Source organism: Haliotis rufescens, unplaced genomic scaffold (genome assembly GCF_023055435.1).
Source record: "Haliotis rufescens isolate VD_foot unplaced genomic scaffold, xgHalRufe1.0.p SCAF_9, whole genome shotgun sequence".
NCBI classification, from domain to species: Eukaryota; Metazoa; Mollusca; class Gastropoda; order Lepetellida; family Haliotidae; genus Haliotis; species Haliotis rufescens.
In genome coordinates, this window is record NW_025964383.1 from 40,580,621 (window position 1) to 40,724,799 (window position 144,179).

Here is a 144,179-nt window from a genome sequence, read left to right on the forward strand (position 1 = left end):
GTGTCATATTGTTTGGTCATGCAGATAAAAGTATTAAAATAATTCACATATTCAACTTCCAAGAGTGCAGTTCCGTTGCAGCTGGAATGAACCATTTCATACCCACAATGACTGAAACTTATCATGTATTGCACATGCAAGGTTGTTGGTTTGTTGTTTAACGCCACACTTAGCAATATTCCAGCTATATGATAGCGGTCTGTAAATAATCAAGTCTGGACCAGACAATCCACTGATTGATATCATGAGCATCGATCCACGCATTTGGGATTAGATGACATGCTTCAACCAAGTCAGTGAGCCTGAACCCCTGATCCTGTTAGTCACCTCTTACAATAGTTGCCTATTACGACAAGCATAGTCGCTTCTTACAACAAACTTGGGTTGTTGAAGACCTATTCTCACCCGGATCACACAATTCTAAAAGCATTGTTCACAGCAGTGTTGTCATCTTGTTGACACACAGTACCTGGTTATTTACAGAATTTGCTGACCACCATCACATAGCTGGACTACTGCTGAGTGAGGTGTTAGACAAACCTGGATAGATCTGTCAATATCAACATGGATAGGGAAAGAGTGAGTGAGTGAGGTTTTATGTAACTTTTAGCAATATTCCAGCAATATCACGACGGGGTACGCCAGAAATGGGCTTTAAACATTGTACCCATGTTGGGAATCGAACCCAGGTCTTCAGAGTGACGAGGGGACGCTTTAACCACTAGGCCACCCCCACCGTCCCTTGATATGGAAACAGGCAAGAAGCATAGTGGCAATCAGTACAGGATTTCCAGATGCCTCATTTGAAGTATTTTATTAATAAATTGATGATTGCTGGATTATGTACAATGAAGTATCTGAGACAAGCAGTCACACAAACAACAGAAAATTTAAATCTCATTAAAATCAGATCTTAGTTCTTGCAACCGCTAAACAAAGATCTGAGGACATCCCATTAGGGGTCATGTCAGAACGACCTTTCATCCGACCAATCAGAGCGTCACTTACCAGATCATGAAAGTGATTTCTAATCATGCATCCTCGAAAACTTTAACATGGTGTATTCCGAACGATAGTTACGGGCTTAACGAGTGAATCCACACAATCTATACCATCTATTAGCCATCCCAGAATGTTCTTTTGTTCAGGTTTCAAATTTTTTATCGAGAATTTGTCAAAATATGTTTTGAAGCGTAGTCGCGAATTTGAAATTAGTGCTGTAAAGCACAAGAAAGCTGCCTTCTGATTGGCTAATGTCGACTTCTTGACAATCATTCCATTGGTCGCTCAAAGTTCACGCAAGGTCAGTCTGACGTGACCCCTAATGGTATGTCCTAAGATCTTTGTTTAGCGATAGCGAGAACTAGGATCTGATTTTAACGAGATTGGAAAATGTCTGAATACTTGATATTTGATCATGATGTAGTTTTGAGGAACCAAATTTCACAGACAAGAGATATTTCTGGTGCTGTTGGCTGAAATTATAATTCTGTTATCACCTGGATGCACACATGACACAACTTACATTGAGCACAGTTTGACATGAACACAGACCTCGCTGACACACACAGCAGGACATCTCAAGTCTCTCTGCTTCTTTCAGATTTTATCCTCGTCTACATGCTCATGTAGCTCTCGACATAGTCCACATGAATAGCATGTACCAGCTACTGCAACCAGCCAAGAGAGTGTGAGCGAGGGATAGAAATGTCTGTTTTTCCCTTGTGGTAAATCCAGATTATCACCTCCGTCGATCATCATATCCAGCTCTGTCGTCATGACTCCTGTCATCACGTCGGTATCTGTCACGGTCTCTAAATTCACCTCGGAATCGATCCTCAGAGTTATCTCCCCTTCTTTGCCTGAAATCCTCCCTCTCTCTGTCTCTCCATACATTATCTCTCCTGTCTTCCCTCCCTCTGTCAAATCTCTCATTTCTCCTATCTTGTGATCTGACCATTCCATTTCTGTACCCAGAATCCCTATTAAAGTCCCCATCTCTCTCAAAGGCCCCGCCCATATCTCGTCTGTCTCTCTCATAGCCCCCAGCCCCATCTCGTCTGTCTCTCTCATAGCCCCCAACCCCTTCTCGCCGGTCTCTCTCAAAGGCTCCGCCGCCTTCTCGCCTGTCTCTCTCAAAGGCTCCGCCTCCTTCTCGCCTGTCTCTCTCAAAGGCTCCGCCTCCTTCTCGCCTGTCTCTCTCAAAGGCTCCACCTCCTTCTCGTCTGTCTCTCTCAAAGCCCCCACCCCCATCTCTCCCAAAGCCCCCACCCCCATCTCTCCCAAAGCCCCCACCACCCTCTCTCCTGTCTCTCTCAAAGCCCTCACCCCCATCTCTCCTGTCTCTCTCAAAGCCCTCACCCCCATCTCTCCTGTCTCTCTCAAAGCCCCCACCCCCATCCCTTCTGTCCCTCTCAAATCTGTCCCCAGGTGAAACCCCTTGTCTTTCCTGTTGGTCAAACCAAGGATCAATCTTTTCTTTCTTTGTCCTGATTGGCTGACTCTTGTCATGTGACCTCTCATCCTCACTACTTGAAGCTGATGCTGATTCTACTTTTTTCTTTTTCTTTTCTTTCTTTTTCTTCTTCTTTGATTTCTTATCTGGATCTTTTACTGGAAAAAAAATAGCAGATTATAGCAGATATTGTGGTTGATCGAAAATTAATTTTATTCAAATACATCTTTTTTGTGATATGCTGCAATACAATACAAGATGGATGACACCAGGTGTGTCATGACTTACCAATGTATCGACAGATTTGCAACTGAGGATGCGATATATAGGTTTTAATTAAATATTGGTTTGTTTTTTACTCATCCAGCCTGATACCTACTCAATGCTAGCACTACCTATCAAAGAAAGGGAAAGAATCTATCAGATGTGATTCCTCCTTTAACCAACTGCACAATATATTGGTGTCAAGACTTTCTTGACATGTGATGTTTTATAAGTACTTTGCAAAAAGATTTATCATCCAAAACTAGCTTCAACAGGGGATATATCACTACAATGAAATAGCATCCTGTTAAGCCAGCCATGTGGTCCTGCAGTGTCTTTTGTAAAATCACGGCACCTAATGTGAAATAAATTAAAAAAACAAACAAAAAAACTATCCCTATGCTTCGCAGACCACTATGATGTCACAACGCAATGACATCATTGTTCTCTCTGCCACTGAAACTGTAGCTGTACTTACACTCAAACAACTGGCTACTGCTGTTTACAAACTGAGAAAGTTGACACAGTAGGATGGAACATCACCTCAACTTTTATCGACTCGTGTCAGAGCTCCAGATAACTTTTTGAGCAATTGAGTTTTTACTCGAAGGTTTCTATTTTAATTGGGTTATTACATTTTTCATTGGATAACCAATATTTTTTCACTCATCTATTCATCACTCTATTGGGTTTTTAAACAATTGAGTTTTTCGTTTGATGCATGCTTTTCTGTATGCAAGTTAACTGAAAGTAACTGGGTTTGGAATAGTTTTGGGGGTATTTTACGCAAATATGCAGCTTATCTGTAGCTCTGTATGTTGATATATTTGATATCGAATTCACTCCAGGGATTTATCTAGACCTGCTCGGAGTACAACATAACAGGACCAGTAAATAGGTCAAGGTTGTTGGTTGGTTGGTTTGTTATTTAACGCCTCACTCAGCAATATTCCAGCTATATGACGGCGGTCTGTAAATAATCGAGTCTAGACCAGACAATCCAGTGATTGACATCGTGAGCATCGATCCACGCAATTGGGATCGATGACATTCATCAACCAAGTCAGCCAGCCTGACCACCCGATCCCGTTAGTCACCTTTTATGACAAGCATGGGTTGCTGAAGACCTATTATACCCCGGAATCTTCACGGGTCAAATAGGACAAGGGGTTGCTGCTTAGTTTTAGTCTTGAATAGGTTTTACTTTGATTTTCAAAAGTGGGGGTTCAGTGGACCCTCAATAATCAATTAGAAGGATCCTTGAAGGCAATATAAGGGTGTCTTGTACTGTACATTTTGATCATTACTTTAGAGCCTGGAATGAATCAATGATTATGTGGACAATGGACATGATTGATGGACCAAATAACAGACACTCATAACTGCTGTTGATGGGCTGTAGGTACAATTAATATAATTGTGCATCCCTTGCACACAAAACAACCGGTTCAAACTCAAAATACAATGTTAAACATGTTAAAATACCTCTGAATTTAAGAAAATAAGAACATTAAACTAAAACATGAATAAATCATTTTTTGGCCCATTTGCCTCGGGCACAACGTATTGAATCTTGGACAAATCTCTGAACCCAGGTGAGCTTCTCTGTAAATGCCATACAAAAAAAAAATATTATCACAATAATTTATAAAAGTCATCAATCAACAATAATTTCATATCATCACAGATAATTTCTTGTCAAGAATAACTACAGGCTACCTTTCTTGGCTTTCTTTACGGTAACGACAAACGATTCCTCATCTTCGGATGACGACTTGATCTTGGGGGCACATCCCTCTTCCCTCAGCTTCTTTGTGACATCATCCTCATCTCCATGCTCCTTGGGAATCTTGTAGCTCTCCACGTGGTCCACACGGATAATACGGCCCAGCAACTGAACCAGAACGAGAGTAAGTAAGCAGGATTACAGATATGTGTTTTTTAATATCATTTATACTTATCCTGACTCATACTATTGCTTATCTCTACTCATTTCCGAAAGGTAGTGGAAACTTCCTGAACTGTGTTCCCAGAGAACAGAAAAACAGCTCACCTGACGCACCCGTGAGCCGTGCAGGCACACCGGAACCACGTGACAAAACCCATAGACTCCTCACTCTCACATTTCTCTTACCTAACAGTCAAAACACAGGGGAAGAGGGGATGCCTGGATGGGCACAATAGCTCATAGATCAATGCTCATGACATCAATCACTGGATTGTCTGGGTGCCATTGTTCAGAGCGACCTTAGCGCTAAGGTGATCATAACTCCCATACCTTAACATAGACTTATGACAGTCGTAGCGCTAAGGTTGTTTTTTACAATGGCACCATGGTCCAGAGTTGATTATACACAGACGGATATCACACAGCTGGAATAATGCTGAGTGCGCATTAAACAACAACCTAAACGTTCTTTATTTTGTTCTGAGCAGTGACATTTGACCTTTACCTTAATACTGTTGAGGTTGTCCACAGCTAGCACTGTGCTGCGCTGATCCTCGTAGCAGAGGAAGCCGTAGCCCTTGGACTTCCCGGTTCCTTTGTCTCGCACCAGGTTTATGTTGACAATTTCCCCATACCTGGAATATAAACATATACTGACTACACATAGCTCAGTACTTAATGCTGATGTCAGTGTGGTCTTGTCTTATCATTTTCACTGCCTGCTCAAACATTGCTCACCATTTGATCAGAGCTCCAAGGGAGGTAACCTGCATAATATTCAAACTATATAACCACAACCGAGTTCATTTGGGTTTGCTGGCATGAGTGAGTGAGTGAGTGAGTAGGGTTAAACGCCGCTTTTAACAGTATTACAGTTATATCGCGGCATGTCAGCTTAATGTGGGAGGAAAGCCAAGAGTGATGCAGGTCTCAGATATTTACCACTTCGGTGAAACCCACGAGCATGAGTATGGTGCTGACAAACCTAGAAACATAATCGGAGCAAACCTGGATTCGAACCCACAATCATAGGTTTCTGGCATGCCCAAGTAACGCGACTCTGCACAGCGAATAGCGGCGCATTAGACGACTGAGCCATTCATGCCCCCGTACGAAGTTGACAGCGATTGTGATCAACCATCTAAACTGCCTGGTTAAACATTGCTTACAATTTGATGCTGAAGATCAGTGTGATTTGTTTAGTTTCAATGTTGAAGCCGTCAGTTCCAAATGACATGTCCTGGCAAAATATACACATTACCATCTTTCATTCTGAAAACACATAATGTTCTTGCAATGACCTATTGACTCACTGGGAGAAGACACAGAGTATGTCTCCCTCTGTCAGGTCATAGGGGAGTCCGCCTATAAAGAGCCATGCGCTGTCCTTATACTGGTCGTGCCATGACTTCTTGCCAATACTACCGAGTTGTAGCTCAGTCTGGTTCAACTTCTGGATGTTGCGAACATTTCTGCAAACAATCAAATACTGTAAATCGTGAAATTAATGCGTCTCCAAAAGAATGCGACCACTGGACCCTAGCTAAAAATGTGACTCAATATGAATGCGACACCCCCTCCCCTCAAGCATCAGTGGATTGATATCTTAAGATGTCCTCAGTCAGGTTTAGAATCCTCACCTTAATCCAACCTTACATTAATCCTATCACACACCAACTGAGTAAAGTACTTCCGCAAAAACAATACATGCGCGCTGGCTTGTGTCGGCCTTTGACGCAGTCGCAAAGAACAAAGGGTGGCGTCTGTCTGGACTTGCAGGTGTGATCAGTGATGACATATGTGAGTAGAACTCTTGTCTTGACCCAAGCAGTGACAATTCATAGGACGCAATTAGTGTTTGAATGACATTGTTTATATACTTTATATATAAGTGCTGCTCAATAAACAGTGGTGTGGAATACATCAGCGTATGTCTAAGTTGGTATTTTTGCTATCCAAAATGTCTTATTGTTGATATAAGTGTGATGTTTAAAAATGCGAGCAAAGACTGCTCGCATTTTTCGCATTTAATTACAGTAGATGTCACAAGTCATAATACAATTATTACATTCTCATCACGGCCAGCCTCCCTACCAATCACCCTGCCTCACACTATGTTATTGTCCCCATGTGCCTACAGATGAAGAAAGTCACTAAATGCCTTCTTACACAGATACTGAGTAGTTTGTTTAAATGTAACAAAAATAAAATGCCTCCCACCTCAGTTTTGAAAGAAATGTAAATAAAAATCAGATTATTTATTCAAGATTACTGCACTTATGTTGCGCCATGCATGTAACATCTTCCCGAGGCAAGAGAGTTAACTGACTATAAAAGTCCAGTTTCCACCCTTGCCGAACTAGACTGGAATTATGGATGTATATTTTGGCTGGACTAATGCGTCTATGCATAGTTCAATCAAAATCGTATAACGAAATCGACATATGGTTTGTAAACTGACATGCAGGTATCGTTGATAGCAGGATTTGCAAAGCATGTGCACCACCAACTCAGCATCGACAGATATTTTCCTAACCTTCTCATATGTTTAATCAAGATGCTCACCTGATTTGATGCACTTCGCAAAGCAAGACCCGCTTTAAGACACTTATAGATTTTGATTATCGATCAGATCTTGACTGGGAGCTGCCGTTTTGTTTGAAGCAAATGCATGTGAGATGAGAGGTGGAATCTGATTAGGCATTTTTTTTAGGAGGGACGTGACTCTTTATAGCTAACAGTGGCACTAAGACCGAGCCCATAAATTCCTGCCTAGTTTGGCAAGGGTGGAAACTGGACTTTTACAGTCAATTAACCCCCCTTGCCTCAGGAAGATGACTATTAATTACTCGAGGGATGATATTTATCTTTGATCTGTATGAAACTTTTATTTGACTAATATCAATAACCTTCTCACAAATCAACTTGTGATTTTCTTTTTGCGTGGAGTGATTGATGACGGACACAGATGTTTACAACTTTGTTGAAACCACAGGACCATGTAACAATAAAAATATAGAAAAGTTGCAAAAAAAATCATAGATGAGGCCAAAGGCCGAGACCATGTAACAATAAAAATATAAAAAAGTCGCAAAAAAATCATAAAAGAGGCCAAAGGCCAAGACCATGTAATAATAAAAATATAAGAAAGTCGCAATTTGCGACTTTTTTATATTTTTAGACTCGTCTATAATTGTTTTGGAAACTTTTTTATATATTTTTATTGTTACATGGTCCTGTGCTGAAACCCACAAGCGCGGCTATGATGCTTATGTAGCAACTATAAAATTTCCGAGTCCCGTGATGGGATTCGAACCACGGACCTTCTGATCCGAGGTTGGACGCCTTGTCCACATGACCAAAGAGGTTATCCCCGTCAGCAAGCTGACAAGGTAAGGATGTCATCTGTGGGATGACTCCACACCCTGCTACATACTCCCCTGTCAACAGAAGGAACGTCCCGGGCCGCATAGTAGGGTACTGAGGCTTATTTTGCTCAAATTTAATATGAACATGCTCAGCCCCACATTGGGCGCCAATGTAGCGGCCATAAAATTTTCGAGTCCCGTGATGGGATTCGAACCACGGACCTTCTGATCAGAGGTCGGACGCCTTGTCCACATGATAAAAGAGGTTAACCCCGTCAGCAAGCTGACAAGGCAAGGATGTCATCTGTGGGATGACTCCACGCCCTGCTACACTTACAAACCTAGATACAAGCTCGTGACGAACCGAGATTCGATCCCACGATCAAAGGTTTCAGACGACCTGAAGTTTTGCAAGCATCAGATGTTCACCACTTCGGTGAAACACATAAACACTGGTATGCTGCTTACAACCCAAGAAGCGTGATCCTGTGCTCCATCAAACGAAAGACAAAGTGGTGATCGAAAACCGCACCGCAATCCCTCCTTGAATGGTGTACGTATCACAAAACAAAGAGAACCGGGTGTTATTATGTCATAGGACGTATCTAAGCCAAACTCACGTTAATGGATTCATTACTTAACCAAGAAAGTAACTAAAACACTCTGCAACGTTGACCAGACAAAACGTCAAATTCGGGATGAAGTCTTTTGCCGCAAAAGGAATATTTCCGGAATTAATGCAGCAAAAAATAGAATATGATCACCATTTATGTATACAATATAAATTCATATTGTCAATACTGAGAATTGCCCCAGTTTCCAAATTCAATGTTTTTCTTCGACTACATATTTCAACGTGCTGGGGAAACTGAAAGTCGTAATATTATTTCGCGGTCAATTCCCCAACAGTTTGTAGCAAGTTACCTCCCCTGGAATATTGAGCCCAAGGGAAACTTGGTTCCCAAATAAAAGGTAAGGATTTCACTGAAACGGTGCGGATTATCATTGTTATGACATGACACTAAGCCAATGGCATATAGAGGTTCATACAGATAACGAACAGTGATTGACATCTTTTGTATGTTGTTCCGTGTGCTGGATAGTTTCAAATCTGACATTTGGGCGCCGTCACATGATCATGATGCCGATAACATAATATGATGATGATAAACACTTTACCTACAGTGAGGATGGTTGGAAATATAACTATAATATTTTGTCCCCTAAGGAAAAACCCAATAACTGAATAAAGTGGTTTGTAAGATACGACTATCTGGATTGTTTGGGTAATGTGAGAAATAATTTGTTTTGATTTCACTCCCAAATCTAGCCTAAGTAATCGAGTCTTTATGCAGAAGCATTCATTATAAACGATTTTGATAAAAACTTGTCGCTACTGTATACAACAGAGGTATGGTTACCATAGCAACTATAGAGGTGAATTCGTAACCAGTATCATCAAATTTTAGATTTTAAATATTTAATACATAGTGATCTGATGTGATGGTCAAACGATATGTTTCTAATGTTTTACTTGCATTTCACGGTATTACAGCAAAATGGTAATCCCCGACTCCACAGACCTTTTACCGAATGATCCTCTTGTCCTTCTCAGGTTGGATATATTTACTGGATTATTAAGTTATAATTGTGTTTACAAAGGATCCGGCAAAAGAAATACTAATACTTACTTGAAGTGGGATGCATAGGTGAATCGCAGGGCTCCAGATAAGCTGCGTATCTGCGTAAAATACGCATCAGAAATACAGAAATACGCAGTAAAATAAAATCCAAGCGTCTCAAATACGCAACAAACTTTACAGATACGCTACAAAAATAAAACTTGTGCATATTATCAAAATATTGTGAAGTAACACTGCGTATTCGATTCGCAAATCAGCAACTTATTTTGAAATTATAAACGGGCATTCCGTCAACCTTGCCAAACTCCACGATGACAGTTACATCATGATCATTTGCCATCACACTTTCCTGTGGAAGTATCGTGGTATTTTTGAGTCCTACAAAGCTCTCGAACCCACACTGCACCAGTTTGCAGGGACTAGATGAATAGTGTTTTTACATATTTAACTTAAATACCCACATGTGTAAAAACTAGTGGGTAACAGATATTTGAATACTCAGATAGAATTACTGATACCCAATGATTTTAAAATGCATGGGTAAAATACCCACAATACCAAAAGCTTATCTGGAGCTCTGGAATCGTGATTTTTTGCTTCTCATACGAGTATCAATCACAATTGGACACTGAGTAATAAGTTTCAATTATTACCTTAAACATGTTAAAATGTATTCTTTGATATATGTTACACCAAACACTTATTACAAGTGAAAAGGAGTTGTGAAAACATACATATTTTCATCCTTTGCGCAATGCTTGACACTGCCAACTGTACATCGTCAGTTTGCCAGGTATTTGGCCATACTGTCTGTGAAAAAGATGGCTTATGCGCCACAGATAAGAGCACATGCAGGTATGGTAATACGATATCGTGAGCAAGATATCGTGTTACGTATCAGATGGCACAGTAAGTGTATCATCCCAGCCCTAATACATGGTACTTACCAAATATTTATTTAACATAAACAGGAATGAAGTTTGCAACTAATGAAAATGTGTCTTTCATTTAAGAAGTGACGAAACTAATCTTGTACAAAAAAACTGTTGTTGAGATAAATCAAAAACACATCAGTTCTCTGCTGAGTATGTATATCATTATTCAATTAATAAGGATGATTTGAAGAAGATGTAATAGCAATGTTAATTTGAATAAAATTGTGAAAGATGAAAGAAATGGGTTTTACAGCAGACTGTATCAGTCTGTGCCCAAAATATTTTTGTCTACTAACCTGAATTTGTATTTCAGCAATTACTTAATGCCTGTGTGTCTGTGTGACACAGATGGTGACTTCTCCATCGTGTTGGTTTAAGTTGGGGGCTCATCTCTAAAACTGTAGGGGACCTGTGGATGCATGTAACACAAACATAACAATTTACACAAAAATAAACATTTTCCTTCACATCTTAAACTTACGTTATTCACAGTACAACTGGATGCGCGACATCATTCTGAAAATCGTTCAATGGTTTCTGATTGGCAAGAAATTGTCTCTTCTCCATCTAAAGGGCATGGTCTAGGATTTGATACTGTAAAACGAGAAATTAATGCGTCTCCAAATGAATGAGACCGCTTGCCCTAGCCAAAAATGCGACTCAATATGAATGCCACACCCCCTCCTCTCAAGCATCAGTGGATTTATATCTACACAAAATGTCCTCTGTCAGGTTTACAGGAGAATCCTCACCTTAATCCAACCTTACATTAATCCAATTACATACCAAATAGCACCGCTTATTAGCTCTGAGTAGAGTATGACAGCTAAAACAATACGTGCCCGCTGGCTCGTGTTGGCCTCTGATGCAGTCACAAAGAGCAAAGACACCGTGTTGGGTGGCATCTGTCTGGACTTGCAGGTGTGATCAGTGATGACATGAGTGAGTAGAACGCTTGTCTTGACCCCAGCAGTGACAATTCACAGGATGTAATTAGTGTTTGAATGACATTGTTTATATACTTGTAACAAGTGCTGCTCAATAAACAGTGATGTGGAATACATAGTTGTTTGTTTTCAGCGTATGTCTAAGTTGGTATTTCTCCTATCCCAAATGTCTTATTGTTGATATAAATGCGATGTTTAATAATGCAAGCAAAGACCACTCGCATTTTTCGCATTTAATTCACGCTCGCGTTAATATCAAGATTTACAGTACTTTTTCTTGGATGGCATCAAACCACCTGATTGTGATCACAGGATTGTCTTGCTCAGCCTTTGTACTGACTTGGATGGCTACATCCAAGATGGCAGGACCACTTTCTGGAAAGCTGCACTTGCCACTGTCGTCACGACAGCACATGTCTTTTACAATAAGAAAAAAGATTTAATAAAACTGTTTTTCGCCAAAGTTGTGTATAGAATATGACAATATATATAGCCATGGCATTGGTATGTGATGACATTCTTTCTTTTGTTGTGAGTCTTGTAACATCTCTCACGGCTCTGTGTGATCCGTTATCCTCAAGTGATCCGTTATCCTCAAGTAACATGTTTTCAAGCCTCACCTCTTCGAGCCCCTAAACATTAAGTATCCATGACCTTAATGACGTAATCAAGGTAGACACTTCAAATCCCACTGAAGACATCAAAATGTTCGCCACTTGTCGCTGAAGTTATGTTACAAATTAAGCTACACGAGATAAGATATTCAATAAGTTATGAAAACATACCTCAATACTTACTTTTTGACTTATGTCAATTTTAATCAGACTTGATCTTTTGCATCACAACAATCATATGCACGAATGATGTATCAGCTGCTGATTGTAAACTTCTGTAATGTCATGAGACCTATCATGTTATGCATCTATTCTTAACTTGACTGGGGTGGTCGGGTAGCCTAGTGGTTAAAGCGTTCGCTCGTCACGCCAAAGACCCGGGTTCGATTCCCGACATGGGTACAATGTTTGAAGCCCATTTCTGGTGTCCCCCGTCGTGATATTTCTGGAATATTGCTAAAAGCGGCGTAAAACCATACTCACTCACTCACTCACACTTAACTTGACTGTCATGGAGGGGCTGGAAATCAGGTGACGGCGCCTGATTGACTTGTCTCACTTTAATTGACGAGATGTCATTCGACTTCCCAATTGTAAACAGAAATAATTTATCTCAAATGTAAGACTTGGTTTTAGTGTATTGCGATTGTTATGAGCCATGTAATGAAAAATATTTCTTCCGGACTCTAAAAAACAGTACACGGGTATAGTTTATTTATGGCATTAAGATGCTTGTTGAAGGTGTGCGTGCATGCATGCATGCATGTAATTTGTATGTATGATAGAATGTATAATATTACTTTTTCCACAACACTGTATTCAAATACAGCCAACGGAATCTGACCCGTGAAGATCCGGGGTAGAATAGGTCTTCAGCAACCCATGCTTGCAGCAAAAGGCGATTATGCTTGTCGTAAAAGGCGATTAACGAAAGCGGGTGGTCAGCCTTGCTGACTTGGTTGATGCATGTCATCGATCCCAATTACGTGGATCGATGCTCATGATATCAATCACTGGATTGTCTGGTCCAGACTCGATTATATGCAGACCGCCGTCATATAGCTTGAATATTGCTGAGTGCGGCGTTAAACAACCAACCAACCATCAGAATCTTTCTCCGGGTTTTTATGATCTGTTTCAAAGAGTTAACGCACACCACTATTTAGGTAACCGCAAACATTGGTTGTCCTCACGTGGACCCTTTCATGCGAGTCTGCTCATGCCTATTTGTCCATCTTAAATTACCATGTGTTGCCTTTTCATTTAATATTCTTTTTTTTTGTTACAGGATTTAGAGACGGGAGCAGGGGTGAAGATCAAAGCTTTTCAGCCATGGGGACCTTTGACAGACAGATGTCGGAATCATCCAATCAGAAGTCACTGGATGTTTATATGCATGGAATCGACAGACTTACCGAACCTCAAGAAGTTCAGGAATATAGCATCCAAGGTATAGCAAGCATTATAGCACAGTTCTTTTTTTTAAAAAGAAAGTATAAATTTGAACATTATTTAGTCACTGGTCGTTTATTATAGGGAGGGGGTGTCTGCAACATATATAACCAATCTCTCTGCGAGAACTAAGGTCTGATTTTGATTAGATTGAGCAAGTAGAAAATGTGAACTTAGAATATTTCCTTTGTTTGTGGAGTCATTATCTATGAGAAGAATCTTTTCAGGGCAACATAATGACATTGATTGAGAATGTGATTGAATGAACACCAGGAAAACATGTAGTTAGAGACATATTTCAATTTCACATAAGAGGCGGTGGGGTAGCCTTGTGGTTAAAGCGGTTGCTAATGATGACGAAGACCTGGGTTCGATTCCCCACATGGGTAAAATGTGTGAAGACCATTTTTTGGTTACCCCGCCGTGATATTGCTGGAATATTGCTAAAAGAGGCGTAAAACTATACTCACTCACTATTTTACATAAAAGTTCATGCGTAGCTCTTTTGAACACTCTGATGAGTTGGACTCCTCTGTAAGATGTAGATGCTTTGGTTAGCGCCATCCTGACAGTGTGCTTCTCCTGCAGACATCACCCGGCGCCACTGGAAGCAGTGGGATGGCAAGACGGTGTGCAGCAACAGAAGCTGCCGCAAGCCCTTCTCCATCCTGCTGGATAGAGTCCATCACTGCAGAAGGTGCAGCTGACTTTGGAGGAGTCTTTGATAAGCATTTAGAAGTTGGGAGAACATGAATACATGACACTTTTTATGGATAGCAGCTCCTTTAATTCTTTATACTACGTTTCAGATGAAGTCTTTGATAAGCATTTAGAAGTTGGGAGAACATGAATACATGACACTTTTTATGGATAGCAGCTCCTTTTATTCTTTATACTACGTTTCAGATGAAGTCTTTGATAAGCATTTAGAAGTTGGGAGAACATGAATACATGACACTTTTTATGGATAGCAGCTCCTTTTATTCTTTATACTACGTTTCAGATGAAGTCTTTGATAAGCATTTAGAAGTTGGGAGAACATGAATACATGACACTTTTTATGGATAGCAGCTCCTTTTATTCTTTATACTACGTTTCAGATGAAGTCTTTGATAAGCATTTAGAAGTTGGGAGAACATGAATACATGACACTTTTTATGGATAGCAGCTCCTTTTATTCTTTATACTACGTTTCAGATGAAGTCTTTGATAAGCATTTAGAAGTTGGGAGAACATGAATACATGACACTTTTTATGGATAGCAGCTCCTTTTATTCTTTATACTACGTTTCAGATGAAGTCTTTGATAAGCATTTAGAAGTTGGGAGAACATGAATACATGACACTTTTTATGGATAGCAGCTCCTTTTATTCTTTATACTACGTTTCAGATGAAGTCTTTGATAAGCATTTAGAAGTTGGGAGAACATGAATACATGACACTTTTTATGGATAGCAGCTCCTTTTATTCTTTATACTACGTTTCAGATGAAGTCTTTGATAAGCATTTAGAAGTTGGGAGAACATGAATACATGACACTTTTTATGGATAGCAGCTCCTTTTATTCTTTATACTACGTTTCAGATGAAGTCTTTGATAAGCATTTAGAAGTTGGGAGAACATGAATACATGACACTTTTTATGGATAGCAGCTCCTTTTATTCTTTATACTACGTTTCAGATGAAGTCTTTGATAAGCATTTAGAAGTTGGGAGAACATGAATACATGACACTTTTTATGGATAGCAGCTCCTTTTATTCTTTATACTACGTTTCAGATGAAGTCTTTGATAAGCATTTAGAAGTTGGGAGAACATGAATACATGACACTTTTTATGGATAGCAGCTCCTTTTATTCTTTATACTACGTTTCAGATGAAGTCTTTGATAAGCATTTAGAAGTTGGGAGAACATGAATACATGACACTTTTTATGGATAGCAGCTCCTTTTATTCTTTATACTACGTTTCAGATGAAGTCTTTGATAAGCATTTAGAAGTTGGGAGAACATGAATACATGACACTTTTTATGGATAGCAGCTCCTTTTATTCTTTATACTACGTTTCAGATGAAGTCTTTGATAAGCATTTAGAAGTTGGGAGAACATGAATACATGACACTTTTTATGGATAGCAGCTCCTTTTATTCTTTATACTACGTTTCAGATGAAGTCTTTGATAAGCATTTAGAAGTTGGGAGAACATGAATACATGACACTTTTTATGGAAAGCAGCTCCTTTTATTCTTTATACTACGTTTCAGATGAAGTCTTTGATAAGCATTTAGAAGTTGGGAGAACATGAATACATGACACTTTTTATGGATAGCAGCTCCTTTTATTCTTTATACTACGTTTCAGATGAAGTCTTTGATAAGCATTTAGAAGTTGGGAGAACATGAATACATGACACTTTTTATGGATAGCAGCTCCTTTTATTCTTTATACTACGTTTCAGATGAAGTCTTTGATAAGCATTTAGAAGTTGGGAGAACATGAATACATGACACTTTTTATGGATAGCAGCTCCTTTTATTCTTTATACTACGTTTCAGATGAAGTCTTTGATAAGCATTTAGAAGTTGGGAGAACATGAATACATGACACTTTTTATGGATAGCAGCTCCTTTTATTCTTTATACTACGTTTCAGATGAAGTCTTTGATAAGCATTTAGAAGTTGGGAGAACATGAATACATGACACTTTTTATGGATAGCAGCTCCTTTTATTCTTTGTACGACGTTTCAGATGAAGTCTTTGATAAGCATTAAGAAGTTGGGGGAACATGAATACATGACACTTTTTATGGATAGCAGCTCCTTTTATTCTTTGTACGACGTTTCAGATGAAGTCTTTGATAAGCATTTAGAAGTTGGGAGAACATGAATACATGACACTTTTTATGGATAGCAGCTCCTTTTATTCTTTGTACGACGTTTCAGATGAAGTCTTTGATAAGCATTTAGAAGTTGGGAGAACATGAATACATGACACTTTTTATGGATGTCAACTTCTTTTATTCTTTTCAACGACATTTCAGAGCTTCTCCTTGCCTGGTCATTAGGTGAATGAAGGGAAAAAAGTAGCTTTTAAATGTCGTTGAAAAAGAATAAAAGAAGTTGTTATCCGTAAAAAAGTGTCATGTTTTGTTTTTTGGAAGGTAAAAAAAACCAATTAAAATGTTTTTAGGAAATCACGTCCTTTAGGGAGCCCTTCCCTACTCCATCGGTAACATTTTCTATCGCTGCAGAAATCTGTCTTTAAACATCTTTCATTTTCCTATTATTACCGGATTATAACTGGTTCCCGAAACCTATGCTTTATGGAAGAGGCAACTCAGTTGATCGAGTGATCTGTGATTTGGTCGATTGTGTGAAAACATACCTTGATGGCATGAATCATTGCTCACAATAGTAATACTGGATTGTTGGGTTAAGACTCAATCATTTAATGATAACTGTCATATGGCTGGAATATTGCTGTAAGTCATTAGAAGAATGCATGTCTCAATTCTGTGGCTGAATCTAGAAAGTTGAAGCAGGTAATTTATGCAAGAATTTTGGTATCCATCAACCTTTACATGCCCAAATAAATTATTACCAAGTGAGTCGCTTCATGTTAGCTTGACTTGTGTCCACAGTTTGAAATATGATGTCTTCATTTTGCAGATGTGGAAATATTTTTTGTGCCAACTGTCTGAAGTTCCGTCGTAAGTTGAATAAACTGGCCAACCCTGACCCAGATGGCCGATCATATAAGGTAAATATGGAACTGAACGTCTTTGAGTATAGATTATGACACAGTTTCTTATGTGGTGAGTTGGGTTATTAATGCCGCTTTTAACAGTATTCCAGTTATATCGTGGCGTGTCTGGTTAATGTGGGAGGAAAGCCCGAAGTGATGCGGGTCTTAGACGTTTACCACTTCTGTGAAACCCACAAGCACGGGTATGGTGCTGGCAAACCTAGAAACATAATCGGGGCGAATCGGGATTCGAACCCACAATCATAGGTTTCTGGCATGCCCTAGGGATGAAACTCTGCACAGTGAATCCCTGCGCCTTAGACGACTGAGACACCCGTGCCCCCTCTTATGTGGTAGACCTTCCTGTGTTTTAACATGTTTAAGTCAAGTAAAATTACCTAAAAACTGGAGAAAAACTAGTGAGGGCTGTTACAAAATATACTTTCGATTTTCCTCCCGCATAATGTTGGCATGCCGTGTTATAACTCGAATTCTGTTCAAAGCGGCATAAAACCAACTTCAGCTAAGTGTTTCTTCCCTTGCTGTTTCATGAAATAAACAGTCAGATTGAATTCGTGTGTACATGTACAATAATACCGGAATTATCCCTGGAGTCTGAGACCCCATATAAACAGTATGCGCACACCAGGTTCAGCTGATATTTGTATCAGACATGATGGGGATGCTTGGAATCCAAACTACACTGGAAGATCCACTTGATCTTATCATTGAAGAGGGGGCACGGGTGGCCCAGTCGTCTAAGGCGCATCGATTTGCTGTGCAGAGTTGCATCCCTTGGGCACGCCAGAAATCTATGTTTGTGGGTTTGAATCCCGGTTCGCCCCGATCATGTTTCTAGGTTTGTCAGCACCATACCCGTGCTCGTTGGTTTCACTGAAGTGGTAAACGTCTGAGACCTGCATCACTTGTGGCTTTCCTCCCACATTAAGCTGACACGCCGTGATATAACTGTAATACTGTTAAAAGCGGCGTTTAACCCAACTCACTCACTCACTCACTATCATTGAAGACAAGAAACTGCTAATCCAAGCAATGACATTGTCTGGTACAGTAACAGCAGATGTGGCTATGCTCAGTAGCAGACACTTTATATTTACTTTTAAAAGATCATTTCAACTTGTGAAACAACACATGAAAGTGCAGAAGTCTGGATTGGTTTCTGTTGATGAAGAATGAATGTAGTGAAATCCGGGCCTCTAAATTTGATCTGATTTTGACATGTATCCAGATTAGTCAGAGGCTACAGATTTGCCATATTCGTTTTTCATCCAGATTGTTGAAAAATGAGTGAGTGAGTATGGTTTTAAGCCGCTTTTAGCAATATTCCAGCAATACCATGGCTCGGGACACCAGAAATATGCTCCACACATGTGGGGGATCGAACCCGGGGTTTTGGCGTGACGAGTGAACGCTTTAACCTCTAGGCTACCCTACCGCTCATTAAAACATGAGGCATTTATTTCAAATTTGTTTTAAAAAACCTGTTCAAGGTGTCTGTGTACATTAACTGTGGATTTATGTGACTCCAAACACAAACTGTGACAAGAAAGAGGCAACCAATTGGATGGGGTTGTCAGGCTTGGTGACATGGTTGATTGTGTGTCATTGTACCTGGACAGCATTGAATTATGTGATAATGTCAATCACTGCATTGTCCGGTTCAGACCTGATTATTTACTACCGTCATATAGCTGGAACATGTCACATGCAGCAATATTCCAGTTATATGACAACATGATATGACCAGACAATCCAGTGATTGACATCATGAGCATCAACCTACGCAATTGGGATACAATGACGTTCATTAACCAAGTTAGTGAGCCTAACCACCTGATCCTCATAGTCGCCTCTTACCAATTCTAACCTGGAGGGGCGGTAGGGTAGCCTAGTGGTTAAAGCGTTCGCTCGTCACGCCGAAGACCCGGGTTTCGATTCCTGACATAGGTACAATGTTTTAAGCCCATTTGTGGTGTCCCCCGCCGTGATATTGCTGGAATATTGCTAAAAGCTGCGTAAAACCAAACTCACTCACTCACTCTAACCTGGATGTTCACAGGTGTGATTGTAATGAGATTGTTATGGCAGTATGGTGTATATTTGCCAGGTGTGTCAGCCCTGCTATGCTGAGGGCCAGGAGACGGAGGGAAGGATGGTGAGTCTGACGGTGGAGTTCCGATCACTCAGAATGTGTAAGTATAAGAATTCATCGTCAGTGAGAGGTCATATGTCGTCATCACGGAGAGACAAGTTGGACATTGAAAAGGAGTGCAAACGGCTCATCGAAGGGTTCAAGGGGTCAATGGGGTCATCAGAGGTCAAGCGGACATTGCATGAGCTGAGGAACATGGTGTTGATTCCAGAATGGCAGAAGGCAAGCATGTGGATGGTAGGTTCAGTGTGATGCTTAATGGAGGAATTCTCAACATATATTTGTGCCAGACCTTTTTGTTGTACATACACCAATTTAAATTGATCGCCTGGATCAGGGGTCCGGAAAATTTAAAATCCCAATCAGACATTTGCATTTAGGCCACGCCCCCTTCAAATAGCGTATTTTAGGACGACTTTTCACACACATTACAAGTTGTTACGTATTCATAATATGATGAATTATGAATTGTTTCAATTTAAATTGTTAATTCGCCGGACAATTAATAACAAATAATATCATTTTAGATATACATGGAAAACATACGTTTGTTTCTGTTATAATAACGATCTGTTAACATAGTGAATGGTCTAATTAATATTCATGAGTTATATTCATGAGTCTGCTCAAGTGTACGCGTTGTAACATTTGGATCGAGACTATTATCCCATATTTGGTTATCATTCGACCTCATGGGAAAAGGGTTTTTTTAAACTAAAGATTATTTAAAAACAAGACAGATAATATAATCACAAATACTTAAACTTCGTTGATAGCAATAGTTATTTGAATACTTTTTTCATCTGTACTTAATTATTGACCATAAAAAAATGATATCGATCTTCACAGAAAGCAAAATGGCGGTCAAACAAGATTCAATATACGACTAGCTACTGAAAACAATAAAATCTGCAAATCCTCATTGTATGTCAACCAAGTGAAAGTCGTTAGCCACGACTTACAAATGATCGTCCAGACTTTGAGGGTTTGTCAGATCCGCTCGACTGATCTGCATCCAGGCCCTGGATATTTTATATGTGTTTGACCTGTAAAGTGCCCCATGCCTTATAAACACTCCCAATTAATAACATTTAAGCTGAAACTGTTTAAGAAATGTTCAGGGTTTCAAAGTCCATGTGTTAGGGCGCCAGTGATAAGATTAGAATAATGAGACAGTTAAAGTAGGCACCTGGTTCCTGGTCACTTAGAAATCATTCTCTTGGTAACAAAAATACCTTTTGATGATGTTTTTTTTATAATACATCTGTGACACATAGTTTCACACAATTAAGCTGGACGAATACATGGTAGATGAACACGTGAACTCTCAGAATGAACAGTAGGCTTGACATTATAAACCTAGGGAACAGTCCAAAGTAACTGCTTGCCCACCTGCCCGTGGCTGGTAATGTTTTTGTTGGGCTGCCTGAATTCTCTTTCAGATTAAATCCTCCTTGGGGCACTTATTGCATTTTCCTGGCTCAAGAAAATCTACATGACATAGTTGTAACAATTTTTCTTAATAAAAATGTTACCACACAAAAAACTTCGTTTTTGTATGATATACGACCACCCTTACGGTGCCTCACCCTCCACGGCGCGTCACGCCAAGGGAAGCAACTGTCACCCAAATCCCTTTCCTTTATGTCATTCACCTGACAAGATGTGTGACTATTCAGAGAAAAGTTTCAAAGTACGAAAATCGTGACCTGAGACAGCATGACTGACCAAACTGTATGTATGGAACATTTATTACCTTGCAAAGGCGTAATACCTCGCATTGTAAAGTTATAACGTTGTAATTCTCATAGAAGAAACGCCACATGTACGGTGCATGTGAATTCAAATGTCCGTAATGGCGTCCATTGTGCGGTTCAACTGTCTGACACATGTAACACCAAGGCCAACAAAATGGCTTGGGGTTTGGTTATATCATACAGATTTCAACTGCCCGCTTTTCCTTTACAAAACCCAAGGTGATGTACTAGATTATAACTACACTTACCTTTTTTAAGTTTTTTTTACACCTTAGCGCGTAACACGCCCACTTGGTGTTTTTAAAAAATTTATACTATGGACAATGGTTATTAGTATCGCACTACAAGTCGCATTATACATTAAGCCTTTGCTTCTGTTTTCACAATTGTTAAAAGCACGTATCTATCCGATCTTTAATCGCACTGATACACTTTTCCCACCCAACCCAACTCAATATTTATGGTCTTTTTTACAGACCTTCAAACTTTGTACGGGATGCTGGCTTAACATTCCGCCCAAAGACCAACATGCTTTTTGCCTAAAGTGCTTGGTGGAGAACGGACATGATGATCAATCATGCCCCACATGCAGGGCTTTTACGCCCAAGACGATGAAGCGGCGGCATGCCGATCTCTTACACTATAAAAGCCTACTCGAGGCGGGGGTGGATATTCACTCCAAAAGGCCATTTCCCCCCGTCTAAAAAGAGTAAAAGTAAAGCTAAGGCAACTAAGCCTTCCGCTACGGTCTCCTCCGCTCCCTCTCCGAGGGCCGGGGGTGAAGGCTCTAGGGTCCCCAAGGTTCCCTTAACTGCACCCTCTTCTGCACCTTCTTTAGCAGATATATCTGCTCTGTTCAAGTCGCAGATGGCGTTGATGATGGAGGAGGTCAAGTCCCAGCTCCGAGAGGAGATGTGGGCAGGGCCTTTCCCGTCATTGGCGCCGGGCACGGTTTCGAGGTCTTGTGGAATGCCCGGCGTCGGCCGAGGCAGGCCACTCGACTTCGGGGACGATCCGAGACCGGGCTTCAGCTCCAGCTCGAGGTAGCTCCCCAGCGGAGCGGTGGCAAGTGCTGGCTCGTTCACTACCTCCGCACCTTTATCCCTTCTCCGAGGCCGAGGCTCCCGCTAGTGGATTTATGGCGCAGAGCCAGGTGGGTTCTCTTGAACACCTGGCACCTCGGGGCCGGGGGCAGCCCGGGGATGTGAAGGCCCAGGCCTTCGGGCATCCTTTTCCTACCTCATCCGCTCACTCTCTTAAGGACGAGTCGATTACGGTCGGCTCTGAATCGAGAGATTAGGAGAGGAGGGAGGGGATGACTCGGAGGCTTCAGGAATTTTTTCAATTGCATCCTCTTTGAGGCACGTACGGGACAAGATTGTCCAGGTACTGCCTCAGGTGGCTGCACCTATGCCCGAGTCGGATCCGAACTCACTGAGTTCTGCCTTCCGGGGGACGCTTTTGCTCCTAGCTTGTATCTTGTCCTCCCTGACACACGAGGTCATTGACCCTCTGCTCTCGGGTGTCGCAGGAAGTTCGACCTGCCCGAACTTATTAAGCGGTACCCGTTGGCAGAGGATGGTGACTTTGAGGTGCCAGTGGTCGACGAGTGCGTCTGGACTTCTGTCACCCTGGGAGGGTCTTCGACCCCAGCCTTGGCTAGGGCCAAGCAGGGCCGGCGGTTGCCCCCCTTTCCCATGTGCGGCGCGGAGTTGAAGGCTGCTTATGTTTGCTTTGAGGAGCAATACCGTAATGCAGGCCAACAGCTTCGCATATCCGTACACTCCGCTTATCTGTCTGCTGTACGACCGCCTCCGTGGTCTAGTGGTAGAGCGACTGCCCGGTGAGCGGAAGGTCCGGGGTTCGATGCCCGACCGCGTCATACCAAAAGACGTTAAAAGATGGTACTTGTTGTTACCCTGTCTGGCGCTCGGCATTAAGGGGCTAAAACAAGGACTGGTCGGCTCGGAGTCAGTATTCTGTGTCTGAGTGGGATATTCATGTTAAACTGCGACATGGTATCTCAGTGAGCTAGCACTATAAATCGGCATCAGTCCGGACTAGTACAAGCAGCCACACAAACACACACACACGTACATGCACGTCGCTTTATAAGTGCAATAATCTTGGACGCGACGTTAAACCCCATTTCACCTCACCTGTCTGCTGTACAGAGGGAGCTAGTGGGAGAGGGGCCGGCCGACTCTTCGGAGTTGGCGGTGCAACTGACAGAGGTTCATAGTCATCTCGCGCGGGACGCTATTCGTAGCTGTGCCTCGCAGATGATTTGCGCAGTTATGGGCATGCGCAGGCTGTGGATGTCAGTATCTAAGTACTCGACGTCCACACGCCAGGATCTCCTAGCTTTGCCATATAAGATGGGTTCTACCCTCTTCCCTGGGGCTCAGCAGGTGGTCAGAGAGGCCGCTCAAATGTATGCCTCCATCAAGGACTCTAAGGCCTTGTTGGAGATACCTAGCGTCTAACCACGTAAGCGGGCCTCTCCGCTTGACTCCTCCTCCGCTGACGCGCCGGCTCAGAAGTCTGCACCTGCTTGGAAGCAGCCGCTTCCTTCAGGTAAGGGCGCTGGGAAGAGCAAGCGAGGCAGGGGCCAGGGCAAGGCAGCTGGTCGAGGCCAGCAGCCTTTTCGCGGGGCCGGGAACCCATCGAAGCCTGAAGTCCGAAGCGCTCCGGGCGGACCCACAGTCGCAAGTTATCGAACTGCAGACAGCAGGGGTCCACTGCCTCAAGCTGGAGGGGCGGTTGGGTAGCCTAGTGGTTAAAGCGTTCGCTCGTCACGCCGAAGACCCGGGTTCAAATCCCGACATGGGTACAATGTGTGAAGCCCATTTCTGGTGTCCCCCGCCGTGATATTGCTGGAATATTGCTAAAAGCGGCGTAAAACCATACTCACTCACTCACTCAAGCCGGATGTCCCCGTAGGGGGCTGACTGGCTCTATTCCTGAGGGAATGGGAGACAGTCACCTCAAATCCCTGGACCCTGTCCACTCTAAGGGATGGCCACTTACCTCGTTGGAAACATTATCCGCCCTTCTCCGGGATAAAGCACACTCCGGTGCCTGCTACCCGAGAGAAGGCGGAATTCCTCAGTGCCGAGGTTGACGCACTTCTTATGAAGGCGGCGATCGAACCGGTTCCCGTGGGACAGGAAAGCGAGGGCTTCTACTCGATATATTTCCTAGTCACCAAAAAAGAGGGAGGGTTCAGACCTATTCTCAATCTGAGACGCCTATCTCCACGTACCCATAAACCCCGAGTTCAAGAAATACCTGAGGTTTTCTTTGATGGGAGGTGTTATCAGTTCAGGGTTCTACCATTCGGGATTGCCACGGCCCCGAGGGTATTCACCAAGCTGATGTTGATTCCTGCCCAAGTGGCCAGGTCGAAAGGTCGGTTCTGCCACCCATACCTCGACGACTGGTTACTAAGAGCTCTATCGCAATCCCTCAGTCAGATAGCTACACAAGCTGTGATAGACATTCTGATCACTCTAGGGTGGATAGTCAATCTCAAGAAGTCAGAGCTGAGCCCTACTCAGAATCTTGTCTCCTTAGGGGCGAACTTCAACACAGTGAGGGGACTTGTATCTCTATCACAAGACCGCATAGTCAAGGTCAGAAGTGTTACTTCCCAGTTTCTTCTGTCCAGGAGACACACTGCTCGTACATGGCTCCAGTTACTGGGCAACATGGCGGCAACAGTGGATGTTGTTTGGCGGGCGCGCTTCAGAATGAGACCCATTCAACAAGCACTACATCAACTTTGGGTGAACTCGGAAGATCTCGAGACTGTTCTTGAGACTCCGCAGTGGCTCATTACAGACGTTCAGTGGTGGACCGAGGGACTCTCCCGGGGACTCTCCCTCGACACTCCTGTTCCGTCTCTCACAGTTCAAACAGACACGTCACTCTCCGGCTGGACCGCCTCCGTGGTCTACTGGTAGAGCGCCTGCCCGGAGAGCGGAAGGTCCGGGGTTCGATCCCCGGCCGCGTCATACCAAAAGACGTTAAAAGATGGTACTTGTTGTTACCCTGTCTGGCGCTCAGCGTAAAGATAACCAACTATTTTGCTGTTATGGCGGTAGGAAGGCTGGCTCACCTGCGAGCAAACAAACTATCTCCAAGTGGATAGTGTCTACTATCTGTACTTCGTACACCCTTCAAGGCAGGGACCCCCCTACCAGGTTGAAGGCTCATTCGGTTAGAGCAGTGGCTACGTCACAAGCGTACGCCGCGGCTCTGCCTATTGAGGAGATCTGCTCCGCGGCTATTTGGAGCCAGCCAAGCACGTTCATCAAACATTACTAACTCGACAAACACTCAAGCGAGCATGCTCGGTTTGGTCAGTCAGTTCTCCGAACTGGGCAAAGTTCTAATCTCTAGCCGATTGAGCCTTCGAGATTTTAGATCGCCCAGACCGGTTATACAACTGCTCAGTAACGGTCCGGATTCTATCTTCAACGGTCGATAAATTATCCGTCCATACTACTCGATAATACTCGTATTACACAGCACTCCTCAGATCCTCTGAATTCTCTGATGAAATCCTCCTTGGGGCACGGCCACCCACCTCCCCACATTCCGTCAGCATTAGACATATGGAAAGTGATTTGGGTGAGAGTTGCTTCCCTTGGCGTGACGCGCTGTGGAGGATGAGGCACCGTAAGGGTGGTCGTATATCATACAAAAACGAAGTTTTTTGTGTGGTAACATTTTTATTAAGGAAAATGGTTACTACTATGTCATGTAGATTTTCTTGAGCCAGGAAAATGCAATAAGTGCCCCAAGGAGGATTTCATCAGAGAATTCATAACCTCTACAGGTTTGTAAAAATTTTCCTCCACCTGCCCACCTGTCTCACATATTCAGTGTTGTCATAACATCTCATAGATTTTCAAGTAATTGTTTACATTATTTCAACTGAATCAAATCACGATTTGTCTCTCGGTTTTTGTGATTGTTCCATATTTGAATGCAGGGAGGTAACATTGAAGATGGGCAGATATTTATGGGTTACCTGCCCGAGTGTCTTGTTAGGGTTTATAAAAGTTTCAAACACTTCCAGAGATTCAGAAGTTGAAGTATTTCCAATTTAAATGAAATGGAAAGGGGCATACTGACAATTGCAACTGCTAGTTGTCATGGTGACTTGAGAATCACCTGTTGCAAACATGGTGAAAAATATTTTCATTGGCACTCTTAAATTTGTGAGGGTGCTCGTTATGATGTCTTTGATGTGTCTGTAGGCATTATGAACTTTGAACATGATCATTATTTATCCTCCAAATCTGACTTACACAGGAGATACCACTTGGGTGAGATGAAGTGATGTTTCCTTGACGTGTCGCTACAATCAGATTGCCCCACAATGCTTTGAAGACCATTGTGATGTCACAATCAAATGACACATCTTTGATCGCTCTGCTACTGAAGCTGAGCTGTACCATTTTAAATATCTTGCAATCTCAAACTAATTTGAAGAAACAAAATGAAAATTCATCTTGGATATGATAAGTCAGTCATAAACCTTTTCACAATTCAATTTTGGGGCATTCCCAAAGACTTTCACCAAAATATAAATGTCACTACATTTGGGGTTAGGGGGCAGATTGCAAGATTCATGTAGTGTCACACTTGGGAAGGAAACCCTTTCTTGGGGGAACAAGTCAGAGTGGCAAATGTATGCCCTGAAGCTTGATAAAGGGTATTATCATAATTCCATGTCAGAATGATTACATCTGATTGGTTCACGTGATCTTGATAAAATACCATGTATCCTGCCTTGGAGGGAAATAAATTTCTCAGCGGGAAATAAATCTCTTATATACCCTGACACAAGCAAGTCAGGCTGCATGTGGATTTCTTAGAGACAGAATAAATCTCTAAACCCCCCTTTTCTGCAAAAAGACGCATGCTTTTTCCGAGTCAATGGAAGTCAACGAACATAGGGCAAGCTAACCTCAGCTCAATCAAACAGCTGTTTTCTATCAATTTTGAATTTGCTTTAATTCTTTTACAATGTCATATTAAAACATGTCGGTAAGATAAATTTGTTGTAGGATCATTGGGGTAACATGAGTTTTTATGTGTCCCTCGTTTGGTTTTATATAACACCATGCATAAAACCCCTTGTACACCTCGTGATCCTGCTACAACTGAAAATTGTAATGCTTTGATATGTCTTGAAAGAACAAGTGTCAAATATATGCCTTGACGCTTGATGTTGTGTATTTTGTCCCCAGCAAGAGAACATGAGCGACTGCTGTCACATGTGTCGCAGCACGTTTGGGTTCCTACGTAAGAAGCTGTTCTGTCGTGTGTGCGGGCTGGCGCTGTGTAAGGGCTGCTCGGCCAAGGACCTGTTGGTGTACTACCCTGATGTGGAGCCGGGTGAAGCAAGGGCCACCGACCCCAGACTCGCCATCATCAAGATCATCGGGGTAAGACCAGCAGTAGAACCAGGGGGGGATGTGGAGCCGGGTGAAGCGAGGGCCACCGACCCCAGACTTGCCATCATCAAGATCATCGGGGTAAGACCAGCAGTAGAACCAGGGGGGGATGTGGAGCCGGGTGAAGCGAGGGCCACGGACCCCAGACTTGCCATCATCAAGATCATTGGGGTAAGACCAGCAGTAGAACCAGGGGGGGATGTGGAGCCGGGTGAAGCGAGGGCCACCGACCCCAGACTTGCCATCATCAAGATCATTGGGGTAAGACCAGCAGTAGAACCAGGGGGGGATGTGGAGCCGGGTGAAGCAAGGGCCACGGACCCCAGACTCGCCATCATCAAGATCATCGGGGTAAGACCAGCAGTAGAACCAGGGGGGGATGTGGAGCCGGGTGAAGCGAGGGCCACCGACCCCAGACTTGCCATCATCAAGATCATCGGGGTAAGACCAGCAGTAGAACCAGGGGGGATGGGTTGAGGGTTCTCACAGGCCGATATTGAGAAATAGCTTCCATTAAGTATTATATCTAATACTATTTGTACAGATATTCTTGATACCCTTTATATGGCAGAATTGACCAATCTTTAACTCCCAAACTGGAAAGATGTCCAATTTTTGGTTGATTTTTTGTCGTGGCTTTATATGTGCACCTGCTAACAGACCCATCAGGATGAGATATATACTCACCAATAGACCCATCAGGATATGATGTTTACTCACCAATAGACCCAACAGGATGTGATGTTTACTCACCAATAGATGCAGCAGGATGTGATGTAATCTCACCAGTAGACCCAGCAGGATGTGATGTTTACTCACCAATAGATGCAGCAGGATGTGATGTAATCTCACCAGTAGACCCAGCAGGATGAGATGTAATCTCACCAATAGACCCAGCAGGATGAAATGTAATCTCACCAGTAGACCCAGCAGGATGAGATGTATACTCACCAATAGACCCAGCAGGATGTGAGGTATACTCACCAATAGACCAAGCAGGATGTGATGTATACTCACTAATAGACCCAGCAGGATGTGATGTATACTCACCAATAGACCCAGCAGGATGTGATGTATACTCACCAATAGACCCAGCAGGATGAGATGTATACTCACCATTAGACCAAGCAGGATGTGAGGTATACTCACCATTAGACCAAGCAGGATGTGATGTATACTCACTAATAGACCCAGCAGGATGTGATGTATACTCACCAATAGACCCAGCAGGATGTGATGTATACTCACCAATAGACCCAGCAGGATGAGATGTATACTCACCAATAGACCCAGCAGGATGTGATGTATACTCACCAGTAGACCCAGCAGGATGTGATGTATACTCACCAATAGACCCAGCAGGATGAGATGTATACTCACCAATAGACCCAGCAGGATGTGATGTATACTCAACAGTAGACCCAGCAGGATGTGATGTATACTCACCATTAGACCCAGCAGGATGTGATGTATACTCACCAATAGACCCAGCAGGATGAGATGTATACTCACCAAGAGACCCAGCAGGATGTGATGTATACTCACCAATAGACCCAGCAGGATGTGATGTATACTCACCAATAGACCCAGCAGGATGTGATGTATGTGATGTTAAACAACAAATTAACAAACAAACAAAATTCACCTTCAGACCCAGCAGCTCAAATTCTGTTTTGTTGACTTGGATGATAACATGTAAAGTTTTTTTACATGACCCCGTGACAAACCAGGTGAAATTTAAGTTGGCAGTTATTTTGACCATGATTATTATAATGTTCTCCTGTGAACTAATGCCCACTACCATCCCCCAGTGTCCAGAGGTGGAGCCTGAAGTGAGCCTGTACCTGCGAGCCTGTCCGTCGTGTCGGGAGCAGATCATTGAGCGGCAGATCTCCCAGATGGAGCTTGCTACAGTAGATGACCCGAGTTCAGAACTAATGCCCCAGCTGAACAACATCAATGTCAGCTTCCAGAAGACTGAGATCAAGGTCAAAAAGCATCTCCCAGAGGTCAGTGTTTGTCAGGCTAAGATAATATTTACTATACTGTATCTTTAAGAACCTCCAAATATGTGTTGTAGTACCAGGAGATAGTGGACTCCCTGGAAGATAACAGTTAGGGGTGTAGTTATATGTATGTTATCATTGTGTTTTATTACCAGGAGATAGTGGACTCCCTGGAAGATAACAGTTAGGGGTGTAGTTATATGTATGTAATCATTGTGTTATAGTACCAGGAGATAGTGGACTCCTTGGAAGATAACAGTTAGGGGTGTAGTTATATGTATGTTATCATTGTGTTTTATTACCAGGAGATAGTGGACTCCCTGGAAGATAACAGTTAGGGGTGTAGTTATATGTATGTTATCATTGTGTTTTATTACCAGGAGATAGTGGACTCCCTGGAAGATAACAGTTAGGGGTGTAGTTATATGTATGTTATCATTGTGTTGTAGTACCAGGAGATAGTGGACTCCCTGGAAGATAACAGTTAGGGGTGTAGTTTTATGTATGTTATCATTGTGTTGTAGTACCAGGAGATAGTGGACTCCCTGGAAGATAACAGTTAGGGGTGTAGTTATATGTATGTTATCATTGTGTTGTAGTACCAGGAGATAGTGGACTCCCTGGAAGATAACAGTTAGGGGTGTAGTTTTATGTATGTTATCATTGTGTTGTAGTACCAGGAGATAGTGGACTCCCTGGAAGATAACAGTCGTGGGTCGTCAGGGTCCGGATCTGGGCTTCCGAAGAGCAACATGAAGACACTGGCCAAGGCACAGGTTGGAGTGAACGCGTTTCGAAACTATGATAATAATTATAATGATACTATAAATAATATTCATACATTTGGAAACGTGCATCCCACTTTTTCCAGTGTCATTCTTGGATTATTGAGAGGTATACAATCAAAGCTGATTTTTTGTGCTTGAAATAATTATGCCAAAATTGTTAGAAAGATGACAAACCAAAGAATTACCTCCCCTTCCATTTCTAAAGCATATATTTACACTTAAATCTTATTTACATAATTTTGTCTTCTCTCAGTTAAATGTTGTGTTGTTTCATCTGTAAATCAATGCATACCAAACTATGTTAAGAATGTGAAGGTAAAAGTATGAATGTAAAATGTCGTCAATGTTGACTTGAGGTTTAGTTTCCTGTACATTACCTCTTTGGTGTGGTAAAGTGAAATGGGGTTTAACATTGCTTTCAAGATAATTGCACTTATTTTGCGAAATGGATGCATGTGTGTGGCTAATGGTAGTCAAGACCTTGCTGACTTTCTGGCCAAGCATGTCCTCATTGTCCCACAATCTAAACTTCCTGTTCCTGTTCCTGTTCCAGGGGGACCTTGCTGACTTCCTGGCAAGCATGTCCTCATTGTCCAACAGACTAAACTTCCTCTTCCTCTTCCTGTTCCAGGGGGACCTTGCTTACCTCCTGGCCAAGCATGTCCTCATTGTCCAACAGTCTAAACTTCCTGTTCCTGTTCCTGTTCCTGTTCCAGGGGGACCTTGCTGACTTCCTGTCCAAGCATGTCCTCATTGTCCAACAGTCTCTAAACTTCCTGTTCCTGTTCCTGTTCCAGGGGGACCTTGCTGACTTCCTGGCCAAGCATGTCCTCCTTGTCCCACAATCTAAACTTCCTGTTCCTGTTCATGTTCCAGGGGGACCTTGCTGACTTCCTGGCCAAGCATGTCCTCATTGTCCAACAGTCTCTAAACTTCCTGTTCCTGTTCCTGTTCCAGGGGGACCTTGCTGACTTCCTGTCCAAGCATGTCCTCCTTGTCCAACAGTCTAAACTTCCTGTTCCTGTTCATGTTCCAGGGGGACCTTGCTGACTTCCTGGCCAAGCATGTCCTCCTTGTCCCACAATCTAAACTTCCTGTTCCTGTTCCTGTTCATGTTCCAGGGGGACCTTGCTGACTTCCTGGCCAAGCATGTCCTCATTGTCCAACAGTCTAAACTTCCTGTTCCTGTTCCTGTTCCTGTTCCAGGGGGACCTTGCTGACTTCCTGTCCAAGCATGTCCTCATTGTCCAACAGTCTCTAAACTTCCTGTTCCTGTTCCTGTTCCAGGGGGACCTTGCTGACTTCCTGGCCAAGCATGTCCTCCTTGTCCAACAGTCTAAACTTCCTGTTCCTGTTCATGTTCCAGGGGGACCTTGCTGACTTCCTGGCCAAGCATGTCCTCATTGTCCAACAGTCTAAACTTCCTGTTCCTGTTCATGTTCCAGGGGGACCTTGCTGACTTCCTGGCCAAGCATGTCCTCATTGTCCAACAACTCAAGAGGCTCAAGCCACAGACAGAAACGCAAAACAAACTCCTTAAAAACTACATCAAGGTGAGACATAAGTTGTCTTCATGGAAAGACTGAGTTTTACTGCAAGACTCAGATCTTGGTAGAACTCAGATTCCTGGTAGAACTAAGGTCCTGGTAGAACTCGGATCCCTGGTAGAATTCCTATACATATCCATGTTAGACCTCAGTCACATGGAAGAACTCAGATCACTCGAAGAACTTGGTAACATGGTAGAATTCAGATACATTGAAGAACTCAGATCCTGGTTGATTTCACATCCCTCGATGAGCTCAGTTACATTGCAAAACTCAGATCCCGTGTAGAATTCTTATTCATATCCATGTTCCTCAGATCCCGGTAGAACTCAGATCCTGGTTGAACTTGGATCCTGGTAGAACTCAGATCCTGATGGAACTCAGGTCCTGATAGAACTCAGATCCTGGTCAAACTTGGATCCTGGTAGAACTCAGATCCTGGTCAAACTTGGATCCTGGAAGAACTCAGATCCCGGTAGAACTCAGATCCTGGTTGAACTTGGATCCTGGTAGAACTCAGATCCTGATGGAACTCAGGTCCTGATAGAACTCAGATCCTGGTCAAACTTGGATCCTGGAAGAACTCAGATCCCGGTAGAACTCAGATCCTGGTTGAACTTGGATCCTGGTAGAACTCAGATCCTGATGGAACTCAGGTCCTGATAGAACTCAGATCCTGGTCAAACTTGGATCCTGGAAGAACTCAGATCCCGGTAGAACTCAGATCCTGGTTGAACTTGGATCCTGGTAGAACTCAGGTCCTGATAGAACTCAGATCCTGGTCAAACTTGGATCCTGGTAGAACTCAGATCCTGGTCAAACTTGGATCCTGGTAGAACTCAGATCCTGGTCAAACTTGGATCCTGGTCAAACTTGGATCCTGGAAGAACTCGGATCCTGGAAGAACTCAGATCCTGATAGAATTCATATCCTCGTAGAACTCAGATCCTGAGGACTCAGGTCCTGGAAGAACTCAGGTCCTGGTAGAACTCAGATCCTGGTCAAACTTGGATCCTGGTAGAACTCAGATCCTGGTCAAACTTGGATCCTGGTCAAACTTGGATCCTGGAAGAACTCGGATCCTGAGGACTCAGGTCCTGGAAGAACTCAGGTCCTGGTAGAACTCAGATCCTTGTCAAACTTGGATCCTGGAAGAACTCAGATCCTGATAGAATTCATATCCTGGTAGAACTCAGATCCTGGTGGAAACTCAGATACATGATAAAACTCTGATCCATGGTGGATGTTAACAAGATAGAAACACAACAACAAGATGATACAAGAGGTGACATTTCTTGATAATATTGCATCAGTGTGCCATGACTAGATAATCGGCAGTTGCAGTATTTGATACTGATAATATCCTATTCAAATTTGAATTCCCATTTTTTTTCTATAAATATACTGTGCGTAAAGTGGGATTGTATGTTATGTTTTACAATTTTGTGGGGATTACTTTTGTGAAAGAACAGTCATCAGTGTCTTCATTTGACACATATCATCACGAGGTACAAATTACTTCTGAGTGTGCCCAACGTATCATTACAAGTATGCTCTGTACCACTTCCTATGTGGGTATACTACAGCTGCATCTTTGGCATCTCCTTGTTCATCACTTTCTCCCCACTGGGACCCGGGTTACAACTGGTCCTCAGCATCCCATGCCGTTTGTAAGAAGTGACTTCATAAATGTCGGGCTCGACGACTTTGCTGATGCATCAGATGTCGTGGATCATTGCTCATAATATCAGTCACTGGATTGTCTGGTCCAGACTCATTTTTTTACAGGCTGGAATATTGCATAATGTTACCGCTCCAAACACACATATATATACAAAAATCATTAATATCAGATATTTTTCAGAGCAAATGTGAGTTCTACCTGGAGAACATGTCCACGTTCCGATCAGCTCGGAACCGACTCAGCGACTCGACGCCACCTGAAGTACTGGAGTTTATACAGAAAGTCATGGACAAAAACGCAAGTCATGCTTGTTGTGATTTTATCATGATAAAATGGTTATGGGCAAGATGAGAATGTAGATTCTTCATTATTACATCATAAAACATTATTACATCATAAAACATGAATCATTGCTCATAATATCAATCACTGGATTCTCTGGTCCAGACTCGAACATTTATGGTCATATATGCCATCATATAGCTGGAATACCGCAGAGTGGCGTTAAGCAACAAACACACATCAGAATAGAAATACTTAAAAGCTGAATCCTTCAATGATGCTGAAATGAACACTTCCTCAATTACACAACAAATCGGAGATGGGCCAAACCTATTTCCTCAGAGGGGGCACGGGTGGCCCAGTCGTGTAAGGCGCCGCAATTCGCTGTGTAGAGTTGCGTCCCTGGACACGCCAGAAACCTATGATTGTGGGTTCGAAATCCTGGTTTGCCCCGATTATGTTTCTAGGTTTGTCAGCACCTACCCGTGCTCGTGGGTTTCACTAAAGTGGTAAACGTCTAAGACCTGCATCACTTTGGGCTTTCCTCCCACATTAAGCTGAAATGCCTTAATATAACTGGAATACTGTTAAAAGCATCGTTAAACTCAACTCACTCACAATTTCTTCAGAAAATCACGTTTTGGTTGCCAATGTTTGAATATTGAATTGGTTCATGAAAATATTATGAAACAACTTATTGTGGTGATTGATGAAATAAGTCATCAGTGAAATTGTACCTTCGTAGAGTTCAAAAGTGTTTTGGAATTTTCATCAGCCATTACTCATTGCTCACCTTCTTCATGACTGGTTAATTAATTATGTAATGAGGTCATCATGACACAGTATCGAGTCAGTGTGAATATGTGCATGTGACTTGTGTTTTCAACAGGCAGTTGTCAGTGCACACCTCTACCTCCGGCAGCTGGTATTTGAAACAATTGCATTGTGTGCCAAATTTCACCTGGATGAAGAAATACCTCGGCATCTGACCCCATTAGAGGAGGTGAGTCCAATCTTGTGGAGATGCAAATAATTTTCTTGTGCTAACTGTATTTGAGTCATGAAACCAAACTAAATCAAAAGTTTAAAAATTCAATGTGTAGCCATGTCCTTGACCAAGAAGACACAATTTTTGGATAGCCCCATTTTTATTTTACTGTAATGGTGACTTTTCGGTACAGATCCTTATACCACTGTCAAGCAGCATATAAGAGCCTTTACCGGTATATCCTTATATCATTGTCAAGTAACATATAAGGACTGTGCCGAAATGTCACCACTGCATAAAAATAAAGAAGTTGTTATCCATAAGTTGTGTGTACTTCGTCATCCGTCAGCTTCTAAGAAATGCCTGTCAATCAATGAATGTCCTTGACCTACATACTGCTGACCTTGACCTTTATGTAAACATGCCTGTTACCTTGACTTGCGTGTGCTGGCTACTTTATTTGTTATGTTATGTACCTCGACTAAGAATTTTTGAATTTCATTGGTTAATCCATATCACATGATGAAACTATTAATTTCACTGCTGACCTAACAATAGAAAATTGACGAAAATAGGTATTGGTCAAATCACGTGACTGACACTGACCTCGAATATTGAGGTGACACATGATCACTACTGACCTGGGCCCACTTGCACAAAGCGATCTTAGTGCTACGACTATTGTAAGCCTATGTTAAAGTATGGGAGTTACGATCATCTTAGCGCTAAGATCGCTTTGTGCAAGCGGGCCCTGTTCTAGTGGCTAGAGCATCTGGCTGAAGAGCGTAAGATTGGTGGTTACATCTCTGGCTGTGTCATTCTGAAAGGTGTTAAATGATGGTTCTTGTTGTTACCCTGCCTGGTGCATGGTATTCCGAGAATAAAACAAGTACTTGTTGGCATGGATTCAGTATGATGTATCTGAGATGAGTATCCATTTTAGAGGCACACACATCACTGTACAAGTGCAATAATCGTGATCATGACGCCAAACCCCTTTTTACCACACCTCAGTATTGACCTGCTATGTGATCTGTACCTTGTGATGAAACAATACCATTCAATGTAGACCCCAAATCATGTGACTGACACTGACCTCGAATATTGACTCATCACATGATCAGTATTGCCCTGTCACGGGGTGAATTTTGACTCGTCTGCAAGAAAACAAGATCGCGTCTGGTACGAACATTTCATTGTTCGCAGTTAATATGCTGTAATCAAAGACATACATTGATATATTAACGTCTTTGCTGTAATGAAACAGAAAACGGTTTTAAGGCTTCATAAAGTTTAAAGTGAATTTCTGCATTACAAAACGAATGATAATTCTGACAAGGTCAATATGCGAAAACAATCACCTGAAGACCCCTGGCATGGTCGGGTAGCCTAGTGGGTAAGCATGCGCTCTTCACGCCAAAGACCCTGGTTCGATTCCTGAAATAGGTACAATGTGTGAAGCCCATTTCTGGTGTCACCCGCCGTGATATTGCTGGAATATTGCTAAAAGCGGCGTAAAACCGTACTCACTCACTCATCTGAAGACCCGACCCCTTCGGTGGTCTGACCGGACCTGAGGTCGGCAGCCTTGGTCTTGACAGGCCACATCAGGGGTCGGGTCTTCGGTGATTATTTGTTTATTATTATTTTCCATAATGTTGTCTCATTAACCATGACCTCTGTGTGTTTCATCACCTTCTTGATCTTATGCTCCACCTATGACCACTGTGTGTGAGTTGACCTTGATGGTGACACTCTAGCCTTGACCTTTGTGCAGGCCCTGGAGCTGGATGTCCGGGTGAGTGTCGAGAAAGACGGAGAGGACTGGGAACAGCATCACGAGGTCACGCAACAGCTCATCAAGGAACAAATGCGGGTGAGCTTATTGTTTACAGTGTCTGAAGCGTGAGGGTCAAGGGGCTGTATCTGATAGTAATGGTGTCTCTAGATTCAAATATGACAGAAGCAGTGTTCAATTACCACAGGACACTGCTAAATTACTAACACTTACTACGTTTTATTAGGCCATAAAGGAACTATGTTATGGTTCAAATTACATTTATTTCAAAATAGGGACTTTTTAGTTGGTCTTTTTTGCTTAAAACCCTAAAACTGTGTTTGGAAACTACTGTTTAGCTTGTGTTATTTTTGGTAAAAATTGTTTTTATTTTTTTCTTCACATTTGTATTGCATTTTTGGTAAAAAATTAATGTCTGCTTTGTTTTGAGCAGTGAGTACCATTAGAGGTGAGTGTGTATCATTTTCCCCGGTGAAGATCCAGGTTAGAATGGATCTTCAGCAACCCATGCTTGTTGTAAGGCGACTAATAAGATCGGGTGGTGATGCTCGCTGACTTGGTTGATGCATGTCATCGTATCCTAATTGTATAGATCGATGCTCATGATGTCAATCACTGGTTTATGTGGTCCAGACTTGATTGTTTACAGACTGCCATCATATAGCAGGAACATGCCAACTGCAACATTGGATAAAAATATAATAACTATTGTTGTTTTCCTATCCAGGATCACAAGCTAATTCGACCGTCCCGGCGCCAGTTGAAGAAAAACGGAGCCTTGCACGCGGAACACATCATGCGACAGAGAAGCCGTGACGTTCTGGCCAGCATCACCGTTCAGCTCCAGCTCAAGTCTGCCAACCGGCGCTTCCCACAGACCAAGAAGTGTCTAGAGGAAGCCATCAACACCTTCCCGGGAGCGGCTACAGACTCCTAGTACGCAACCATCTACATGGTTCACGACAAGCAAGTTGACAACAATCCATATGCAACACATGTAATAATGACAACGCGCATTACAGCATTGGTGACTGCTAGAAGGTATTGCTGGAAAAATGGTTAATGAGGACACAATAGGCATTGATTTGTTTTAAGATGGTTAACAGAATTTTGTTTTGTTTATTATTAATGTAAACGTTTCTGTTGCAGTCAGTTGTTTATTTTGGTGGGAAAGGCATGTATTTGTGTAGGTACAATATCAACATTAAAAAACTTGTCGATACCCATGATATCGCAATATATGATGAGACCCTGTTTGGATCATGTGGAGAATATTATGTTTGCGTGTACTATTTGTCCAAAGTGTACCAATACAGTGTACGATTTTATGAATTCCGAATTCAGGTTTATGATTATTATACCTTGAAATGGGGCGGTTGGGTAGCCTAGTGGTTAAAGCGTTCGCTCGTCACGCCGAAGACCCAGGTTTGATTCCCGACATGGGTACAATGTGTGAAGCCCATTTCTGGTGTCCCCCGCCATGATATTGCTGGAATAATGCTAAAAACGGCGTAAGACCATACTCACTCACTATACCTTGAAATTGTATGTTAAACTAAGGTCAACTTTCGTATATATATTTTGTAATTTGTAGAAATTCTTTGCAGATTTAATTTTTTAGGAATAATGTTTTGCAGATCAACACAGAAGAATAGAGAAATATATTGGGGCTGAGTCAATTTTAGGTGATGGGTGGGACAAAAGTAGAGTATCTGAGAATGAGAATATGCTTCTTCGTGCCAAAAGTGTGATTGTGTGCTATTTGAAAACAAATGTTATTGAAGATTAAGTCATATTTAAGTTTCTAATAGACATATCAATATGATATGGTATTTATGTTTTCATTGTTGTATCACATTAATGACAAATCAGTGTTTTTTAATCCTATGTCATATTTTCACCTTTTTAAATCACCTTCACAAATGTTAGATTTTTTGGCTGATGAATTACGGGAGAGGAGAGGTGGGAGTAACAGTGGTAACCTGGGCATGTCACCGGAGTCAGGTAAACTGGAGATCAGTTGGTCAGTGGAATAAAGGTGGAAAAAGTAATTTGTTGATAAACAACATTGTTGATGAATTGTTTGATGGGCTTTGTGTAGAAGTTGATGATGACAAAGTGAACAACAAAGTTATGGATAACATCTATCACAGTAGAAAAAAGAAGTTGCTATCCATAATTTTGTTGTCCACTTTGAACATCATTGATGGTCACGTTATAGAGTGACGTCACTTCTATAGGGAATGTTTTTGAAGTTTTATCTTTTATTTGAATCCACATTTGTAAAACTTAAGGTCTACTGGTTCTAAAAGCCAGCATGCCCATCACATATCTATTGTGTGTCGTTGTTTCTTGTTTTTCACTGCACTCAGCAATATTCCAGCTACATGACAGCAGCACATATCTATTGAATATCGTGTAGACTTTATCAGTATCTAGATGTTGACATTTTAGAGTAATTATCTACTCTTTTTACAGATATGAATATTGTCCTGTTACAAATCACTTGTAAGAGATTCATAAACTTTAATCCAATTTTTTCATTTTATCAAAGAATATACATGTTTATCATTATGCATGTATATTCACATTTGTTTATATACAATAAACCGTTATTAACTCAATCTTCCAGAGCATGATATTGCTTAAGACAATTTTGTGGCAGGCAGTGATACTGGTATGCTTTTGTGATTCCGGTCGTAAATCTGGATAGGTAGGATGGTCTGCTTTGAATTCATGGCAGCTCACCATGCAGAGTTGTGTCCCTTGCTCAGTTCGTGAAATAATTTTTCAGCAGTATAGTGTGGAAGGTAATTTAAGGTACCGACGTTTACTACAATATCTGAAAAACTATCGGACCTACTCCAGTCAAAGTTGGTATGAGATTATTAAACAGTCATGCATAACTGGATATTACATTTAAAGACAATCGGTGCATGAATAAAAATCTGTCTATTTAGCTATCACTATATTTCATCAACAACCAGACCTGTTCGTCACGGGTGGAACGAGCATTCATTGAAACAGCCATCTACATAATGCTACCCCTGTGTCACAAGGCCATATGACGCAGTTGAACCAATCAACTCAACTCGAAAGGTTGCACGGGAACGCACGTTGAGGAGCCCAACGCTAACACCGTATTCGTGCGTGCGTGATTCCCGTGCACCCTTTCGAGTTGAGTTGATTGGTTCAATGTGTCAATGAATGCTCGTTCAACCCTTGACGAACAGGTCTGGTTGTTGATGATAGTTTTTCAGATATTGTAGTAAACGTCGGTACCTTAAATTACCTTCCACACTATACAAGCCGGGTGGGTTTCCTAGATCCATTTTACATGAATTTTTGGTTTGAGAAGCCAGTCACATTTTACCCTACCAAATATTTTCAGTTTCAACAAGGTCAGAACTTCAATGGTCAATATCAAACAGGTTTCTGTCTCTGGCAGAACCAGTGGCCAGGAATAATGGCATGCTTGATAAATCTTACAGTACGTCCATCACATGTCACAAGCCAGAGTAAGAAGATAGTAGACATAAAATATAATAAGCACCCTGTGTCAGTTTTGTGTCTGAGGGGCTGATTATGAATTTTTGTTATTATTACTTGAAATAGTTATTTGTATGAAAATTGTTGGTTGTTTTGTGTTTTTACTGTACAAAAAGGTGGGTTTACAATTCAGATTGTTGCAATCTCTGTTAATGTTAACTGAATGCCAAGTGACCGTAGCCCACCAGGTCTTGAAAGACAGCCATCTTGTTATACATATGCTTTGAGATGAGAAGTTGTACAATATCGAGTATCAGTGTGGAGCCAGTCTTTTTACATCAGTGAATCATACAGGCAACTGGGTATTACGAGTTTGTGATTTTAATTAACTGTGTTAATGAGTATCCATGTAATGGTTTACCTCGTTATAACACCTCCCTCATAATACTGTCATACAGTGTGAAGACAGTGGTGTTCTTATGGTAGCCTGGTTTACCTCGTTATAACACCTCTCCCATAATACTGTCATACAGTGTGAAGACAGTGGTGTTCATACGGTAGCCTGGTTTACCTCGTTAAAACACCTCCCTCATAATACTGTCATACAGTGTGAAGACAGTGGTGTTCATATGGTAGCCTGGTTTACCTCGTTAAAACACCTCTCCCATAATACTGTCATACAGTGTGAAGACATTGGTGTTCATATGGTAGCCTGGTTTACCTCGTTATAACACCTCTCCCATAATACTGTCAAACAGAGTGAAGACATTGGTGTTCATAGGGTAGCCTGGTTTACCTCGTTATAACACCTCTCCCATAATACTGTCATACAGTGTGAAGACATTGGTGTTCATATGGTAGCCTGGTTTACCTCATTATAACACCTCCCTCATAATACTGTCATACAGTGTGAAGACATTGGTGTTCATATGGTAGCCTGGTTTACCTCGTTATAACACCTCTCCCATAATACTGTCAAACAGAGTGAAGACATTGGTGTTCATAGGGTAGCCTGGTTTACCTCGTTGTAACACCTCTCCCATAATACTGTCATACAGTGTGAAGACAGTGGTGTTCATATTGTAGCCTGGTTTATCTCGTTATAATACCTCTCCCATAATACTGTCATACAGTGTGAAGACTGGTGTTCATATGGTAGCCTGGTTTACACTGTCATATTGTGTGGAGACAGTGGTGTTCTTATGGTAGCCTGGTTTACCTCGTTATAACACCTCTCCCATAATACAGTCATACAGAGTGAAGACATTGGTGTTCATATGGTAGCCTGGTTTACCTCGTTATAACACCTCCCTCATAATACTGTCATACAGTGTGAAGACAGTGGTGCTTATATGGTAGCCTGGTTAACCTCATTATAACACCTCTCCCATAATACTGTCATACATTGTGAAGACAGTGGTGTTCTTATGGTAGCCTGGTTTACCTCGTTATAACACCTCCCTCATAATACAGGCATACATTGTGAAGACAGTGGTGTTCATATGGTAGCCTGGTTTACCTCGTTATAACACCTCCCATAATACTGTCATACAGTGTGAAGACAGTGGTGCTCATATGGTAGCCTGGTTTACCTCGTTATAACACCTCTCCCATAATACTGTCATACAGAGTGAAGACATTGGTGTTCATATGGTAGCCTGGTTTACCTCGTTATAACACCTCTCCCATAATACTGTCATACAGTGTGAAGACAGTGGTGTTCATATGGTAGCCTGGTTTACCTCATTATAACACCTCCCTCATAATACAGTCATACAGTGTGAAGACATTGGTGTTCATATGGTAGCCTGGTTTACCTCGTTATAACACCTCTCCCATAATACTGTCATATTGTGTGAAGACAGTGGTGTTCATATGGTAGCCTGGTTTACCTTGTTGTAACACCTCCCTCATAATACTGTCATACAGAGTGAAGACATTGGTGTTCATATGGTAGCCTGGTTTACCTCATTATAACACCTCTCCCATAATACTGTCATACAGTGTGAAGACATTGGTGTTCATATGGTAGCCTGGTTTACCTCGTTATAACACCTCTCCCATAATACTGTCAAACAGAGTGAAGACATTGGTGTTCATAGGGTAGCCTGGTTTACCTCGTTATAACACCTCTCCCATAATACTGTCATACAGTGTGAAGACATTGGTGTTCATATGGTAGCCTGGTTTACCTCATTATAACACCTCCCTCATAATACTGTCATACAGTGTGAAGACATTGGTGTTCATATGGTAGCCTGGTTTACCTCGTTATAACACCTCTCCCATAATACTGTCAAACAGAGTGAAGACATTGGTGTTCATAGGGTAGCCTGGTTTACCTCGTTGTAACACCTCTCCCATAATACTGTCATACAGTGTGAAGACAGTGGTGTTCATATTGTAGCCTGGTTTATCTCGTTATAATACCTCTCCCATAATACTGTCATACAGTGTGAAGACTGGTGTTCATATGGTAGCCTGGTTTACACTGTCATATTGTGTGGAGACAGTGGTGTTCTTATGGTAGCCTGGTTTACCTCGTTATAACACCTCTCCCATAATACAGTCATACAGAGTGAAGACATTGGTGTTCATATGGTAGCCTGGTTTACCTCGTTATAACACCTCCCTCATAATACTGTCATACAGTGTGAAGACAGTGGTGCTTATATGGTAGCCTGGTTAACCTCATTATAACACCTCTCCCATAATACTGTCATACATTGTGAAGACAGTGGTGTTCTTATGGTAGCCTGGTTTACCTCGTTATAACACCTCCCTCATAATACAGGCATACATTGTGAAGACAGTGGTGTTCATATGGTAGCCTGGTTTACCTCGTTATAACACCTCCCATAATACTGTCATACAGTGTGAAGACAGTGGTGCTCATATGGTAGCCTGGTTTACCTCGTTATAACACCTCTCCCATAATACTGTCATACAGAGTGAAGACATTGGTGTTCATATGGTAGCCTGGTTTACCTCGTTATAACACCTCTCCCATAATACTGTCATACAGTGTGAAGACAGTGGTGTTCATATGGTAGCCTGGTTTACCTCATTATAACACCTCCCTCATAATACAGTCATACAGTGTGAAGACATTGGTGTTCATATGGTAGCCTGGTTTACCTCGTTATAACACCTCTCCCATAATACTGTCATATTGTGTGAAGACAGTGGTGTTCATATGGTAGCCTGGTTTACCTTGTTGTAACACCTCCCTCATAATACTGTCATACAGAGTGAAGACATTGGTGTTCATATGGTAGCCTGGTTTACCTCGTTATAACACCTCTCCCATAATACTGTCATACAGTGTGAAGACATTGGTGTTCATATGGTAGCCTGGTTTACCTCGTTATAACACCTCTCCCATAATACTGTCATACAGTGTGAAGACAGTGGTGTTCACATTGTAGCCTGGTTTATCTCCTTATAACACCTCTCCCATAATACTGTCATACAGTGTGAAGACTGGTGTTCATATGGTAGCCTGGTTTACCTCGTTATAACACCTCCCTCATAATACTGTCATACAGTGTGAAGACAGTGGTGCTTATATGGTAGCCTGGTTTACCTCATTATAACACCTCTCCCATAATACTGTCATACATTGTGAAGACAGTGGTGTTCTTATGGTAGCCTGGTTTACCTCGTTATAACATCTCCCTCATAATACTGTCACACAGTGTGAAGACAGTGGTGTTCATATGGTAGCCTGGTTTACCTCGTTATAACACCTCCCATAATACTGTCATACAGTGTGAAGACAGTGGTGCTCATATGGTAGCCTGGTTTACCTCGTTATAACACCTCTCCCATAATACTGTCATACAGTGTGAAGACAGTGGTGTTCATATGGTAGCCTGGTTTACCTCGCTATAACACCTCTCCCATAATACTGTCATACAGAGTGAAGACATTGGTGTTCATATGGTAGCCTGGTTTACCTCGTTATAACACCTCTCCCATAATACTGTCATACAGAGTGAAGACATTGGTGTTCATAGGGTAGCCTGGTTTACCTCGTTATAACACCTCTCCCATAATACTGTCATACAGTGTGAAGACAGTGGTGTTCATATTGTAGCCTGGTTTATCTCCTTATAACACCTCTCCCATAATACTATCATACAGTGTGAAGACAGTGGTGTTCATATTGTACCCTGGTTTACCTTGTTATAACACCTCTCCTATTATACTGTTATACAGTGTGAATACAGTGGTGTTCATATTGTAGCCTGGTTTATCTCCTTATAACACCTCTCCCATAATACTGTCATACAGTGTGAAGACTGGTGTTCATATGGTAGCCTGGTTTACACTGTCATATTGTGTGGAGACAGTGGTGTTCTTATGGTAGCCTGGTTTACCTCGTTATAACACCTCTCCCATAATACTGTCATACAGTGTGAAGACTGGTGTTCATATGGTAGCCTGGTTTACCACCTTATAACACCTCTCCCATAATACTGTCATACAGTGTGAAGACAGTGGTGTTCATATTGTAGCCTGGTTTATGTCGTTATAACACCTCTCCCATAATACTGTCATACAGTGTGAAGACTGGTGTTCATACGGTAGCCTGGTTTACACTGTCATATTGTGTGGAGACAGTGGTGTTCTAATGGTAGCCTGGTTTACCTCGTTATAACACCTCTCCCATAATACTGTCATACAGTGTGAAGACAGTGGTGTTCATATGGTAGCCTGGTTTACCTCGTTATAACACCTCTCCCATAATACAGTCATATTGTGTGAAGACAATGGTGTTCATATGGTAGCCTGGTTTACCTCGTTATAACACCTCTCCCATAATACTGTCATACAGTGTGAAGACTGGTGTTCATATGGTAGCCTGGGTTACCTCGTTATAACACCTCTCCCATAATACTGTCATATTGTGTGGAGACAATGGTGTTCATATGGTACCTAGCTTTTCCGTGACAGTACATTCAGGGACACTTAGAATGAATGGTCAGTGTTGAACACAGAACATACACCCTCCGTACATGAGTCAAGTTTCATTTATTTCAATATTAAACAGTCACAGACGCTCATGCAAACCTCACTGGTTCATGTCTTCAGTGACACAGAGTTGGTGCTGTGGCTGTGAATGTCAAGGTATGTGTCAGAATTAAGCTGGTATTGATGCCCAAAGTCAAACCTGCATGTGCTTTTCTATGGTACGTTTAGGGAACATTTAAACAAAATTGATGTCGGTTAAAAATCTAAACCATTTGATTATTTTCAGGGGCAGGTTGGAACATTTTTTGCAAAGCTGTTTTTTGACACAAGAACTCTATTACCACTCTAAACCCCGTCGCAAAACCTATACGAATCCTCGATTATCCATCCTTTCTCTTCCATGCAATAATTATATATTGAATATACCATGAGACAAAAGAGATAGGATAGGCTGGATAATCGAGGGTATTTCTGGTATACGCTCACAGACGCATTCATGTGCTCGAGGGTTTCACTAAAGTGCTCAACGTCTAAGATCTGCGTCACTTCGGTCTTTTCTCCAACATCAAGCGGACACGCCATGATATAACTGGAATAATGTTCAAAGCGGCTTTAAACCCAACTCAATCACTCCGATCAAGACCGTTTTGAGGAACTGAGCCCAGGGAATAAAGTGTGTTCGGTATAACTGTCTGTTCATTATACCCAACTTCGTGATAACCGAAGTTGAGCGTATAATTGTCATGATTGTTAGAAAGCACCTGAACATGTGCTATATTATTTACAAATAAACCAGAAACAGTCACCTTTATGATTTTGCGTTGCATGTGAAATTTATGTCAAGCATGTAAGAATTATTTACAATTTGTATTTTTGTAAATTAAACTGCTTTATCCAAAATGAGATCTTTCTTGTGCTGAAAATGAGAGAAATCTATGTGTTTTCCTTGATTTCCGTGGTAAGTTAAGAAAGGCATTTACATCTTTTGTGAGTATTGCTTAATGCTGCTTTTAGCAATATTCCAGCAATATCAGGGCGGCGGAAACTAGAAATTAGTGGTTCGTTGTGAGCGCAATCGATCACTTGATTGGCTGTATTATTTACAGGACGACGTCATATAGTGAGGCGTTAAAACCAGAAACAAAAACATCGCAATACTAGTTCCGTCCTCTGAGTACTCTATAAGAATTATCATATCCAAACTACAGAAAGGCAGGAAAGGTGAGCTAAATTGTTGCTGTTAATCGAGATATCATCTTGGAATACCAGAACATGCCATCTGAAAGTGTGTTTGTCAATCCGGGTGACCATGCCGAATGCGAAAAGTTCCATTCTACCCCATGTATGACTTAAGTGCAGCGTCGATCGTTGCTCATGCACGAAATGACTGCCTCGGTGCTTGTTGTATAAGGCAACTATGCTTGTTGTAAGAGGCGACTAACGGGAACAGGTGGTCAGGCTCGCTGACTTGGTTAGAAGCATGTCATCGATCCCAATTGCGTGGATCGATGCTCATGATGTCAATCACTGGATTGTCTGGTCCTGACGACTATTTCCAGACCGCCGTCATACAGCTGGACTATTGCTGAGTGTTGCGTAAAATAAACAAACCAACCAACCCGAGGCAGGTGAGTTAACTGGACTTTTATTGTCAGTTAAGTCACTTGCCTCGGGAAGATGTATCCCAGTTGCGTAGATCGATGCTCATGATGTCAATCACTGGATTGTCTGGTCCAGACTCGGTTATTTACAGACCGGCGTCATACAGCTTGAATATTGTTGACTCGTGTAACAACGTTCACACACTTAATTCCCTGAATTATGTATCAACTTACAGTGTTGACACTGAAAGCTTCCTCCACTCCAACATGCAGCTCCTTCTGAGTGACAGCGGGGGCAGTCGTCTTAGGCGCAGCGATTCGCTGTAAAGAGCTGCGTCCCTTGGGCACGCCAGAAACCTATGTTTGTGGGTTCGAATACCGGTTCGCCCCGATGATGTTTCTAGGTTTGTCAGCACCATACCCGTGCTCAAAGGTTTCACCAAAGTGGTAAACGTCTAAGACCTGCATCACTTCTGGCTTTCCTCCCACTTTCACTGACAAGCCGTGATATAACTGGAATACTGTTAAAAGCGGCGTTAAACCAAACTTACTCACTCACTCTTAGTGACAGCAGAACACACCAGGAATATTGTTGCATGATGGTACTTTCGGAATGCATCGACGTTGGCACATTGAACGCACCGTCTCAAAAACTCAAATATAGATTTGCTAGATAGAGGCCAACGGTTACCCGGAGATTGACCGTCTTTTATGTGCCAGCCTGACGACCGAGCTCTATCAGGTCACCAGATGACGCAGTTCTTTACTGATGAAGAGGCTCGCGGCTCTCTATGCTCAGCAGATGGTCGATTTCTGGATATATGCTCATCAGATGACGGAGTTCTGTATGCTCACCCTCATGACCTAGTTTTTTATGCCCGCCTGATGGTCGAGTCAGATGGGTCTGTCTCTCCCCCTCTCCCCCCTCTCACACACTCTCCCTCTCATGTTTTCTCTCTCTAATCTGATACCCTCTGCAGTGCCTTTCTTCTTTGTTGTGTTGTGTGGCATATATAGTGTTGTGGTGACCCTAATCATATCTTGAGTTTCCATACCGACCCACTGGTGGTCGTTCAACAGATCTGATCTTGTCACACCTACATATTTCCCCGAATACAATACTTCTGTACTTGTGAACACGCAATGGGGGGATATCAGGGGAAATGGGGGTTAACGTCGCGTCCAAGATCATTGCAATTTTATAGGTGAGGTGAGGTGAAATGGGGTTTAACGTCGCGTCCAAGATTATTGCACTTATATAGCGACGTGCATGCACGTGTGTGTGGCTGCCTGTACTAGTCCGGACTAATGCCAATTTTAAAGTGCTAGCCCACTAAGATACCATGCCGCAGTTTAACATGAATACCCCACTCAGACACGGTATACAAATACGTAATTGCATCAGTCATTGTTTTAGACCCTCAATGCCGAGTGTCAGGCAGGGTAACAACAAGTGCCATATTTTAACGTCTTTTGGTATGACGCGCCGGGGATCGAACCCCGGACCTTCCACTCTCTGGTCGGACGCTCTGCCACAAGGTCACGGAGGCGGGCGAACACGTAATGATACCCTCGTTACATGTGTTGCCAGCTTGGTGTACGGACACGGAACGTTCGTGCACACCAAGTAACATCACGTGCACCCACTTTGTGACACGTGTATATCAGATGGCGATGTTCCGTGATTGATTATTTGCAGACCTCGCCGCGAAGAACTGGATGATTACTGGTGCGGCGTTTAGCAATATTCACTCAGTCTCTCACTTACGGACCGCCATGGTATAACTGGGACTGCATTATTAAAACACAACCACACAATCAGACACGAACAACGTTGGCTCATAACACAATCATCTGATTCAAAATGAAAACAAAATACCGCCAAGGCATTTATTTATTTACAATAAACATCAATGATACGTCCCGGCATGTATGATGTAACTGCAGAGATGCCAGCCATTACTATTTTTACGAAAGAGGTAAGACTTGGAAGCTAAAATTACGCTAGTTCTTCGGTAAATAATGATTTTTGGTCATTTTTATTCACGAACTATTTGCAAGCATAAATTGCATCACGGATTGCAAATTGTCAATGAACTGTTGACACGAAGCACGCGAGACTATGCTGAAAGTCATGCTTTCAAATAGTGTTAAAATATCCATCACTCGGTGATACGAGGTTTCGGATTGGTTGCTATGTTAAAACACACTCAAGTCATTTTATCGATCGATCTTTAAGGGTACAGAGAGGGAACTGGTTGCATATACGCTGACATTACTTCGGAACACGAAACACCACGTTTTCTTGCTGAAACTACAGTTAATTTGTGTCACATGATACATTTTATAAACGTGTGGAGCTTAGACAACGGGTTTCACTTACGTCTAGGCTTACCGAAAATGTCGAAGCGAAAACCTGCATGTTGGTAAAATTGGAATTACTTTTTTTCAAATCAGATTACGCCTTTTTAACCAACTATGTACTCCAAAGCTTCGACCCATGGAGATCCGGGGTAGAATAGGTATACAGCAACCCATTCTTGTAATAGGCGACTATGCTTGTCGTAAGAGGCGACCAATGGGATTGGGTGGTCAGGCTGGTTGATGCATGTCATCGTATCCCAATTGCGTAGATCGATGCTCATGATGTCAAGCACTGGATTGAATGATCCAGACTCGATTATTTACAGACCGCCGACATATAGATGTTATATTGCTGAGTGCGGCGTTAAACAACAAACTAACAAACAAACAAACAAACAAACAAGCAAACAAGCAAACTCAAAAGCTTCATTTTAGGTTGGCATCTCTGCAACTATATATCACTGAGAGTCGTAACGTGAGAGTATATATTCTTGGTCATTGGCTGTCCCTGATCCCGTGTGTTATATCATAGGTTGTCCGCACTACAAATAGTACGATCTTATCAATTGTCTCACAGTGGTGGAAATATCGCCAAAGAAGCGTTTCTCTGTCATTTCAGCTGCCACAGTGCGCAAGACAGGAAGTGTAAGGAGCATCTTTCCAAATCTCGCGGGATTATGCTGATGAGCTTGTGTGACGTAGTGTGCAAGTGCAAGCTGTGCTTGATCCTGGAGAGTCTCCACTTTGGTTGGTTCAAACAGACGCTCTGACTGGTCTATAGACAGAAACAAACATTGAAAGAAAACGTGATTATAAATATTTATACGTTACACGCTACGTGAAAAAATATTTAAATGCGTTAACGCGTTCCGTTCCAAATGACATTAGGAGTGTTTGATCAACGATGAACCACCTCGAACTGGAACACAATCGATCACTGGATTGTCTGGTTATCTCCATTCTGCCATGACTAAAATGCGTTTTTGAACGGACTTGCCCACGTATTCAGGGCAGTGGTGTGGTCAAAAGTGGTTACCGCTCATTATCCACTTGCAATTTAGTAAAATTAACCAATCAAATTAGATCATCCTTCAATGCCATGTAAGGATAACTTATATGCCATGGTAGAGATTGAGGATAATACATTACGTCAGACGCTATCCGGAAACGATTTCAAATGCTTTGAAATAACAAGAATGACTATATAATGTCTCGCGTTCAATGGATATTACATTTTAAACTTTTCAGTTTAAATCTTGAATTGAAGGTTAAATGTCATCATGTGTTAAAATTTTGAAATGCACTTACCTTGCCGGAGAAGAACAATTGTTTCCAGGAACGGTAACTCTGTAGAGTCTGCATGAAGCGTCTGGCACGTGGTGATGACCTTCTGAACGCTGGCTAGGTCATCATCCCTGTCACTCTGGAATATAACAATGTCAAGTGCTAATCCCAGGGCAGATACATGGGGAGGGTCATGAATAAATAGAAATGGAAAGTTATTGGAAATCGTTGATAAAAAATAAAACAACTCGGGGAAGCAGTTGGGGAGAGCTGCAGTAACGGATGCAAGGTGACACACCTTTTGCGACTAGCGTGGATAAGCATATCGTCGTGAAACGGTTACAGAATAGCTTGCCAGCTACGGGGAATTGCAGATGTTCTGTCCCGAGTGAAGTAGGAGATATACATACAGTGGAATCTGTTAAAACCAGACTCTGGCTAATCCGGAGTTATGTCAATATCAACCATTATTATGGTTCTGAATTTATTACGATTAATGGTAATATTGTTATCAACCTTATCATTTTTTCCTTGTTTCGTAACCTGTAGCTATAATCTCACTATTCCGAAACACTGTCTAAACCGGACTATAGATTCAGTTCCACTAAAATCCGGTTTAGAAAGCTTCCACTGTTGTGTGTTTTCAAAGTAGAGTTAGAATACATGAAGATTTTATCGTGTTGAGTTTATTTTGGAAACAAAGAAGCAACCTGATGTTTCAAATGAAAAAAAATGACTTCGTGAACTGGCTTGTGTGAAGTAAAGCAGATTACATTCAGTGCGATTTACTCAACATTACTTCCCCTTTGACCATCCCTGATTTATGTTATTTGTTATTAAATGGACTGGTACTTACATCTTTGCCTGCGTTCTTCCTGGCCAGTCTGGAGATATCTATAGGCCAATACGCCGCCGCAAACAGGAACACCTCGCTCCACTTGCTCTCCAACAGAACTAGTTGGTCGTGCGGATGTAGCGATTTGAAAATGTGGTTGTAATGCGTCCGGCGGAGTGCCGTGGCTAGAATTTGTTGCGCCGTGGAATACAGCAGGCTGTTGGGATCGCTCATGATGTTGGAGCCTGGGGAAGAGGTGTTTACAATTTGTTAGACTGGTGGTATTTAATGCAATGGTTTGTTTACTTGTTGTTAAACGCCGCACACAATATTCCAGCTTTTCGACGGCGGTCAGTAAATAATCGAGTCCAGAAAATCCAGCGATTGCTATCATGAGCATCGATCTACGCAGTGGGGATACGATGACCTGCATCAACCAAGTCAGCGAGCCTGCCCACTCGATCCCGTTAAGTGCCTTTTACAGCAAGGATGGGTTGCTGAAGACATATTTTATCTCAAATCTGCACAGGTTCAATCGTAACAAAGCATTTTCAAGTGTTATACAGACTTTATGACCCGTGTCAAGGTGTCAACGTCATTGGATAAAATATTGGGGATGGTAGGGATGGAACGGTGTTGTCTCGTCCAAACATCTCCCCGAGGCAAAGGCGTTAACTGACTGTAAAAGTCCAGTTTCCAATCTTGCAGAACTAGGCTGGAATTTCCAGGCTAAATCGTAGCCCATCAGTGGCTATTGCGAGTTATGTCCCTTGTATGTCCTATTTATTGACCAATCAGATTCAATCTGTCATATCACTTGCATTTGCTTCAAACAAAAGGGCGGCGCCCAGTCAAGACGATCTGATCATAACAGAAATGCATATTGTTAAAAAACGGGTTTGCAAAAATATCTGTCGAAGCGCAGTTGACGGTACACATGCTTTGCAAATCCTACAGTCGACCGAAATCTGCACGTTGAAATGCATGTCGTTTACGAATCGGATGTCCGGTTCGATACGCGATTTTGATTTAAATATGCATGGACTCGTTATTCCAGCCAAAATGTAACTCCGGAATTCCCGTCTAGTTCGGCAAGGGTGGAAACTGGACTTTTATAGTCAGTTAACACCCTTGCATCGGGAAGATGGCCTGAAAACAGGGTTCGTGTTGTCAAATGGGTACAAAATGAGAAGCCCATTCCTGATGTTCATGTCGTGATTTGACTTGAATTGTGTGAGAAGCGGCGTAAAATCATACTCATTCACTCTCATGTCATTATTTACTCCACGTGACATGTGATTCGAAGTGAACCCACTCATTTTTACACGATTTTGTGTGTCAGGATCGGGATTTTCATCCTTGGTCTGTCTGCAGCAAATATTCTGTGTCATGTTTCACCGAACTGGTGAACATATCCGATGTGGGCTTCACCCCTACGTTACGCATTTGTCAAAACAGTCTCATTAAAATAAAATATCTCCGATATAACATCCCCCTGTGTTTGTTTGTTTGTTGTTTAACGCCACACTCAGAACAAATTCAGCTGTATGACGGCGGTCTGTAAATAATCGAGTCTGGATCAGACAATCCAGTGATTAACATCATGAGCATCTATCCACGCCTTTGGGATTCGATGACATGCATCAAGCAAGTCAGCGAGCCTGACCACCCGATCCCGTTAGTCGCATCTTACGACAAGCATAGTTGCCTTTTACGGCAAGCATGGGCTGCTGAAGACCTATTCTACCCCGGATCTTCACGGGTCGTAAGCTCTGAGAGCCAACACAATAAGTTGATACATAATTCTAAAAAAGTAAGTGTGAAAATGTTGTTTCACGAGTCAACAATATTCAAGCTGTATGATAGTGGTCTGTAATAAACGAGTCTGGACCAGACAAACCAGTGATTGACATCATGAGCATCGATCTACGCAACTGGGATACGATGACATGCATCAATCAAGTCAGCGAGCCTGACCACCGTTAGTCGCCTCTCAGGACAAGCATGGGTTGCTGAAGAAACTTTGTTATCGACCAGTCAGCGTCTCGGATTCCAAATCCTCAGGACGATTGAGCGAAGCATTCAGATAAGCATATTCAATTTCTCATTCGTGACCAACTCGTGTTATAACGGGACAAGCCGAATAGCGGCTCGTGCCCCTCTCATGGCCATTTTTGCGACCGGGTTCCGTCTTAGCGCAAACGGGCATACCTAAAACAGTTGTCAACTCGTTGCGTAATGGTTCATATATCTCTCCCCATATATTATAAATATATATTTCAGATGCAATTTAAAGCACATCGGGACGTGCGAATTTAAACAGTATGATTGAACACATTTAACTGTGTCTTGGGTATATTTTTAGATGCAAGACATATGTAAAATCAAAAATTATTTCTGAGGGATTCTTTGACGGAGAACTTGAAATCATACGCGCATTCTGATTGGTTTGTCGTATTTTCGTACATAACATTCATCAATAGGGGTCTTCTTGCAGGTTACGGAAAGGGGCGAGTGGTGACGAATGTCAATTTCTGTGTCGAATCTGTAATCGGGGAGTTCCGGATGCATAAAGGAACAAGGCCGCGCGATTATATTGTTGTGGATATTTTATACATTAGGTCGTTTCTGAGCGCCATGGAATACCTAAAATGATTACTGTGCAAGGTATATTTGAGTTCTGTTGCGGTTTGCTTAAGCTTAGATCGAAATTTCCGAATCGAAGTGGTAAAGAAATGAAACCGAAGCGTTTGAGAGAGCTGACATTTGATTGGCCTAAGAACCCACGCATTCTTTATGTAGATTGGGAGGTCAAAGGTCGCTCAGGGTTTACAGATGATAGCTTTTGTGGAGGTGTCCTCGTTTCTTCACACAGACAGGCATCGTATCGGAGTAAAAGATTTGAGTTTTATAAGACTGTGACCAAAGCAGCATTAAAGACTAGGGTCGTCCTGTTGATAGTCCCAGCAAGTGATGTCTACCATCCTGCCTCAATTCTTGTCTTGGTTCTAATTCTAGACTCCCTCTGGCTTGTTTATCCTTGATCGTGGGTTTTACCAAATTGAAAACGTCTGAACCCTGCATTGCTGCCGGCTCTCCAAACACTAATCAGAGGCGCCATGATATAACTCAAATATTGTATACAGCGGCGTTAAACTCAACTCCACTCACTCACACAATCATAACGTATGTACCTTCACTGAATATAGGTATACAGGGCGTATGTACACGTGCTATACCGTTCATTTGGGTTCCGGGAATTACGTATATCGTACACATCAGGCTACATTACCGCTCTCACCTTCAATTCGCTTCATGACCTCTGACCCCTCAGCCGCCCCCGACATCCAATAGGGAATCGCATAGGGTGTCGGCCATGTTGGAATCGAACCACGTGGTACAACGGGTTTAAAAGCACTGAAGTAGGAGCTCCACGCGAGACGTTGAACGTTGCCGCCTAGCAACGATTTGGCGTCGAGTGGTTCCCCTTGGTGCATATATGATGACGTAGATGTTACTATAGCAACCGTGCGGCGAGATGGGGTAGAAGTTGGATTCTTTCGACAGCCTTTGTTCTTTCTTGGCCCTCGTTCCTCCTGGACCGCTGTAACAGAATTTTGATTTGAATCGTGGGTTGTGTGAGTTGACAAGCACGGATTTGACCAGTAATTGACAGTATTGGCATGAAGCGAATTGTTGTAGATACTGGTTTGAAAATTTGTTAAAAAAATGTGTTCATATGCTATCAACTGTGCTATTGTTAAAATGAGAGAGTGAGGTTTAACGCCGCTTTTTAACAGTATTCCAGTTATATCGCGGCGTGTCAGCTTAATGTGGGAGGAGAGCCCGAAGTGATGCAGGTCTTAGACGTTTACCACTTCGGTGAAACCCACGAGCACGGGTATGGTGCTGACAAACCTAGAAACATAATCGGGGCGAACCGGGATTCGAACCCACATTCATAGATTTCTGGCGTGCCCAAGGGACGCAACTCTTTACAGCGAATCGCGGCGCCTTAAACGACTGGGCCACCCGTGTCTTGTAAGCCAAAATGGTTGGGTGCTTAAATAGTGACACATAAATAAACTATTCTTCTTCATTTTGTTCATTTTCAACATGCTGTGTATGACTTCCTAAACTGCCAACATATGTAATTTGTGAATTCTGGTGGGACGATAAATTAATATCTTAGTTAGTAAACATTAAATATATTATCTTCACTCACGCAGACAAACAAGCATGGAATTCTCCGTTCGTTTTCGATAATTGGGTTTGCATAAAAGAGGCGATTAATAAAATACGAAACGAGCCTATGTGTAATACCATGTTTTATGAACCTAGCGAAACCAAACCAAACCAAACTGTTCACTCGTTTCCTAGAAATGGTACGGCACGGGGGATCGTTTAGTATTCTATGTACGAAATGAGCGATACTGTTGTTCTCTCATCTATTTTAATCATTCACAATATATCTCATTCAATATCTTGAAGTTGCCAATGAAAGCATGAACTCAATTACTGTGCAAATGTAAGAGTTCATTTGGTATGAGTATAAGTATGAAGTTTGTTTTTTTATCTTCAAATACTACGATGTGCTCACTGATACCGTCATTATGTTGACGGCCTGATTGTTAACAACCATGAGTTGCGATATGTTATATGATTGCTTTGTATAACATCGGGTCATGCATGCTGTTCACTTTCATTGGTACTGGATTCTTCTTTGCGCAATAACCAGAGTATCTCACTGACTGAGTATTTGTTTTAAATTTACGCAAGTTTTGTGCCTTGTGGAATTGTAGATGAAGAAACACAAAACAACAATTTGCATTTACATAAGTAAAGAAAATATCAATTAAATCTGAATACGTCAATGTGTCAATTTCTTGTCCTAAAATAACAGGTATTAGTAATACTATTCATATTCCACTTATTAATAATTTGTATTTGTAACATTTTTATTAATTTTCTTGCGTCTGTTGTACAGTTCATTTACAGTCGTAGTTTGTTGACTTTGCAAACGATATTAGGCTGAGCCCCCAGAATTTCTTTAAACATTTGGTTGCATTTTAAGCAAATTCGTGCCTTTTGGACAATATTCATACCAACAAAAGTTATAAGTCAGTGGCAAAAGTCAATAAGTCCAATGAACAAAGACGGCGGATGCAGTACAATTTCGAAGTTAAATCAGTACTTTTTATAAAAATAGGGAATAGATTCAGCGCAACTTAAGGTCCGACGATAATAGTATTGTGTTATGAATAATAATAAAGGCATGTTTGATGCTGAAAGATCTGATCGAAAACAAAACAACCCGCGACGGTTGTCCGGAAACGCCATATTTTTCGGAGTACATTTTTTTAAATCTTTGATTATATTTTTACGCGGAAGATGATTTTTTCCGAGGACTACTGTTAAAAAAACCGCGATTTTCCGCGCTTCCGCGGAGCTTTCACATTATAACAATGTACACCGTACAATTAAACCGACAGCTCAGCACAAACCAAATTCAACACTTTTAAGTAATAATAGTATAGCTTTCATCCTCTGTGTAATCCACTCTGTTTGCTAATCTGCTATGCGCACGAGAGCATGTTACAAATCACATCGCGGCATCCCGTGCAAACCAATCCCAAGCTCAGCACAAATCGATTTCAACACTTGCAAGTGATTATAATACAGAAGTCAACGCCAATGCAATCACCCCGGACTGCTAGTCCGCTCTGTGCATTTGACCATAAAGTCTACCCACCTACTATGCACCGCGCCAGGAAAAGAACCAGATGCCCTAATCGCTTGCCCGCCAATATCATTGCAAGGAGAGTACGTACTCCCACTGACAGTGCGTACTCCCGCTGATAATACTGATCGGCATTTTGCACATACAAAACAATTATAGAACAATACATAGCAATTATCACCCTTTACCAACATATACAAAGAAACACAGTGCTCAACTTAAAACACTTCATTTTGTACATATATAATAATTATACACGAATACATAGCAATTATCTCCCTTAACCAATATATACAAAGAAAACAATTTTGGATACATCCTATATACAAAATTGTATATCTTTGGATATGTCATATTTACAAACTTGTATATTTTTGGAAAATCTCATCAATCCAAACTTGTTTAGGCTTTGGCTATATCATCTTTCCAAAGCATATACAAGCAGTGTCGAACTGGTGGCCCAGTGACTGAGGCTCAACAATACGCTTTATGTCGCTTCAGGCGTGTGAAATCTAGGATGCTCGAATCCCACGTCCTGAATGCTATGAGAGTGTGACTCTAGAACTGACCACCACGAGAAGGACACAGGGCGTAAAGTGTGTGACTCCGGAACTGACCACACCCTGATCACGTGCACGGGGCGTAAAGGATCTGACTCTAGGACTGACCACACCCTGATCATGTACACAGGACGTAACGGATGTGACTCTAGGACCGACCACAGCCTGATCATGTACACAGGACGTAACGGATGTGACTCTAGGACTGACCACACCCTGATCATGTACACAGGACGTAACGGATGTGACTCTAGGACTGACCACACCCTGATCATGTACACAGGACGTAACGGATGTGACTCTAGGACCGACCACACCCTGATCATGTACACAGGACGTAACGGATGTGACTCTAGGACCGACCACACCCTGATCATGTACACAGGACGTAAAGGATCTGACTCTAGGACCGACCACACCCTGATCATGTACACAGGACGTAACGGATGTGACTCTAGGACCGATTACCACCATGAGAGGGACACAGGGCGTAAAGGATATGACTCCGGAACTGATAACCACCATGAGAGGGACACAGGGCGTAAAGGATGTGACTACGGGACTGATAACCACCATGAGAGGGACACAGGGCGTAAAGGATGTGACTCCGGAACTGATAACCACCATGAGAGGGAAACAGGGCGTAAAGGATATGACTCCGGAACTGATAACCACCATGAGAGGGACACAGGGCGTAAAGGATGTGACTCCGGAACTGATAACCACCATGAGAGGGACACAGGGCGTAAAGGATATGACTCCGGAACTGATAACCACCATGAGAGGGACACAGGGCGTAAAGGATATGACTCCGGAACTGATAACCACCATGAGAGGGACACAGGGCGTAAAGGATGTGACTCCGGAACTGATAACCACCATGAGAGGGACACAGGGCGTAAAGGATGTGACTCCGGAGCTGATAACCACCATGAGAGGGACACAGGGCGTAAAGGATGTGACTCCGGAACTGATAACCACCATGAGAGGGACACAGGGCGTAAAGGATGTGACAACGGGACTGATAACCACCATGAGAGGGACACAGGGCGTAAAGGATGTGACTCCGGAACTGATAACCACCATGAGAGGGACACAGGGCGTAAAGGATGTGACAACGGGACTGATAACCACCATGAGAGGGACACAGGGCGTAAAGGATGTGACAACGGAACTGATAACCACCATGAGAGGGACACAGGGCGTAAAGGATATGACTCCGGAACTGATAACCACCATGAGAGGGACACAGGGCGTAAAGGATGTGACTACGGGACTGATAACCACCATGAGAGGGACACAGGGCGTAAAGGATGTGACTCCGGAACTGATAACCACCATGAGAGGGAAACAGGGCGTAAAGGATATGACTCCGGAACTGATAGCCACCATGAGAGGGACACAGGGCGTAAAGGATGTGACTCCGGAACTGATAACCACCATGAGAGGGACACAGGGCGTAAAGGATATGACTCCGGAACTGATAACCACCATGAGAGGGACACAGGGCGTAAAGGATATGACTCCGGAACTGATAACCACCATGAGAGGGACACAGGGCGTAAAGGATGTGACTCCGGAACTGATAACCACCATGAGAGGGACACAGGGCGTAAAGGATGTGACTCCGGAGCTGATAACCACCATGAGAGGGACACAGGGCGTAAAGGATGTGACTCCGGAACTGATAACCACCATGAGAGGGACACAGGGCGTAAAGGATGTGACAACGGGACTGATAACCACCATGAGAGGGACACAGGGCGTAAAGGATGTGACTCCGGAACTGATAACCACCATGAGAGGGACACAGGGCGTAAAGGATGTGACAACGGGACTGATAACCACCATGAGAGGGACACAGGGCGTAAAGGATGTGACAACGGAACTGATAACCACCATGAGAGGGACACAGGGCGTAAAGGATATGACTCCGGAACTGATAACCACCATGAGAGGGACACAGGGCGTAAAGGATGTGACTACGGGACTGATAACCACCATGAGAGGGACACAGGGCGTAAAGGATGTGACTCTGGAACTGATAACCACCATGAGAGGGAAACAGGGCGTAAAGGATATGACTCCGGAACTGATAGCCACCATGAGAGGGACACAGGGCGTAAAGGATGTGACTCCGGAACTGATAACCACCATGAGAGGGACACAGGGCGTAAAGGATATGACTCCGGAACTGATAACCACCATGAGAGGGACACAGGGCGTAAAGGATATGACTCCGGAACTGATAACCACCATGAGAGGGACACAGGGCGTAAAGGATGTGACTCCGGAACTGATAACCACCATGAGAGGGACACAGGGGGTAAAGGATGTGACTCCGGAGCTGATAACCACCATGAGAGGGACACAGGGCGTAAAGGATGTGACTCCGGAACTGATAACCACCATGAGAGGGACACAGGGCGTAAAGGATGTGACAACGGGACTGATAACCACCATGAGAGGGACACAGGGCGTAAAGGATGTGACTCCGGAACTGATAACCACCATGAGAGGGACACAGGGCGTAAAGGATGTGACAACGGGACTGATAACCACCATGAGAGGGACACAGGGCGTAAAGGATGTGACAACGGAACTGATAACCACCATGAGAGGGACACAGGGCGTAAAGGATGTGACTCCGGAACTGATAACCACCATGAGAGGGACACAGGGCATAAAGGATGTGACTACGGGACTGATAACCACCATGAGAGGGACACAGGACGTAAAGGATGTGACTACGGGAACGATAACCACCATGAGAGGGACACGGGGCGTAAAGGATGTGACTCCGGAACTGACCACACCCTGATCATGTACAAAAGACGTAAAGGATGTGACTCCGGAACTGATAACCACCATGAGAGGGAAACAGGGCGTAAAGGATGTGACTCCGGAACTGATAACCACCATGAGAGGGACACAGGGCGTAAAGGATGTGACTCTAGAACTGATAACCACCATGAGAGGGACACAGGGCGTAAAGGATGTGACTCCGGAACTGATAACCACCATGAGAGGGACACAGGGCGTAAAGGATGTGACTCCGGAACTGATAACCACCATGAGAGGGACACAGGGCGTAAAGGATGTGATTACGGGACTGATAACCACCATGAGAGGGACACAGGGCGTAAAGGATGTGACTACGGGACTGATAACCACCATGAGAGGGACACAGGGCGTAAAGGATGTGACTCCGGAACTGACCACACCCTGATCATGTACACAAGACAAAACGGATGTGACCCCGGAACTGATAACCACCAGGAGAGGGACACAGGGCGTAAAGGTTGTGACTCTAGAACTGACCAGATTCCCAGCCCCCGAGAGGGACACAAGACTTACAGGACGTAAAGGATGTGACTCTAGGACTGAAGACAACCCTGACAGGGCACAAGGCGTAAAGGATGTGACAATAGGAGCGAAGACAACTCCGAGAGGGACACGGAACATAAAGGATGTGACAATAGGAGCGAACACAACTCCGAGAGGACCACAGAACATAAAGGATGTGACAAAAGGAGCGAACACAACTCCGAGAGGGACACGGAACGTAAAGGATGTGACGATAGGACTCACCATTCTTATTCATGTTGACGGCAAAGCATTTCTGTAGGCGGCAGTATGGGCACCAGTTCCGCCGTGCCTTGTCGATCACACAGCCGCCTTTACCTGTCGGCAGAATCACGAGCTGTCAGCACACATGACCACACAAACACAGAGGGCAATAGTTCGACGTTTATGGATACTGAATATTGCTAATGGAACAAAAGGTTATGAGTGTGGCTTTATGACGAGTTTGACTGGTTTGAGGATAGTCTCCCCTGTACACGTAAGGCTCCGCGTAAGGAGATATATTCATGTTTACATGTATACACTAAATAACTTGCCGATACATAGAGATTATGATGTGAGCCTGTGTTTGTTACTGATTTTACGAAACGAGCGTCACAACTCGTGTATTTCTCGAGCGAGAGCGAGGGTAATACATGAATTCTTAGACGAGTTTCGTAACCATTTATACCGACGAACCAACATATATACTGAAAAATGAATCTATAAACTGACTTTTGAAATATGAACTTACCTTCACAAGTATATATTATTCCATATAGCTGTGCAAGTATAAACTGACCTACTGTATAAACTGAATAACATTATATCTGATGCAATTTCCTATTTCGACTTATTTGAACAGTTGACATGTTTTTGGATGTCTTTGAGAATGATGCCGACATTGGGGCGGGATAGGCACGCCTTGTCTCAAACACCTTGTATCATAATTATTAGTGATTCATTAATAGAGTTGGAATCGTACAATGTTCTGTGCTTTTAGCAGAGAATCTGAGGCACGGTTTGGTCGCTTTTATTTCACCAGTAAACACTAACATGAATAAGCAGAAGCCGAAAAACACAAGTATAAACAGACCCAAACACGTATAAACTGACCTATGCATGTATAAACTGACCTTCACAAGTATCAACTGACCTAAACAAGAATAAACTGACCTATGCAGTTATAAACTGACCCACACAAGTATCAACTGACCTAAACAAGTATATTCTGACCCACACAAGTATCAATGACCTAAACAAGTAAAAACTGAACAAAAACAAGTATCAACTGACCTACACATGTATAAACTGACCTATGCAGGTATAAACTGACCCACACAAGTATCAACTGACCTAAACAAGTATAATCTGACCCACATAAGTATCAATGACCTAAACAAGTAAAAACTGAACAAAAACAAATATCAACCGATCTATACAAGTATCAACTGACCTACACATGTATAAACTGACATATGCAGGTATAAACTGACCTATGCAGGTATAAACGGACCTATGCAGGTATAAACGGACCTACGCAGGTATAAACGGACCTATGCAGGTATAAACGGACCTACGCAGGTATAAACTGACCTATGCAGGTATAAATAAACTGACCTACGCAGGTATAAACTGACCTATGCAGGTGTAGGAGATCCTCTTCCTGATGCTCCTCTTGAAGAAGCAGCTGCAGCCGTCGCAGCAGTAGACGCCGTAGTGTTTGCCGTAGCTCTTGTCGCCGCACACCTCGCACGCCACCGGCACCGGCAGAGTCCGACCTGAATATATGTATAAAGTGATGTATTAAGTTTGTAATACAATATACATAAATATATTCCACAATGAAATAAGCACGGAGACCCTATTACATACCAGGTACATTTAAGCGAGCTGAATGATATGAGTAGTGGACTCGCCAGCTGTTGTGAAACGAGAGTGTAGATGTTTAGTAGTTGCTATTCATTATAGGTCAAAAAGTTTGGTTTAACGTCGCTGTGAACGGTATTCCAGTTATATCATGGCGTGTCAGCTTAATTTCGGAGGAAAGTTCCCGGTGGTGCACGTCTGGGACCCACAATCTTATATGTTTCCTGTGCGCCCAAGGGACGCACGGCGAACTGCAGCGACTTTGACGACTGGGCCAACCATGCCCCTGACAAAGAACATTGTGATAAACATTCATGAAAATATCACCACATTTGATATCGCAGTTTCTAGGATATGAGGCATGCTATTTTAACATCGGCAACAATGACCAAACAAGTGTAACCATTATCTTCTACACCGCCTGACCACTGTCATATTCTTCGTTAAATTTTCTTTCAATTTCCATGGAAAAAAATCTTAACTGTTAATCCCAATACTATTATTAAAGGACGAGCTGGGGGTTAAGGGCCTTATTTGGCCCAAAAGACCCACACTATTTAAGAATTGAGCGAAACCTTTAGCAATTGGCTTGAACGTTATCAGTTGTGCTCATACGAGTTAAAACCGGACTTTGTTCATTTCACCGTTTGGATGTCTGGGAGTTATGACAACACAAAATGCATAGATAAGGATAAGAATTGTAGAGGTTTTCAGAAAACGTTTTCGTATAATTTGAACATGATAAAGTCCATCTTCCCGAGGCAAAGGAGTTTACTGACTCTAGAACTGACCTTTTATAGCCAGTTAACTCCTTTGCCTCGGGAAGATGGATCAAGTCTTTCCCCAAGCTGATTTTCATTGGAGGTATAAATATAACAGTACAGATATATAATATAAACAGTAGAGATATATAATATAAACAGTACAGATATATAATATAAACAATACAGATATATAATATAAACAGTATAGATATATGATATAAACAGTATAGATATATAATATAAACAGTATAGATATATGATACAGTAGTATAGGTAATGGGGAAGAAACAAGAGGTCAGGCTGGTGAACTTCATTCGTTGTAAAAATATCAAACTTCTTCCTCGGTATATAACGCGATGCCGGTAAGTATATTTGCCACATCGCTTGTTTCTTATGCCAATTCTTGGCCACATCTTTAAAAACCTTAGCCGCAGTGGCTAATTTTTTTATTGCTCCTTTACCTTTCCAATATCCTCGTGGGCTATAGTAAATTTTATCCATTATTAATTAATATTGATGATTCTTTTAAAACGAATTATGACGATCGTGGAATCGCATCATCGTTTTTACATTAAAAAAATCCCTCTGTAGTAGTGGTATAGGTCTATAAATCTGGCTCCAGTGGGGTTGCTGCAGAACCCCCATTACCTATACTACTGATACAAACTGTACAGCTATATAATACAAGAGAACAGCTGATTATACAAAACGCTTGTTTGGCCATGGACTTTCTCATCCTTCCGCACCAGTGGAAGCAACCACACATACTTATGAGTGCACCGCGACGTCCAACCCTATTCCACCTCACCCCACTTCATACATTAGTTCTCATCTTAGGCTTCAGCATCATTCCCTGGCACGAGGTCGCGTTCAAAATTATTTCACTTATGTATTGCTGGGAATTTGCTTCAGTCTCTGTTTCTCTTTCAAGATATACAATCATCTTTCTTGAAATACACCCATTGAACACGTTTCTTAAAATCATCTATGATATCCGCGTCATATAAATCACTATCGAATAACCATTTCGTGTGTACTGTAAATCGAGAAGGTTTTGCGGGCAGCAAAGTACTGCCTAAACTGCGAGCGACAACGCAATAGTTTCATGACAGTTAATTTTGCAAACCAACAAACAAAAGACGCAAAGGGGCATATTTCTTGAATTCACTTCAACACGTCGTCAAACCAGCCAGTACGTGGATGAATTAATAATCCCTCACATCCTGTGTTTCACTAATTACACATTGTCACCCAGTGTCAAGTCTTACTAGTCATCGTTCTTTGAATAGATCTTTTTCAGCCACCTTTAATAAACATAGGTGTATACATTCTTTTGCCCGGCAGTTTATACGGTTGTCATCGGCGATAATAACAAAACTGTCGCAAAGATATAACACACTGCGCAATATTCAAACTCACAAACACGCACGCACGCACACATTCTGATGCTAAATCATAATTTCCATTTTAAAAAGTGTATTATTGACATTTCTTTGCCGAATGGTGTGTGCCCCGGTGGTAATGTCTACATAGTGACGTGCAGAGCGCCAGGCGGGGGAAAAACAGATACCGTGTAGTACCCCTCATGATATAACGCGGCCGGGATCGAGCCACTGATCTCCCGTCCTTCAGGCAGACATTCTGTACAGGATCACTGCGGGGGTCCCTGAGTTTACAAACATTGTAATTACATGTTTGGTGTCACACGCATCTACCTTTAATTACATCAACCGCCCATGCACCTGCATGAACAGTTCTGAAAATATTTCCCGTTTTTGGGATGTGGCTTGTTATTTTCAACCCCGTCAAATACTGGGTTTGTATTGCATATGTGGGAAAAGTGTGTGTTTGTTTCTTGTTTAACGCCACACGCAGTAGTATGTCAGTGACGGGACGGCGGCTGTACGATCGAGTCTCAGATAAAACACTGTTTGATTTCACCTGGAACGTCTCACGCCGCCGGGAACGATGACACTCATCAAAAGTCATTGAGTCTGACCACCCGATTCATTTATTCACCTCGTATGTGAGTGAGTGAGTTAGTTGGGTTTAACGCCGCTTTTTACAGTATTCCAGTAATATCCCGAATGCAGGTCTTAGACGTTAACCACTTCGGTGAAAACCACGAGCACGGGTATGGTGCCGACAAACCTGGAAACATAATCGGGGCGAACCGGGATTCGATCCCACAATCATAGGTTTCTGGCGTGTCCAAGGGACACAACTCTGCACAGCGAATCGCAGCGCCTTAGACGATTGGGCCACCCGTGCCCCCTCGCCTCTGACGACCAGGAGAGGATGCGGGGGATCTATTCTATCCCGCATGTCGCGCGTTTCCATGCCATGGAAAAGTATGACATTAATATTGGCAATGTGTAATAAATTATAATGTATTTTCTAGTGTGGACTTTTTGTAAATTATCATAAGCTGATATGTGCAATACCAGGTGAATAATTTCAACAGATACACATTGAGTTTGGCATTGTTCAGCAAAACATCTGGGAAATCCTTGTCATGAGAAAGTCGTGCCCGGTCAAGTCTACTTCTGCGTTGGACACAAACAATTCAGACATATAGTTTCTGCTCGACATATTTTCGCAATTTATTTTGGCATATTTGATAGTTTTTCTCACAGTTACTAAGCTTTGAAAAAACAAACCTCCTGGGTTTAAGCTTGGAATTGTACACCCCGTGCGGAGGAATGCATATGAGGCAACAATTTTATTTTATGGTGTACATTTATATAATTTGAAATGATTTTGTTAAGTGCAAAGGTCGGCTTATATGGTAGATAAATCCATACATTTCAGGTTTACCGCGATTTAAAATCCGCACCCCGCGGCAACGCGTTTGGGTGTAAGTTGAATGAGTTGAGTTTAACGCAGCTATGAACAGTATTCCAGTTATATCACTTGTGTCAGCTTGATGTGAGAGGAAGGCCCGAAGTGATGCAGATCTCAGACGTGAACAACTTTGCAGGAAACTAACTACAACATGCAGTTTATTATTCGGGATATTAATAATTCCACGTGATTTACTTGTAAATGGTATTGTCAGTGTTTAAAAAAAAACCTTAGATAAATTGTCACTCATCAGATATCAGTGTCGCAAATGGGAAAAATTGTAAAGACGATGTGCGGGCATGGATACTGGATCTGTTTTCTATACGATTTGGTAGACGGTCACAAACGTGTTTGCAAACAGATGTTGCAACGTTCAGCAACAGCAACACCACCAGCACCACCATCATCATCATCATCATCATCATCATCATCATCATCATCACGTGTACAACTGACCCTCTCTAAACCGACACCTCTCTCAGTAATGCACACTCTGCAATCAGGCATCGGGGAAATAGGAAATCTAACGTAAGGCAATATGAGCTCATGTATACCCACATTTCCAGGATATACACAAAGACAGCGACATTAAGTTCAGATTGTACGACAATACCGTCTTTATAACCGAGTGACATCCTGTAACGGAGTCCCGCAAACGTACACTTACGGGCAGCCGTGAAGCTTTTGTTTAAGGATACAAAGATGCTAAATTTGTATTAATTATTCGTATTTCGTTCACACTAATGTCCCACATTTGCAACACGTGAAAATATATCGTAATTACACTGTACATGGAGTACATTAGCAGCAAGATAAAATATATCGTGACTACGTTTCGCTTGGAGTATATCTGTATTAATTAAAACATATAATTATATTATTTACATTGTACATGGAGTACATCTGTAACAATTATATATAATATAGTGTGTTTACATCGTACATGGAGTACATCTGTAACACTTATATATAATATAGTGTGTTAACATCGTACATGGAGTACATCTGTAACAATTATATATAATATAGTGTGTTTACATCGTACATGGAGTACATCTGTAACACTTATATATAATATAGTGTGTTTACATCGTACATGGAGTACATCTGTAACAATTATATATAATATAGTGTGTTTACATCGTACATGGAGTATATCTGTAACAATTATATATAATATAGTGTGTTTACATTGTACATGGAGTACATCTGTAACAATTATATATAATATAGTGTGTTTACATCGTACATGGAGTACATCTGTAACAATTATATATAATATAGTGTGTTTACATCGTACATGGAGTACATCTGTAACAATTATATATAATATAGTGTGTTAACATCGTACACGGTGTACATATGTATTAAGATGAGTTATATCGCGATTGAGTTGTATTTGGAGTACATTTGTAATAATATAAAATACATCGTAATTACATTGACCTTACAATCGTTAGCTCGGTTTATTAAAAGGAGTGAGGAAAACAATTGAATCCATATATTCTTTTGTGAAACCATGCTTGAAATGTAGCGGTACATGTCTTAGTTGTTTGAGTGTCCTATTGGTGAGGTGAGGTGAAATGAGGTTTAACGTCGCGTCCAAGATTATTGCACTTATATAGCGACGTGCATATACGTGTGTGTGTTTGTGTGGCTGCTTGTACTAGTCCGGACTGATGCCGATTTATAGTGCTAGCTCACTGAGATACCATGCCGCAGTTTAGTATGAATACCCCACTCAGACACAGTATTCTGACTCCGAGCCGACCAGTCCTTGTTTTAGCCCCTTAATGCCGAGCGCCAGACAGGGTAACAACAAGTACCATCTTTTAAAGTCTTTTGGTATGACGCGGTCGGGGATCCAACCTCCGGACCTTCCGCTCCCCGGGCGGACGCTCTACCACTAGACCACGGAGGCGGTTGTGTCCTATTGGACTGAAACAGGGTTGTATATTACGCCCAATGTTGTTTTCTTTGTTTATCAATGAATTGGCCACAGACTTTTTTTTTAAGATTCACGTGAATATAACTCTAACTACATGAAGAGATACTCAAATGTTTGCAGCGGGCACGGGTGACCCAGTCGTCTAAGGCGCCACAATTTGCTGTGGAGAGTTGCGTCCCTTGGCCATGCCAGAACCCTATGATTGTGGGACGAATCCCGGTTCGCACCGATTATGTTTCTTGGTTTGTCAGCACCGTGCTCTGAGACCTGCATCACTTCGGGCTTTCCTCCCACATTAAACTGACACGCCATGATGTAACTTGAATACAAAACGGCGTAAAAAACACAAATCACTCACAAACTATAATGTTTGCAGGGGTGTTTTCTTTACGTCTGACAGAGTGAGTGGTTTGCGGACCGAACACTTGATATAATCCGTTCATAGTATTCTAAATGGAAACTAAGTGTTAATCTGTCAAAAAGAAACACTATGACACATGTAGTTTGCTGAGGTGTTTTCGTAAGACCTAACGAGAAGTGGATCAACAGTGATCATGTTGTTGATGTGATATCATGTTAAAGTATGTCAGTCTATTCGTGACCCCCAACAAGCATCCATAAATCTGTTTCACATTCAGCAGTTAATAGGCCGAGTTTTGGATATTTTGAAATACAAGTTGACGTTTGGTAACCTACTTCAAAATATCTCATAAACTGGATTTATTATAAATGATAAAAATAAATTGTTGATTAAAATTTAACTGGAAAATATGTGAATCGGGGTTTCCTTTTCCTCTGGGGATTGCAACAATTATGCGCGGTTTGTTTGAAAATTAAACATAAAAACAACATATATTATATAAAGAAAACGTGATTCGCCCACACGTGAATACTCACACCCATACTACATACACACCCGATATAATGATAACACCCCTGTTAATAATGACTTTGGCATTATGTACCCCTTTTGATTTATATTATTTCCAAACTAATATATGCGTATTTTGCATCCTTTCCGGGGGACTGATTTGATCCCCTGAAGGGGGTGTTTTGATCCTGAGTGGAGTGATTTTCATTCCCATGATAATTTCACTCCCGAGAGTGTCAGTTCTAGGATCAGGTCAATATCCTGGGACAGAATACATCTACAGTGAAATTTAAGAGGGGTGATTTAATCATACCACACCCGTCAAAAGAAAGTGCACACTTGAAAATTGACACTTAACTCTGTTCATTACTGTGTTCAATGACATTGCCCCCCCCCCCCCCCCCCCCCCCCCCCACACACACACACACACACACACACGGAGATTCGATAGGGAGATACATTTGGTCAAGTAACATTACATCTTTTTATCTAGTCTGCCCGTGTGCCATAAAACTTTTATATAAGTTTTATTCCAGCAACCGCTTAACGATATATTCTACACCCGCAAGCGACAGTTGTGGTGTGCGACAATTGCAGAATACATTGGGATACCTATAATATATTAAGTTACCTTAGATGCAGAAACATATCGGATTCGTCACTTAGTACGTTTGCAATGGACTTTGCTCGCATGCGAGTTGATAATACAAGAACATATTCCAAAGCATAAACGGTTTTACCTTCACTACAAATGTAACAAAAGTGCAGACCTGATTCAAATTATTGCCACTGGCCCTATCTCGATCTCCACAGAACGAAGCATCTCGCCATTAAAACAAAGAGTCAGTTTGTAGGCCGTTTGTCAAGTGACGCGTACGAGGAACTCGAGGTACATAATCTGATGAGATTCTTCTTTGTTTCATTAACAAAAAGAATACGTAACCAGAGTCATTTTACCTTTTATCTTGCTGTTGTTTTAGAAATTGAAACTACTGTAATGTTTGGTGCCACTGTGTTACATCAAGTACTAGTCTTACATATGAACGCAGCTGCGGCATAGCCAATATGCAAGCATTGAATACATTATAACGATATCATATGATATTAATTGCATTGAACCAATAGCAAATCTGCTAAAATATAAATTCTTACAAATTAGAAAAATAATTATGTTTTGAAAATAGTCCTATTTCGACCGCTATGCCATCCTAAACATGTGACATCCTAGAATATGTTATTTGGAATTATTTTGTTTCGTGTTGATTTCTAAGCTACATTGTAGGTTTAATATGCTGTTTACTTTTCATTGTACAATTTCGCGACGGTCTCTCTTTTTAAGTTGGATAGAGCATCTAATCGCAGATCGGAAGATCGAAAGATCGATCTCCAAGCCGCGTCACGCCAAAATATGTTTAAAACATGGTATTTAATGTTACCCTGCATTGCGCTCGGCATTTGGGGGATAAAACAACGACTGGTCGACTCGGAGTCAGCATAATGTGTCTACAAACACTACAAAACCTGTATTAGTCTGGACGAGTACAAGCATCCACACACACACGCGCGCGTACGTGCATGCACGTCGTTATATGAGTCAACTAGCGGGAAACATTGCTGAGAGGGCATTAAACAAGAAACAACGGCAACTATATAAATGAAAGAATCTTGAACGCGACATTAAACCTCATTTCACCCCACCTTATTTCAAAGATGTAAAATCTAGGAAAGTAAACCTCAAGTCAACACTGACAGTATTTCTTGAGTAATGCATGTCACTATATAAGTGCAGTAACCTTGATAGCGACATTATACCCTATTTCACCTCAATTGAAAATGTCTTAAGTTAGCGATATCAAATAAAAATATTAACTATACTGGCGCTTAATCAGCACTCATAGAATACTTCTACGTGGTTTTATTCTAAAAATATATAATTAAGTTTAAAACTTTTAAAAATTAAATATAAACATATCGCATTCTGGACATGTTATCTTTGAAAAAAAAAGTTTTTTCTTTTATCTTCACAAATTTATATCATTTCGAACATGGTAGGGGTCATGCGGTTCCAATTTATTTCTTACCCCAGTATTCATTGAACCAATTTATTTTTACACAAAATTACCCAGCCACAGATTATTTTTTACAAACTGTGGCAGGAATGTGTGATGACTAAATAGACATTATCACATTTAACAGCAATTCTTTCAATTTTAAATTAAAAAAACCCCACCCTGTATACTTTCTTTTGCCCCTCGGTTCAGTATTCCTTTCATGCCATTCCATGTTATGTATTAATATTATACTCTAAATAGAACAAATACTTTCCCTTGCTGCGTTGTTTTAAGTTGCATTGTACCGCTACAAATATTTTTTATTTCGAGTTAAGTTAACTAGATTACACCATATCGCTCTAAAATTGTTTTCTGTTTCATATATTATTTGAATTATATTTGAATTTCATTGTTCTGCTACAACGTCATTGTCAAGTTACCGCATTACTCGTCCATTGTATTGCTTTAAAACTGTATTTCTCTTTTCTTTTGTATTTCAAAATTCAATTAAATTATATTGTGTTCCGTTTAAGACCATTATTGCAATCTTTTTCATTTACATCGGTATACCGCTTGAGAAAACCTTCCTTATCGTGTATTCATTTATCAAATTACATTGTTCCACTTGCGAACAATTTCCCTTGATGCGTTATTTCATTTAAATTCATTGTACCACTTTTATAATGAAATTCATTTAAATATTCTGAAACATTAAACGGGAAGAAACGCGACGAGCAAGCTGATCTATTCATCCGCTTATGCAAAACTCGTGTAGCCAACCACAACAGAATTAACACACACCACCCCGTCCGCAACTTCCGCGTGCAAAGATCGCGCGTCGCGCTACATATAATAAACTATTATCTTCTCAACGAGGGGAAATTATGTGTATTCATCGTCAGCATACTTGTGACAGTCTGGTCGAAGAGCTAGGAGGAGTTAACTCGTTGTGTTAAGTGTCGCTTATAATGCTTTAGTTTTAAGCCCGGTACTGTATAACGTTCACTATCGTTTACGCAATAGAGTCATAGAGTTTAAAGGTATTGAAATGCATTCAAGTTGTGGTTCACCGCAACCTAAAATATCCAGGTTTTGTTGTTGAAGTCTCTGAATGACGCGATGACAGTCGATTCCACGCCAATGAGCTCTTGGTCACGCGTCTCGAAGACACAAGTACAGCTTTACAATTAAATGTAGCATGCTTCCTAGTCTCAAATGAAGGGGCCGTCCCCAAACTGTTTTAGTATCGAATTTTAGATATTATCGTGAATCGTTTATAATGAGTTTTGCTATCATTAAGACATATTGTTGTTGTATTATAAAAATAATCGTTAAAGTTGCCGTGTTTTGCTAATGCCGTTGTACAAATGAGAAAAACGTTGTAATGGTTGTGACACAATCCCTGCTCTTAAAACTCATCCTTCAACAGAGAAGGGGTGACATTTTAAAAGATCACTTTTATGGGCTATCTTTGACTTCGCGTAAGGATAGAGATTTCGAGAGGGTCTTTATAAGAGACAATGGATCAAATTGGGCCAAAAATCGACTTTTTAAAACTTTTTCTCTAAAATTTACATCTGAAAGATGTAATCGCATTTGTGACACATCAAGTAGATTGTCTGTAAGAGTCGCTGCACTGGGTGGCCTGTCAGTATGTCAATGTCAGGCTTTGTCAAACCCATAGAATAAATTAGAAAATATAAATTTTGAACCCCCAAAAATGTTAAACGCACAGTTTTTACATACTGTTCAGGGATCACAAAAATGTTAAAAAAAATATTCTTTGACCAGTTCTGGACATTACTTTCCTACAATTTCTAAAAATATGATGATTAAAAATATTAATGTGAATTTGGAGACACTATTGTATCGCTCTGTAAATCTTATTTATGAATTCAACATGTAAATACTTGACTTTGACGTTAACAAAGCTGAGAGTCGGACAGTCAGAACGTTCGAAGGTTGATGGTGAAAGAATCTATTCTTAAAATTACTTTTATAAAACCAGAAAAGAGGAAACCAACACCAGTTCATTTCATTAAAAAATAATCATAAAATTCGTTATAAATCGCTTTGAAAGTACGCCCTTCATGGCATTGCTAAGATAAAACGAAAATTAAACCGAAAAGAAGAGTAATTATAAGAATATAAGTAATAAATACATAAACTGCCGGTGGAAAGAAAGTATACACTTGAAAACTGGATTTGATCCCAAATGACAAACGTTATCTAATAAGCTCACAACAGTCGTTGAAACACTGCACACCTTAGGTCCAAAGCACAACTATGATACCAGTATCAAATACATCACCATCGAATAACCATTTCTTGTTTGTTTCAATTTTAGCTACCACCAAACACGGTGTATACACTGTACTTTCTTTTGCCCGACAGTGTATATTACTCAATTTTGTCATTTTTGTGTCCTCCTCATTTGTATTTTGTTAAAAATGCACAAAACACAATTGTCAATGTTTTGTCAGTTTCAAGATTCAGAAGCCGTCATCGGTAATTTTTAAATGATTCTTATTCACTCACCACATCGTCAAGCAATCAACAATTGTTATAAATATATTCGTACTATAATTTTTTTACGAATATAAATCAACATTCAACAATGACAAAGGCATACTTTTCAAGACTTACCGTTTAGTATATATGGCAGTAAAATATGAATTACGAAACTTAATTTTATCGACACAAAAAGTAAAATAATATCATTTTTAAACTTCAGCAAAGTGTCAAAAAATATAGCTCACCCATGTCTTCAAAGTCTTGTAAATTATCTGCAGAAACTACCAAGCGAAACATCCTAGAGCTATATACCCCACCGCTTCGATCAACGAACAGGTGCACAAATATATTAAGCGGAGGACGTGTTATTAAAGATATTTTGCGCATCGCTGTTAACATCGAACATCAGAGAGCAGAGTTATCGATCTTTGCACGACCTCTTCAACGTCTGAAGTCAATAAAGAACATGTCCATTTTAGAAACTGTATCCCCTCAAAGGTTGAAAGCGTCTTAAGCTCATTTTAGTTTCAGTCTGGGCTGGGTGAAGTGACATTGACGACTGATCCTGCGCAGCTGAGCAACAGCACTACGGGGAGATGAGGCTCGGGTTGCAGCAGGACCAGCTCAATCTCGAAGACGCCATCTTGGATAAAAACTTCGTGAAAGTTAGAAGTGGTCAAAGTTGGGCTGTCGTTTCTGCACGAATAATGATGACAAATACTTTAAGGATTACACTTTTAATCACACAATTGAACACGGGTAAAATACATATTCCGAAAAAAAACATCCAGAAAAATCACAAGATTGACATTATAAGGCAAGATCAAATTAAATTATTAGTTAACTATTTAGAATGAAAAATCGTATTTAATGGCATTGAGCACATAATTATAAACTACCGGGAATGTTTGATAAGATTAAATTTCGCAATTTATATTATACTGCGATATTTACTGCAAGGTAAGTCTTTAAATACATGCGTTTATCATTTTTACATGTTTTATCGTACATACATAACAATTGTTGATTGCTTGACGATGTAGTTAACGAATAATGTTCATTTTATTACTGATGAGGGGTTTTGCACCTTGAAACTTACAAAACATTATCAGTTGTGTTTTGTGTATTTTTAACAAAATACAGATGAGGAGGAAACAACAATTACAAAATTAAGTAATATAAACTTCCGGCTAAAAGTAAGTATGCACCATGTTTGGTGGTGGCTAAAAATGAAACAAACAAGAAATGTTTATTCGATGGTGATGTATTTGATACGGGTATCATGGTTGTGTTTTGGACCTAAGGTTTGTAGTGTTTCAGCGACTGTTTTGAGGCTGTGGACAATCAGATAACGCTTGTCATTTGTGGGTCAAATCCAGTTTTATGTGTATACTATATTTTGCCCGGTATTTCATTTACAATGAAAAATCGTCTTTTGTGGCATTTAATACATAAACAAACATATACTCAAGAATAGAGAATAATCGGATATTATTGAGAAGGGATGTTAAATTACTGCGAAGTTCTGGCAGCCAACAGATTATATTTGTGTACAACAATAATGAGTAAATATGCCACAGAAAGCAAACAAACATTTAACTGCATTTTATTTATGTCTTTTCGAAATATTTAGCAAGGACGCAAACATTCAAAACATAATAACTTTGAATAAACTATGGTTGGTTGACGGTTGGGATCAGCGTCGGATTATGAGGGAAGATATCTGCCAAATGTTATCTCGTTTAGAACCACCATGGATCGATTAGTTCATGATGTGCAATCTTACATGACCTATTGATAGAGATATTGGAAACAAAGCAGTTTTCTGAACCAAAGATAAGGTGGAGTGAAATGAGGTTTAACGTCAAAATTATTGCACTTTCAGCGACTTGTGTGTGAGTGAGTGAGTGTGTGTGTGTGAGAGAGTGTGTGTGTGTGTGTGAGAGAGAGAGAGAGAGAGAGTGTGTGTGTGTGTGTGTGTGTGTGTGTGTGTGTGTGTGTGTGTGTGTGTGTGTGTGTGTGTGTGAAAGTTCGGTTCTTCGCCCAACCATTCATACATTAACAACGTACCAATTTATCCATATATCCATCCCATCAGAAATCCACCTATCTATCCAAACTATCTACCCACCAATTCATCCATCTGTCCATTCCACCACCAATTCATCCCTCTATCCATCCCACCCGCCTATTCACCCATCTATGTATCCAACCCACTAATTCACCCAGTTATCCATCACATACACCAATTCATCCCTCTTTCCATCCCACCCCAATCCACTAATCTATTCATCCCACCGACCAATCCACCCATGTATACATCCCACCCACCAATCCACCCATCTATCAACCCCACCCACCAATCTATCCACCCCACCCACCAACTCATCCATCTATCCATCCCAACCACCAATCCACCCATCTATCCATCCCACCCACCAATCCACCCATCTATCAACCCCACCCACCAATCTATCCACCCCACCCACCAACTCATCCATCTATCCATCCCACCCACCAATCCAGCCATCTATCCATCCCACCCACCAATTCACCCATCTATCAACCCCACCCACCAATCTATCCACCCCACCCACCAACTCATCCATCTATCCATCCCACCCACCAATCCACCCATCTATCAACCCCACCCACCAATCTATCCACCCCACCCACCAACTCATCAATCTATCCACCCCACCCACCAATTCATCACTCTATCCATCCCACCCCCAAACCACTAATCTACCTACCCCACCCACCAATTAATCTATCTATCCATCCACCCCCAATCCACCCATCTATCAAACCCACCCTTAATACACCCATCTAGCCATCCCAACCCCAAATCCACCCATATATCCATCCAACAAACTAATCCACCCATCTGTCCATCCAAAACACCAATTCACCCATATGTCCATCCCACCCATCAATCCACCCATCTATCCACCCCTCCATCAATCAACCCATCTATCCATCCCACCAACCTGTCCACCCATCTATCCACCCCTCCATCAATCCACCCATCTATCCATCCCACCAACCAGTTCACCCATCTATCCATCCCACCCATCAATTCACGCTTCTATCCATCCCACCCTGCAGTTCACCCATCTATCCACCCCACCCACCAGTCCACCCATCTACCCATCCCACCCACCAATCCACCCATCTATCCATCCACCCACCAATCTATCCATCCCACCCACCAATTTATCCATCTATCCATCCCACCACCAATCCTTCCATCTATCCACCCAACCCACCAATTCATCCATCTATCCACCCAACCCACCAATTCATCCATCTATCCATCCCACAACCAATTCATCCATCTATCCACCCAACCCACCAATTCATCCATCTATCCACCCCACAACCAATTCATCCATCTATCCACCCAACCCACCAATTCATCCATCTATCCATCCCACAACCAATTCATCCATCTATCCACCCAACCCACCAATTCATCCATCTATCCATCCCACAACCAATTCATCCATCTATCCACCCAACCCACCAATTCATCCATCTATCCATCCCACAACCAATTCATCCATCTATCCACCCAACCCACCAATTCATCCATCTATCCATCCCACAACCAATTCATCCATCTATCCACCCAACCCACCAATTCATCCATCTATCCATCCCACAACCAATTCATCCATCTATCCACCCACCAATCCACCCCACCCACCAATTCATCCATCTATCCATCCCACCCAGCAGTTCATCCATCTATCCATCCCACTCACCAATTCATCCATCTATCCATCCCACAACCAATTCATCCATCTATCCATCCCACTCACCAATTCATCCATCTATCCACCCAACCCACCAATTCATCCATCTATCCATCCCAATACCAATTCATCCATCTATCCACCCAACCCACCAATTCATCCATCTATCCATCCCACAACCAATTCATCCATCTATCCACCCAACCCACCAATTCATCCATCTATCCATCCCACAACCAATTCATCCATCTATCCACCCAACCCACCAATTCATCCATCTATCCATCCCACAACCAATTCATCCATCTATCCACCCACCAATCCACCCCACCCACCAATTCATCCATCTATCCATCCCACCCAGCAGTTCATCCATCTATCCATCCCACTCACCAATTCATCCATCTATCCATCCCACTCACCAATTCATCCATCTATCCTTCCTACTAACCACCAATTCATCAGTACTGGCACCGAATCATCCATCCCACCCAACCACCAGTTAACCATATATCGCTATGTACGAAACGGCTTTAACCTATTGGTACCTCTTACTAACAGGCCGATTAAAGCCATCATTTAGACCTCTTTAAACTCCATCGTTAAGCTTTAATGTCATGTATCACGTTGACTCATTACAGTCAGAACATTAAATCCGCACAACCTATTCATCGTTATGTGTGTTAACTAATATCGGAACTTGTCACGATAATCAAAACATCGCACACCTCTTCCAATCAAATCTTCAAAAAGCTTGCATCCTTGAAACATAATCAGTCACTTCATTGGCCTGCCACTGGACAAGAGATTTGCGGCGCACGATGCCCAACGAGAGATTATATTGAATGCATGCCACTCCAAGTCATAACCGGCTCCCAAACCTCTCCAGTTCGGCTCAAGTCCGGCAGATGGCGCAGCTGAGCTGTCTAATCCACGCAGAACACCACTAATTGCCACGTTAATCTCGTGAAGAGTCGGCCGCTAGGGGGCGCTGACGTCGACGGTAAGTCAGCAGACGATATCAGTGTAGCGTTCGCGCGAATACATAATAGCTTGATGCCCTCAGTTCCATCAACGAACTTTAGCCAGCAATAATTCGAAACGATAAAGGCTTTCAGGATTTCGTTCCAGTGTGACGGTGTTGTTTTTCAGTGTATCGGGTGATGTATCGATTGAAAGCATTGTCTGCATTGTATGTTTTCAGTTATTGATTCTGAAAGTAGTCTGACAAAAAGAAAATCCGTAAATTTGTGGGAGGTTATATTTCTATTCGTTATTGAGTTGATGGAGATTACAATGAAAGGTCTGAATTTCGCAGCGACGGACGCCCGCACTGCGAGAGAAAGCAGCTGTCAGGTGACGTCTGGGGTTGGGTGATTGGATTTAAATTTGCTGGTCTATGACCTTGAACTACTGGTATTTAAGTTAATCTAAAGACTCTTGTCGTGCGACGTGGATCATGTTCATATTCCCACCGACATGTGAAGAAGGGTTAGAATAGGTCTTCAGCAACTCATGCGTGCCGTAAAAGGCGACTATGCATTGTCGTAAGAGACAAGTAACGTTAAACGGAAACGGGTGGTCAGGCTCGTTGACTTGGTTGATGCATGTCATCGTATCCCAACTGCGTGGATCGATGCTCATGATGTCAATCACTGAATTGTCTGGTCCAGACTCGATTATATTACAGACCGCTGTCAATCAGCTGTAACAATATTGCTTAGTGCGGCGTAAAACAACAAACGAACAAATTATATTCCGACATTTGTCCGATCGATATCGCATTTCACACGCCTGTGTGAAACAATGCATTCTGTTCATAAATGCATAGTTGGCTGTGCCTTAAAAGGAAACGGACAACTCGTGACTGCACTTTTATCATCATTTATAAAACTTATTGATGCAGATACATTTTTACTGACACTGGATTTGACAATGTCACACGTCAGATGGATTGCTCGTGCAACACACAGTGGAATGAACTAAACTGCCAACAGTAAATGTATCTTTAAATACCAGTTTCATATAGTCCATGGAACGCACGTGCAGCGCACAATACCATGACATTATGTTAAAGGCGAAACTGGAACCACGTGATCAAATGGCGATGTTTCATTGGACGGGGGCTTTTTCATGTGCCTGAGAATATAATCAGTGAAACAAGTACATATGTCAAAAAGATTTATCACAATGCATTTTTAAATAATGGTGGCGTAGTTGCACACTGGAAGAGACAAGGGAATTCCAATACAGTACACTCCTACAGCAACCTTTTCTTCAGAGAACCAACGATCTCAGTTTACAAACCCTACGAGACCGGTGCCCGAACGCTCCATAACCGCATCGATTATCAATACATTCAAAGCCCTGTAGCCATTTTGAAGATTTTCTGTCATGGCGTTTTAATGGAGCAAATAAACTTTAGAAGACAGCCAGAGATGGCCCGATAATTAAAGTGTCTAATGAAATATGAGAACAATGAATTATGACATTGGTGTTGAGTGATTATACCAGGGACGTGATTGTGTGTTTGTTCAGGGTACCGCAAACGTTGTCAACTGTTTGAACACACCACGTGCTTGCATCGGGGATGTCGTTAGAAGTGAAACTTGCTGTCGCCAATCTCAAACACCACCATGGATACACTTATGAGGACCTATTAATCCAAAAGTTGAAATTCCTGTCGCTGATAACCAGGATTTTAATACAAATCGTTATTTATCTTAAAAGAATAATAAAAACATTAATATTTTGATCTGTTATTAAACTGATTAAATGTTTGACAAATTGATCAACACGTGTTTCATTTTTTAATGTGGTAATGGTCCATATCTATAATAAATCATGGAACTCAAATCTATTTCGTTTTTTTTTAAATATACACTCTTCAAAAAAAGAAACGCATAGGTGTTTTGAGAATTCCAATTAGATTTTTTTCCCAGCAATCGTCTTTAAGACAATTCTTATGTTTGATTCCCGTTAATTATGTCATGTTTGTTGTGCACTGCGCGCAAACACATCTCAAAATGTTTTTGTATACGTTTATCAGCAAAAATGCACGGAAATTGCTTTCAGAAAAAGTTTTCAGCACAATGCACGTGCAAAGTGTTGGAAACAAAAGTAGAGACACTGACTATAAAAGACCGTACAAATTTCATCAGTTCATTACGAATTTTCTGACGTGAACGGAGATCGAAAAATGCCAAGATTAACTGCAGCTGACCGAAATATCGCCATTGGACGTTTTGAAGAAGGGGAGTCCCAGTCTGCCGTTGCAAGACACTTCAACGTTCACCAAAGCACCATATCTCGACTATGGGTACGATATACCCGCACTTATTCGACTCAAGATCATCCCAGAAGTGGAAGACCAAGAGTGACCTCCCCTGCTCAGGATCGGGACATCCGGTTGCATCACCTTCGGAATCGATTTGCTAAAGCAACGGACACTGCAGAACAAGGCCATTTGCCATTTGATTCTAAAATGTATGAGGAATTCAAGGATGTATGTATCGCACCTGAGTTTGAAATACGCGTGATGTATGTAACAGGAGTCTCATAACAGCCATACATAAAACAAGATTTTGTAAACACTATCCAATATGGCAGAAGGTTCACTGCGGGGCTCGTGTTTGCATATTTTCCAAAATATTCTTAACGATTCTAGGGTTATCTGACATGTTTTGGAATCATTGGTGATTTGATAAAGACAGATACCCGTGATCACTAATATGCTATTTTTGAAATTCTTTGTTTAGCACAAATATCCGAAATGCAGATTTCAAAACATACACAAAATAACGCTCTAAATAGTGATTTAGTTATATATTAAAAATGTCGACATTTACGATGTATTTAATTTTCAGATTGTTTTTGTTCTAAATTTTATTTGCCTGAAATGAGAGTGTGTGATATCACAGATAGGGAATTTCCGACAGAAAACAAAACTGTGAGTGTATATGTGTGCATGATGTATGTTGAAGTTTATTCTACTTCGAAATGTGGGTTGCATATATGTATATGTACCGCTGGCATCCAGGGTTATACGTCACACTGAGCATTATTGCAGCTATATGGTGGCGGTCTGTAAGTAATCGAGTCTGGACCAGACAATCCAGTGATTGATGCCATTGGCCACCCGGTCCCGTTAGTCGCCTCTTACAAGTTACATAACGTTACCTTATGGTGTTTCAGGCCCGTATAAAAACGGCATGTAAGTAAAACATGATTGAATACGTTAATAGTAAGTTAGTATGATTTTAGCAATATTCCAGCCAAAGAATATGTTTATAGAATATGACGGTTAGATGGAACCTAACAGAGTTCAGGTTTTAACCTAGGACTGAACAGAAAACACTAAGCATTCTAACACGGATCTTCGATTCACGTGGAAGAACTTGTCTATTGTTGTTTTGTCTGTTGTTCAACGCGGCACTCAGCAATATTCCAATTATATGACGACGGTCTGTAAATAATCAAGTCTTGACCAGACAATCCAGGTATTGACATACACGCAATTGGTATCGTTGACATGCATCAACAAAGTCAGTGAGCCTGACCTCCCGATCCCTTTAGTCGCCTCTTTCGACAAGCATAGTCGCCTTTTACGGCACGCATGGGTTGCTGAAGACCTATTCTACCCCGGATCTTCACGGGTCTTGACTACTGTAATTCATAGGGATAAACATAGGCTACTCGAGTTAAATGCAGTATTTAATTATATTACAGCAACCAGATTTGATCCTAAATGAAGATCTAATTGTTGTTACTACATCCTGTTTGAGAGACAAGTGTCACCAGAATGTCAGTGCAGGAATCTGGGAATGCCAGTTGTCGGGGGAGTAGTATAGAGCTCGGAACATGCTGACCAGAACAACAGGCACTATGTATCTACACATATGTGTACTGGTTATTTACTTCGCTGAATTTCAGATCGTACATTCTGGTAAGTTCATATCATAATGCTTTGCACCTTTTTTTTCTTTAGACCTGACCTTTACCCACAAAGTTTGGCTTCGATTTCGCAACCGACCTTAGCGCTACGAGTGTAATACCTTAAACTGTTAAATACAAATGTGAGATATATGTTGAAACCGTATTGGCGCAAAACTCGCTCTGTGAATCAGTCTTAATTGTCGCGATTCCTCCTCACACATGTATGGTAAGCATTTCTCTGCAAATCCATCATGAGTTGTCAACTGAACTTCGGGGTACGTCTTGTGATGTACCCTGTGTGTGAGCCTATGTACCCCGAGCCGTCAGGTGTGATGTACCCAGTGTGTGTGCCTATGTACCCCGAGCCGTCAGGTGTGATGTACCCTGTGTGTGAGCCTATGTTCCCCGAGCCGTCAGGTGTGATGTACCCTGTGTGTGAGCCTATGTACCCCGAGCCGTCAGGTGTGATGTACCCTGTGTGTGAGCCTATGTACCCCGAGCCGTCTGGTGTGATGTACCCTGTGTGTGAGCCTATGTACCCCGAGCCGTCAGGTGTGATGTACCCTGTGTGTGAGCCTATGTATCCCGAGCCGTCAGGTGTGATGTACCCTGTGTGTGAGCCTATGTACCCCGAGCCGTCAGGTGTGATATTCCCTGTGTGTGAGCCTATGTACCTCGAGCCGTCAGGTGTGATGTACCCAGTGTGTGAGCCTATGTACCCCGAGCCGTCAGGTGTGATGTACCCAGTGTGGGGGCCTATGTACCCCGAGCCGTCAGGTGTGATGTACCCAGTGTGGGGGCCTATGTACCCCGAGCCGTCAGGTGTGATGTACCCTGTGTGTGAGCCTATGTACCCCGAGCCGTCAGGTGTGATGTACCCTGTGTGTGAGCCTATGTACCCCGAGCCGTAGCATCTGGTCTCTGAAATGAACATATTATTCAGAAAAAAAGCATCTGTCAAATTATCTTGATAAAATATAACATAACGGACCCAAGAGTCTTTCTTCATTTTCAGAAACTACAGTAATCTAGACTTGCCAAATATTATAGACTTGCATGGACTGTATTGGATATATTTGTTTCGGTCTGTTTGTTTCGAACCGCCGGGCTCACACACAGGTTACATCACACCTGACGGCTCGGGGAACATAGGCTCACACACAGGGTACATCACACCTGACGGCTCGGGATACAGAGGCTCACACACAGGGTACATCACACCTGACGGCTCGGGGTACATAGGCTCACACACAGGGAACATCACACCTCACGGCTCGGGGAACATAGGCTCACACACAGGGTACATCACACCTCACGGCTCGGGGAACATAGGCTCACACACAGGGTACATCACACCTGACGGCTCGGGGTACATAGGCTCACACACAGGGAACATCACACCTGACGGCTCGAGGTACATAGGCTCACACACAGGGTACATCACACCATATGCCCCGAGGGATCGGTTGACAACGAATTTATCTTTCCCACATTCAATCACACAAGCGCGGAATATGTGTCCGCAGTTTCACTGAACTCGTAGCAGACGTCGCAAACGAACCGAGTTACTTTCCTTTACCCAATGCATTCGGATAAACATCGGTACAATTCGGGCACTGATATATATAAATATACATTCGAGATAAGCAAGTTACCCAATTTGTGTTTCGACTGATTTCTCAGCAGGCAACAAGGTATTTGTTAACCGCTTGTGAGCGGGCAACGTGGAGTATAATTGGCCACTCCTTAACCAATCAGAAGCTAGTATTATGATGTAGAGTAACCTGAGCATGCCTTGGGAACAAACGTGGAGTCGACATTATCCGTCTCAACGGTAGGGTTTTAGTCACGAGACTTTATGATATCATAAAAACAAATTATGAATACATCAAAATTATGTATAAACATACATTATCACAGCAATAATCAGACACTACTGAACACGTACTGTTGCTTGCGAGGTACCAGAAAATATTTATGTGTACATCATAGATGTTTAAATAAACTTGTGGTTGGTTTGTTTGTTTGTTGTGTAACGCCGCACTCAGCAATATTCCAGCTATATGACGGCGGTCTGTTAATAATCGAGTGTCGACCAGATAATCCATTGATTGATATCATGAGCATCAATCCACGCAATTGGGATGGATGACATGCATCAACCAAGTCAGCGAGCCTGACCACCCGATCCCGTTAGTCGCCTCTTGCGACAAGCATAGTCGCCTTTTATGGCAAGCATGGGTTGCTGAAGATCTATTCTACCCCGGATCTTCTCGGGTCATAAACTTGTGGCGTTCCTTATTTGTTGAATACGTCTAGGCTACAAGTCCAGTAGACGCCTTTTTGGTCAAAGTGGATTGGGCGTCTGCCAGGAGAGCGGAAGGTCGGTGGTTCGATCGTCGGCCGCGTCATACCAAGAGACGTTAAACTATGGTACTTGTTGTTACCCAGCCTGGCGCTCGGCATTAGGTGGATGAAATAAGGACTGGTCTGCTCGGAGTCGGTGTTCTGTGTCTGACTGGGATATCCCTGTTAAACTGTGGCATGGTATCTCAGTGGGCTCGCACTACAAAACCGGCACTAGTAATGACCAGTACAGACACACACGCACGCACGCACGCACGCACGCACGCACGCACACAAACGGACACGGACACACACACGGACACACACACATGGACACGGTCACACACACACGGACACGGACATACACACACACTCACACTCACACACAGACACACACACGGACAGGGACACACACACACACACACACACACACACACACACACATAGCTATTAACATCTTCCTTTGCTGTTGCACTATGTAGGTTGTATTTTGTAAAGTATCAGTGTATCAGTCGAGGATGTAATCATAGCGAACATTTTATGTTGTAGAAAAACAACGTATATACTATATATTTGGTGTCCTATGCTGTTTATTTTAAAGAATAGACAAAAAACAAAACCCTTGTCCAAAATTTCAAATAACACTTTAACAAACATAGAAGAAAGAGACGCGCATGTTTTGAACGTGTACAAATAAGGTCATATATTCCACGTTGACCATGATGTAATAGCAGTTATCATTTCAACACAGGCCGGATCAGACGCCACGTACCAGGCAGTGATCTAACCTTGACCTTTGAGTGGGAAGACCCTCTGCGACCTCTAACGGAAGCTGATTATTATCAATCGACCGATGGCGCTGGTAAGATCCTTGTATCCATGTTGAAGTGCAATTTAAATACAACCAGTGAAGCTAGAGGCAGGTTGGGACATTCAAATATAGATATTGTCATACAGGGTATGTGAGTTAAAGATTTGAATTATACACCCCCTGCGGAGGAGAGAGCCTCGAGGGAAAACTTTGATTGCATACAAGGCAACCTTTTATGAAATGACATTTATATAATTTAAAAGGGTTTTGTTAAGAGCAAAGGTCAGTTTATACGTTAGATAAAACAATACACCCCAGGTTTTTTTTGCATCCCACATCAACGCGTACGAGGTAAGTGAGTGAGTTGGGCTTAACGCCACTTTGAACAGTATTCCAGTTACATCACGGCGTGTCAGCTTAATGTGTTAAAGAAGCCAGAAATTATACATGTCTCAAACGTTTACCACTTTGGCAAAACCCACGAGCTCGGGTGTGGTGCTGACAAACCAAGAAACATAATCGGGGCGAACAAGGATTCGAACCCACAATCATAGATTTCTCGCGTGCACAGCAAACTGCAGCGCCTCAGACGACTGGGCCTCCCGTCCCCTAATAGAGGGATATGTGCAGTATGATATATGCAGATTGTGTGTAAGAGAAAATGTGTCTAAACTTGGTAGCTGGTTGTTTATTCCATAAACACAAAACATAAACATCTATTTCTGTACAGGTGGACAAATACATCCCTGTCACGACCATGCTGATAAAAACCTAATTCGGATAAGAAGGAGTTTGGTTTAGTAAATTGTGATTTCGTTGAAGATGTGTTTTCAAATTAGATATTGTTTTTAGTTCGTTTACGTATAGTTTAAATGCTTCCAAATCTACATCTGTAAGCGCGTAAAGCACCCCCTAAGATAATGAATTATGATATGTCACCATTAATGTTAACTGCAGTGACTATGATGCGATGATTATTACAAGAGTGTTGTTCCATCGTAAATATGTGGCCGATTTCAAAGCCATTGGGCTTCAAGTGGGATACCACTACACAGTACTCAGTCGATTGGTGAGGAAACTTGGTCAAATCAATGCTGTAAAGGACCTTCTATGGCCTCCTGTGACGCCAGCGTGAAAACAGTGCACTACCTCGATTACTACAACGGCCATTTGCAACGAGTCCCGTCTTGGGTGATGAATGAGTATGGTTTTACGCCGTTTTTAGCAATATTCCGTCAATATCACGGAGGAAACCAGAAATCGGCTTCAGCGAACCCGGGTCTTTGGCGTGACGAGCAAACGCTTTAAACACTAGGATACCCCACCGCCCAACTCCCGTCCTAAAGCGACAATGGCTTACAAGTCGACGTCTGTCCATCTGTCCATCAGCGCGAGAGCAGCAGTAACGGCGTCGAAGAGAGTCATCAAGCGCCCCTTACATGCAGACCACCACCAGAGGTTCCGTTTGACACGGTATTTAGCACGACGGGCTTTCAATCGGACCACCTGGCGGAACATCCATTGTTCGGAGGAAAACCGGTTCCTGCTTCACGTCACGTTGGACGACTGAGAGTTTGGAGGCCCAGGAATGCGATCTGTCCTATAACCGAGGAACATCAGGAAATGACTGTCCCATAAGGGGGTAGGGGCTTGGTAATGATTTGGATGTGTTGGATTATAGTCAGTTAACGCCCTTGCCTCTGGAAGATGTCACGAATCCAGAGAAGGGTGTGTACCTCTACCCCCGCCCCAGCTCCCCTCCCTTCATCAACCCATCCCGTTTGGAACAATATATAATACACTGGGAAAAAGTTACGCACCCCCAGCATTTTTTCAATGAAATGAAAAAAGAAGTGCTCAAATGAAATTACTGACACCATCAGCTAGGATAAACGATGTGATCTGTACGAACTAGACTGACATTAAGTCCAAGAAATAAAGTTAATTAAAAATATATATCTTCAAAAGTATCCTCATGAAGCCAAGATCAATCCTTAGAGATGAGGCAATCATATAGACTTGAGTTGGACTCCTTCTTAATGTTGTTGGGTCTTGGATCTTGGAGATCGACTATGTAAGACAAGTCCATGACTATACGAAACCACCACCATTTACAGCTGAGGTTAGATTTTAATCACTGTGTTGTAGCACAACCGCCCTTGATGTTTTCTCCCTTTTAAGTGTGGAGATGCAGTCGTACGATGAACTCAGGTGGCGATTTCTGGATGTCAATGTCACTTTGAGAACCTAGATAACACCCGTAGGTTCAGTTGCTCGTGAACCCTCCACATGCCGGAAGATGGCATCCAGGCTGCGTCTCATCCCTCCAGTCAGACGTCGGATCCGATCAATGGGCAACCGAAGCCCTTCAAGATGCAAAGCTGCCTCAGATTCTGTACTAGAGGCTCCGGGGGCACGGGTGGCCCAGTCGTCTAAGGCGCCGCGATTCGCTGTGCAGAGTTGCGTCCCTTGGGCACGCCAGAAACCAATGATTGTGGGTTCGAATCCCGGTTCGCCCCAATTATGCTTTTAGGTTTGTCAGCACCATAACCGTGCTCGTGGGTTTCACCAAAGTGGTAAACGTCTGAAACCTGCATCACTTCGGTCTTTCCTCCCACATTAAGCTGACACGCCGCGATATGACTGGAATACTGTTAAGAGGGGCGTTAAACCCAACTCACTCACTCACTCACTCACTACTAGAGGCTCCAGTGCCTGTAACGAAGCCCAATGATGTCCCACATGTGCTCCATCAGATGCTATGCCCTGGAATCATGGGATCAGTGCCCCGTTCAAGAAAAGCCATCTTAATTAGCGCTAAGGTGATCGTAACTCCCATACTTGAACACTGGCTTACGATAGTGCTAAGACCGCTTTGTGGGACGATGCCCTGGCCTCATCATCTAAACACTGTGGTATTGTTGCGAGTGGGTGGTTGTCGAAATGGGGGACAACAACTGGCTCAAGGACATGTCGAATGTACTGATTACCTGCGAGGATGCCTTCTATGGTAACCACGCCTAGATACACATCCAAATGATTTGGAAAGCATGTGTACCGTCCATTGGGCGTCGACAGATATGTTCCAAACCTTTTTATGTTTTTAATCAGGGTGCTCAAGTGATTTGATGCACTTCGAAGGGTTGACCCGTTTTATAACCATATAGATTTTGGTTATCGATCAGATCGTTTGACTGAGCGCCGCCATTTTGTTTAAAGCAAATGCAAGTGATAAGAGAGATGGAATCTGATTGGTCAATAAGAAGCACATATGGAAGGGACATTACTCGTAATAGCCACAGGTGGCGCTGCGGTCGAGCCTGGAAATTCCAGCCTGGCTCGGCAGGGGTGGAAACTGGACTTTTATAGCCAGTTAACTCCCTTGCCTCGGGTCAGAACCGAAATCAGAGCACTGAACACAGATGACCGAAATCAGTACACTAAACAATGTAATTCTGGAATTCAGCCTAGTTTTGCGAGGGTGGAAAATGGACTTTTATAGTCAGTAAACGCCCTTTCCCCGGGAAGATGAATTCGTGAATGTTACTATACTGATTTTTTAGTGAAACCTTTTTCTTGTAACATGGCCTAAAATTAATATGGACGGAATTGGACAGAATCTAAAATATGTTTCACACAGTTTAGTGTTAGTTAATAATATGCTGAATCCATTCAGTGAGACCCGTGAAGATTCCGGGGTAGAATGCTCGATGCTCATGATATCAATCACTGGATTGTCTGGTCCAGACTCGATTATTTACAGACCGCCGTCATATAGCTGGAATATTGCTGAGTGCGGCGTTAAATAACAAACCAACCAACCATTCAGCGAAGGTGTATTTTGTCATTTGGAACTTATAAAAGTCAGTCTTTAAAATATATTTACTAAAGTGCGACTCTTTGCCGTCTGTTGGCGTGTGGCGTCTGTTGTAAATCCGAGTAAAACATTTGATTTGAATGAGATGTCGATTGCCAACATCTGATGCCCTTGCCTCAGTGGTAAGGTATTGGTTAGTGAGTGAGTGAGTATGGTTTTACGCCGCTTTTAGCAATATTCCAGCAATATCACGGCGGGGGACACTAGAAATGGGCTTCGGCGTGACGAGCAAATGCTTTAACCACTAGGCTACTCGTCCGCCCGGTATTGGTTAGTGCATTTGTTCTGTATGATACAGAATTTCTTCATGACACTAAAGCTTTAATTTACGTTGAACTGTTTTTTCGTCAGCCTTTAATCCCATGAGCGCACTGGTAGGGCGGCCAGGTCATTCCACTTCCAACAACACGTGCAACAACATCCGGGTAGTTCCTGTGCAGCTGAGGAGCGCAAGCAGTATCGGGCCGAGTGGATTGTCGTATTTCTACCAGAAGTATACAGAGGCGTATGGGATACCCGTGCTTGGTAATATGATGTGTACTGGAAAATCTAATTACCCCAGAACCCCGCTGGAACCAGGCTAACAATAGATCCCTTTATTGCTTGTCTTAACAGGCGACTAAATTGGATCGGGTGGTCAGAGTGAAACGTTGCTAATAATATCAACCACTGGTTCGTCTGTCTCAGTTTTGATTATTTACAATAACAACGTAGATCGACGCTCATGATGTTTATTATAAGTTTATTTATACATCCAGACTTGATTATTTACAGACCGCCGTCATATATGTGGAATAGTGCGGCGTGAAACACAAACCAACCAAACTAACAAACAGTTTCTGGTGCTGTTATGCTACGTGTCTTTAGTACTTGCTTTGACGACTCTTATTTTACAAATTCATACCAAGATTTCAAACAAGATAGCTTTATTCTCCATCGATCATGCAAATAAATTTCAATGATTAAAAAAAAAAAGAGTTGATGGGAATTGGGCCGCTCTGTGAATGAAAACAACACATTTCCTTCATTTCGTTTTTATATATCCCGTACAGATTTTATGTTTTATGTGAACAATTCTTTTAGTGATATTGTTTCCTATTTCTACAATCAGTGTTTATGGTTTTGAAAAAAGATTAACATAAAGGTTAAGGGTTCAGAGAAATACCCGTCTGTATCGCAGCTTCACGTAAAGTCCCCGACGACGCTCTCCGCCGCGCCTGTTACGTCCTTCGCTTCCTCCTCGCCGACCACAGCGGTGTGCGACAGTCCTACTACCGACTGTCGGGGAGGGTGGCAGTGATCGGGGCTCGGGAAGGGACAGTGTCTATTCCAGAACACGCTTGGCTGGGTCCCGCCTGGAACGACCGAGCACGTGGACTTGGGGCAACGGAACATGCACCAGTATCAACGGGAGGCGAAGAGAACATCCTGTGTTACAATATTGACAGGTATACTACTACTGCTACTGCTACTGCTACTGCTTCTGCTACTGCTACTACTACTACTACTACTACTACTACTACTACTACTACTGACCCGTGAAAATCCGGATTAGAATAGGTCTTCATCATCCCATGCTTGCCGTAAAAGGCGACTAACGGGATCGATCCCAATTGCGTGGACCGATGTTCATGATGTCAGTCACTGGATTGTCTGGTCCAGGCTCGATTATTTACAGACCGCCGTCATATAGCTGGAATATTGCTGAGTGCGGCGTAGAACAACACACCAACAACCAACTACTACTAGTTAAAAAATAGCAAACACAATTCGCACAAATTGCAAGTATTATAACGGCTCTTCAGCGATGGTTCACATTTTCACCAAAGGCGACGAGACGTCGCTACCTCTCAAATCAATGATAGCGACATTTCGAGCAATGTTCATTCCAGAAAATGAAGTACAGTATTATAATATGTTGTCAGCCCAACAGTATGTCAAAACATGAATACAAACAACAAGAGTGGGTAGGGTGGCCTAGCCGTCTAAGGCGCCGCGATTCGCTGTGCAGAGTTGCGTCCCTTGGGCACGCCAGAAACCTATGATTGTGGGTTCGAATCCCGGTTCGCCCCGATTATGTTTCTAGGTTTGTCAGCACCATACCCGTGCTCGTGGGTTTCACCGAAGTGGTAAACGTCTGAGACCTGCATCACTTCGGGCGTTCCTCCCACATTAAGCTGACACGCCGTGCTATGACTGGAATACTGTTAAAAGCGGCGTAAAACCCAACTCACTCACTCCCTCTTTTCCCCCTATCATTTGTCTTGATGACAGACCAATTTCACGAAAAACGTTTGTCGCCTGCGGGATTGGAACCCACGAAGTCCGCACTGAAGGGACATGCATTTCATAACCCATATCGACAAAGTGCGAGGTGCACGTGCGAAAGGCTCGCACACATTTGGGGTTGGCTGATGATCCTCTTGTGAATCATGTCAAAACTCAAGATGAAAACAAGGCATTATACAGTTTTCGTAAACGAGCCAAGGATATAGGACATAATCTCAATGTCAGTGTTGATTATGTTGATGGATCTGTACTGCTGGACGGTACAGAGATGAGTGCCACATCAATCGACCGAGACTCAAGGAGAGGCTATCTGAACGACCATTGCATTGAGTTTATGTGCGGTGGTTTGAGATGATCAGCAAACCTGCAGAGTCCTTCGTCTGTGCTTGTGGTTTGGACACAGAGGTCTATCCATGGTACGACCCAGAATATGAGGGTCACGGAGAATGATAAATATACAATTCTTTGGAATAGGCCCGTGTACAGCCTCAGACGTATCCATGCCAACAATCCTGATCTTGTCCTTTTTGATAAATTCAATGGACTCATTTATATCATTGAATTTTCTGTCCCTTTTGACACTAATGTGATTGACAAGATTGAGGAAAAACATGGCAAATATGCAGACCTCGCTTTCGAGGCGGGTTTGTCTAGGCAGCGCTTCCTGGGAGAAGTACCATTCGCTGTCTGGGCTGCGTGTAGAGGGGGTAAGACCCCTGGGCTGATGATGAGCCTAACCAGCCTGACTGTGCCAGGATCAACCAAGCTCTCTTTGCTGCATTTTTTATTTTTAATCTGTACATAATAATGATGATGATGATGATGATGATGATAAAAATCCAATTGTATCGCGCCCGTTATCAATACATCAGGAGTTTAGATTTTGTTTGTTATCATATAGGTATTGATCGGACAAATCGAAATTTGACTAAGATTGAACAAAAATATCTGTTTACAAAACAAACACTAAGAAAATCTGTCTGGGGGCGCGTTACATCAAGAAACTAAGCTGGTACCTCTGCTGCTGCCTTGAAGAAATATTTAAAAAAAATCGGCTACCGATTGTACTGTTTTAGATCACTTTGAACAAAATGATTCTGTTGAGAATTACGATATTGAACAAGAAGCAAATAAATCCAAGAATTAGAATACTATCTCCAGAGTATGTCAAAGACTCAAGTATTGCCTGTACATAAAACACCAACAGGTATCGGTTCGAGGACATCTTCCTGCACGAGTTCGCCCATGGCATCCATCTGCTGGGCGCCAAGTACGCCATCCCAGGTTGGCAGAGTCGCCTACAGTCGCTCTACTACCAGGCCAGATCAGCCGGTAGATGGCGCAACACATACGCCATGAGTACTGTGGAGGAATACTTTGTAAGTAGAAACGTTACAGTGTGTGTGTGTGTGTGTGTGTGTGTGTGTGTGTGTGTGTGTGTGTGTGTGTGTGTGTGTGTGTGTGTGTGTGTGTGTGTGTGTGTGTGTTTCTGCATGCACTGTACTGAAATATCACGTCGGCTTGTTAAAAATCCCTATATTCATGTCAGTCAGCTCTCACTAGCATGGGTTGTCAAGCAGTAGCAGCAGCTAAACTAATCTCAACCAATCATCGAGCGTGTGGTCCTCGTATCATCTTTATGGCAACATAGTCATTGTGAATCACTGCACACACTGCGACCATGTCACACCATTTCGTGAGAATAAATTCTCATAATGTGGCAAATCTGATTGGATGCTGTGGGAATTGAAATGTGAAGAGGGAGTTGTGTGTGACTAGGACAGGACTGTACATGTGACTGTGACTGTGATATGATTGTGACTCTGCTGTCTTGACACATATAAAACCGAGCAATTTAGGATCAATGGAGGCTTTCAAGTGACGGTATATTATACTGCGGTGTTAATTTGATAGTCTGTCATAAAGAATGATTTTCAGTCATCCATTCACATACTTTTTCACCACTATCATGCCTATTGCTTCCCATGGAATCTGTTTAGGCAGATAATCGAGACTGGCTATTCTCTGGCATTGACGTTTTATGTTCACACGTGACTAGACAATTTGTCACCCCCTCTCTTCAGGCGGAAGGGACACAAAGCTACTTCAACGTCAACGCTTACTCCGCCGTCCCTAACGGCGTCCACAACCACGTGAACACCCGCGACAAACTACAGCAGTACGACCCCCAGCTCTTCGATCTCATACAGGAGGTATTCCCGTGCGGGAACACGTACCTCCGGAGGTGTATGGCAACCAGAAGTAAGCCACTTGTCATATCTATTGTCCGTTTGCTTCACGGGGGCGCGACTGGTCTAGTTGTCTGTCACGTTTTCATCAAGACCTGAATCGATTTTCCAACATCAATAAATTATCGCGTCTAGGCCAGGCAAACCAGAGATTGAAATAATGAGCAACATTCTCAGTCATCTGTCAAACTGCCAAGTCTCAGGACCTGGATACAATACTAGATTATTCCAAGGCGCATCAAGTAAATATATTCTCAGCTGTGTGCAGTGTGCTATGATGTATATGCAGCTAATGTTGCAGGTGCTGAGAGAAGCCAGCAACTGAGGATGAACTGTAACCCTGGGGGCGGCGGTACAGGAACTGGAACTGGAACTGGAACTGGAACCGGAACCGGAACTGGAACTGGGACCGGAACCGGAACTGGAACTGGAACCGGAACTGGTTCAGGTACAGACACTCTCGAATTTTACAATTCAGGAGCAATTATCAAGCTACAAGAACTTTCCACAAATGATATGACCTGAGTACAATACCGGTTGCTTCCGTTTCAGGCACGTGTCAGGACAACAACTCCAACTGCAGGGCGTGGGCGTCTCAAGGGGAGTGTGGCTCCAACTCTGCCTACATGCACGTCTCCTGTAGACGAAGTTGCAACAGGTGCGGACGAGGGGGAGGCGGAACCGGAACCGGAACTGGAACTGGAACCGGAACCGGAACCGGAACTGGTTCAGGTACAGACACTCTCGGATTTTACAATTCAAGAGCAACTATCAATCTACAAGAAATTTACACAAATGATATGTCCTGCCGCAAATACCAGTTGTCTCCGTTTCAGGCACGTGTCAGGACAGCAACTCCAACTGCAGGTCGTGGGCGTCTCAAGGGGAGTGTAACTCCAACCCTGCCTTCATGATCGTGTACTGTCGACAAAGTTGCAACAGATGTGGAGGTTCGACATTAAGCTTTCTTTTCTAATAATATTTCGCAGTTTAGCCAGGCGTCAACATCGCCTGGCAGAGTTGCGTCCCTAAGACGTACCAGAATACTATGGTCATTCATACAAAATCTACTTTAATCCTGATACAAAACTCGTCCTTCTTCTTTCATCCTTGATCAATCACGCACTGTTAGAAAGTTTAATTTTGAATGTAAAATGAGGAGAAAACACAGTATTTTCATACATTTAGTGTATTTATCTCATCGTAATCATATAACTCACTCACAGACTTACGTGAATTTTCACACCGAAGAGTTTCAATCAATACCGGAAATTGACGATTTCCTAATACCACGTGTCATTAATGCCACCTAAGTGTCATCTTGGGTGTGAAAATAATTCTAGTGGAACAAATTGCAGTTGTCACGAAAAGAGAATACATTTCGTGTTTCGTAATTTAAAGGAGATCTATTCTGTTTTGATCTGTTTTGTTTGTTTGTTTGTTGTTGTTTAACGCCGCACTCAGCAATGTGCCAGCTATATGACGGCGGTCTGTAAATAATCGAGTCTGGACCAGACAATCCAGTGATTGGCATCATGAGCATCGATCCACGCAATTGGGATACGATGACATGCATCAACCAAGTCAGCGAGCCTGACCACCCGGTCCCGTTAGTCGCCTCTTACGGCTTAATTCGGGATAATTTTGTTGTTTGACAAAAAACTGTTTAGGTTAGACAAGTGTGAATTTGGTGAATATTTTGAGAGAAATGATAACGTGACGGGTATTTTAGTGTGATATTGTCAGTGAGAAATTACAATGTGACCGGTATTTTAGTGTGATATTGTCAGTGAGAAATTATAATGTGACAGGTATTTTAGTGTGATATTGTCAGTGAGAAATTATAACGTGACAGGTATTTTAGTGTGATATTGGCAGTGAGAAATTATAACGTGACAGGTATTTTAGTGTGATATTGTCAGTGAGAAATAATAACGTGACAGGTATTTAAGTGTGATATTGTCAGTGAGAAATTATAACGTATTTTAGTGTAATATTGTCAGTGAGAAATTATAACGTGACACGTATTTTAGTGTGATATTTATTGTCAGTTTTAGTTGTTAAATGTTGTTGAATAAATGTATTTCATTCTTCGGTTGTGTCTCTCTATAACATTTGGTAGTCTATGTTATAATGATGAATGGTTTTTTAACATGACGAGTAGAGTCACTGCGCATGTTGTAAGCTATAAATACCCCGCTACTGACTACACCTGTCATATTTTACAGAAGAATAACTCTCACGAAATACTTTTTTTATTGCTAAACGTCCATTTTATTTAGTAATGTCAATACAGCGTTTAACAGTAGACTATTCTTGTCGTAAAAGGCGACTAACGGGATCGGGTGGCCAGGCTCACTGACTTGGTTGATGCATGTCATCGATCCCAATTGCGTGGATCGTTGCTCATGATATCAATCACTGGGTTGTCTGGTCCAGATTCGATTAATTACAGACCGCCGCCATATGGCTTGAATATTGCTGAGTGTGGCGTTAAAACCAGTAGATATGTGTTCCCTAGTCTTTCTGTGTTGACATCAGACTTCCTCGCTGTTGTCAAGATTATTTTGACTAACCACAGGCTCATAACGATATGGACTAATATGTGTAAGGTCACTGATCTAAATTTCAACCTTTTCAACAATGGCATTGCCAGGTGATGTCATGGCGAACGCTAGTAATCTACCAAGCACTATTCAGAAATAGTGATCGTCTGCGAGTCATCTCTCCACTATTATGTCACGTCACGTGGTGACAACGTCGCTCATTTACTCTCGGTAATTTCCGGAATAAGAGTAGGTTTTAACGGTTTTTGTCACAAATATTTCCCTTGAAATTTTTTCCTTCCAGATACTTGTTTTAATATGCTTTATAAATGATTTATTCTCATATTTATAGTTTACTGTAAATCTGCTTTAAGGTGTGTCTTGTGTGGATTCCAACCCCAACTGTAGCAGCTGGTCAAGTACGGGGGAGTGTGGACGGAACCCCGGCTACATGTTGACCTCGTGTAGACGCAGCTGCGGCCAGTGCTGATCGTGTCCACGAATAAACCAAACAATATGCAGTTTAGTTGTCATTTTATGACATTACATTTGTCATTTGAACCTCGTTGAAATGAGGTCTAAGCGTTCGCTTCTGCTAAACAAAGGTCTGAGGATATCCCATTACGGGTCACGTCAGAACGACCTTTCATGCGACCATCAGAGCGTCGTTTACCAGATCGAGAAAGTAACCTCGAAAAGGTTAACACGGGGTATTCCGAACGACATTTATGGGCTGTACAACCGATACTGTCAAAATCGTCAATGGGATAAAAAAAAAATACATAGCCCGTGTAAAAAACTACCACACAATCTCGGCCACCTATTAGACAATTCAGCATTTTCTTTTGTTCAGTTTTCAAGTTTTGAATCGATATTTTCTTTCAGATAAGAGCCTTAAATGGAAGTCCCCAGTTTCATAAAAGTCGAGAAAGCTGCTTTCTGACTGACTTCATGTTATTGATATCATTGGTCGATCAAAGTTCGCGAAAGGTCGTTCTGACGTGAGCTGTAATGGGATGTCCTCATTCGTGACCAACTCGTGTTATTCGTGTGACAAGCCGAATCTTTTTTCAGGTTACGGAAAGAGGCGAGTGGTGACGAATGTGAATGTCCTCACTCAGATCTTTGTGTACCGGAAGCGAGCACAAAGATCAGATGTCTATTTATAGTGTATATTTTGATACAGTTTACAAACTTTGACACAGAGTGTTTCATTAAAAGGAAAAAAATGGTGGAATTATTTACAAAATGGTTACAATCCAATTTGAATGTGTTATATGTGATATACTGTATACACAGCATCGAGCAGAAAAAAAACTTGCAACAACTATATTTTGTGTTTGACTCGATCCTGCACATTTTCCACTGAATACACTAAAACACGATGTTGTATAATGCGATGTAATATCCCTTGTTGCGAACTCATGTCACGTGACCCCAATCGCTAGCAGACGACACGGAATGATGTTGACATTCACCGGAGAGTTAAAATGTGATCACAAGATATTAAGAAGGGTACAAGAGCAAGTTGGGTGCTAGTAAGTGCCTACATACCAACACGTTGTCACCCCAAAGCATGGGGATGGATATTGTCGTTTGGCGAAGGAGAATAGGGTGTTTTTGTCCGAGAAGAAGACACTGGAAGTCAACCCCGGTATACAGTTACGAAGAGGCATACGGCTGGTTCTGAGACTCACTCTATTATCCCTGTCACCCTTATTGACAGCTGGAGACGTTGAATCCAATCCAGGACCACCCAAAGTACCACCTTCTTCAGAAAGAGTACAGACTAGAATATCTGCACAAAATGTTTCTGGCCAATGTTAGACCCCTGACACTTCAAACAGCCAATCGACCCGTGAAGATTCCGGGGTAGAATAGGTCTTCAGCAACCCATGCTTGCCGTAAAAGGTGACTAAATAATCGAGTCTGGACCAGACAAACCAGTGATTGATATCATGAGCATCGATCCACGGAATTGGGATCGATGACATGCACCAAGCAAGTCAGCGAGCCTGACCACCCGATCCCGTTAGTCGCCTTTTACGACAAGCACAGTCACCTTTTACGGAAAGCATGGGTTGCTGAAGATCTATTCTAACCCGGAATCTTCACGGGTCGATGACAAGATGGACCGAATCACACAGGACTATGATGACAAGTTTGAAACAGAAATTTGATGCCCTGGAATCCAGAAATGACAGTATTAAGGCACGGTCATGAATATCAAATTTAATCTTTCATGCTTTGCAAGATAAGAGGCGTGAAACTAAGAAAGAGCGTGAGGCGTGTGTCAAAGATTTTATGGACGTTACCCTTAACATCGAAGTTCAATCCATCCGCAAAGAAAGAGCACTTCGCCTGCACTGGAAGTAGACTGATAATTGTCAAGTTCTCATTCTACAGGGACAAAGCAGCTGTGATGGAACCTGCCAGAAAGTACCTGAAGGGGAATGCAGAGTACAGGGTTTCTGAAGACTACACCAAGAGAGTGCGGGAGGTTCGGTCAGAGTTGTTTCCCTTGACGATGAGAGCCAGACAAGGGAACAAAGTTGCCTATTTGAGCTACGATAAACTGGTTCAGTTTTTGTTCTGGGAGATGACGACACACAAATCAGACAAGTGGGACAGCGTAGGAACTGGACATCAGTTACGAAATCGCAGACACAATCATCACCCAATCCCACTGAGACATCATCGACGGGGTCATCATCAACAACGTATACATCAGCACTCATGTACATAACACTGATTCTACACTAAACATATTGAATGGATGTTCCTGGAACATCCAAAGACGTTGGTGCCGCATCAAGTACACTCATACTCCCGCACCAAGTACACTCATACTACCGCACCAAGTACACTCATACTCTCGCATCAACCTCACTCATACTCACGCACTGAGTACACGCATACTCCCGCACCAAGTACACTCATACTACCGCACCAAGTACACCCATACACCCGCACCAAGTACATCCATACACCAGCACCAAGTACACTCATACTCCCGCAGCAAGTACACCCATACACCAGCACCAAGTACACCCATACACCAGCACCAAGTACACTCATACTACCGCACCAAGTACACCCATACTCCAGCACCAAGTACACCCATACACCCGCACCAAGTACATCCATACACCAGCACCAAGTACACCCATACTCCCGCACCAAGTACACCCATACACCCGCAGCAAGTACACTCATACTCCCGCAACAAGTACAACCATACTCCCACAGCAAGTACACCCATACTCCCGCAGCAAGTACACCCAAACACCCACACAAAGTACACCCATACACCCGCACCAAGTACACTCATACACCCGCACCAAGTACAACCATACACCCGCAGCAAGTACACCCATACTCCCGCAACAAGTACACCCATACACCCGCACCAAGTACACCCATACACCCACACCAAGTACACCCATACTCCCGCACTACGTACACCAATACACCCGCACCAAGTGCACCCATACTCCCGCACCAGGTACACTCATACACCCACACCAAGTACACCCATACTCCCGCACCAAGTACACCCATACATCCACACCAAGTACACCCATACACCCGCACCAAGTACACTCATACTCCCGCATTCAGTACACTCATACTACCACACTAACTGTACTTAAACCCTTGCATTAAATTGACTCATACTCCCGCACAAAGTACACCAATGCTCCCGCACCAAGTACACCAAAACACCCGCAATAAGTACTCCCATTCTTAAGTACACCATACTCCCACACCAAGTACACCCATACTCCCGCAGTAAGTACACTAATACTCCCGCACCAAGTACATCCATACTTCCGTATTAAGTACATTAATACTCCCGCACCAAGTACACCTATACTCCCGCACCAAGTACACCCATACTCCCGCATTAAGTGCACTAATACTCCCGCACCAACTACACTCTCTCACACCCGCACCAAGTACACTAATACTCCCGCACCAAGTACACCTATACTCCCGCACCAAGTACACCCATACTCCCGCATTAAGTGCACTAATACTCCCGCACCAACTACACTCACACACCCGCACCAAGTAATCCCATAATCCCGCATCACTACACCCATACTCCGCACTAAGTACACCCATACGCCCGCATTTAGTACACCGATATCCCCGCATTAAGTACACCCATACTCCCTCAATAAGTACATTCATACACCCGCACCAAGCACCCCCATACTCCCGCGTCAAGTACACTCATATGCAGTTGCTAGAGAGATAACGAAAATGGTTTGTATGATGAAGTCTTCCGCATCTATCGGATCTGCCTTGTGTCCAGAACACCCGTGGTCCACACTGCGAGAAATAAAACATTTCCATGAGTGACCACATGTTGGAATAAGGTTTTGAATTGTTACATCACGCATCGAAAAATGATATTAACATGCGCAGTTACATCTGTGCGTCTTTATACGCCAGATGTTAGAAGAGTAGACTCAGAATTACTCCCACGTATACCTAATGGTGAAATTAATGGGAATTAAAAAGATCTTCCCCAACTGTTTCCATATTCTTTGAAAGTTATGCAAATGACAGGGTTATTTACAGATACTCCGAACGTGATGAAGTGGGAGTAGGAGTGGGAGTGTTTGCCTGTTATGTAACGTCTCCATAGAGTTCCAGATGTTTGAAATGTATTGGACATGTGTCATTATTATCGAGTGTGTATGTATACTGTAACCTGATATCAAACCCCTGCGCCAAGTAAGCTAATTAGGCGAATGGTTCGCCATGACATGGAGATGGCGTGATTGTGGCGATTGTGGGAGTATTGAGGCCCCATAATCTGCTGCTATTTGCTTTGAATCGAAAGCATGAGCCTACAAATGTTTGTTTATTTGTTTGTTTGTTTGTTGTTTAACGCCGCACACATAAATATTTCAGCTATATGACGTCTTTAAATAATCTGGAATCTGGAAGTGACCATCCAGTGATTGACATCATGAGCATCAATCTACACCATCTGGATACTTTGGCATGCATCAACCAAATCAGCGAGTCTGACCACCGGACCCCGTAAGTCACCTGTTTCGACAAGCATGGGTTGCTGAAGGACAATTCTAACCTGGATCTTCATGGGTCGCCTAATAACGAATAACGCCCTGAGGTTGAGCTGGATCTCCTGTCACAGCATGCATGTTTGAGCTGGAGCTGCAGCTCATCATAATGTTGGCGTTGTCAGATGTACCACTGATGTATGTTTGAACTGGAGGTGCAGCTCATCATTATGTTGGTGTTGTCAGATGTACCACTGATGTATGTTTGAGCTCTGGAGGTGCAGCTCATCATTATGTTGGTGTTGTCAGATGTACCACTGATGTATGTTTGAGCTCTGGAGGTGCAGCTCATCATTATGTTGGTGTTGTCAGATGTACTACTGATGTATGTTTGAGCTGGAGGTGCAGCTCATCATTATGTTGGTGTTGTCAGATGTACCACTGATGTATGTTTGAGCTGGAGCTGCAGCTCATCATTATGTTGGTGTTGTCAGATGTACTACTGATGTATGTTTGAACTGGAGCTGCAGCTCATCATTATGTTGGTGTTGTCAGATGTACTACTGATGTATGTTTGAGCTGGAGGTGCAGCTCATCATTATGTTGGTGTTGTCAGATGTACCACTGATGTATGTTTGAGCTCTGGAGGTGCAGCTCATCATTATGTTGGTGTTGTCAGATGTACCACTGATGTATGTTTGAGCTCTGGAGGTGCAGCTCATCATTATGTTGGTATTGTCAGATGTACTACTGATGTATGTTTGAGCTGGAGGTGCAGCTCATCATTATGTTGGTGTTGTCAGATGTACTACTGATGTATGTTTGAACTGGAGCTGCAGCTCATCATTATGTTGGTGTTGTCAGATGTACTACTGATGTATGTTTGAGCTGGAGGTGCAGCTCATCATTATGTTGGTGTTGTCAGATGTACTACTGATGTATGTTTGAGCTGGAGCTGCAGCTCATCATTATGTTGGTGTTGTCAGATGTACCACTGATGTATGTTTGAGCTCTGGAGGTGCAGCTCATCATTATGTTGGTGTTGTCAGATGTACCACTGATGTATGTTTGAGCTCTGGAGGTGCAGCTCATCATTATGTTGGTGTTGTCAGATGTACCACTGATGTATGTTTGAGCTCTGGAGGTGCAGCTCATCATTATGTTGGTGTTGTCAGATGTACTACTGATGTATGTTTGAGCTGGAGCTGCAGCTCATCATTATGTTGGTGTTGTCAGATGTACCACTGATGTATGTTTGAGCTCTGGAGGTGCAGCTCATCATTATGTTGGTGTTGTCAGATGTACCACTGATGTATGTTTGAGCTCTGGAGGTGCAGCTCATCATTATGTCCATGGCTTCTGTGGATAAAAGCTAGCCAGACAATGTTGCGAGTCTTCTACTTCATTACGGAATCCACACAGCTTTGTGATCATGAAATGCTCATTTGGGCTTCTCAAAACTGTTAATGTGGCAAATGCCAACTTCGAGATAAAGGTACACAATTCTATAATAAAATCAAGGTTGGAACCGAGTACAAAATTCGAGATAGTGATATGTATATATATATATAGCGAAGTGGGTGGAACCAGAGAATAGGTTCGACATATCTGTACTTTCGAGATAATGAATCTCAAGATAATGGGGTCCGACTGCATATGAAACTGAATTATCTGGCATGTCAAGCAAGTACCCAATTAAATGGGGTATGATAACAAATCTGCTCAGTTCATGCATTGACACAAATCCACTGTGACAACTTGCTGGATGTACTTGGTGCGGGAGTATTAGTGTACTTGGTGCGGGTGTGTGAGTGTAGTTGGTGCGGGAGTATTAGTGTACTTGGTGCGGGTGTGTGAGTGTAGTTGGTGCGGGAGTATTAGTGTACTTACTGCGGGAGTATGGATGTACTTGGTGTGGGAGTATGGTGTACTTAAGAATGGGAGTACTTATTGCGAGTGTTTTGGTGTACTTGGTGCGGGAGCATTGGTGTACTTTGTGCGGGAGTCTGAGTCAATTTAATGCAAGAGTTTAAGTGCAGTTAGTGTGGTAGTATGAGTTTACTGAATGCGGGAGTATGAGTGTACTTGGTGCGGGTGTATGGGTGTACTTGGTGTGGATGTATGGGTGTACTTGGTGCGGGAGTATGGGTGTACTTGGTGTGGGTGTATGAGTGTACCTGGTGCGGGAGTATGGGTGCACTTGGTGCGGGTGTATGGGTGTACTTGCTGCGGGAGTATTGGTGTACTTGGTGTGGGTGTATGGGTGTACTTGGTGCGGGTGTATGGGTGTACTTGCTGCGGGAGTATGGGTGTACTTGCTGCGGGAGTATGGTTGTACTTGGTGCGGGTGTATGGGTGTACTTGGTGTGGGTGTATGAGTGTACTTGCTGCGGGAGTATGGGTGTACTTGCTGCGGGAGTATGGTTGTACTTGGTGCGGGAGTAAGGGTGTACAGTGTTATGTACATGAGTGCTGATGTATACGTTGTTGATGATGACCCCGTCGATGATGTCTCAGTGGAATTGGGTGATGATTGTGTCTGCGATTTCGTAACTGATGTCCAGTTCCTACGCTGTCCCCCTTGTCTGATTTGTGTGTCGTCATCTCCCAGAACAAAAACTGAACCAGTTTATCGTAGCTCAAATAGGCAACTTTGTTCCCTTATCTGGCTCTCATCGTCAAGGGAAACAACTCTGACCGAACCTCCCGCACTCTCTTGGTGTAGTCTTCAGAAACCCTGTACTCTGCATTCCCCTTCAGGAACTTTCTGGCAGGTTCCATCACAGCTGCTTTGTCCCTGTAGAATGAGAACTTGACAATTATCAGTCTACTTCCAGTGCAGGCGAAGTGCTCTTTCTTTGCGGATGGATTGAACTTCGATGTTAAGGGTAACGTCCATAAAATCTTTGACACACGCCTCACGCTCTTTCTTAGTTTCCCGCCTCTTTTCTTGCAAAGCATGAAAGATTAAATTTGATATTCATGACCGTGCCTTAATACTGTCATTTCTGGATTCCAGGGCATCAAATTTCTGTTTCAAACTTGTCATCATAGTCCTGTGTGATTCGGTCCATCTTGTCATCGACCCGTGAAGATTCCGGGTTAGAATAGATCTTCAGCAACCCATGCTTTCCGTAAAAGGTGACTGTGCTTGTCGTAAAAGGCGACTAACGGGATCGGGTGGTCAGGCTCGCTGACTTGCTTGATGCATGTCATCGATCCCAATTCCGTTGATCGATTCTCATGATATCAATCACTGGTTTGTCTGGTCCAGACTCGATTATTTACAGACCACCGTCATAAAGCTGGAATATTGCTGAGTGCGGCGTTAAACAACAAACCAACCAACCAACCATCTTGTCATCAAGGGAGGTAATCTGGCCAAAGCTGTCGGGAGGTGGAACAATACATACGCCCTGACTACTGTGGAGGAATACTTTGTAAGTAGAAACAGAAAAAGTATGTGTGCGTGCCTGTGTGCGTGCGTGCGTGCGTGTGTGTATGTGCGTGCGTGCGTGCGTGCGTACTGCTACATCGGCCACCTTATACTCATGTCAGTCAGTTCTCACAAGCATGGGTACATGAACCTGAATATCCAGGTAAACTAATCTCAGCCAGTCATCGAGCTTGTATTACTCATGTCATTGACACTGTCATTGTGCATCACTGCACACATTGCAACCATGGCACACCATTTCATGACAATACATTCTCATTATGTGGCAAATCTGATTGGATGCTGTTCGAATTGAGTGAGTGAGTGAGCATGGTTTAACGCCGCTTTTAGCAATATTCCAGCAATATCACGGCGGGGTACACCAGAAATGAGCTTCACAAATTGTACCCATGTCGGGAATCGAACCCGGATCTTCGGCGTGACGAGCGAACGCTTTAACCACTAGGCCACCCAACCGTCCCTGTTAGAATTGAGATATGAAGAGGGAGATGTGTGTGACTAGGACAGGACTGTGCATGTGACTGTGACTAGGATATGATTGTGACTCTGCTGTCTTTTCACATATTGTAAACCGTGTAATTTTAAGATCAAAGGAGGCTTTCCAGTGACGGTATATTTTTCTGTGGGGCTAATTTGAAAGTTTGTCATATCAAGTGCTTTTCGGTCATCCATTGACATATTTTTCACCACTATTATGCCTTCTGTCTCAATGGAATCTGTTTAGGCAGATAATCGAGACTGGCTATTCTCATTGACGTTTTATGTTGACACGTGAGTAGAAAATTAGATACCCTTTCTCCTCAGGCGGAAGGGACACAAAGCTACTTCAACGTCAACGCTTACTCTGCCGTCCCTGACGGCATCCACAACGACGTGAACACCCGCGACAAACTACAGCAGTACGACCCCCAGCTCTTCGATCTCATACAGGAGGTATTCCCGTGCGGGAACACATACCTCCAGAGGTGTATGACAAGCAGACGTAAGCCACTTATTTATTGTTCGTTTGCTTTACGGGGGCGCGACTTGTCTTGTTGTCTATCACGTTTTCATCAAGACCTGAATTGATTTTCCAACATCAATAAATTATCCTGTCTGGGCCAGGCGAACCAGAGATTGAAATAATGAGCAATACTGTCAGCTGTTTCCGTGACATCGGTGTCTGGCAGTGTGCTATGATGTATGTGCTGCTAATATTGCAGTTACTGAGAGAGGCCAGCAACTGAGGATGAACTGTAACCCTGGGTTTGGCGGTACAGGAACTGAAACTGGAACTGGAACTGGAACTGGAACTGGAACTGGAACTGAAACCGGAACCAGAACCGGAACTGGATCTGGCACTGGAACTGGAACTGGAACCGGAACTGGAACTGGAACTGGAACTGGAACTGGAACTGGAACTGGAACCGGAACTGGAACTGGAACCGGAACCGGAACTTGTTCAGGTACAGACACTCTCGAAGTTTACAATTCAGGAGCAAATATCAAGCTACAAGAAATTTCGACAAATGATTTGTCCCGAGTACAATACCAGTTGTCTCCGTTTCAGGCACGTGTCAGGACAGCAACTACAACTGCAAGTGGTTGGCGTCTCAAGGGGAGTGTGACGCCAGCCCTGACTCCATGCTACTGTACTGTCGACAAAGTTGCAACACCTGTGGAGGTTCGACATTAAGCTTTCTTTTCTAATAATATTTCGCAGTTTAGCCAGGCGTCACGCGTAGCCCTTTTTTCTAATGTGACAACATCGCTGGGAAGATTGCGTCCCTTAGACGTACCAGAATACTATGGTCCTTCATACAAAATCTACTTTAATCCTGATACAAAACTCGTCCTTCTTCTTACATCCTTGAACAATCACACACTGTTAGAAAGTTTAATTTTGAATGTAAAATGAGGAGAAAACACAGTATTTTCATACATTTAGTGTATTCATGTCATCGTAATCATAGAACTCATTCACTGACGTGAATTTTCACAGCAAAGAGTTTCTATCAATACCGGAAATTGCCGATTTCCTAATACCACGTGTCATTTATGCCACCTAAGTGTCATCTTGGGTGTGAAAATAATTCTAGTGGAACAAATTGCAGTTATCACAAAAAGAGAATGCATTTCGTGTTTCGTAATTTAAAGGAGATATATTCTGTTTTGATGTGTTTTGGTTTTTTTTAGTTTCTTTGTTGTTTAACGCCGCAATCATCAATTTTCGACCTATATGACGGCGGTCTGTAAATAATCGAGTCTGGACCAGACAATCCATGAGCATCGATCCACGCAATTGGATACGATGACATGCATCAACCAAGTCAGCGAGCCTGACCACCTGATCCCCTAAGTCGCCTTTTACGACAAGCACAGTCGCCTTTTACGGCAAGCAGGGGTTGCTGAAGACCTATTTACGGGTCAGGAGATATATCGAAAAAACCTTCATGTTAACCCTTGTTAAGCGATGTCAGCGAGAGATCAACACAGACTATATGAACTTGGTTTCGAAAATAAATATAACATTCATTGTTACAGATAATCCATGACTGACTACCCTTGTACAACAATTACAAAGGACCGGGCACATTTATCGCATTATGTGCTGTGGTTATATATTTGGCACACTGTTTGTGTACATAAATTCACATATTCAGTTCCTGGTCTTGCGTACTTGAAACCCTTGTCTGATTCTGCAGGAAAGAAAAGCCTCTCTTAATTTATTCATAAAACATTTTGAGACTCCCACCCCTTCCTCCCCTTCCTCCCCAATACCATCTATTTTTTCAATCTGAGTCTCATTTGCTCCCCAATGGCACCTGAATGCTACTTATCACATTTTTTTTAACATGAAGAGTAGAGTCACTGTGCATCTTGTAAGCTAAATGCCTACCACTAATACCCCGCTGTTGATCAATGAAGTAATTATTATTATAACTGTTTAGATGGCAGTATAACTGAACAAACCATCACTACAATACACTCTTAACACATAACATTCATTAGTATGGAAATAGATTTAGCATAAATAGTAATCTACCAAGCACTATTCAGAAATATTGATCGTTAACAAGTCGACTCTCCGCTGTCACGTCACGTGGTGACAACTTTGCTCCTTAACTCTCGGTAATTTCCGGAATACGAGGAGGTTTTAACGTTTTTTTTGTCACAAATATTGCCCTTGAAATGTTTTCCTTCCAGATACTTGTTATAATATGCTTCATAAATGATTTATTCTCATATTTATAGTTTACGATAAATCTCCTTTAAGGTGACCCTTGTGTGAATTCCAACACCAACTGTAGCCAGTGGTCAAGTGAGGGGGAGTGTGAACGGAACCCCGACTACATGTTGACCTCGTGTAGACGCAGCTGCGGCCAGTGCTGATCGTGTCCACGCAATAAACCAAACAACATGCAGTTTAGTTGTCATTTTGTGACATTACATTTGTCATTTGAACCTCGTTGGAATGAGCGTTCGCTTCTTCTGAACAAAGGTCTGAGGATCTCCCATTACGGGTCACGTCAGAAGGAGCTTTCATGCGACCAATCAGAGGGTCGTTTACCAGATCGAGAAAGTATCCTCCACAAGGTTAACGCGGGGTATCCCGAACGACAGTTACGGACTGTACGACCGATACTGTCAAAATCCATTCGTAACCACCTCCTTTATTCCAGGACAAGCCGAATAGTGACTCGTGCCCGTCTCGTGGCCATTTTTACGACCGGGTTCCGTCTTAGCGCAAACGGTCATATCGAAAACAATTGTCAACTCGTTGCGTAATTGTTCACATATATTTCCCCATATATTATATATATTTCAAAAGCACATCGGGACATGCGGAATTATACAGTATGATTGAACACATTTAATTGTGCCTTGGGTATATCTTTAGATGCAAGACATATCTAAAATAAAAATAAATATTTCTGAGGAATTCTTTGATGAAGAACTTGAAATCATATGCGCATTCAATGTGTCGTATTTTCGCACATAACAATCATCGATAGGGGGACGGGTCTTCTTTCAGGTTACTGAGGCGAGTGGTGACGAATGTGTCAAAATCCTTTTTCTATCGCTTCAATGGGATAAAAAATAAAAAATTCCATAGCTTGTGTAAAGAACTACCACACAATCTCGGTCACCCATTAGACATTTCAGAATTTTCTTTGGATCAATTTTCATATTTTGAATCAATATTTTCTTTCAGTCGACAGCCTGAAATGGAAGTCCCCAGTTTGAAACTTGTTTTATAAAGCTCGAGAAAGCTGCTTTCTGCCTGGCTTCATGTTAGTGATTTCAATGATCGATCAAAGTTCGCGAAAAGCTGTTCTGGCATTAACTGTAATGGGATGTTCTCACTCAGATCTTTGTGCACCGGTAGCGAGCACAAAGATCGGACGTCTATTTATAGTTTATACTTTGATACAGTTTAAGAACTTTGACACAGCGTGTTTAATTAAAAGGTAAAAGAGTTGAATTATTTACAAGCTTGTTACAATCCAATTTAAATGTGTTACTATCTGATATACTGTATATACAGCATCGAGCAGAAAATCCTGCAACAACTATATTTTGTGTTTGACCCGATCCTGCACATTATCAACTAAATTCCCATGTAAGTAGTTGGTGGCCCCACTCCAGGACCGCTTCTGACTTCTGATTGGTCGGTTTGGTCACGTGACCTCTGTGACCTCTCATGACATAAGGTCACATGACCTGCGCAGAGCGGCGTGGGTCCAGCGTGACTTCACGATGACACCACTTCCGGTGGTGCGTGCGTATTCAAGATGGCGGCATTTCCGGTTCTGGTGGTGCGCGCCTCCAAGATGGCGGCACGTCCGTTTCCGGGAGGCGTGCGCCTTCAAGATGGCGGCACGTCCGGTTCCGAGGGGGCCATCTCCCCATCCAAGGTGGTGGCACGGCGCTACCAAGAGGGTGGGAGGAGAGAGGGCGGGAAGGCGGGAGGAGGGAGGTTTTTTTGGGGGGGGGGTTGTGGGGTGTGGAGGGGTTGGTGGGTGGGTGGTGGTAGTGGTGAAGAGGGTAGTCAAAGCAATGGATGAAAGCGTTCTTTCGGGAGAGATGGGTGTCCCTGAAAAGGGCCGTTGGATCTTGAAGAAGATTACTCCCTCACCCACATAGACAAGGCAAAGGCAAGGATGGATCGTTAGCTGTCTACTGACAGGACCCTTTCTTGTGTGGCTTAAATGCCTCATGTAAGTGTCCTTCAGGACGGTGTTACAATATGTTGTAGACCTTATGTGTAATCCTTATTTGCAAGAGATTACAGTCCACGGGGTTGTGAGAAAATTCTGTTTATTCAGCAAGGCATACAGAAGACACTCCTGAAACAATTTAAATCACAATATATCACATGTTTCAGAATACATGTACAATAACACATTAAATGTAAAGTATTGATCTGCTTGATCATTACAGCAGACACACAAATATATTTCTGCCTCGATAACTTATCAGTGCAGATCTACCTTCATATACAAAGACAATATAATTACACATTATTAAACGCATAACTAAGGAAATCATTAAATCATCACCTAATTATATTATGCATAATGAATGCACAACATGAACATATTATATAGATAAACTATATACAAAACATACCCTGTGTGTGACACGAGAGTGTAACATGCCTTCTGCCCGTCATCTCATTCGACAGTCACATGAAACTTGATAACTTGATGCTCAATCCAGTGTTGTGCAGTGCAGGTGGGTGTGTGCAGCATAAGATTAGCAATGGCAGGTGAGAAAGGGATTTGAATTGAAAGGTATACTAATTGGGTAACAACAGGTAAACCTAATGACGAGCAAACAATAGAACAAAACACCCTTGGAAGTAAAATAGACTGGACCATTGACCTTTGACCCAGTAGAAAGTTATCAGGAGCAAATACTGATAAGGACACAACTAATGATAGATAGAAACCAGGAAATGACACAACCCTCTGCTGAATCAGCAAGCTGAAATAGAAAAGACATGATACCTTATCTACACTAAAAATACATACATATTTACAAGCTGCAGAATTAACACCTACTACAAATATACGCACTGGAATGTTCCATCACATGCCCTCGTCCCATATGCATACACAGGCAGGCAGCCATGGCAGAGGCGACATTGCAATGGAGGAGTGTGAGTGAGTTGGGTTTTACGTCGCTTTTAACAGTATTCCAGTTATATTGCAGCGTGTCAGCTTAATGTGGGAGGAAAGAAAGAAGTGACGCAGGTCTCAGACTATCACTTCGGTGAAACCCACGAGCACGGGTATGGCGCTGACAATCCTAGAAACATAATCGAGGCGAACCGGGATTCGAACCCACAATCATAGTTTCTGGCGTGCCCAAGGAACGCAACTCTGCACAGCGAATCGCGGCGCCTTAGACACCCGTGCCCCCTTGCCATGGAGGAAGCGATGACAATGCTGGTGATGCTTTTGTCTTCGTAGAAAAGTCCCACTGGCAGTGGCAGTCTTTGCACAGCGGCAAAGGCTGTGCAACTGGAATCAACTCCAAGTCCCAATTCTCTGAGGTGGTTGCCATGATGATGATAATGATGATCTCATAGAATGCAGTGTGAGTGGTTTCGCTCTTGTTTTAAAGGAGAGGCACTGAAACCCTGATTCCTGATTGGTCCAACAAGCTGCGTTTGATTGTGTTTCTTTTCCATAGGAAATGGATTTTACCATCGGAGAGAAAGCAAAACCCCGGTTCAACCAATCAGAGCCCAGAACGGTCCGAGCACGGCCCCTGGTTGGTCCACAACCCAAGCCTCTGATTGGTCAGATTTCGATCCGGTTCTTTTGGGTAGTCATGTTTTTAGGTAGACGGTCGTCTGAATTCTAAAGGCGGACCGTCATGGAGAAGTGAACGAAAAATACAGACGTCTGGTGTCCGAAGAAGCACGGAAGAGAAGAGTGGAGTGTCTTCTTCACTCCTAGTGACAAAGTTTCCTGTTCACTGTGTTTTAGGAATGTACAGACGTTCACACCCTAGTGGTCACCCTAGTGTTCACAAAAATCACAGGACGCCTCCCTCATCCTGTGGCTTTTTGTTTTGTTGTGTTGGTTCATGTGAGTGGGGAATTAAAAAAAGTGGAACAAAAATAAGTGTTTTGTTGTCTTTTTAGGTTGGAGAAACCAGCATGCTCAACCCAGGAAGAAAAAACAGGACCGAAATGCACACCCCAGAAAAATCCAAAATTTAGTTTGGTGCCGCATTAAGTACATCCATACTACCGCACCAAGTACATGCTTACTCCCGCACCAAGTACACCCATACACACGCACCACGTACACTCATACTCCCGCATTAAGTACACTTATACCACCACACTAAGTACACTTAAACTCCCACATTAAGATATTTTTCATTCCCATTAATTTCACCATTAGGTATACGTATGAGTAATTCTTAGCCTACTCTTCTAACATCTGGCGTACAAAGACGCACAGATGTAACTGCGCATGTTAATGTCATTTTTCGATGCTTGATGTAACAATTCAAAACCTTATTCCAACATGTGGTAACTCATGGAAATGCACTATTTCTCGCAGCGTGGACCATGGATGTTGTCTTCTGGACTTGTACACAAGACAGATCCGATAGATACGGAAGACTGCATCAATTTCTCTTGAACAACATCGATGTGGTACACAAACCATTTTCGTTATCTATCTAGCAACTGAATATGAGTGTACTTGATGCGGGAGTATGGGGGTGCCTGGTGCGGGTGTATGAATGTACTTTGTGCGGGAGTTTGAGTCTACTTAATGTGGGAGTTTAAGTGTACTTAGTGTGGTGGTATAAGTGTACTTATTGCGGGAGTATGAGTGTACGTGGTGCGTGTGTATGGGTGTACTTGGTGCGGGAGTATGCGTGTACTTAATGCGGCACCAAACTAAATTTTGGATTTTTCTGGGGTGTGCATTTCGATCCTGTTTTTTCTTCTAGGGGTGAGCATGCTGGTTTCTCCATCCTAAAAAGACAACACAACACTTATTTTTAGTCAATTTTTTTTAATTCCCCTCTCACATGAACCAACACAACAAAACAAAAAGCCACAGGATGAGGGGGGCGTCCTGTGATTTTTGTGAACACTAGGGTGACCACTAGGGTGTGAACGTCTGTACATTCCTAAAACACAGTGAACAGGAAACTTTGTCACTAGGAGTGAAGAAGACACTCCACTCTTCTCTTCCGTTCTCTTCGGACACCAGACGTCTGTATTTTTCGTTCACTTCTCCATCAGGACAAAACACACACAAGTATTCGCAGGGGACTCTGGCGTGCTTCAGTTGTTCTTTCCAGGGTTTGTCTGTGGCTTCCCATTGGCAGAGTGTCACACCGCAGCAATAACAGATAACACAGTCACCTCGTCCTTGATAGAAATAACCAGCCATGGCCATCTCATAAGGGGTCTGGGTCATCTGTCACATTTGAAAAGACCTCAGACCTTCTTGAAATGAATCATAGTTAGAATGAGAAGGATGACGCAAGGTGTAAGAAGGAGGAGGTCCCTCCAGAATGTCACTGAGTCGCCATGTGTCGTCCATAAAGAGTGTGTCGTCCATAAAGTGTGTGTTTTTTCTCGCTTGTTCTCTCGCTTTTTCAGACACCCACTCGGTATCGGGGACATCTTGGGATGGTGGCATGGCATTCATAGACCGACTTTGTCCCACATACCATGGCAGCGGTGGAGGCGACGGTCTCATAGGTGATGGTGTTGACGGACGTGTTTTTTTATGACGAAGTAAGACATCTCTTCTAGAAAATGTCTTACCACAGTCTGAACACGATGTGGACTCCATGACGTCTTGCATGTCACTGACGATATGATAGGACTCTATCCTGTGTTCTGGGTGACTGACACCAGGCAACTGATCTTTCAAGCATGGCCTTTCTCTTTTATCTATTTTTTTCTTTATTTATTTCTTAACTTTTACAACGAGCATGTGCACAGATATGACAGACAAACAGACAACGTAGACGACATCTCAACTCAGCCTCTACCCTCGGTTCGGCACCCTATTGGAGTTGAGATCAATCAAGACACAAAGAGTCAGTTCAATCAATCCATGTTTAATAATAAACAACAACAACAACAACCAGATACATAGGAAATACTAAAAGACAACTGAGGAGGGAGTGTTTTGCATGTCCCTACAACAACACGAAAACCTTTCATCTTTCATCTTCAAGGTGTTCGAGTGAAGATGGGGTCACCATAAGATGTGGTCCTTCATCATATCGACCCAAATAGGTTCCAAACCTGTTTGGGACTCCTCATCAGTTAAACAGGGACAGTCTAGGGCCTCCCTGAAACAGAGATGACACATCACTTGACCACTGTTACAGCTTATGTATCTTAACATGTTGTTGTGGCGACAGGCACTACATTTATGTTGTAGGGAAGTGAGTTGAGCTTCTCCATAAGGATCGTCGTCACCGTTGTCGTCGTTGCAAACCATGGGCATACCTGAGGCGATGACATCCTCCGGCGATGCTGGTGACCATGAAGTATCAAGCAGGGTGTGTGTGTCCAGATCCATGGAAGGGAGGGCTGTCAGCTTGAGCACTTCATGATCATCACCGTCACTGGTCGTCATCATCACAGACGCATTAGGCGAATAGGTTGGCTCCCGAGGGGTTTGTTCCCACCACTGTTCCAATAGGGTCTGCGCTGAACTGACATCGGGGGTAGGAAGGATGGATGTCCTGTCAATCCAACAAGAAAAGAACCCTTAAGTATATCCACGATCATAGTCATGCATTCGTGATACTCATCATCATAACGACATACACATCCCGAAGAATAGCATGGTACTTACAGTTGTTCTTGATGAGAGATTTTCAGAGACAATTCCTTCTGTGGTCACCTTTTTGCAGGTGTTGCAGGTTTCAAAGAGGCTGTCCCATTCGTTTCGGTGTCTGCTGCTGCTGGTGTTGTGGTTGGTGCTGTTGTTGTGGTTGTGGTTGCTGCTGCTGATTTTCTTGTTTTTTTTCTTCTGGGTCTTCTTTATCTTCTTCTTCGGTGCTACTTTCTTGGGTTCAGTTTCCTTATCTTCGATCGTATCATGTCGCACATCTCTTCGTCGGCCTTCGTACGTAAATTGGCGTACACGTCAATGTCTGACCATGACGGTCCGCCTTTAGAATTCAGACGACCGTCTACCTAAAAACATGACTACCCAAAAGAACCGGATCGAAATCTGACCAATCAGAGGCTTGGGTTGTGGACCAACCAGGGGCCGTGCTCGGACCGTTCTGGGCTCTGATTGGTTGAACCGGGGTTTTGCTTTCTCTCCGATGGTAAAATCCATTTCCTATGGAAAAGAAACACAATCAAACGCAGCTTGTTGGACCAATCAGGAATCAGGGTTTCAGTGCCTCTCCTTTAAAACAAGAGCGAAACCACTCACACTGCATTCTATGAGATCATCATTATCATCATCATGGCAACCACCTCAGAGATTTGGGACTTGGAGTTGATTCCAGTTGCACAGCCTTTGCCGCTGTGCAAAGACTGCCACTGCCGGTGGGACTTTTCTACGAAGACAAAAGCATCACCAGCATTGTCATCGCTTCCTCCATGGCAAGGGGGCACGGGTGGCCCAGTCGTCTAAGGCGCCGCGATTCGCTGTGCAGAGTTGCGTTCCTTGGGCACGCCAGAAACTATGATTGTGGGTTCGAATCCCGGTTCGCCTCGATTATGTTTCTAGGATTGTCATCACCATACCCGTGCTCGAGGATTTCACCGAAGTGGTAACCGTCTGAGACCTGCATCACTTCTTTCTTTCCTCCCACATTAAGCTGACACGCTGCGATATAACTGGGATACTGTTAAAAGCGACGTTAAACCCAACTCACTCACTCCTCCATTGCAATGTCGCCTCTGCCATGGCTGCCTGCCTGTGTATGCGTATGGGACGAGGGCATGTGATGGAACATTCCAGTGCGTATATTGTAACACCGTCCTGAAGGACACTTACTTGAGGCGTTTAAGCCACACAAGAAAGGGTCCTGTCAGTAGTCAGCTAACGATCCATCCTTGCCTTTGCACCACTATGTCTATGTGGGTGAGGGAGTAATCTTCTTCAAGATCCAACGGCCCTTTTCAGGGACACCCATCTCTCCCGAAAGAATCGATTGCTTTGACTACCCTCTTCACCACTACCACCACCCACCCACCAACCCCTCCACACCCCACAACCCCCCCCAAAAAAACCTCCCTCCTCCCGCCTTCCCGCCCTCTCACCTCCCACCCTCTTGGTGGCGCCGTGCCACCACCTTGGATGGGGAGATGGCCCCCTCGGAAACGGACGTGCCGCCATCTTGGAGGCGCGCACCACCAGAACCGGAAATGCCGCCATCTTGAATGCGCACGCACCACCGGAACCGGAAGTGATGTTATCGTGACGTCACGCATGACCCACGCCGCCCTGTGACCTGATGATGTCATCAGAGGTCACAGTTGTCACGTGACCGAACCGACTAATCAGAAGTCAGAAGGGGTCCTGGAGTGGGGCCACCAACTACTTACATGGGAATTTAGTTGATAATGTACAGGATCGGTTCAAACACACAAAATATAGTTGTTGCAGGATTTTCTGCTCGATTCTGTATATACAGTATATCAGATAGTAACACATTTAAATAGGATTGTAACAAGCTTGTAAATAATTCAACCCTTTTACCTTTTAATGAAACAGGCTGTGTCAAAGTTCTTAAACTGTATCAAAGTATAAACTATAAATCGACATCCGATCTTTGTGCTCGCTACCGGTGCACAAAGATCTGAGTGAGAACATCCCATTACAGTTAATGCCAGAACAGCTTTTCGCGAACTTTGATCGACCATTGAAATCACTAACATGAAGCCAGGCAGAAAGCAGCTTTCTCGAGCTTTATAAAACAAGTTTCAAACTGGGGACTTCCATTTCAGGCTGTCGACTGAAAGAAAATATTGATTCAAAATATGAAAATTGAACAAAAGAAAATTCTGAATTGTCTAATGGGTGGCCGAGATTATGTGGTAGTTCTTTACACGGGCTATGGAATTTTTTTTTATCCTATTTTAGCGATAGAAAGACGATTTTGACACATTCGTCACCACTCGCCTCCGTCCCCCTATCGATGATTGTTATGTGCGAAAATACGACACACCAATCAGAATGCACGTATGATTTCAAGTTCTTTGTCAAAGAATTCCTCAGAAATAATTTTTGATTTTAGATATGTCTTGCATCTAAAGGCACAATTAAATGTGTTCAATCATACTGTATAATTCCGCATGTCCCGATGTGCTTTAAACTGCGTTTGAAATATATATAATATATGGGGAAATATATGTGAACAATTACGCAACGAATTGACAATTGTTTTAGATATGACCGTTTGCGCTAAGACGGAACCCGGTCGTAAAAATGGCCACGAGTTGCTATTCGGCTTGTCCTGGAATAAAGGAGGTGGTTACGAATGGATTTTGACAGTATCGGTCGAACAGTCCGTAACTGTCGTTCGGGATACCCCGCGTTAACCTTGTGGAGGATACTTTCTCGATCCGGTAAACGACCCTCTGATTGGTCGCATGAAAGCTCCTTCTGACGTGACCCGTAATGGGATATCCTTAGACCTTTGTTCAGAAGGAGCGAGCGCTCATTCCAACGAGGTTCAAATGACAAATGTAATGTCACAAAATGACAACTAAACTGCATGTTGTTTGGTTTATTGCGTGGACACGATCAGCACTGGCCGCAGCTGCGTCTACAAGAGGTCAACATGTAGTCGGGGTTCCGTTCACACTCCCCCTCACTTGACCACTGGCTACAGTTGGTGTTGGAATTCACACAAGGGTCACCTTAAAGGAGATTTACAGTAAACTATAAATATGAGAATAAATCATTAATGAAGCAAATTATAACAAGCATCTGGAAGGAAAACATTTCAAGGGCAATATTTGTGACAAAAAAACGTTAAAACCTCCTCGTATTCCGGAAATTACCGAGAGTTAAGGAGCAAAGTTGTCACCACGTGACGTGACGTAATAGCGGAGAGTCGACTTGCTGACGATCAATATTTCTGAAAAGTTCTTGGTAGATTACTATTTATGCTAAATCTATTTCCATACTAATGAATGTTATGTGTTAAGAGTGTATTGTAGTGATGGTTTGTTCAGTTATACTGCCATCTAAACAGTTATAATAATAATTACTATTATTGATCACTAATAAGCGGGGTATTAGTGGGAGGCATTTAGCTTACAAGATGCACAGTGACTCTACTCGTCATGTTAAAAAAAACATTTATCATTATAACATAGACTGCCAAATGTTATAGAGAGACCCAAACGAAGAATGCAATAGATTTATTTAACAACATTTAACAACTAATTTGACAATAAAAATCACACTAAAATACCTGTCACATATAATTTCTCTCAAAATATTCTTTTTTCAAAATGAGGACTCAATCAATTTCAGGGCTTACAGATACTGTGCATACAGAGAATTCTCAATTTCAAGTCAGGTTTATTAAGGACGTCCCGAAAAATGAGGCTGCCAACCCTCTTTTGGTACGCGGGATTCAGGGGTCTATTTAGAGGGCATTTGGTACTCAGCGATGTGGTACGCGGTACTTGTAATTTGGTGTGCAGATTGAAATTTAACAAAGTGTAACGGTGTACGCCAACATTCCCTTTCTATATTTACTTTTGTTAGATATTGTTTTTGTAATTTTACTTCAAATCGCACCTTTTTTTCAATGCTTTCGAGAATTATGTTAACTAGCATTCAGGTGCCATTGGTGAGCAAATGAGACTCAGATTGAAAAAAATAGATGGTATTGGGGATTTAGGGGAGGAAGGGATGGGACCCTGAAAATGTTTTATGAATAAATTAAGAGAGACTTTTCTTTCCTGCAGAATCAGACAAGGGTTTCAAGTACACAAGACCAGGAACTGAATATGTGAATTTATGTACACCAACAGTGTGCCAAATATATAACCACAGCACGTAATCCGATAAATGTGCCCGGTCCTTTGTAATTGTTGTACGAGTGGTCAAGGAGTATCTGTAACAATGAATGTTATATTTTTTTTCGAAACCAAGTTCATATAGTCTGTGTGGATCGCTCGCTGACATCGCTTTATCCAAACAGTCCTGCTCTCTTAATCGGTCTTTTCGCATGGAAAGTTCAAGAAATGCAATGGGCCTTTTGTTTGATAAACCAGTAAACCCCCACGCCAACCCAATACCAACTGTTGCGTCTTCAATACGCTGAGAATAACTGAAAATCTCTTCATTGTCGTGTAGATTAATGCACTGTCACGAAAACAAAATGGCGGACGTCTTTCCGCTATGTCGTCACAGCTATAGTTCGGCCTCTAGTTAGGATTTCAATATGCATACGCGCTGGTTGAGGGATCAGGTTTAACATGAAGGTTTTTTCAATATATCTCCTGACCCGTGAAGATCCGCGGTAGAATAGGTCTTCAGCAACCCCTGCTTGCCGTAAAAGGCGACTGTGCTTGTCGTAAAAGGCGACTCAGGGGATCAGGTGGTCAGGCTCGCTGACTTGGTTGATGTATGTCATCGTATCCCAATTGCGTGGATTGATGCTCATGATGTCAATCACTGGATTGTCTGGTCGAGACTCGATTATTTACAGACCGCCGTCATATAGCTGGTACATTGCTGAGTGCGGCGTTAAAAACAAAGAAACAAACAAACAAAACAGATCAAAACAGAATATATCTCCTTTAAATTACGAAACACGAAATGCATTCTCTTTTTGTTAGAGATTGCAATTTGTTCCACTAGAATTATTTTCACACCCAAGATGACACTTAGGTGGCATAAATGACACGTGGTATTAGGAAATCGGCAATTTCCGGTATTGATAGAAACTCTTTGCTGTGAAAATTCACGTCAGTGAATGAGTTCTTTGATTACGATGAGATAAATACACTAAATGTATGAAAAAAATGTGTTTTCTCCTCATTTTACATTCAAAATTAAACTTTCTAACAGTGTGTGATTGTTCAAGGATGTAAGAAGGAGGACGAGTTTTGTATCAGGATTAAAGTAGATTTTGTATGAACGTCCATAGTATTCTGGTACGTCTAAGGGAGGCCCAGCCCAGCGATGTTGGCACATTAGAAAAAAGGGCTACGCGTGACGCCTGGCTAAACTGCGAAATATTATTAGAAAAGAAAGCTTAATGTCGAACCTCCACAGGTGTTGCAACTTTGTCGACAGTACAGTAGCATGGAGTCAGGGCTGGCGTCACACTCCCCTTGAGACGCCAACCACTTGCAGTTGTAGTTGCTGTCCTGACACGTGCCTGAAACGGAGACAACTGGTATTGTACTCGGGACAAATCATTTGTCGAAATTTCTTGTAGCTTGATATTTGCTCCTGAATTGTAAACTTCGAGAGTGTCTGTACCTGAACAAGTTCCGGTTCCGGTTCCAGTTCCAGTTCCAGTTCCGGTTGCAGTTCCTGTTCCAGATCCGGTTCCGGTTTCAGTTCCAGTTCCAGTTCCAGTTCCAGTTCCGTTTCCATTTCCAGTTCCAGTTCCGGTTCTGGTTACAGTTCCTGTTCCTGTTCCAGATCCAGTTCCGGTTTCAGTTCCAGTACCGGTTCCAGTTCCAGTTCCGGGTGCAGTTCCTGTTCCAGATCCGGTTCCGGTTTCAGTTCCAGTTCCGGTTCCAGTTCCAGTTCCTGTTCCTGTTCCTGTTCCAGTTCCTGTATCGCCAACCCCAGGGTTACAGTTCATCCTCAGTTGCTGGCCTCTCTCAGTAACTGCAATATTAGCAGCACATACATCATAGCACACTGCCAGACACCGATGTCACGGAAACAGCTGAAAATATTGCTCATTATTTCAATCTCTGGTTTGCCTGGCCGAGACAGGATAATTTATTGATGTTGGAAAATCAATTCAGGTCTTGATGAAAACGTGATAGACAACTAGACAAGTCGCGCCCCCGTGAAGCAAACGAACAATAAATAAGTGGCTTACGTCTGCTTGTCATACACCTCTGGAGGTACGTGTTCCCGCACGGGAATACCTCCTGTATGAGATCGAAGAGCTGGGGGTCGTACTGCTGTAGTTTGTCGCGGGTGTTCACGTCGTTGTGGATGCCGTCAAGGACGGCAGAGGAAGCGTTGACGTTGAAGTAGCTTTGTGTCCCTTCCGCCTGAGGAGAAAGGGTATCTAATTTTCTACTCACGTGTCAACATAAAACGTCAATGAGAATAGCCAGTCTCGATTATCTGCCTAAACAGATTCCATTGAGACAGAAGGCATAATAGTGGTGAAAAATATGTCAATGGATGACCGAAAAGCACTCCATATGACAAACTATCAAATTAGCCCCACAGAAAAATATACCGTCACTGGAAAGCCTCCTTTGATCCTAAAATTGCACGGTTTACAATATGTGACAAGACAGCAGAGTCACAATCATATCCTAGTCACAGTCACATGCACAGTCCTGTCCTAGTCACACACATCTCCCTCTTCATATCTCAATTCTAACAGGGACGGTTGGGTGGCCTCGTGGTTAAAGCGTTCGCTCGTCACGCCGAAGACCCGGGTTCGATTCCCGACAATGGGACAATGTGTGAAGCTCATTTCTGGTGTCCCCCGCCGTGATATTGCTGGAATATTGCTAAAAGCGGCGTAAAACCATGCTCACTCACTCACTCAATTCGAACAGCATCCAATCATGTTTCTACTTACAAAGTATTCCTGCACAGTACTCATGGCGTATGTATTGTTCCACCTTCCGACAGCTTTGGCCTGGTCGTAGAGCGACTGTAGGCGACTCTCCCAACCTGGAATGGCGTACTTGGCGCCCAGCAGATGGATGCCTTTGGCTAATTCTTGCAGGAAGATGTCCTCGTCGCTATACCTGAAGGTATTTTATGTACATCCATTTGTCTTGTTTTAAATAATAGCTCTCGTCAGAACCTTTTTTTTCAAAGAGATCCCATAATAGTTTGATGGATTGCCCGTTTTTGGTTATCTGTGGTTGTCTTCGTATTGTTTCTTTTCTTAAAAAGTTTCAAAATTATAGTTCTCGCGGCAGTTACAATTTCGGAATCACAATTTTTTCAAAGTGATGCAATAAATCGATAGCGACCATTCTTATTATATGAAACTCTCAGCGTCAAAATGTTTTCTTGAGGAACATGTCAACAGTTACCTCCCTTCCACAAATATCTGCTTGGGGTGGAGCGGGTATTTTATTGATAAAAGCTTTAAAGCAGATTTACTGATGGTAAAAACAAATAATGTTGATCTTAAACCACCTTTGTCAAATGTCGAGTTATCGGATCTGTATCCATGTGCTTACAAACAACTACAAACTCCTACTGCAGATGGTGATGATGAAGATAGTGATGGTAAAGTGACGTTACTGATAACGTGCTTGGTATAGCTGGATTAGTAGTGGTGGTGTTGGTAGTAGTAGTAGACAGACAGACATTATTTCAGTAACAGGCCACTGGCCCATAATACCTTAATATAGCATGCTAGATCACGCATGCTGGAGTAAAATATTACATATTTGAATAATATATATATATTTAACACCTTCACACATGACAAGTTATTCGGAAATTCTTATTTGGTAGTGTTTTGCTTAGTATAAACCCATATCACGAATGTCAAGATGACAATGTTTGCATAAGTTGTGTGAATTTTATCAGACATGTGTACTCAGTGTTATGGCGAGAGATACTTTCTTGTTTTTGTGGCCTATCATTCACATATAAACAGAACATAGTATTCATCTGCAATACATTTACAGTTCTTGGACAAACAGAAATCGCAAATTATGTGGAGTGTAATTGTGTCTTCCCTGCTCAAGATTAAAGATGAATTATTACATGTATACATTGAAACATGTAACTTTGATATATATATATATATATATATATAATATATTATACAGTAATACAGTAAGTTAACCGCTCAGTTGGATAAAATCGCGATCCAATCTTTTCTGGTCATAATGTTTGTTTGTTGTTTAACGCCACACTCAGCAATATTCCGGCTATATGACGGTGGTCTGTAAATGATCGAGTCTGGACCAGACAATCCAGTGATTGACATCATGAGCATCGATCCATGCAATTGGGATACGATGACATGCATCAAGCAAGTCAGCGAGCCTGACCACCCGGTCCCGTTAGTCGCCTCTTACTACAAGCATAGTCGCCTTTTTACGGCAGGCATTGGTTGCTGAAGACCTGTTCTACCCGGACATTCACATATATTTCAATGTAATGTGGCCATTTGTTAAATAACGTTCTGTGTTGAACATATGTCTGTACTAAACATAGTCATAACGTTTGGAAGATAAATCCATTGAAGAATGCCCGTTTTGTTACAGTTTAACTGATAGTCTTTGCTGAAATGTATTTTAGCATAATGTTACGTTGCCGATTTAATTGATGCAGCCTATGTACCTCTTAGTGGTAGTAGTAGATGTAGTAGTAGATGTAGTAGTAGTAGTAGTAGTAGTAGTAGTGTCATACCTGTCCTCAGTGTAACACAGGATGTTCTCCTCGCCTCCTGTTGATACTGGTGCGTTTTCCGTTGCCCCAAGTCCACGTGCTCGGTCGTTCATGGCGGGCCCCAGATAAGCGTGTTCCGGAATAGACACTGTCTCCTCCCGAGCCCCGATCACTGCCACCCTCCCCGACAGTCGGTAGAAGGACTCTCGCACATCGCTGTTGTCGGCGAGGAGGAAGCGAAGGACGTAACAGGCGCGGCGGAGAGTTCTGTTGCGGACATTACCGGAAGCTGCGATACAGACAGGTATGTTTTTAATCTTTGACATTTTTACAAAACCATAAACAATCATCAAAACAGAAATGGTAAATAAAATTGTGAAAATCACGAATCTCTTAAAAGTTGCATAAAAGAGGGGTCAGTCTTTTGCTGTATGTCTGTACTGCTGCCATGCGACGGGGGCCGGTAAAGAAACCAAACAATCAAGTGAAGGAACAGAAACCCAATCGACACAACACACCCACTGTCAACGACACTGAGAAATGTGATGTTTTCAGTCACAAAAGTCGCCTCTTACGACAAGCGATAACCTATTCTTATAATGGTTTCTGTGGAGTAGTTAGATCTTCCAGTACATATCGCATCACCTAACACGGGTATGCCATACGCCTCTGTATACTTCTGGTAGAAATTCGACAATCCACTCGGCCCGATGTTGCTTGCGTTCCTCAGCTGCTTAGGAACTCCCAGGATCCTACTGCACGTGTGGTTGGAAGTGGAATGACCTGGTCGCCCGCCAGCTGCCCTCCTACGTCGAAAAGCTGAAGAAAAATAAGGTCAACGAAAATTAAAGCTTCAGTGTCATAAAGGAATTATGTATCAAACTGGAAAAAGTTCAACAGCCAGTACCTTACCTCTACAGTGACAATATCGATTTTGACCACAACATTACAAAGATTTCCAAAAAAGTCGCACATAAACAGAACAATAACTATGGATAAGATATAGGGAAGAAAAACTTATTACAATTAGTGGTGAAGTTTCGGTGTAGGATCTAACACCGTTTTCCAGCAGGTGTTGTTAGAACCTCTACTCAGACGTGATTTTTCCTATTCAAATATATTATGCTATACGCGCAAACATTTATTTCCTGTGCAGAAAAATATGCTTCTAAACTAGAAATTCCAACAAATACACCCACTCCACCTGGACCTAGCTTTGACCTTTTGCCCGGATTTTTCCTGTTATGTCCAAATATGTATAACCATCTGAAAACAACATTATTTACCCTAGAAATATTTCACATAAATAATTTCAAAGACAACGGTGGCATGGAATAAAACAATCTTACCAGCGCCTTCTGTTGATTGATAATAATCAGCTTCCGTTGAAGGTCCCCGAGGGTCCTCCCACTCAAAGTTCAAGGTCAGATAACTGCCCGGTACCTGGCGTCTGATCCGACCTTGGTTAAATGTGAAACTGGCATTACATCACAGTTAAAGTGAAACATCTATGTCCCTCGTTAAAAACAGGCGCGTGGTGGCCCAGTCGTCTAAGGCGCCGCGATGAACTGTGCAGAGTTGCGTTCCTTGGGCACGCCAGAAACCTATGATTTTCGCTCGTCACGCCGAAGATCCGGGTTTGATTCACGACATGGGCACAATGTGTGAAGCCCATTTTTGGTGTCCCTCGCCGTGATATTGCGGGATTATTGCTAAAAGCGGCATAAAACAATACTCACTCACTAACTAACTCACTCACTCACTCACTGACTCACTTACACACAGACGTATTGTATGAGAGGACTCGCGACTCCGAGGCCTGTCACTCAAAGCGAGTTTAGCGCAAAAGACTGTGCGTCAAATATTGTAACGTAACAGTCGTTTAGACCTGAGATCGGTTTGAGAAATCGAAGTCAAATTCTGGATAAATGGGAAAAGGCGAAAATGGCAACACAGCAAAACGGAACCTTTTTCGGTTGACTAAACGACACCAAATTGGTTATAACGGAACCAAACTGGAATGCTAAATGTCATGTCAAAAGACAAATGTTCAAACAATCTGATTATATGAACATACCCGAATGTACAATCTGGACTCCAGCGAAGAAAATAACCAACACGCCTATGTGTAGATTCATGATGACTGTTATTTACATCCAAATGTTACGAGAATATATAGTACCCACAGGTGACGTGACAGATGGTAAAAATCCATATGTCACACGTGTGTTGTACAAGGATGATCTCGTTAAGTCGTTTTGATTGGATAACCGTGACCTCACAAAGGTGACTCTGAAACGTTTTTCCTTCAAAAACAATAACGGGATTGGCTCTTTTTTAAACCTAACAAGCTCGCCACATGCAGCAAATTGTATTTGCATTCGATTGTAAGCCAATGACACACGAGGCAATTTAATTATCACTCAACTTTCATCGGTAAAATTAACTGAGGCGTGCATCACCCCTAAGGACTTTAATTTCACCTCATAGCAACTGTATACGAGGACATTTTCAAGGAGTTTTAAAATTTTATTGACCGTGTGTCAAAAATTGACAACGCGTCTGCATGAAAAGTTATTGCTTATTTTCTTTTCAAGATTTTCGCCTTAATGCCAATACGAAAACTCTTCTTCTCCAATACATTCGGAAATATTCATTCTCTCACTCCCTGTTGATTTGCAAAAGTGACGTAATTAGCATTTCCTGGCTGCCAAACTATATGGCTTTTGCCGCCTGAGAGCCATAATGTCCTGTCACCACTTCTGAGTTTTGGGTAAATGATATTATACAATTTGAAGTGTTGTAAAATATTAACTTAAAAAAACAATATGCATTATTTCAGATGAAATAAACAAGTACAAAATATTTATATGTTTTTAAGCAAAAGTACTTATCCATCTTCTCGTTCACATATACATGTTATTTTTATGTAAGAGCACCAAAGAAGTTAGAATACTTTGTTTTCGGATCCATACTGTTCTTTCTCCATTAGTAAATTCAAATGGTGTATTCTGATTATTCTTGACCAAAGTTTTCACTCAAAGGAGAGATCACACACTTGAGACAGTTTATTGTAATGAAATCATCATCTTTTATTCAGTATTTCAGCTGACAGATCACAAGGTTCACTCCCAATGTTCCAATTCTACAGTTGATTGTGGTACTGTTTCGGAAAGTGTTTGTTTATGAATGATCAATCAAACTGAAGATTCCCGACACAGATTGTCCGAAAACTCCTTCTGAAATGTGAACCATAATATTCCGTATTGATGTCTAGTGTGAAAGCAGCCATAGCTGACGGGCTGCATTAACATCCGGGTATAATGATCGGCTTGTCGACATCCGGTGTGGATCAGGGTGTGCGGTGATGTATTTTAAAATTCTGCTGTGTCGAGTGATAGCAACAGCGGCGGTTCTCAGAACTCGGATTTATTAATCGTATGATGGGATCCTGGTACAGACGAACCTTAGTTTCGGATGACGGAAGTGTGCACGTGAGGATGAGTTGATGAGTCTAGATTTTTTGCAATGAATATATGCATGTGTGTTAGTGTAGGACTTCAAAAGCCGTAAAAGTCAAGAGTGCGTCGGGATGCAAGGTAATTGACGTGGGGGGTGCGGGAATGTGGGTGAACGGTGGATTGGAGTAGAATAGAGCAGTGTAGTGTTTTAGTGTGGGAGTGATGGTGTGCTTAGTGGGGGTGTATGGGTAAACTTGATGTGGGAGTATGGATGTACGTAGTGAGGAAGTCTTGTGCCGGAGAGAATTTCCTTGGTTTGGACTTATTGCCCTCATTATGACCAGATACACGTGAAGATCCGGGTAGAACAGGTCTTCAGCAACCCATGCTTGCCGTAAAAAGGCGACTTTGCTTGTGGTAAGAGGCGACTAACGGGATCGGGTGGTCAGACTCGCTGACTTGGTTGATGCATGTCATCGTATCCCAATTGCGTGGGTCGATGCTCATGATGTCAATCACTGTATTGTCTGGTCCAGACTCGATCATTTACAGACCACCGTCATATAGCCGGAATATTGAGGCAACAAACATTATGACCAGAAAAGATGTTATCCAATTGAGCGGTTAACTTACTGTATTACTGTATCATATATATTTATATACAATAGATAGATCACATGTGGTAACAACGAAGACCACAGACAATCCTTGGCTGTGGAGTAACACCAGCTATCTTTGTTACAAACGGAACTCATATCCCTTGTCTCCAGAATATAATTATCCTATTTAAATATATATTATTGTATGTGCAAAATAAAAAAATAGAATCCAAATGGAACCCAGGACAATGCTTAATTTCAGACTAGATGACATCCAAATGACAAGACAGTGGAGTTGGATTCGTTTTTTAATTTGTTCTTTAGTGTCTGGGAGACATGCTTTCCTTGTGTGTAGATGTTTCTACCAATACAAATTCGTGTAAAAAACGTTTAAGAATCATATCTGGAAAATTATTTCGGTATGAAGTGCATTTCGCATAGATATTTGTCAACATATGAAACGACAAGTTTGAGGTGCGCATATAGTTAAAGTAACAATACCACAAACAGGAATTACGCATTAAGATTATTTTGCGTTTTCCATGAAGGAGATAGACATATCATACGTAAAATCAGTCAGTCGTGGTGAAGGGTTCACAATAGGGATACACAGGTATTTCACTAAATCTTGTTACCAAAGATTAGAAATAGTCTACATCAAAGATATTGTGACTGTGAGTTTATGTAATTTGTCACAGTAGATTTGTGTCAATGCATGAACTGAGCAGATTTGTTATCATACCCCATTTAACTGGGTACTTGACATGCCAGATAACTCAGTTTCATATACAGTTAGACCCCATTATCTTGAGATTCATTATCTCGATAGTACAGATATGTCGAACCTATTCTCTGGTTCCGTCCACTTCGCTAAATAAATACATATAAATTTGACCGCTTATCTCGAATTCGAGATCAAATACATAGCACTGTCTTGAACTTTGTACTCGGTTCCAACCTTGATTTTATTATAGAATTGTGTACCTTTATCTCGAAGTTGGCATTTGCAACATTAACAGTTTTGAGAAGCCCGAATGAGCATTTTCATTTGCATGCTGTGCTGGGAGATCCAGCTCAACCTCAGGGCGTTATTCGTAAATAGGCGACCCATGAAGATCCGGTTAGAATTGGCCTTCAGCAACCCATGCTTGTCGAAACAGGCGACTAACGGAGTCGGGTGGTCAGGCTCGCTGATTTGGTTGATGCATGTCATTGTATCCAAATGGTGTAGATTGATGCTCATGATGTCAATCACTGGATGGTCTCTTCCAGACTCCAGATTATTTAAAGACCGCCGTCATATAGCTGAAATATTTATGTGTGCGGCGTTAAACAACAAACAAACAAACAAACAAACATTTGTAGGCTCATGCTTTCGATTCAAAGCAAAGAACTCCAAGTAGCAGCAGATTATGGGGCCTCAATACTCCCACAATCGCCACAATCACGCCATCTCCATGTCATGGCGAACCACTAGCCTAATGAGCTTACTTGGCACAGGGGTTTGATATCAGGTTACAGTATACATACACACTCGATAATAATGACACATGTCCAATACACTTCAAACATCTGGAACTCTATGGAGACGTTACATAACAGGCAAACACTCCCACTCCATCACGTTCGGAGTATATGTAAATATTCTTATTATTTGCATCACTTTCAAACAATATGGAAACAGTTGAGGAAGATCTTTTTAATTCCCATTAATTTTACCATTAGGTATACGTGGGAGTAATTCTGAGTCTACTCTTCTAACATCTGGCGTATAAAGACGCACAGATGTAACTGCGCATGTTAATATCATTTTTCGTTGCGTGATGTAACAATTCCAAACCTTATTCCAACATGTGGTAACTCATGAAAATGCACTATTTCTCGCAGCGTGGACCATGGATGTTGTCTTCTGGACTTGTACACAAGACGGATCCGATAGTTACGGATGACTGCATCAATTTCTCTCGAAGAACATCGATGTGGTACACAAACCATTTTCGTTATCTCTATGGCAACTGAATATGAGTGTACTTGATACGTGAGTATAGGGGTGCTTGGTGCGGGAGTATAAATGTACTTATTGCGGGAGCACGGATGTACTTAATGCGGGAGTATGGGTGTACTTAATGCGGGTGTGTGAGTGTAGTTGGTACGGGAGTATTAGTGTACTTAATGCGGGAGTATGGGTGTACTTATTGCGGGAGTATGAATCTACTTAATGCGAGAGTATAAGTGCAGTTAGTGTGGTAGAATGAGTGTACTTAATGCGGGAGTATGAGTGTACTTGGTGCGGGTGTACTTGGTGCGGGTGTATGGGTGTACTCGGTGCGGGTGAATGGGTGTACTTGGTGCGGGTGTATGGGTGTATTTGGTGCAGGTGTATGGGTGTACTTGGTGCGGGTGTACTTGGTGCGGGTATATGGGTGTACTTGGTGCGGGTGTATGGGTGTACTTGGTGCGGGTGAATGGGTGTACTTGGTGCGGGTGTATGGGTGTACTTGGTACGGGTGAATGGGTGTACTTGGTGCGGGTGTACTTGGTGGGGTATATGGGTGTACTTGCTGCGGGTGTACTTGGTGCGGGAGTATGCGTGTATTTGGTGAGGGTGTATTGGTGTACTTGGTGCGAGGGTACTTGGTGCGGGTGTATGGATGTACTTGCTGCGGGTGTACTTGGTGCGGGAGTATGCGTGTATTTGGTGCGGGAGTATGGGTGTACTTGGTGCGGGTGTATGGGTGTACTTGGTGCGGGAGTATGGATGTACTTGATGCAGGTGTATGGGTGTACTTGGTGCGAGAGTTTTCGTGTACTTGGTGCGGGTGTATGGGTGTATTTGTTGCGGTAGATTACATAGTCGAGCTGTATCGATGTATTATGTATCACTACAGACAAATCGAGGTCGTCCCGTGAAGATCCGGGTTAGAAATGGTCTTCAGCAACCCATGCTCGTCGTAAGAGGCGACTGATAGGATCGGCTGGTCAGGTTCGCTGGTGCATGTCATCGCTTCCAAATTGAGTGGATCAATGGATTATCTGGTCAAGACTCGATTATCGACTGACCGCCGGCATATCGCTGGAGTCCAGATTGTACATTCGGGTATGTTCATATAATCAGATTGTTTGAACATTTGTCTTTTGACATGACATTTAGCATTCCAGTTTGGTTCCGTTATAACCAATTTGGTGTCGTTTAGTCAACCGAAAAAGGTTCCGTTTTGCTGTGTTGCCATTTTCGCCTTTTCCCATTTATCCAGAATTTGACTTCGATTTCTCAAACCGATCTCAGGTCTAAACGACTGTTACGTTACAATATTTGACGCACAGTATAATATATATATTTTTTGTATTTGTTTATTTCATCTGAAATAAATGCATATTGTTTTTTAAAGTTAATATTTTACAACACTTCAAATGGTATAATATCATTTACTCAAAACTTGTAAAAGTGGTGACAGGACATTATGGCTCTCCCGCGAAACATTCTCGCCATACAGTTTGGCGGCCAGGAAACGCTAATTACGTCACTTTTGCAAATCATCAGGGAGTGAGAGAATGAATATTTCCGAATGTATTGGAGAAGAAGAGTTTTCGTATTGGCATTAAGGCGAATATCATGAAAAGAAAATGAGCAATAACTTTTCATGCAGACACGTTGTCAATTATTGACACACGGTAAATAAAAGTTAAAAACTCCTTGAAAATGTCCTCGCATACAGTTGCTGTGAGGTGAAATTAAAGTCCTTAAGGGTGATGCACACTCTTGGCGCTAAACTCGCTTTGAGTGACAGGTCCTCTCATACAACACGTCTGTGAGTGAAACACGTCTGTGAGTGAGTGAGTGAGTATGGTTTTTCGCCGCTTTTAGCAATATTCGAGCAATATCACGATGGGGGACACCAGAAATGGGCTTCACACATTGTGCCCATGTCGGGAATCGAACCCGGATCTTCGGCGTGACGAGCGAGCGCTTTTACCACTGGACTACCCGACCGCCCCTGTGCGTGAGTGAGTTTTGTTTAACGCCGGTTTTAACAGTATTCAGCTTCTTCTCTAGGGTAGAGGGCCCTTAAGGGTCTAAAATAGACACGCCGTGATATAACTGGAATACTGTTAAAAAAACGGCGTTAAACCCAACTCACTAACTCACTTCAGCCGAGGGAAACATCATTAAATATGTACATATATATTACAACAAACATTACTTTGACACTATATATATCTTGGTTGTACGTTATATTTTTATAAGTATATGTTAAGGATGTTATTAGTTTTAAAACGAACGTTAGAGTGAGTGAGGTGGGTTTAACGCCGCTTTTGACAGTATTCCAGTTATATCATGGCGTGTCAGCTTAATGTGGGAGGAAAGCCAGAAGTGATGCAGGTCTCAGAAGTTTACCACTTCGGTGAAACCCACGAGCTCGCATATGGTGACAAACCTAGAAACCTAATCCTGCGAACCGGGATTCGAACCCACAATCATAGATTTCTGGCGTGCCAAAGGAACGCAACTCTGCACAGCTCATCGCGGCGCCTTAGACGACTGGGCCACCCGTGTCCCCCCTCGAACGTTAGAAAAACAAGACAGAATATTAAGTGGCGTGCTATTTATTTTAAGGAATAAGCCGATACAACAACAACACCCTCCCAAAACACTTTAACAAACATACAAGAAAGAGACGCGCTTGTTTTTAACGAGGGACGTAGAGGTTTCACTTTAACTGTGATGTAATGGCAGTTTCACTTTTAACCAAGGTCGGATCAGACGCCAGGTACCGGGCAGTAATCTGACCTTGAACTTTGAGTGGGAGGACCCTCGGGGACCTTCAACGGAAGCTGATTATTATCAATCAACAGAAGGCGCTGGTAAGATTATTTAAGATTTATTTATTCCATGCCACCGTTTTCTCTTATATTGTCTTTGACATTATCTATGTGAAATATTTCTAGGGTAAATAATGTTGTTTTCAGATGGTTATACATATTTGGGCATAACAGAAAAAATTCGGGCAAAAGGTCAAAGCTAGGTCCAGGTGGAGTGGGTGTATTTGTTAGAATTTCTAGTTTAGAAGCATATTTACCTGCACAGGAAATAAATGTTTGCGCGTATAGCATAATATATTTGAATAGGAAAAATCACGTCTGAGTAGAGGTTCTATCAACACCTGCTTGAAAACGGTGTTGGATCCTACACCAAAACTTTACCACTAATTGTAATAAGTTTTTCATCCCTATATCTTATCCTTACTTATTGTTTTGTTTAAGATCGTTTATGTGCGACTTTTTTGGAAATCTTTGTAATGTTGTGGTCAAAATCCATTCTGTCACTGTAGAGGAAAGGGACTGGCTATTGCACTTTTTCCAGTTTGATACATAATTCCTTTATGACACTGAAGCTTTAATTTACGTTGACCTGAGTTTTCTTCAGCTTTTCGACGTAGGAGGGCAGCTGGCGGGCGGCCAGGTCATTCCACTTCCACCAACACGTGCAGTAACATCCTGGGAGTTCCTAAGCAGCTGAGGAACGCAAGCGACATCGGGCCGAGTGGATTGTCGAATTTCTACCAGAAGTATACAGAGGCGTATGGGATACCCGTGTTAGGTGATGCGATATGTACTGGAAGATCTAACTACTCTACAGAAACCATTATAAGAATAGGTTATCGCTTGTCGTAAGAGGCGACTTTTGTGACTGAAACATCACATTTCTCAGTTTCGTTGACAGTGGGTGTGTTGTGTCGACTGGTTTTCTGTTCCTTCACTTGATTGTTTGGTTTCTTTACCGGCCCCCGTCGCATGGCAGCAGTCCAGACATACAGCAAAAAACTGACACTTACCTTTTTATGCAACTTTTAAGAGATATGTGTTTTTCACAATTTTATTTTCTAATTCTGTTTTAATAATTGTTTATGGTTTTGTAAAAATGTCAAAGATTAAAAACATACCCGTCTGTATCGCAGCTTCCGGTAATGTCCCCAACAAGGCTCTCCGCCGCGTCTGTTACGTCCTTTGCTTCCTCCTTGCCGACCACAGCGGTGTGCGACAGTCCTACTACCGACTATCGGGAAGGGTGGCAGTGATCGGGGCTCGGGAGGGGACAGTGTCCATTCCGGAACACGCTTGGCTGGGGCCCGCCATGAACGACCGAGCACGTGGACTTGGGGCAACGGAACAAGCCCCAGTATCAACGGGAGGCGAAGAGAACATCCTGTGTTACACTGAGGACAGGTATGACACTACTACTACTACTACTACTACTACTACTACTACTACTACTACAACTACTACTGACCCGTGAAGATCCGGGGTAGAATAGCTCTTCAGCGACCCATGCTTGCCGTAAAAGGCGACTATGCTTGTCGTAAAAGGCGACTAACGGTATCGGGTGGTCAGACTCGCTGACTTGGTTGATGCGTGTCATCGCTCCAAATTGCGTAAATCGATGCTCATGATATCAATCACTGGATTGTCTGGTCCAGACTCGATTATTTACAGACCGCCGTCATATAGCCGAAATATTGCTGAGTACGGCGTAAAACAACAACCCAACCAACCAACTTCTTCTACTACTACTACTACTACTACTACTACTACTACTACTACTACTACTACTACTAGGGAGGACTAAGAGGGACATAGGCTGCATCAATTAAAAACATTCTGTCCAGGTTAGTCTGGTTACAACAAGAAATCGACAATGTTACATTATGCTAAAATGTATTTCAGTAAAGACTATCAGATAACCTGTATCAAAACTGACATTCCTCAATGGAACTATCTTCCAAATGGAATTACTATGTTCAGTACAAATCTATGTTGAACACAGAACGTTATTTGACAAATGGCCACATTACATTGAAATATATATGTACTGAACAACAAAAGTTCCTGTTACATGTTCAAAGGTAATGCCTGGGCCATGACGACGCAAAAACGGTAGAACAACAGGGCCGATGATCTCGTCGCGGTAGCGCTGTCCATTGATTTTACCCTCTACCACTATCAAACGGGTCCTCTGTCTTGCTGTAATCCCACCCCAAACCATAGCGCTGCCGCCCCCGAACCTATCTTCTTCCATGACACAATGATTGACGTAACGTTCACCTCGACGTCGGTACACTCGAATCCGTCCATCGCTGTGGCTGAGGTGAAAACGAGACTCGTCAGTGAATAGAACCTGTCCCCACTGCATGGCCGCCCAGCGTAGACGCTGTCTACACCACTGTAGACGTGCTTGACGGTGGTTTCCTGTCAAAATGGGACGTCTGGCGTGTCTTCTGGCGACAATTCATTCACATCTGAGGCGGCGACGTACGGTTTGTGAAGATATTCGTCGAAGGCCAGGGATGCTTCTTGCAGTCACTGTTGCTGGTTGGAATCGATTTCGTAGATGTGTTGTTCGAATTCAGTTGTCTTGTCGATTATTTGTTACGCGTGGCCTGCCACGCCGAGGATGGTCTGATTGCATTCGTCTGTTGCCAACGTTGCCATAAACACCAAATGGTGTTTCTGTGGACGTTAATTGCCTTGCAACATCACGTTGACTCGATCCTGCTTCAAGCATACCAATGGCTCTTCGGACAGGCGTGGCATTTCGTAATGTTGAATAATTGCTTTATTTTGTTGTTTTTCTGAGTGGTTGTTGTCAGCACGTTGCTAAACAATGCATATGGAATCCCGTTAACGCACAGGTTTTCATACCCATTCGTGGGTCGTGAAATGCATGGGGCTTGCATAAAAGTCAACTTTTGCATGGAATGCATGCTTTTCTGTAGCAGTTGCTTTTTTGTGACTTGATTCCATACATGTATTACAATACTGAAAACCAAACTTTACTTGTTTGAAAAATACACTAAAATATTGGTGTCACAGGAACTTTTGTTGTTGAGTATATATACATTTATAGTTCTTGGACATACAGAAATCGCAAATTATGTGGAGTGTAATTGTGTCTTCCCAGCTCAAGATTAAAGAGAAATTATTACATTAAAAATTTTGAAATACATTTTTTCAATGATAGGCCAGAAGAAAGTATATCTCGCCATAACACTGAGCAAACATTGTAATCTTGACATTCGTGATATGGGTTTATACTAAACAAAAGCTACTAATTAAGAAATTCCGAATACCTTGTCATGAATGAAGGTGTTATATATATACAAATATGTAATATTTTACTCCAGCATGCGTGATTTAGCATGCTATATTAATGTATTATGGTCCAGTGGCCTGTTACTGAAATAAATATGTCTGTCTGTCTACTACTACTACCACCACCACCACTTCTAATCCAGCTATACCGCGCACGTTATCAGTAACGTCACTTTACCATCACTATCTTCATCATCATCATCATCATATGCAGCAGGAGTTAGATTTTGTTTGTAATCACATGGATACAGATCCGATAGCTCGACATTTGACAAAGGTGCTTTAAGATCAACATTCTTTGTTTTTACCATCGGTAAATCTGCTTTAAAGCTTTTATCAATAGAATAACCGCTCAACCCTAATAAGATATTTATGGAAGGGAGGTAACTGTTGACGTGTTCCTCAAGGAATCGTTTTGACGCTGAGCGTTTCATGTAAGAAGAATGGGCGCTATCGATCATACATTTATTGCATCACTTTGAGAAAATTGTGATTCCGGAATTGTAACTGCCATGAGGACTATGATTTTGAAATGTTATAAGGACTAAAACAAACAACATGAAGACTCCCACAGAAACAAAAAAAAACCGGGCTATCCATCAAGCTATTATGGGATCATAATGATTCTATGAGCTATGAATTTAAACCAAGGGAAATGGATGTACATAAAATACCTTCAGGTATAGGAACGAGGACATCTTCCTGCACGAATTCGCCCATGGCATCCATCTGCTGGGCGCCAAGTACGCCATTCCAGGCTGGCAGAGTCGCCTACAGTCGCTCTACGACCAGGCCAAAGCTGTCGGAAGGTGGAACAATACATACGCCATGAGTACTGTGGAGGAATACTTTGTAAGTAGAAACAGAAAAAGTATGTGTGCGTGCCTGTGTGCGTGCGTGCGTGCGTGCGTGCGTGCGTGCGTGCGTGCGTACTGCTACATCGGCCACCTTATACTCATGTCAGTCAGTTCTCACAAGCATGGGTACATGAACCTGAATATCCAGGTAAACTAATCTCAGCCAGTCATGAAGCTTGTATTACTCATGTCATCTTTATGGCAACATAGTCATTGTGCATCACTGCACATATTGCGACCATGTCACACCATTTCATGAGAATAAATTCTCATAATGTGGCAAATCTGATTGGATGCTGTGAGAATTGAAATGTGAAGAGGGAGTTGTGTTTGACTAGGACAGGACTGTACATGTGACTGTGACTAGGTTATGATTGTGACTATGATATGATTGTGACTCTGCTGTCTTGACACATATAAAACCGAGCAATTTAGGATCAATGGAGGCTTTCAAGTGACGGTATATTATACGGTGGTGTTAATTTGATAGTCTGTCATAATGAATGATTTTCAGTCGTCCATTCACATACTTTTTCACCACTATTATGCCTTCTGTCTCGATGGAATCTATTTCGGCAGATAATCGAGACTGGTTGTTCTCTCTTTCATATTGACACGTGAGTGAGTGAGTGAGTGTTTTTATTTCAGTAAAAGACCACCGGTCCATTATACAATATGGCCACAGTGGATTATAACAATAGCAGGCGTCAGATATATAAGTGATATACATAGTGAAACAATTGAATTATTGCATACATTTGAAAAACTGTTGTCGTTTCTTAAAAGCAAGAAAAATACATTTAGCTAATTTATTAATAACATGTTCATTTTGGCAAGACATTAGAGTGCAAAATTTATCAAATGAAGGTTGTGAATGGTAATACTTAGGTATAAGACTATTTCTTAGATCTGAGTAAAATTGACATTCAATGCAGAAATGATACTCAGTTTCAATTAAACGGGCTACACAAAATGGACATAAGCGAAGCCCTAGAAAGACCATTTTTTACTTTCTTCAAGCATTAGGTTATGACTAGAACAATGGAAAGAACTAGAAAGAACACGTGAGTAGGCAATGTGATACTCTTTCTCCTCAGGCGGAAGGGACACAAAGCTACTTCAACGTCAACGCTTACTCCGTCACCCCTAACGGCGTCCACAACGACGTGAACACCAACGACAAACTGCAGCAGTACGACCCCCAGCTGTTCTCTCTCACACACGAGGTATTCCCGTGCGGGAACACGTATCTGAAGCGATGCAGTACAAACAGACGTAAGCAGCGTGTGATATTGATTGTGTTTTTGTATATGGGGTGCGACTGGTCTGGTTGTTTAAAAAACCGTAGAGTGGCCAGGATCCGGTGGTCATTATTTACGATCCCGGATCGGCCTAGTTCGCACCGTACCTGTGTTATCATCAATACTTCAGTTTTGCTCACACATACTATATGATGGCCTGGCCAAGTCGTATCTTGGCCAGGTAAACCAGATATTGAAATCATGAACAGCTTTCTCCGCCATCTGTCAAACTGATAAGCAATCAATGAGATCACAGAGACCCGACTTGTATATTCAAAACCCGCCCCAGGAGCCACAAGTCGAGCTGCGTCCATTAGGCGAGCCAGAAGCCTATGATCGTCGGTTCGAATCGTGAACAGGACATAACATAGTGTGTCATTTTTCAGCTGTTCCCAAGTCCCTCCGTAGCCACGGTGTTTGGCAGTGTGCTGTGACGTATGTACAGCTAATGTTTAGGCGCTTCCAAGTTCTTCCCTTACCACGGTGCAATGGAGGGTGCTATGATGTATGTGCTGCTAATGTTTAGGCGTTTCCAAGTTCTTCCCTCACCCCGGTGTTTGGTAGTGTGCTGTGACGTACGTGCAGCTAATGTTTAGGCGTTTCCAAGTTCTGCCCTTACCACGGTGTTTTGTAGTGTGCTGTGACGTACGTGCTGCTAATGTTTAGGCGTTTCCAAGTTCTGCCCTTACCACAGAGCAATGGAGGGTGCTATGACGTATGTGCTGCTAATGTTTAGGCGTTTCCAAGTTCTTCCCATACCACGGTGTTTGGTAGTGTGCTGTGACGTATGTGCAGCTAATGTTTAGGCGTTTCCAAGTTCTGCCCTTACCACAGAGCAATGGAGGGTGCTATGACGTATGTGCTGCTAATGTTTAGGCGTTTCCAAGTTCTTCCCTTACCACGGTGTTTGGTTGTGTGCTGTGACGTATGTGCTGCTGATGTTGCAGGTGCTGAGAAAAGCCAGCAACTGAGGATGAATTGTAACCCTGGGGGCACCGGAACCGGAACCGGAACCGGAACTGGAACTGGTTCAGGTATGGAAAGTACCCAATAGGATGCGTTTATAATTCAAGAGCAGGTAACAAGCTACAAGACTTTTATATACATTATCTGTCCTGAGTGAAAACCAGATGTCTCTATTCCAGGCACATGTGAGGACAGCAACACCAACTGCAGGTCGTGGGCGTCGCAAGGGGAGTGTGAAGGGAACCCCGGCTACATGTTGACATCGTGTAGACGCAGCTGCAACCAGTGCTGATCGTGTCCACGCAATAAACCAAACAACATGCAGTTTAGTTGTCATTTTATGACATTACATTTGTCATTTGCAGAGTTTGCAGGCTAGTTTCAATCACAAATCTCTCTCACAACATGTTTCGTTAAAATTGGAGGTAGAAATATTTCCAATATGGTTAAAGCTTCCAATCTGAAGGTGTTAATGTGCTATATGTAACGTTACAAATAACGTTATGCCTACAGTACCGGATTAACTCATACCCTCGCACCCCGTAAATCACACTCTAACCGTATCTGCGACGCTTCCACATCCCATTTACTCACGTTCACCCATACTCCCGCACCTAATACACACAACACACGCACCAACTACACCCATAGACACGCACCAAGTACACCCATACTCCCGCACCAAGTACACCCATACACCCGCACCAAGTACGCCCATACTCCCGCACCAAGTAAACCCATACATCCGCATCAACTACACCCATACACCCGCACCAAGTACGCCTATACTCCCGCACCAAATTCACCCATACATCCGCACCAAGTACACCCATACATCCGCACCAACTACTCCCATACACCCGCATTAACTACACCCATAAACCCGCATTAAGTACACTCATACACCAGCACCAAGTACGCCCATATTCCCGCACCAAGTACACCCATACATCCGCACCAAGTACGCCCATATTCCCGCACCAAGTACGCCCATACTTCCGCACCAAGTACACCCATACACCCACACCAACTACACACATACACCCGCACCAAGTACACCCATACTCCTGCACCAAGTACACCCATACATCCGCACCAAGTACACCCATACATCTGCACCAAGTACACCCATACTCCCGCACCAAGTACACCCATACACCCGAACCAAGTACACCCATACATCCGCACCTAGTACACCCATACACCCGCACCAAGTACACCCATACATCCGCACCAAGTCCACTCATTCTCCCGCATCAAGTCCACTCATACTCCCGCTCTAAGTACAGCCATACTCCCGCATCAAGTCCTCTCATACTCCCGCTCTAAGTACACCCATACATCCGCACCAACTACACCCATACACGCGCACCAAGTACGCCTATACTCCCGCACCAAATTCACCCATACATCCGTACCAAGTACACCCATACTCCGGCACCAAAGACACCCATACACCCGCACCAACTACACCCATAAACCCGCACCAAGTACACTCATACACCCGCACCAAGTACGCCCATATTCCCGCACCAAGTACACCCATACATCCGCACCAAGTACACCCATACTCCCGCACCAAGTACACCCATACATCCGCACCAAGTACGCCAATACTTCCGCACGAACTACACCCATACATCCGCACCAAGTACACCAATACTCCTGCACGAAGTACACCCATACACTCACACCAACTACACACATACACCCGCACCAAGTACACCCATACTCCTGCACCAAGTACACCCATACATCCGCACCAAGTACACCCAAACATCTGCACCAAGTACACCCATACTCCCGCACCAAATACACCCATACATCCGCACCAAGTACACCCATACATCCGCACCTAGTACACCCATACACCCGCACCAAGTACACCCATACATCCGCACCTAGTACACCCATTCACCCGCACCAAGTACACCCATACATCCGCACCAAGTCCACTCATTCTCCCGCATCAAGTCCACTCATAGTCCCACTCTAAGTACAGCCATACTCGCGCATCAAGTCCACTCATACTCCCGCATCAAGTCCACTCATACTCCCGCATCAAGTCCACTCATACTCCCGCTCTAAGTACACCAACCAATACTCCCGAACCAAGTACACCCATACTTCTGCTCCAAGTACAGCCATACCCCCGCATCAAGTCCACTCATACTCCCGCTCTAAGTACAGCCATGCTCCCGCATCAAGTCCACTCATACTCCCGCATCAAGTCCACTCATACTCCCGCTCTAAGTACACCAACCAATACTCCCGAACCAAGTACACCCATACTTCTGCTCCAAGTACAGCCATACGCCCGCATCAAGTCCACTCATACTGCCGCTCTAAGTACAGCCATACTCCCGCATCAAGTCCACTCATACTCCCGCATCGAGTCCACTCATACTCCCGCTCTAAGTACACCAACCAATACTCCCGAACCAAGTACACCCATACTTCTGCTCCAAGTACAGCCATACTCGCGCATCAAGTCCACTCATACTCCCGCATCAAGTCCACTCATACTCCCGCTCTAAGTACACCAACCAATACTCCCGAACCAAGTACACCCATACTTCCGCATCCAGTACACCCATTCTCCTGCATTTAGTACACTCATACTCCCGTTCTAAGTACAGCCATACTCCCGCATTAAGTCCTCTCATACTCCCGCTCTAAGTACACCCATACATCCGCACCAACTACACCCATACACGCGCACCAAGTACGCCTATGCTCCCGCACCAAATTCACCCATACATCCGCACCAAGTACACCCATACATCCGCACCAAGTACACCCATACTCCGGCACCAAAGACACCCATACACCCGCACCAACTACACCCATAAACCCGCACCAAGTACACTCATACACCCGCACCAAGTACGCCCATATTCCCGCACCAAGTACACCCATACATCCGCACCAACTACACCCATACTCCCGCACCAAGTACACCCATACACCAGCACCAAGTACGCCAATACTGCCGCACCAAGTACACCCATACATCCGCACCAAGTACACCCATACTCCTGCACGAAGTACATCCATACACCCACACCAACTACACACATACACCCGCACCAAGTACACCGATACTCCTGCACCAAGTACACCCATACATCCGCACCAAGTACACCCAAACATCTGCACCAAGTACACCCATACTCCCGCACCAAGTACACCCATACATCCGCACCTAGTACACCCATACACCCACACTAAGTACACCCATACATCCGCACCTAGTACACCCATACACCCGCACCAAGTACACCCATACATCCGCACCAAGTCCACTCATACTCCCGCATCAAGTCCACTCATACTCCCGAATCAAGTCCACTCATACTCCCGCTCTAAGTACACCAACCAATACTCCCGAACCAAGTACACCCATACTTCTGCTCCAAGTACAGCCATACTCCCGCATCAAGTCCACTCATACTCCCGCATCAAGTCCACTCATACTCCCGCTCTAAGTACACCAACCAATACTCCCGAACCAAGTACACCCATACTTCTGATCCAAGTACAGCCATACTCCTGCATCAAGTCCACTCATACTCCCGCTCTAAGTACAGCCATACTCGCGCATCAAGTCCACTCATACTCCCGCATCAAGTCCACTCATACTCCCGCTCTAAGTACACCAACCAATACTCCCGAACCAAGTACACCCATACTTCCGCATCCAGTACACCCATTCTCCTGCATTTAGTACACTCATACTCCCGCTCTAAGTACAGCCATACTCCCGAACAAGCACACCCATACTCCCGCATTCAGTACATAATACTCCCGCACGAAGTACATGTACACCCATTCTCCCGCATTAAGTACGTTCATACTCCCGCATTAAGTACGCTCATACTCCCGCATCCGGTACACCCATAGAGAACGCTACACTGATTCTCGTTAGACACCATTTTTTACGAGACGAGTGGAAAGCGAGATCAAATACCATAGAAAGTTCACAAGTTTCGTAGAAAGGGTATCTAACGAGAATTAGCGTGGTATTTTATTTATTACCCACGTTAAGCATATATTTAAGTGTACATACATAACAACTGTCGTTCGTTGACTTAAACCGGTTGCAAAATCTTGTTGCGCATGAATATTGATATATGCCCAAATATGGGCATTGTTGACATTTCTATGCATTCGCATTAACAAAATGCTCTTGCTGTTGTGTTTGCAAACATAACAGCACCGACGCTCAAGATCCTTTTGGAAGAATTTCTTCAACTTATGGTAATTCAAGCGCATTGTTGTTAGTATGCAGGACACCTATAAGACAATTTTTAAAGTCACATAAGCGCCTCGCTTTGAATATCGGACCAACAGTCGGTCACTCGCACTGCCGGTGTCCCGGCTGTGCAATCAAAATGGTTCAGTTTCCTTGATCAATCAGCTGAATTTATATCCTGTGGACCATTGTGGAAGAGGGAAATCAGAGTGTTCGCCAAAGACATTCATGTTTACTGTACCACCCTATACTGAAGACGTGAAAATCAACAAACTCAAGTCTGCTTGCATGTCAGTGACAGCTTCGAACGAAGGGCAAGGTCACCACCGAAACAAGAAAAGACAGCCGTGATCTACTCACAGCGATTTATGCTAGAGATAGGGAATGTTATTGTTCACATTTTTGGCCACATTAACAGAAGTCAGGCACCCTTCTACTGAGTTTTCGAATGATTTGTATCGGAAATATTCACTTTTAGCGATCTGGTCGGGCAGTCGTGAACAAACAACTCCCGAAACAGTGCCACCAAATACGCTTCCAACGGGACACTGATGGCACAACCTGATCATCCCAAGTAAGTCGTAGATATCTGTCCAGATAAGTCTAAACTGACTTCATTTCACCACGCAAATTGAAAGTTGCGAAAGTGGTCGGGTGCGTCACGCTCATTGGGACCCTCGAAAGAGAGAGAGCAGCAGTTTCACACTGACAACTTCTTTTCCATTCCTACGCCTTGAAGAATATGGATTCAAAATTTGAAAACTGAAGAAAAGAAAAATCTGGAATGTGTTTTACATGGCTGAGATTGCATGGCAGCACATTCCACGGG

At 42.7% G+C, this 144,179-nt stretch overlaps 5 protein-coding genes across 7 annotated transcripts; 3 read left to right on the forward strand and 2 right to left on the reverse strand.

Moving 5' to 3' along the window:
• Positions 1-782: 782 nt before the first annotated feature.
• On the reverse strand, positions 783-8,794 carry LOC124113578 (RNA-binding motif protein, X-linked 2-like). Its single transcript, XM_046474004.2, has 5 exons — positions 8,656-8,794; positions 5,981-6,139; positions 5,173-5,302; positions 4,439-4,613; positions 783-2,613 (listed from the first exon to the last, which is right to left on the reverse strand). The coding sequence occupies exons 1-5, from the start codon at positions 8,667-8,669 to the stop codon at positions 1,742-1,744; spliced, it is 1,350 nt and encodes a 449-aa protein (XP_046329960.2). The 5' UTR covers positions 8,670-8,794; the 3' UTR covers positions 783-1,741.
• A 4,649-nt stretch (positions 8,795-13,443) lies between these two features.
• Positions 13,444-39,793, forward strand: LOC124113596. The gene is made up of 12 exons (XM_048390657.1): positions 13,444-13,624; positions 14,215-14,323; positions 17,296-17,386; positions 19,500-19,781; positions 27,565-27,762; positions 29,583-29,780; positions 30,452-30,553; positions 32,011-32,118; positions 33,977-34,093; positions 34,968-35,081; positions 36,844-36,942; positions 37,592-39,793. The coding sequence occupies exons 1-12, from the start codon at positions 13,507-13,509 to the stop codon at positions 37,799-37,801; spliced, it is 1,746 nt and encodes a 581-aa protein (XP_048246614.1). The 5' UTR covers positions 13,444-13,506; the 3' UTR covers positions 37,802-39,793.
• Positions 39,794-49,614: 9,821 nt separating this feature from the next.
• On the reverse strand, positions 49,615-74,332 carry LOC124113579 (nuclear receptor subfamily 2 group E member 1-like). Its single transcript, XM_048391291.1, has 7 exons — positions 74,166-74,332; positions 62,700-62,840; positions 61,306-61,398; positions 54,716-55,018; positions 51,436-51,659; positions 50,604-50,718; positions 49,615-50,070 (listed from the first exon to the last, which is right to left on the reverse strand). Exons 1-7 carry the CDS (start codon positions 74,317-74,319, stop codon positions 49,838-49,840), a joined length of 1,263 nt encoding a protein of 420 aa, XP_048247248.1. The 5' UTR covers positions 74,320-74,332; the 3' UTR covers positions 49,615-49,837.
• Positions 74,333-82,473: 8,141 nt separating this feature from the next.
• Positions 82,474-108,631, forward strand: LOC124113598. Of its 3 annotated transcripts, none has more exons than XM_048391363.1 (10): positions 82,474-82,623; positions 85,711-85,821; positions 89,999-90,172; positions 90,828-91,095; positions 93,144-93,315; positions 94,021-94,198; positions 94,487-94,633; positions 94,738-94,917; positions 95,022-95,135; positions 108,484-108,631. In XM_048391363.1, the coding sequence occupies exons 1-10, from the start codon at positions 82,539-82,541 to the stop codon at positions 108,597-108,599; spliced, it is 1,545 nt and encodes a 514-aa protein (XP_048247320.1). In that variant the 5' UTR covers positions 82,474-82,538; the 3' UTR covers positions 108,600-108,631. The 3 variants fall into 3 exon arrangements, with proteins under 3 accessions (XP_048247320.1, XP_046329988.2, XP_048247321.1); XM_046474032.2 differs by lacking the exon at positions 108,484-108,631 and adding an exon at positions 97,106-97,246; XM_048391364.1 differs by lacking the exon at positions 94,738-94,917.
• A 25,112-nt stretch (positions 108,632-133,743) lies between these two features.
• On the forward strand, positions 133,744-139,387 carry LOC124113580. The gene is made up of 5 exons (XM_048390415.1): positions 133,744-134,048; positions 136,652-136,823; positions 137,926-138,103; positions 139,077-139,163; positions 139,275-139,387. Exons 1-5 carry the CDS (start codon positions 133,744-133,746, stop codon positions 139,385-139,387), a joined length of 855 nt encoding a protein of 284 aa, XP_048246372.1.
• The last annotated feature ends 4,792 nt before the right edge of the window (positions 139,388-144,179 follow it).

Coding starts and splice junctions, on each gene's coding strand:
- LOC124113578 (XM_046474004.2), bottom strand. Junction 5,303..5,980: donor ATACTCTGTGTCTTCTCCCA/GTGAGTCAATAG, acceptor TTTATATTCCAG/GTATGGGGAAATTGTCAACA. Junction 4,614..5,172: donor ACAACCTCAACAGTATTAAG/GTAAAGGTCAAA, acceptor GTTCTGGTTCAG/TTGCTGGGCCGTATTATCCG.
- LOC124113580 (XM_048390415.1), top strand. CDS start 133,744: ATGTCAAAGATTAAAAACATACCCGTCTGTATCGCAGCTTCCGGTAAT. Junction 134,049..136,651: donor CTGTGTTACACTGAGGACAG/GTATGACACTAC, acceptor AAATACCTTCAG/GTATAGGAACGAGGACATCT. Junction 139,164..139,274: donor CGGAACTGGAACTGGTTCAG/GTATGGAAAGTA, acceptor TCTCTATTCCAG/GCACATGTGAGGACAGCAAC.
- LOC124113598 (XM_048391363.1), top strand. CDS start 82,539: ATGCTGACCAGAACAACAGGCACTATGTATCTACACATATGTGTACTG. Junction 94,199..94,486: donor GAGGTGTATGGCAACCAGAA/GTAAGCCACTTG, acceptor CTAATGTTGCAG/GTGCTGAGAGAAGCCAGCAA. Junction 94,634..94,737: donor TGGAACCGGAACTGGTTCAG/GTACAGACACTC, acceptor CTTCCGTTTCAG/GCACGTGTCAGGACAACAAC.
- LOC124113579 (XM_048391291.1), bottom strand. CDS start 74,319: ATGTTAACAGCGATGCGCAAAATATCTTTAATAACACGTCCTCCGCTT. Junction 62,841..74,165: donor ACAAGACTTTGAAGACATGG/GTGAGCTATATT, acceptor ACATATATTCAG/GTCGGACTCTGCCGGTGCCG. Junction 61,399..62,699: donor GATCTCCTACACCTGCATAG/GTCAGTTTATAC, acceptor TTCTGCCGACAG/GTAAAGGCGGCTGTGTGATC.
- LOC124113596 (XM_048390657.1), top strand. CDS start 13,507: ATGGGGACCTTTGACAGACAGATGTCGGAATCATCCAATCAGAAGTCA. Junction 14,324..17,295: donor AGAGTCCATCACTGCAGAAG/GTGCAGCTGACT, acceptor TTCATTTTGCAG/ATGTGGAAATATTTTTTGTG. Junction 19,782..27,564: donor AGAAGGCAAGCATGTGGATG/GTAGGTTCAGTG, acceptor TTTTGTCCCCAG/CAAGAGAACATGAGCGACTG.